General features: G+C 43.6%; 83 non-coding genes and 4 pseudogenes across 83 annotated transcripts; 33 read left to right on the top strand and 54 right to left on the bottom strand.

The window, feature by feature from the left end:
* Positions 1–72: 72 nt before the first annotated feature.
* Positions 73–188, bottom strand: LOC135030103 (U5 spliceosomal RNA). Its single transcript, XR_010226156.1, has one exon. It is a non-coding gene; the product is annotated as a U5 spliceosomal RNA (small nuclear RNA).
* Positions 189–332: 144 nt separating this feature from the next.
* Positions 333–495, top strand: LOC135030081 (U1 spliceosomal RNA). The gene has a single exon (XR_010226135.1). It is a non-coding gene; the product is annotated as a U1 spliceosomal RNA (small nuclear RNA).
* A 4,813-nt stretch (positions 496–5,308) lies between these two features.
* Positions 5,309–5,421, bottom strand: LOC135030121 (U5 spliceosomal RNA). Its single transcript, XR_010226174.1, has one exon. It is a non-coding gene; the product is annotated as a U5 spliceosomal RNA (small nuclear RNA).
* Positions 5,422–5,707: 286 nt separating this feature from the next.
* On the bottom strand, positions 5,708–5,824 carry LOC135030124 (U5 spliceosomal RNA). The gene has a single exon (XR_010226177.1). It is a non-coding gene; the product is annotated as a U5 spliceosomal RNA (small nuclear RNA).
* Positions 5,825–6,094: 270 nt separating this feature from the next.
* LOC135030106 (U5 spliceosomal RNA) lies at positions 6,095–6,210 on the bottom strand. Its single transcript, XR_010226159.1, has one exon. It is a non-coding gene; the product is annotated as a U5 spliceosomal RNA (small nuclear RNA).
* Positions 6,211–6,354: 144 nt separating this feature from the next.
* LOC135030145 (U1 spliceosomal RNA) lies at positions 6,355–6,518 on the top strand. The gene has a single exon (XR_010226198.1). It is a non-coding gene; the product is annotated as a U1 spliceosomal RNA (small nuclear RNA).
* A 152-nt stretch (positions 6,519–6,670) lies between these two features.
* On the top strand, positions 6,671–6,833 carry LOC135030055 (U1 spliceosomal RNA). Its single transcript, XR_010226121.1, has one exon. It is a non-coding gene; the product is annotated as a U1 spliceosomal RNA (small nuclear RNA).
* Positions 6,834–7,507: 674 nt separating this feature from the next.
* Positions 7,508–7,671, top strand: LOC135029963 (U1 spliceosomal RNA). Its single transcript, XR_010226033.1, has one exon. It is a non-coding gene; the product is annotated as a U1 spliceosomal RNA (small nuclear RNA).
* Positions 7,672–7,823: 152 nt separating this feature from the next.
* LOC135030033 (U1 spliceosomal RNA) lies at positions 7,824–7,986 on the top strand. Its single transcript, XR_010226101.1, has one exon. It is a non-coding gene; the product is annotated as a U1 spliceosomal RNA (small nuclear RNA).
* A 674-nt stretch (positions 7,987–8,660) lies between these two features.
* LOC135029953 (U1 spliceosomal RNA) lies at positions 8,661–8,824 on the top strand. The gene has a single exon (XR_010226023.1). It is a non-coding gene; the product is annotated as a U1 spliceosomal RNA (small nuclear RNA).
* Positions 8,825–8,976: 152 nt separating this feature from the next.
* On the top strand, positions 8,977–9,139 carry LOC135030049 (U1 spliceosomal RNA). Its single transcript, XR_010226115.1, has one exon. It is a non-coding gene; the product is annotated as a U1 spliceosomal RNA (small nuclear RNA).
* Positions 9,140–9,810: 671 nt separating this feature from the next.
* LOC135030155 (U1 spliceosomal RNA) lies at positions 9,811–9,974 on the top strand. The gene has a single exon (XR_010226207.1). It is a non-coding gene; the product is annotated as a U1 spliceosomal RNA (small nuclear RNA).
* Positions 9,975–10,126: 152 nt separating this feature from the next.
* Positions 10,127–10,289, top strand: LOC135030075 (U1 spliceosomal RNA). The gene has a single exon (XR_010226133.1). It is a non-coding gene; the product is annotated as a U1 spliceosomal RNA (small nuclear RNA).
* Positions 10,290–10,960: 671 nt separating this feature from the next.
* Positions 10,961–11,124, top strand: LOC135029950 (U1 spliceosomal RNA). The gene has a single exon (XR_010226020.1). It is a non-coding gene; the product is annotated as a U1 spliceosomal RNA (small nuclear RNA).
* A 6,631-nt stretch (positions 11,125–17,755) lies between these two features.
* LOC135030118 (U5 spliceosomal RNA) lies at positions 17,756–17,871 on the bottom strand. Its single transcript, XR_010226171.1, has one exon. It is a non-coding gene; the product is annotated as a U5 spliceosomal RNA (small nuclear RNA).
* Positions 17,872–18,146: 275 nt separating this feature from the next.
* LOC135030099 (U5 spliceosomal RNA) lies at positions 18,147–18,262 on the bottom strand. The gene has a single exon (XR_010226152.1). It is a non-coding gene; the product is annotated as a U5 spliceosomal RNA (small nuclear RNA).
* Positions 18,263–18,548: 286 nt separating this feature from the next.
* On the bottom strand, positions 18,549–18,664 carry LOC135030111 (U5 spliceosomal RNA). The gene has a single exon (XR_010226164.1). It is a non-coding gene; the product is annotated as a U5 spliceosomal RNA (small nuclear RNA).
* A 270-nt stretch (positions 18,665–18,934) lies between these two features.
* Positions 18,935–19,050, bottom strand: LOC135030110 (U5 spliceosomal RNA). Its single transcript, XR_010226163.1, has one exon. It is a non-coding gene; the product is annotated as a U5 spliceosomal RNA (small nuclear RNA).
* A 144-nt stretch (positions 19,051–19,194) lies between these two features.
* Positions 19,195–19,358, top strand: LOC135030024 (U1 spliceosomal RNA). Its single transcript, XR_010226092.1, has one exon. It is a non-coding gene; the product is annotated as a U1 spliceosomal RNA (small nuclear RNA).
* A 4,822-nt stretch (positions 19,359–24,180) lies between these two features.
* LOC135030120 (U5 spliceosomal RNA) lies at positions 24,181–24,293 on the bottom strand. Its single transcript, XR_010226173.1, has one exon. It is a non-coding gene; the product is annotated as a U5 spliceosomal RNA (small nuclear RNA).
* Positions 24,294–24,563: 270 nt separating this feature from the next.
* LOC135030104 (U5 spliceosomal RNA) lies at positions 24,564–24,679 on the bottom strand. The gene has a single exon (XR_010226157.1). It is a non-coding gene; the product is annotated as a U5 spliceosomal RNA (small nuclear RNA).
* A 144-nt stretch (positions 24,680–24,823) lies between these two features.
* Positions 24,824–24,987, top strand: LOC135030150 (U1 spliceosomal RNA). Its single transcript, XR_010226203.1, has one exon. It is a non-coding gene; the product is annotated as a U1 spliceosomal RNA (small nuclear RNA).
* A 152-nt stretch (positions 24,988–25,139) lies between these two features.
* On the top strand, positions 25,140–25,302 carry LOC135030054 (U1 spliceosomal RNA). Its single transcript, XR_010226120.1, has one exon. It is a non-coding gene; the product is annotated as a U1 spliceosomal RNA (small nuclear RNA).
* Positions 25,303–25,976: 674 nt separating this feature from the next.
* Positions 25,977–26,140, top strand: LOC135030012 (U1 spliceosomal RNA). Its single transcript, XR_010226081.1, has one exon. It is a non-coding gene; the product is annotated as a U1 spliceosomal RNA (small nuclear RNA).
* Positions 26,141–26,292: 152 nt separating this feature from the next.
* Positions 26,293–26,455, top strand: LOC135029984 (U1 spliceosomal RNA). Its single transcript, XR_010226054.1, has one exon. It is a non-coding gene; the product is annotated as a U1 spliceosomal RNA (small nuclear RNA).
* A 671-nt stretch (positions 26,456–27,126) lies between these two features.
* On the top strand, positions 27,127–27,290 carry LOC135030131 (U1 spliceosomal RNA). The gene has a single exon (XR_010226184.1). It is a non-coding gene; the product is annotated as a U1 spliceosomal RNA (small nuclear RNA).
* A 152-nt stretch (positions 27,291–27,442) lies between these two features.
* LOC135030062 (U1 spliceosomal RNA) lies at positions 27,443–27,605 on the top strand. Its single transcript, XR_010226125.1, has one exon. It is a non-coding gene; the product is annotated as a U1 spliceosomal RNA (small nuclear RNA).
* A 674-nt stretch (positions 27,606–28,279) lies between these two features.
* On the top strand, positions 28,280–28,442 carry LOC135029952 (U1 spliceosomal RNA). Its single transcript, XR_010226022.1, has one exon. It is a non-coding gene; the product is annotated as a U1 spliceosomal RNA (small nuclear RNA).
* A 152-nt stretch (positions 28,443–28,594) lies between these two features.
* LOC135030053 (U1 spliceosomal RNA) lies at positions 28,595–28,757 on the top strand. The gene has a single exon (XR_010226119.1). It is a non-coding gene; the product is annotated as a U1 spliceosomal RNA (small nuclear RNA).
* Positions 28,758–29,431: 674 nt separating this feature from the next.
* Positions 29,432–29,595, top strand: LOC135029962 (U1 spliceosomal RNA). The gene has a single exon (XR_010226032.1). It is a non-coding gene; the product is annotated as a U1 spliceosomal RNA (small nuclear RNA).
* Positions 29,596–29,747: 152 nt separating this feature from the next.
* On the top strand, positions 29,748–29,910 carry LOC135030016 (U1 spliceosomal RNA). The gene has a single exon (XR_010226085.1). It is a non-coding gene; the product is annotated as a U1 spliceosomal RNA (small nuclear RNA).
* Positions 29,911–30,580: 670 nt separating this feature from the next.
* LOC135030006 (U1 spliceosomal RNA) lies at positions 30,581–30,745 on the top strand. Its single transcript, XR_010226075.1, has one exon. It is a non-coding gene; the product is annotated as a U1 spliceosomal RNA (small nuclear RNA).
* Positions 30,746–30,894: 149 nt separating this feature from the next.
* On the top strand, positions 30,895–31,057 carry LOC135030004 (U1 spliceosomal RNA). The gene has a single exon (XR_010226073.1). It is a non-coding gene; the product is annotated as a U1 spliceosomal RNA (small nuclear RNA).
* Positions 31,058–31,731: 674 nt separating this feature from the next.
* LOC135029959 (U1 spliceosomal RNA) lies at positions 31,732–31,895 on the top strand. Its single transcript, XR_010226029.1, has one exon. It is a non-coding gene; the product is annotated as a U1 spliceosomal RNA (small nuclear RNA).
* Positions 31,896–32,047: 152 nt separating this feature from the next.
* On the top strand, positions 32,048–32,210 carry LOC135030074 (U1 spliceosomal RNA). The gene has a single exon (XR_010226132.1). It is a non-coding gene; the product is annotated as a U1 spliceosomal RNA (small nuclear RNA).
* Positions 32,211–70,706: 38,496 nt separating this feature from the next.
* Positions 70,707–70,870, top strand: LOC135030152 (U1 spliceosomal RNA). Its single transcript, XR_010226205.1, has one exon. It is a non-coding gene; the product is annotated as a U1 spliceosomal RNA (small nuclear RNA).
* A 152-nt stretch (positions 70,871–71,022) lies between these two features.
* Positions 71,023–71,185, top strand: LOC135030020 (U1 spliceosomal RNA). The gene has a single exon (XR_010226088.1). It is a non-coding gene; the product is annotated as a U1 spliceosomal RNA (small nuclear RNA).
* Positions 71,186–71,840: 655 nt separating this feature from the next.
* LOC135029968 (U1 spliceosomal RNA) lies at positions 71,841–72,003 on the top strand. Its single transcript, XR_010226038.1, has one exon. It is a non-coding gene; the product is annotated as a U1 spliceosomal RNA (small nuclear RNA).
* A 9,473-nt stretch (positions 72,004–81,476) lies between these two features.
* LOC135030032 (U1 spliceosomal RNA) lies at positions 81,477–81,639 on the bottom strand. Its single transcript, XR_010226100.1, has one exon. It is a non-coding gene; the product is annotated as a U1 spliceosomal RNA (small nuclear RNA).
* Positions 81,640–81,791: 152 nt separating this feature from the next.
* Positions 81,792–81,955, bottom strand: LOC135030134 (U1 spliceosomal RNA). Its single transcript, XR_010226187.1, has one exon. It is a non-coding gene; the product is annotated as a U1 spliceosomal RNA (small nuclear RNA).
* Positions 81,956–82,629: 674 nt separating this feature from the next.
* Positions 82,630–82,792, bottom strand: LOC135030003 (U1 spliceosomal RNA). Its single transcript, XR_010226072.1, has one exon. It is a non-coding gene; the product is annotated as a U1 spliceosomal RNA (small nuclear RNA).
* Positions 82,793–82,944: 152 nt separating this feature from the next.
* LOC135029961 (U1 spliceosomal RNA) lies at positions 82,945–83,108 on the bottom strand. Its single transcript, XR_010226031.1, has one exon. It is a non-coding gene; the product is annotated as a U1 spliceosomal RNA (small nuclear RNA).
* A 694-nt stretch (positions 83,109–83,802) lies between these two features.
* On the bottom strand, positions 83,803–83,943 carry LOC135030071 (U1 spliceosomal RNA; annotated as a pseudogene).
* A 152-nt stretch (positions 83,944–84,095) lies between these two features.
* LOC135029976 (U1 spliceosomal RNA) lies at positions 84,096–84,259 on the bottom strand. The gene has a single exon (XR_010226046.1). It is a non-coding gene; the product is annotated as a U1 spliceosomal RNA (small nuclear RNA).
* A 674-nt stretch (positions 84,260–84,933) lies between these two features.
* Positions 84,934–85,096, bottom strand: LOC135030027 (U1 spliceosomal RNA). The gene has a single exon (XR_010226095.1). It is a non-coding gene; the product is annotated as a U1 spliceosomal RNA (small nuclear RNA).
* Positions 85,097–85,248: 152 nt separating this feature from the next.
* LOC135030156 (U1 spliceosomal RNA) lies at positions 85,249–85,412 on the bottom strand. Its single transcript, XR_010226208.1, has one exon. It is a non-coding gene; the product is annotated as a U1 spliceosomal RNA (small nuclear RNA).
* Positions 85,413–86,086: 674 nt separating this feature from the next.
* LOC135030002 (U1 spliceosomal RNA) lies at positions 86,087–86,249 on the bottom strand. The gene has a single exon (XR_010226071.1). It is a non-coding gene; the product is annotated as a U1 spliceosomal RNA (small nuclear RNA).
* Positions 86,250–86,401: 152 nt separating this feature from the next.
* Positions 86,402–86,565, bottom strand: LOC135029979 (U1 spliceosomal RNA). The gene has a single exon (XR_010226049.1). It is a non-coding gene; the product is annotated as a U1 spliceosomal RNA (small nuclear RNA).
* Positions 86,566–87,239: 674 nt separating this feature from the next.
* Positions 87,240–87,402, bottom strand: LOC135030026 (U1 spliceosomal RNA). The gene has a single exon (XR_010226094.1). It is a non-coding gene; the product is annotated as a U1 spliceosomal RNA (small nuclear RNA).
* A 152-nt stretch (positions 87,403–87,554) lies between these two features.
* On the bottom strand, positions 87,555–87,718 carry LOC135029980 (U1 spliceosomal RNA). The gene has a single exon (XR_010226050.1). It is a non-coding gene; the product is annotated as a U1 spliceosomal RNA (small nuclear RNA).
* A 674-nt stretch (positions 87,719–88,392) lies between these two features.
* LOC135030000 (U1 spliceosomal RNA) lies at positions 88,393–88,555 on the bottom strand. Its single transcript, XR_010226069.1, has one exon. It is a non-coding gene; the product is annotated as a U1 spliceosomal RNA (small nuclear RNA).
* Positions 88,556–88,707: 152 nt separating this feature from the next.
* On the bottom strand, positions 88,708–88,871 carry LOC135029971 (U1 spliceosomal RNA). Its single transcript, XR_010226041.1, has one exon. It is a non-coding gene; the product is annotated as a U1 spliceosomal RNA (small nuclear RNA).
* Positions 88,872–89,545: 674 nt separating this feature from the next.
* Positions 89,546–89,708, bottom strand: LOC135030013 (U1 spliceosomal RNA). Its single transcript, XR_010226082.1, has one exon. It is a non-coding gene; the product is annotated as a U1 spliceosomal RNA (small nuclear RNA).
* A 152-nt stretch (positions 89,709–89,860) lies between these two features.
* On the bottom strand, positions 89,861–90,024 carry LOC135029983 (U1 spliceosomal RNA). The gene has a single exon (XR_010226053.1). It is a non-coding gene; the product is annotated as a U1 spliceosomal RNA (small nuclear RNA).
* A 670-nt stretch (positions 90,025–90,694) lies between these two features.
* LOC135030082 (U1 spliceosomal RNA) lies at positions 90,695–90,857 on the bottom strand. Its single transcript, XR_010226136.1, has one exon. It is a non-coding gene; the product is annotated as a U1 spliceosomal RNA (small nuclear RNA).
* Positions 90,858–91,009: 152 nt separating this feature from the next.
* LOC135030069 (U1 spliceosomal RNA) lies at positions 91,010–91,173 on the bottom strand. The gene has a single exon (XR_010226129.1). It is a non-coding gene; the product is annotated as a U1 spliceosomal RNA (small nuclear RNA).
* A 671-nt stretch (positions 91,174–91,844) lies between these two features.
* Positions 91,845–92,008, bottom strand: LOC135030015 (U1 spliceosomal RNA). The gene has a single exon (XR_010226084.1). It is a non-coding gene; the product is annotated as a U1 spliceosomal RNA (small nuclear RNA).
* Positions 92,009–92,160: 152 nt separating this feature from the next.
* On the bottom strand, positions 92,161–92,324 carry LOC135030001 (U1 spliceosomal RNA). Its single transcript, XR_010226070.1, has one exon. It is a non-coding gene; the product is annotated as a U1 spliceosomal RNA (small nuclear RNA).
* Positions 92,325–93,012: 688 nt separating this feature from the next.
* On the bottom strand, positions 93,013–93,154 carry LOC135030044 (U1 spliceosomal RNA; annotated as a pseudogene).
* A 152-nt stretch (positions 93,155–93,306) lies between these two features.
* On the bottom strand, positions 93,307–93,470 carry LOC135030035 (U1 spliceosomal RNA). The gene has a single exon (XR_010226103.1). It is a non-coding gene; the product is annotated as a U1 spliceosomal RNA (small nuclear RNA).
* Positions 93,471–94,141: 671 nt separating this feature from the next.
* LOC135030045 (U1 spliceosomal RNA) lies at positions 94,142–94,304 on the bottom strand. The gene has a single exon (XR_010226111.1). It is a non-coding gene; the product is annotated as a U1 spliceosomal RNA (small nuclear RNA).
* A 152-nt stretch (positions 94,305–94,456) lies between these two features.
* On the bottom strand, positions 94,457–94,620 carry LOC135029972 (U1 spliceosomal RNA). Its single transcript, XR_010226042.1, has one exon. It is a non-coding gene; the product is annotated as a U1 spliceosomal RNA (small nuclear RNA).
* A 615-nt stretch (positions 94,621–95,235) lies between these two features.
* Positions 95,236–95,398, bottom strand: LOC135030025 (U1 spliceosomal RNA). Its single transcript, XR_010226093.1, has one exon. It is a non-coding gene; the product is annotated as a U1 spliceosomal RNA (small nuclear RNA).
* Positions 95,399–95,551: 153 nt separating this feature from the next.
* Positions 95,552–95,715, bottom strand: LOC135029987 (U1 spliceosomal RNA). Its single transcript, XR_010226057.1, has one exon. It is a non-coding gene; the product is annotated as a U1 spliceosomal RNA (small nuclear RNA).
* Positions 95,716–96,398: 683 nt separating this feature from the next.
* On the bottom strand, positions 96,399–96,550 carry LOC135030061 (U1 spliceosomal RNA; annotated as a pseudogene).
* A 152-nt stretch (positions 96,551–96,702) lies between these two features.
* On the bottom strand, positions 96,703–96,866 carry LOC135030130 (U1 spliceosomal RNA). The gene has a single exon (XR_010226183.1). It is a non-coding gene; the product is annotated as a U1 spliceosomal RNA (small nuclear RNA).
* A 671-nt stretch (positions 96,867–97,537) lies between these two features.
* Positions 97,538–97,700, bottom strand: LOC135030042 (U1 spliceosomal RNA). The gene has a single exon (XR_010226110.1). It is a non-coding gene; the product is annotated as a U1 spliceosomal RNA (small nuclear RNA).
* Positions 97,701–97,852: 152 nt separating this feature from the next.
* Positions 97,853–98,016, bottom strand: LOC135030160 (U1 spliceosomal RNA). Its single transcript, XR_010226212.1, has one exon. It is a non-coding gene; the product is annotated as a U1 spliceosomal RNA (small nuclear RNA).
* Positions 98,017–98,631: 615 nt separating this feature from the next.
* LOC135030023 (U1 spliceosomal RNA) lies at positions 98,632–98,794 on the bottom strand. Its single transcript, XR_010226091.1, has one exon. It is a non-coding gene; the product is annotated as a U1 spliceosomal RNA (small nuclear RNA).
* Positions 98,795–98,947: 153 nt separating this feature from the next.
* On the bottom strand, positions 98,948–99,111 carry LOC135029986 (U1 spliceosomal RNA). Its single transcript, XR_010226056.1, has one exon. It is a non-coding gene; the product is annotated as a U1 spliceosomal RNA (small nuclear RNA).
* Positions 99,112–99,794: 683 nt separating this feature from the next.
* Positions 99,795–99,946, bottom strand: LOC135030060 (U1 spliceosomal RNA; annotated as a pseudogene).
* A 152-nt stretch (positions 99,947–100,098) lies between these two features.
* Positions 100,099–100,262, bottom strand: LOC135030129 (U1 spliceosomal RNA). Its single transcript, XR_010226182.1, has one exon. It is a non-coding gene; the product is annotated as a U1 spliceosomal RNA (small nuclear RNA).
* Positions 100,263–100,933: 671 nt separating this feature from the next.
* Positions 100,934–101,096, bottom strand: LOC135030041 (U1 spliceosomal RNA). The gene has a single exon (XR_010226109.1). It is a non-coding gene; the product is annotated as a U1 spliceosomal RNA (small nuclear RNA).
* Positions 101,097–101,248: 152 nt separating this feature from the next.
* On the bottom strand, positions 101,249–101,412 carry LOC135030159 (U1 spliceosomal RNA). Its single transcript, XR_010226211.1, has one exon. It is a non-coding gene; the product is annotated as a U1 spliceosomal RNA (small nuclear RNA).
* Positions 101,413–102,027: 615 nt separating this feature from the next.
* On the bottom strand, positions 102,028–102,190 carry LOC135030022 (U1 spliceosomal RNA). Its single transcript, XR_010226090.1, has one exon. It is a non-coding gene; the product is annotated as a U1 spliceosomal RNA (small nuclear RNA).
* Positions 102,191–102,342: 152 nt separating this feature from the next.
* On the bottom strand, positions 102,343–102,506 carry LOC135029981 (U1 spliceosomal RNA). Its single transcript, XR_010226051.1, has one exon. It is a non-coding gene; the product is annotated as a U1 spliceosomal RNA (small nuclear RNA).
* Positions 102,507–103,178: 672 nt separating this feature from the next.
* LOC135030048 (U1 spliceosomal RNA) lies at positions 103,179–103,341 on the bottom strand. The gene has a single exon (XR_010226114.1). It is a non-coding gene; the product is annotated as a U1 spliceosomal RNA (small nuclear RNA).
* Positions 103,342–103,493: 152 nt separating this feature from the next.
* LOC135030128 (U1 spliceosomal RNA) lies at positions 103,494–103,657 on the bottom strand. Its single transcript, XR_010226181.1, has one exon. It is a non-coding gene; the product is annotated as a U1 spliceosomal RNA (small nuclear RNA).
* A 671-nt stretch (positions 103,658–104,328) lies between these two features.
* Positions 104,329–104,491, bottom strand: LOC135030040 (U1 spliceosomal RNA). The gene has a single exon (XR_010226108.1). It is a non-coding gene; the product is annotated as a U1 spliceosomal RNA (small nuclear RNA).
* A 152-nt stretch (positions 104,492–104,643) lies between these two features.
* On the bottom strand, positions 104,644–104,807 carry LOC135030149 (U1 spliceosomal RNA). Its single transcript, XR_010226202.1, has one exon. It is a non-coding gene; the product is annotated as a U1 spliceosomal RNA (small nuclear RNA).
* Positions 104,808–105,478: 671 nt separating this feature from the next.
* Positions 105,479–105,641, bottom strand: LOC135030058 (U1 spliceosomal RNA). The gene has a single exon (XR_010226124.1). It is a non-coding gene; the product is annotated as a U1 spliceosomal RNA (small nuclear RNA).
* Positions 105,642–105,785: 144 nt separating this feature from the next.
* Positions 105,786–105,901, top strand: LOC135030094 (U5 spliceosomal RNA). Its single transcript, XR_010226148.1, has one exon. It is a non-coding gene; the product is annotated as a U5 spliceosomal RNA (small nuclear RNA).
* Positions 105,902–106,171: 270 nt separating this feature from the next.
* Positions 106,172–106,287, top strand: LOC135030089 (U5 spliceosomal RNA). The gene has a single exon (XR_010226142.1). It is a non-coding gene; the product is annotated as a U5 spliceosomal RNA (small nuclear RNA).
* A 286-nt stretch (positions 106,288–106,573) lies between these two features.
* On the top strand, positions 106,574–106,689 carry LOC135030109 (U5 spliceosomal RNA). Its single transcript, XR_010226162.1, has one exon. It is a non-coding gene; the product is annotated as a U5 spliceosomal RNA (small nuclear RNA).
* Positions 106,690–106,967: 278 nt separating this feature from the next.
* On the top strand, positions 106,968–107,083 carry LOC135030102 (U5 spliceosomal RNA). Its single transcript, XR_010226155.1, has one exon. It is a non-coding gene; the product is annotated as a U5 spliceosomal RNA (small nuclear RNA).
* A 275-nt stretch (positions 107,084–107,358) lies between these two features.
* Positions 107,359–107,474, top strand: LOC135030117 (U5 spliceosomal RNA). The gene has a single exon (XR_010226170.1). It is a non-coding gene; the product is annotated as a U5 spliceosomal RNA (small nuclear RNA).
* Positions 107,475–112,837: 5,363 nt separating this feature from the next.
* On the bottom strand, positions 112,838–112,911 carry TRNAN-AUU (transfer RNA asparagine (anticodon AUU)). The gene has a single exon. It is a non-coding gene; the product is annotated as a tRNA-Asn (tRNA).
* Positions 112,912–133,801: the final 20,890 nt, after the last annotated feature.

Below are 133,801 nucleotides of genomic sequence, written 5' to 3'. Positions count from 1 at the left end.
CATTTACTGTAATTTCTATGCAAATGAGCTTTCATTAAAGCACACTCATTCTATCTTTAAACCGATAAAAGAAAATCCAAAAAGATGGGGCATGCAAAAATTGAGGTAAAACTCAGTTTTGCTCCTCTCCACGGAAATCTTTAGTAAAAGGCGAAAGATTTGTTCGTTCTGAAGAGAAGCCAGAGCATGACCAAGATTTTCATCTGAAAATATGTGTTCTCCCTGCAGTTGTTGTCCCCAGATGAGAGTTCCCTTGTGCTGCCTCAGTTGAATCTCCTTTACTTGACAGAGATGTGCCTGAGCAGTGGCCCTCCCCAGCCCTATCCCAAATCATACTTATTTTGCATAGGAGATACCATGGTCATGAAGATTGTTCTCCCAGGGTGAGGTTCATTCATTGCATTCTGGGTATGCTGACCCCTGTGATTTCCCCAATGTGGGAAACTCGACTGCATTATTTGTGGTAGTGGGGGACTGTGTTTGTGCTTTCCTCTGGTCAGCTCTGGTAAAAGTCAGATTTCTTTGTCTCAGATCTTCCTCTAGCCTTGTTCTTCTTTCGAGAGTTCCCTTGTGCTGCCTCAGTTGGATCTCCTTCACTTGACAGGGGGTGCCCGAGCAGCAATCCTCCACAGCTCTAGCCCAACTCCTACTTACCTGCCAGGTGAGATACTATGATCTTCACTGTTAGGGCAATCAGGATGTGGAATTCCCTGCCAGGGAAGGTGGTAATGGCGGACTCTGTAATTGGATTTAAAAAAGGAATGGATACATTTCTGAATGAAAAAGCTATCTAAGGTTATAATACTTAAAATATCAACATGGTTAATCCGGGGGTAACATGAGTTATAGTAGCTAACTAGTCATAAAACATTATTCAGCAAGTATGTAGAATCATCACAACTTAAAACAGGTTGAACACGATGGGCAATTTGCCTCTATTCAACCTCAAAAACTATGTTACTATATGTTACTATATTACTATGTTACTGTAGTATACAGAAAACCAAAATGCAATGAACAGTGATAGTGAGCACTGATGAGGATACTAGAACTGACACTGAGCAGCAAGATGCAGCACTGGACTATTAGTAATGTACTGTAGTATGCTGAGCACCACAATGCAGCACAAGACAATGAGCAGTGATACTGAGCACTGATGAGGATACTACTGAGAACTGACACTGAGCAGGAGAGACACACTACTAGTATTACTGAGCAGCAATAAGTAACCACTGATACTGAGCACTGATATTGAGATTTCCACTGAGAGAACATAGCCACGTCCATTCCGCTCTCTCTTCAATGCACGAGTAAAAATGGCGGCAACGCGCAGCTCTTTATATGGAATCCGAATCTCGCGAGAATCCGACAGCGGGATGATGACATTTTCCCTTGTTCAGGTTTTGCGAGTCAGGCGGGAACAACCGAGCCTGCCTCGGACCAGTGTAAACAACGTGGAGTTCGTGGGGAATTCGGTTCTCGGAGAACCGAACCCGCTCCTCTCTACCTTATACCAATCAATTTTTTTATTTTCAATCTAAGCCCCTGCAGTTTTCTGTAAGCATCTGCTTCGCTATGATGATCAACAAGTCACAAGGGCAAACACTCAGGGCTTGAGGCGTAGATCTTAGGACCAGCTGCTACAAGCATGGCAGAGGTGTCACTATCACTGGTGACACCCAGAGAGGTGGCGAGGGAGATTGTAATGCAGTGCGCGCAGATAAGCAGCGCAATGGTAAAAAGGAGGCATGGTTTCATAGGTAGGGGCGTGGCCTGGTGGCCTGAATCTACATTTTGTTGCTCCGGGTGTCCCGGGGGTTGGGGGCTGCACCCGGGGACTAGTGTGTGAGCGGTGCTGGCTCCTGCACAGTGAAAGGGCATGGCCACCCAGCATGACGCCTCCCTTCTTGACCATGCTGTAATTGCAGTCGCACTGCAGTTCAGCGTGATCATAAAAAATGGTGTAGCCTCCTGCTGGTGCAGACTGTATGTGCGCGCAGGAAGCCGCCACCATTTTTGTGATCACAGCGGCTGAATGTGATGTCATACAGCCGCTGTGACCACGCCCCCTGTGTCTACTCCGTTGCAGACCCCATTTTGAAGCCTTGCCCCCGCACCGCTCCATCCCTGACTTGGAAATGGAGTGTTGCTGACCCACCTATCCCCCCCCGCCCCGATTGACAGGCAGAGGCGATCGCATTCTCTGCGGGGTGCCGCAGAAAATGCAGGCACATGCGTATGCTCTTAGCAATTTTTGCAGTTGGATCGCTTATTGTGATTGCAATCCAACCTGAATCAGGCCCTATTACCTATCACAATGCGCTGCGGGCAGTACAAAATTGGGTTAATATAGGAGAAAAACCCCCAGACCTGTGCTCCTTAACTGTACCTGGTGGCTAGTGGAGCGGCTGCCCAGTAATCAGTGTCCACGCCAGTGCGCACACGGTCCACCCCCTACGGCCACGCTCCCCTTCATCAGCGGCCTCGTGATCCGGAAGGGTGGTGTGTGTGTGACTGACCTTAGGATGAAACCGGACCCTCCGCTGCAGTGACCCAGCAACCAGGGCACGGGAGTATACAGCGCCGCTGGGAGTGATGAAGCTGCAGTAAAGATGTCTATTAGACCTAGCCTGCTGCAGCCCTTGTAGATTCTCATAAAACAAGTTCTTCTTTTCTTGTCAAAATTTATAGCTAAGAATAGGCTGCCTGAGGCAGGCCCCTGTTAAGTGGCCTGCTACTGAAGGCACCAACTACAAACTGAGCTCCCTGTTCATGGAAGCGGGGTTATAGAGGAGAATGCACTGAGCATCTTGGGAACAGTCAAAAGCTTTGAGCCGGTTGGTGCCTCAGATCAAGATCCTACTCTACACCCCAATGTGAATCCTTGTGGAGTCCAGTGTACCCCACAGAAGAAATTAATGTGTCACACCCATTGGCAGCAACCTTAGAATAGCTGCTGACGGGCACAATTGAGAAAGGAAGGGGGGGGGGGGACATTTGAATCCAGCACATAAATGCAATTCAAATATGTAATTTGTACCTTTCTATTTTAAAATATAATGGATGAACCTCACCCTGTGAGAACAATCTTCATGATCAAGAGATCTCATATGCAAAATAAGTATGAGTTGGGATAGGGCTGGGGAGGGTGGCTGCTCGGGCAGCCCCTCCCCCGTCAAGTTAAGGAGATTCAACTGAGGAAGCACAAGGGAACTCTCGTCTGGGGACAACAACTGCAGGGAGACCACATCTGTTCAGATGAACATGGGAGGGTGGAAGGCTGCCTAATACTGAAGCACCATCAAATATCAAACCATATGCAACATCTAGTACAAGCCTTCCTGGGGGAAGGTCTGCAGCAGACGGATTTGCATACAGTGATGTTATTCAAGCAGTGGGCCAAAGTTGGCTGGAACCCTCATCTGCATATGAAAAGAGAAAAGGGGCGTGCAGGGCATGGCGGCCTTTTGCAGTGCTTGGATGACCCCTAGTTCTCATTAAACACCCCCACCCTCCTTTGGTGTGGGGCTCATGTTGGCCATGCCCCATCCCCTGAAGCATTCAAGCTGATTTCTTGCAGCAGCTGGGCACTGTAACAGCTCCAGAGCTGTTCTGTAAGGCAAGTAAAAGGGTGTGGGCCCTGCAGCACCACCTGTAGTTTGCATTGTGCGTTGGAAGGCACAAAGTAAGCAGACGGGAGGAGAAGTCAGGATAGTGCGCAAGGGCATCCTTTTCTCTTAGTCCGTAGAGGATGCTGGGGTCACATTAAGAACCATGGGGTATAGACGGGATCCGCAAGAGACATGGGCACTTTAAGACTATCAAAGGGTGTGAACTGGCTCCTCCCTCTATGCCCCTCCTCCAGACTCCAGTTATAGGAACTGTGCCCATGGAGACGGACATTTCGAGGAAAGGATTTATTGTTAAACTAAGGTGAGCATCTTACCAGCTCACACCTTAAGCATGCCGCAGAACGTGGCATTCAACAGAACACAAGCCAACGGCATGAATAATTGCAGCAAAAAGCTGACCAGAACCATAACACAACATGTGTATAACCACAAGTAATAACTGCAGACACAGTATGGACTGGGACGGGTGCCCAGCATCCTCTACAGACTAAGAGAAAAGGATTTACCGGTAGGTATTAAAATCCTATTTTCTCATACGACCTAGAGGATGCTGGGGTCACATTAAGAACCATGGGGTTATACCAAAGCTCTTGAACGGGTGGAAGAGTGCGTACGACTCTGCAGCACCGAATGACCCAACTTGAGGTTATCATCGGCCAAGGTATCAAACTTGTAAAACTTAGCAAAAGTGTTTACTAAATAGCTGCTCGGCAAAGTTGCAATGCCGAGACTCCCCGACCAGCTGCCCAGGATGAACCCACCTTTCTAGTAGAATGGGTCTTCACCTAATTCAGTAACGGCAATCCTGCCATGGAATGAGCATGCTGAATCTTACCACAGATCCAGCGCATAATGGTCTACATGGAAGCAGGACACCCAATCCTGTTGGGAGCATACAGGACAAACAGAGCCTCTGTTTTCCTAATCTGAACCGTTCTGGTGACATAAATTTTCAAAGTTCTGACCACAGCCAGAGACTTTGACTCAACGAAGGTGTCAGTGGCCAAAGGCACCATGTGGAAAGATGAACCACCTTCGGCAGAAATTGTTGACGTGTCCTCAATTCTGCTCTATCTTCATGAAAGATCAAATAAAGGCTCTTGTGATACTGCATGGTTTGTACTGTTTTCCATGTGCTCCCAGATCTTTCAAGCAAGTAGCATGGTCAAGAAAGTTCTGTTTGAAAAGAAACAAACATTTACTGTCATTGTTATGCAAATAAACTTACATTAAAGCTAACCAGAAAGCACACTCGTTCTGTCTTTAAACTGATAAAAGAAACCCCAATAATATGGGCATACCTCCCAACTTTGTCGGCTCGCAAAGAGGGACACACGCGCGGCGAAGTCGCACGCGCTCCCAAAAAGGGCGTGGCCTAAGTAAAAAGGGGCATGGCTTCGCGGGAGGACCCGCGATCGCGAGTCACGCCCCCGTTTTCTGCACTGAGGGGGCATGCCCAGCGCTCTGTGAGCCGCTGGCATGCCACCTCTCCCTCTGACTTCAGTGAATAGACGCTGTGCGCACAGCGACTATTCACCGCTGCTCTGCTAAGCAGGGCAGCGACAGACAGAGCCTCCCAACTGTCCTCCCCACCGCGGGACACTGCGGCCCGCAGGTGGGACAGCGGGACAGTCCCCAAAAAACGGGACTGTCCCGCGAAAATCGGGACAGTTGGGAGGTATGATATGGGGCATGCAAAAATTGAGATAAAACTCAGTTTTGCTCCTCTCCACGGAAATCTTTAGTAAAAGGCGAAAGATTTGTTCGTTCTGAAGAGAAACCAGAGCATGACCAAGATTCCACCTGTCGCCTGAGTGCCATGCCAGCAGTCCTCATTCAGCTCAAAGTGAGCACCCAATTTGAAAGAAAGAAAGCAGATTTCTCACCAGGCTTCCCCTTGCTATAAACATGGTTTGTACTCTTTTCCATGTGCTCCCAGATCTTTCAAGCAATTAGTATGGTCAAGAAAGTTCTGCTTGAAAAGAAACAGACATTTATTGTCATTGTTATGCAAATAAACTTACATTAAAGCTAACAAGAAAGCACACTCGTTCTGTCTTTAAACTGATAAAAGAAACCCCAATAATATGGGGCATGCAAAAATTGAGATAAAACTCAGTTTTGCTCCTCTCCACGGATAATCTTTAATAAAAGGCGAAAGATTTGTTCATTCTGAAGAGAAACCAGAGCATGACCAAGATTCCACCTGTCGCCTGAGTGCTGTGCCAGCAGTCCTCATTCAGATCAAAGTGAGCGCCCAATTTGAAAGAAAGCAGATTTCTCACCTGGCTTCTCCTTGCTATAAGCATGGTTTGTACTGTATTCCATGTGCTCCCAGATCTTTAAAGCAAGTAGCATTGTCAAGAAAGTTCTGTTTGAACATAAATAAACATTTACTGTCATTTCTATGCAAATGAGCTTACATTAAAGCACACTCATTCTATCTTTAAACCGGTAAAAGAAACCCCAAAAAGATGGGGCATGCAAAAATTGAGATAAAACTCGGTTTTGCTCCTCTCCACGGAAATCTTTAGTAAGAGGCGAAAGATTTGTTCGTTCTGAAGAGAAACCAGAGCATGACCAAGATTTTTATCTGAAAATATGTGTTCTCCCTGCAGTTGTTGTCCCCAGATGAGAGTTCCCTTGTGCTGCCTCAGCTGAATCTCCTTTACTTGACAGAGATGTGCCTGAGCAGCGGCCCTCCCCAGCCCTATCCCAAATCATACTTATTTTGCATAGGCGATACCATGGTCATGAAGATTGTTCTCCCAGGGTGAGGTTCATTCATTGCATTCTGGGTATGCTGACCCCTGTGATTTCCCCAAATGTGGGAAACTCGACTGCATTATTTGTGGTAGTGGGGGACTGTGTTTGTGCTTTCCTCTAGTCAGCTCTGGTAAAAGTCAGATTTATTTGTCTCAGATCTTTCTCTAGCCTTGTTCTTCTTTCGAGAGTTCCCTTGTGCTGCCTAAGTTGGATCTCTTTCACTTGACAGGGGGGTGCCCGAGTAGCGACCCTCCCCAGCTCTAGCCCAACTCCTACTTACCTGCCAGGTGAGATACTATGATCATGAAGGTGCTTCTCCCAGGGCAAGGCTCACCCATTGCACTCTGGGTGTGGTGCCCCTGCGATTTCCCCAAATGTGGGAAGCTTGACTGCATAATTTGTGTTTCCCCTGGTCGGCTCTCGTATAATTCAGATCTCTTTGTCTCAGGTCTCTCTCCAGCCTAGTTTGCTGTCTGTTTCCACTTCTTTTTTCATGAGCCCCTCCCTTTTATACCCTTGTGCACTATCCTGACTTCTCCTCTTGTCTGCTTATTTTGTGCCTTCCAATGCACAATGCAAACTACAGGTAGTGCTGCAGGGCCCACACCCTTTTACTTGCCGTACAGAGCAGCTCTGGAGCTGTTACAGTGCCCAGCTGCTGCAAGAAATCAGCTTGAATGCTTCAGGGGCTGGGGCATAGCCAACATGAGCCCCACACCGAAGGAGGGTGGAGGTGTTTAATGCGAACTAGGGGTCATCCAAGCGCCGCAAAAGGCCGCTATGCCCTGCACGCCCCTTTTCTCTTTTCATATGCATACGAGGGTTGAAGCCAACTTTGACCCACTGCTTGGATGACATCACCGTATGCAAATCCATCTGCTGCAGGCCTTCCCCCAGGAATGCTTGCACTAGTTGTTGCATTTGGTTTGTTGTTTGGGGGTGCTTCATTATTAGGCAGCCTTCTGCCCTCCCATGTTCATCTGAAAATATGTGTTCTCCCTGCAGTTGTTGTCCCCAGATGAGAGTTCCCTTGTGCTGCCTCATTTGAATCTCCTTTACTTGACAGAGATGTGCCTGAGCAGCGGCCCTCCGCAGCCATATCCCAAATCATACTTATTTTGCATAGGAGATACCATTGTTATGAAGATTGTTCTCCCAGGGTGCGGTTCATTCATTGCACTCTGGGTATGCTGACCCCTGTGATTTCCCCAAATGTGGGAAACTCGACTGCATTATTTGTGGTAGTGGTGGACTGTGTTTGTGCTTTCCTCTGGTCAGCTCTGGTAAAAGTCAGATTTCTTTGTCTCAGATCTTCCTCTAGCCTTGTTCTTCTTTCGAGAGTTCCTTTGTGCTGCCTCAGTTGGATCTCCTTCACTTGACAGGGGGGTGCCCGAGCAGCGACCCTCCCCAGCTCTAGCCCAACTCCTACTTACCTGCCAGGTGAGATACTATGATCATGAAGGTGCTTCTCCAAGGGCAAGGCTCACCCATTGCACTCTGGGTGTGCTGCTCCTGCGATTTCCCCAAATGTGGGAAACTTGACTGCATAATTTGTGTTTCCCCTGGTCAGGTCTCGTATAATTCAGATATCTTTGTCTCAGGTCTCTCTCCAGCCTAGTTTGCTGTCTGTTTCCACTTCTCTTTTCTTGAGCCGCTCCCTTCTATGCCCTTGCGCACTATCCTGACTTCTCCTCCTTTCTGCTTACTTTGTGCCTTCCAACGCACAATGCGAACTACAGGTAGTGCTGCAGGGCCCACACCCTTTTACTTGCCTTACAGAGCAGCTCTGGAGCTGTTACAGTGCCCAGCTGCTACCAGAAATCAGCTTGAATGCTTCAGGGGCTAGGGCATAGCCAACATGAGCCCCACACCGAAGGAGGGTGGAGGTGTTTAATGCAAACTAGGGGTCAGCCAAGTGCCGCAAAAGGCCACCATGCCCTGCACACCCCTTTTCTCTTTTCATATGCAGACGAGGGTTGAAGCCAACTTTGACCCACTGCTTGGATGACATCACCATATGCAAATCTATCTGCTGCAGGCCTTCCCCCAGGAATGCTTGCACTAGTTGTTGCATTTGGTTTGTTGTTTGGGGGTGCTTCAGTATTAGGCAGCCTTCTGCTCTCCCATGTTCATCTGAAAATATGTGTTCTCCCTGCAGTTGTTGTCCCCAGATGAGAGTTCCCTTGTGCTGCCTCAGTTGAATCTCCTTTACTTGACAGAGATGTGCCTGAGCAGCGGCCCTCCCCAGCCCTATCCCAAATCATACTTATTTTGCATAGGCGATACCATGGTCATAAAGATTGTTCTCCCAGGGTGAGGTTCATTCATTGCATTCTGGGTATGCTGACCCCTGTGATTTCCCCAAATGTGGGAAACTCAACTGCATTATTTGTGGTAGTGGGGGACTGTGTTTGTGTTTTCCTCTGGTCAGCTCTGGTAAAAGTCAGATTTCTTTGTCTCAGATCTTCCTCTAGCCTTGTTCTTCTTTCGAGAGTTCCATTGTGCTGCCTCAGTTTGATCTCCTTCACTTGACAGGGGGGTACCCGAGCAGCGACCCTCCCCAGCTCTAGCCCAACTCCTACATACCTGCCAGGTGAGATACTATGATCATGAAGGTGCTTCTCCCAGGGCAAGGCTCACCCATTGCACTCTGGGTGTGCTGCTCCTGTGATTTCCCCAAATGTGGGAAACTTGACTGCATAATTTGTGTTTCCCCTGGTCGGCTCTCGTATAATTCAGATCTCTTTGTCTCAGGTCTCTCTCCAGCCTAGTTTGCTGTCTGTTTCCACTTCTCTTTTCTTGAGCCGCTGCCTTCTATGCCCTTGTGCACTCTCCTGACTTCACCTGTCTGCTTACTTTGTGCCTTCCAACGCACAATGCAAACTACAGGTAGTGCTGCAGGGCCAACACCCTTTTACTTGCCTTACAGAGCAGCTCTGGAGCTGTTACAGTGCCCAGCTGCTGCAAGAAATCAGCTTGAATGCTTCAGGGGCTGGGGCATAGCCAACATGAGCCCCACACCGACGGAGGGTGGAGGTGTTTAATGCTAACTAAGGGTCATCCAAGCGCCGCAAAAGGCCGCCATGCCCTGCATACCCCTTTTCTCTTTTCATATGCAGATGAGGGTTCCAGCCAACTTTGGCCCACTGCTTGGATGACATCACCGTATGCAAATCCGTCTTCTGCAGACCTTTTCCCAGGAATGCTTGTACTAGTTGTTGCATTTGGTTTGTTGTTTGGGGGTGCTTCAGTATTAGGCAGCCTTCTGCTCTCCCATGTTCATCTGAAAATATGTGTTCTCCCTGCAGTTGTTGTCCCCAGATGAGAGTTCCCTTGTGCTGCCTCAGTTGAATCTCCTTTACTTGACAGAGATGTGCCTGAGCAGCGGCCCTCCCCAGCCCTATCCCAAATCATACTTATTTTGCATAGGAGATACAATTGTCATGAAGATTGTTCTCCCAGGGTGAAGTTCATTCATTGCATTCTGGGTATGCTGACCCCTGTGATTTCCCCAAATGTGGGAAACTCGACTGCATTATTTGTGGTAGTGGGGGACTGTGTTTGTGCTTTCCTCTGGTCAGCTCTGGTAAAAGTCAGATTTCTTTGTCTCAGATCTTCCTCTAGCCTTGTTCTTTTTTCGAGAGTTTCCTTGTGCTGCCTCAGTTGGATCTCCTTCACTTGACAGGGGGGTGCCCGAACAGCGACCCTCCCCAGCTCTAGCCCAACTCCTACTTACCTGCCAGGTGAGATACTATGATCAGGAAGGTGCTTCTCCCAGGGCAAGGCTCACCCAATGCACTCTGGGTGTGCTGCTCCTACGATTTCCCCAAATGTGGGACACTTGATTACATAATTTGTGTTTCCTCTGGTCGGCTCTCGTATAATTCAGATCTCTTTGTCTCAGGTCTCTCTCCAGCCTAGTTTGCTGTCTGTTTCCACTTCTCTTTTCTTGAGCCGCTCCCTTCTATGCCCTTGTGCACTATCCTGACTTCTCCCGTCTGCTTACTTTGTGCCTTCCAACGCACAATGCAAACTACAGGTAGTGCTGCAGGGCCCACACCCTTTTACTTGCTTTACAGAGCAGCTCTGGAGCTGTTACAGTGCCCAGCTGCTGCAAGAAATCAGCTTGAATGCTTCAGGGGCTGGGGCATAGCCAACATGAGCCCCACACCGAAGGAAGGTGGAGGTGTTTAATGCGAACTAGGGGTCATCCAAGCGCCGCAAAAGGCCGCCATGCCCTGCACACCCCTTTTTTATTTTCATATGCAGACGAGGGTTGAAGCCAACTTTGACCCACTGCTTGGATGACATCACCATATGCAAATCCATCTGCTGCAGGCCTTCCCCCAGGAATGCTTGCACTAGTAGTTGCATTTGATTTGTTGTTTGGGGGTGCTTCAGTATTAGGCAGCCTTCTGCCCTCCCATGTTCATCTGAAAATATGTGTTCTCCCTGCAGTTGTTGTCCCCAGATGAGAGTTCCCTTGTGTTGCCTCAGTTGAATCTCCTTTACTTGACAGAGATGTGCCTGAGCAGCGGCCCTCCCCAGCCCTATCCCAAATCATACTTATTTTGCATAGGAGATACCATGGTCATGAAGATTGTTCTCCCAGGGTGAGGTTCATTCATTGCACTCTGGGTATGCTGACCCCTGTGATTTCCCCAAATGTGGGAAACTCGACTGCATTATTTGTGGTAGTGGGGGACTGCGTTTGTGCTTTCCTCTGGTCAGCTCTGGTAAAAGTCAGATTTCTTTGTCTCAGATCTTCCTCTAGCCTTGTTCTTCTTTCGAGAGTTCCCTTGTGCTGCCTCAGTTGGATCTCCTTCACTTGACAGGGGGTGCCCGAGCAGCAATCCTCCACAGCTCTAGCCCAACTCCTACTTACCTGCCAGGTGAGATACTATGATCTTCACTGTTAGGGCAATCAGGATGTGGAATTCCCTGCCAGGGAAGGTGGTAATGGCGGACTCTGTAATTGGATTTAAAAAAGGAATGGATACATTTCTGAATGAAAAAGCTATCCAAGGTTATAATACTTAAAATATCAACATGGTTAATCCGGGGGTAACATGAGTTATAGTAGCTAACTAGTCATAAAACATTATTCAGCAAGTATGTAGAATCATCACAACTTAAAACAGGTTGAACACAATGGGCAATTTGCCTCTATTCAACCTCAAAAACTATGTTACTATATGTTACTATATTACTATGTTACTGTAGTATACAGAAAACCAAAATGCAATGAACAGTGATAGTGAGCACTGATGAGGATACTAGAACTGACACTGAGCAGCAAGATGCAGCACTGGACTATTAGTAATGTACTGTAGTATGCTGAGCACCACAATGCAGCACAAGACAATGAGCAGTGATACTGAGCACTGATGAGGATACTACTGAGAACTGACACTGAGCAGGAGAGACACACTACTAGTATTACTGAGCAGCAATAAGTAACCACTGATACTGAGCACTGATATTGAGATTTCCACTGAGAGAACATAGCCACGTCCTCTCCGCTCTCTCTTCAATGCACGAGTAAAAATGGCGGCAACGCGCAGCTCTTTAGATGGAATCCGAATCTCGCGAGAATCCGACAGCGGGATGATGACATTTTCCCTTGTTCAGGTTTTCCGAGTCAGGCGGGAACAACCGAGCCTGCCTCGGACCAGTGTAAACCACGTGGAGTTCGTCGGGAATTCGGTTCTCGGAGAACCGAACCCGCTCCTCTCTACCTTATACCCATCAATTTTTTTATTTTCAATCTAAGCCCCTGCAGTTTTCTGTAAGCATCTGCTTCGCTATGATGATCAACAAGTCACAAGGGCAAACACTCAGGGCTTGAGGCGTAGATCTTAGGACCAGCTGCTACAAGCATGGCAGAGGTGTCACTATCACTGGTGACACCCAGAGAGGTGGCGAGGGAGATTGTAATGCAGGGCGCGCAGATAAGCAGTGCAATGGTAAAAAGGAGGCATGGTTTCATAGGTAGGGGCGTGGCCTGGTGGCCTGAATCTACATTTTGTTGCTCCGGGTGTCCCGGGGGTTGGGGGCTGCACCCGGGGACTAGTGTGTGTGCGGTGCTGGCTCCTGCACAGTGACAGGGCATGGCCACCCAGCATGACGCCTCCATTCTTGACCATGCTGTAATTGCAGTCGCACTGCAGTTCAGCGTGATCATAAAAAATGGTGTAGCCTCCTGCTGGTGCAGACTGTATGTGCGCGCAGGAAGCCGCCACCATTTTTGTGATCACAGTGGCTGAATGTGATGTCATACAGCCGCTGTGACCACGCCCCCTGTGTCTCCTCCGTTGCAGACCCCATTTTGAAGCCTTGCCCCCGCACCGCTCCATCCCTGACTTGGAAATGGAGTGTTGCTGACCCCCCTCTCCCCCCCCCCCGCCCCGATTGACAGGCAGAGGCGATCGCATTCTCTGCGGGGTGCCGCAGAAAATGCAGGCACATGCGTATGCTGTTAGCAAATTTTGCAGTTGGATCGCTTATTGTGATTGCATTCCAACCTGAATCAGGCCCTATTACCTATCACAATGCGCTGCGGGCAGTACAAAATTGGGTTAATATAGGAGTAAAACTCCCAGACCTGTGCTCCTTAACTGTACCTGGTGGCTAGTGGAGCGGCTGCCCAGTAATCAGTGTCCACGCCAGTGCGCACACGGTCCACCCCCTACGGCCACGCTCCCCTTCATCAGCGGCCTCGTGATCCGGAAGGGCGGTGTGTGTGTGACTGACCTTAGGAAGAAACTGGAGCCTCCGCTGCAGTGACCCAGCAACCAGGGCACGGGAGTATACAGCGCCGCTGGGAGTGATGAAGCTGCAGTAAAGATGTCTATTAGACCTAGCCTGCTGCAGCCCTTGTAGATTCTCATAAAACAAGTTCTTCTTTTCTTGTCAAAATTAATAGCTAAGAATAGGCTGCCTGAGGCAGGCCCCTGTTAAGTGGCCTGCTACTGAAGGCACCAACTACAAACTGAGCTCCCTGTTCATGGAAGCGGGGTTATAGAGGAGGATGCGCTGAGCATCTTGGGAACAGTCAAAAGCTTTGAGCCGGTTGGTGCCTCAGATCAAGATCCTACTCTACACCCCAATGTGAATCCTTGTGGAGTCCAGTGTACCCCACAGAAGAAATTAATGTGTCACACCCATTGGCAGCAACCTTAGAATAGCTGCTGATGGGCACAATTGAGAAAGGAAGGGGGGGGGGGGGGACATTTGAATCCAGCACATAGATGCAATTCAAATATGTAATTTGTACCTTCCTATTTTAAAATATAATGGATGAACCTCACCCTGTGAGAACAATCTTCATGATCAAGAGATCTCATATGCAAAATAAGTATGAGTTGGGATAGGGCTGGGGAGGGTGGCTGCTCGGGCAGCCCCTCCCCCGTCAAGTTAAGGAGATTCAACTGAGGACGCACAAGGGAACTCTCGTCTGGGGACACCAACTGCAGGGAGACCACATCTGTTCAGATGAACATGGGAGGGTGGAAGGCTGCCTAATATTGAAGCACCATCAAATATCAAACCATATGCAACAACTAGTACAAGCATTCCTGGGGGAAGGTCTGCAGAAGACGGATTTGCATACGGTGATGTCATCCAAGATGTGGGCCAAAGTTGGCTGGAACCCTCATCTGCATATGAAAAGAGAAAAGGGGCATGCAGGGCATGGCGGCCTTTTGCGGTGCTTGGATGACCCCTAGTTCGCATTAAACACCCCCACCCTCCTTTGGTGTGGGGCTCATGTTGGCCATGCCCCATCCCCTGAAGCATTCAAGCTGATTTCTTGCAGCAGCTGGGCACTGTAACAGCTCCAGAGCTGTTCTGTAAGGCAAGTAAAAGGGTGTGGGCCCTGCAGCACCACCTGTAGTTCGCATTGTGCGTTGGAAGGCACAAAGTAAGCAGACGGGAGGAGAAGTCAGGATAGTGCGCAAGGGCATCCTTTTCTCTTAGTCCGTAGAGGATGCTGGGGTCACATTAAGAACCATGGGGTATAGACGGGATCCGCAAGAGACATGGGCACTTTAAGACTTTCAAAGGGTGTGAACTGGCTCCTCCCTCTATGCCCCTCCTCCAGACTCCAGTTATAGGAACTGTGCCCAGGGAGACGGACATTTCGAGGAAAGGATTTATTGTTAAACTAAGGTGAGCATCTTACCAGCTCACACCTTAAGCATGCCGCAGAACGTGGCATTCAACAGAACACAAGCCAACGGCATGAACAATTGCAGCAAAAAGCTGACCAGAACCATAACATAACATGTGTATAACCACAAGTAATAACTGCAGACACAGTATGGACTGGGACGGGTGCCCAGCATCCTCTACGGACTAAGAGAAAAGGATTTACCAGTAGGTATTAAAATCCTATTTTCTCATACGACCTAGAGGATGCTGGGGTCACATTAAGAACCATGGGGTTATACCAAAGCTCTTGAACGGGTGGGAGAGTGCGTACGACTCTGCAGCACCGAATGACCCAACTTGAGGTTATCATCAGCCAAGGTATCAAACTTGTAAAACTTAGCAAAAGTGTTTACTAAATAGCTGCTCGGCAAAGTTGCAATGCCGAGACTCCCCGACCAGCTGCCCAGGATGAACCCACCTTTCTAGTAGAATGGGTCTTCACCTAATTCAGTAATGGCAATCCTGCCATGGAATGAGCATGCTGAATCTTACCACAGATCCAGCGCATAATGGTCTACATGGAAGCAGGACACCCAATCCTGTTGGGAGCATACAGGACAAACAGAGCCTCTGTTTTCCTAATCTGAACCGTTCTGGTGACATAAATTTTCAAAGTTCTGACCACAGCCAGAGACTTTGACTCAACGAAGGTGTCAGTGGCCAAAGGCACCATGTGGAAAGATGAACCACCTTCGGCAGAAATTGTTGACGTGTCCTCAATTCTGCTCTATCTTCATGAAAGATCAAATAAAGGCTCTTGTGATACTGCATGGTTTGTACTGTTTTCCATGTGCTCCCAGATCTTTCAAGCAAGTAGCATGGTCAAGAAAGTTCTGTTTGAAAAGAAACAACATTTACTGTCATTGTTATAGAATTTGGGAGAAAAAACAAGAAGAAATCTGCACTGTTGACGCACTGGACAGAATGAATGAATCATAAAATATAACCTTTATTAAGTATGTATTAAAATTGGATAAATATTAATATTATTATCCCAAACTGCAGTGAAACATAAATGTTAAAATCACAGAACTAACATACATGTGCATAAGAAGAATAAAGAGATGTGAAAAAAAGGTTTAAAAAGCGTGTCCGTGTGTGATTATTTTTGAAGGCACAACCCTGGCGGGGTTGTTTATATAGATATATATGTTGCTAATAATCACTTTCTAGCGTAATGTTATTAAATAGCTGTTAGTATCTATGTCGTCAGGTACCACTGGGTCGTATCCTATATACTCCCTTCACTCAATAGGGGTTACCTCCCGGGAAGCCATCCCCATTGGCGAATTTGTGGGGGTGATTGAGTATAACCGGTAAGCTAACCTCCAATTTGTGGGGTGCTTAGGTAGATGGGGATCACTTATTTCTCTGTGTCCCCTAAGACTATATTCCTAAATTCAATACCACAGGGGGATAGCTTTCTATATCGGATAAGGAATCACTTGATAGGGAAATCTCTATGGATCATGGAAAGATCATATTTATTAATATCCAAACTAAAAAAATGATGAATAGCTTTAATTTAGCTGTTTAGATATAGTTAATTGGCGAGATATACCAACAGGTGCGGTTGCCTTAAGGAATATGGCAATTCCAATATAAATAGCAGCCCTCCTTCATATAATCAGCCAGATCTTATTAAATCTGGTCCAGATATAGCCGTTCAGATATACTTAATTGACAACATATATCAATCGGTGGGGTTGCCTTAAGGAATATAGCAATTCCAATTCTCATATAAATAGCAACCTTCCTTCATATATTCAGCCAGATCTTATTTAATCTGATCTAGGCGTAGGCAATAATGCTTTCCTTAGAGGTATAGCCACCTCAATTCTTATTAAGAAGCAAAGTGTCTGTCATAATGGTTTATCCAATTCATCTAAGAAATAATATATTCCATGTGTCAGAGATTCATTACTCTCTATTTACACTGTTAAAGAGTTAATTCTTATTATGTTACAGTGTAATGAAATTATCATATAGGGAGATGTGGCAATTCCATGTGCTATATATATAATAACCCTTAGTGGTCCAGATTCCACAATGAGGAATTTTCTTATAAACCGCTGAAACACACAGCTGTTTGACTGACTTCCAAATATATCTATCTCACTTTGTAACAGTCTTATGATAGAGAAACTGTTACATATTCGGTCACTTAGTTATCTAAAGGTAAACAGACTCAGTGTGAGGGTAATATAATATATCAAATGCGCTGTCAATAATCGTGGTAACTGGTGTAATAATGTGGTATATTGAGTATGCTAGTAAGGCATATAACTGCTCTCCAGCCTTTAAGTGTTACCAATCAATTTGTTACACTGTAAAGGATTTATGGTGTCCTGTTAGGACATGCAGCTGCTAGGCTGACTCAAAGATTTATCCATTTGTAACAATTATGTAACAGTTATATACATGTTACTGGTATTACATAGAAATAGTATGACACAGGCCAGCAGTCCCATGTGTCTAGATTCCACAATAGGAGATTTTCTTTGTCTTATAAACTGCTGGAACACACAGCTGCTAGACTGACTTCAAATATATATATTACTTTGTAACAGTCTTATAGTAAAGAGACTGTTACACACTGTCATTTAGTTATCTCAAGGTTAGCAGATTCTGTGTGAGGATAGTGTTCTGTTAGAACATGCAGCTGCTAGGCTGACTCATAGAAAATGTATCCATTTGTAACAAATGACACATACAGCATTAAATTAATATCTATAGCAGCACATGTGACATCTCTACTCTTATCATAATTGTCTGGTTATTGTCAATCTGGACAGCAGGAGTGATATATATTCACTAGTCCCAATATCCCATCATATAAATATACCCACACTGATATACTTTCTTATCAAGAGTTATTAGTAGCTATCTGTATGCACTTTAGACATTGTAATTGCTAAGTGACATCATATCTAGTGTATTCCTTTCTTATAGCTCAGCTTCTATTCCCTATTAGTGGAGACTAACAGCTAACATCATAATCATATATTTTTGTTTTATAACATTTCACATGAGTCAAATACACGCGGACACGCCGTGCCCTACACATGTGTTTCACTGCATCTATGGCAACTTACATTAAAGCTAACAAGAAAGCACACTCGTTCTGTCTTTAAACTGATAAAAGAAACCCCAATAATATGGGGCATGCAAAAATTGAGATAAAACTCAGTTTTGCTCCTCTCCACGGAAATCTTTAATAAAAGGCGAAATATTTGTTAGTTCTGAAGAGAAACCAGAGCATGACCAAGATTCCACCTGTCGCCTGAGTGCCATGCCAGCAGTTCTCATTGAGCTCAAAGTGAGCACCCAATTTGAAAGAAAGAAAGCAGATTTCTCACCAGGCTTCCCCTAGCTATAAACATGGTTTGTACTCTTTTCCATGTGTTCCCAGATCTTTCAAGCAATTAGTATAGTCAAGAAAGTTCTGTTTGAAAAGAAACAAACATTTACTGTCATTTCTATGCAAATGAGCTTACATTAAAGCACACTCGTTCTATCTTTAAACAGATAAAATAAAACCCCAATAAGATGGGGCATGCAAAATTTGAGATAAAACTCAGTTTTGCTCCTCTCCACGGAAATCTTTAGTAAAAGGCGAAAGATTTGTTCGTTCTGAAGAGAAACCAGAGCATGACCAAGATTCCACCTGTCGCCTGAGTGCCATGCCAGCAGTCCTCATTCAGCTCAAAGTGAGCACCCAATTTGAAAGAAAGAAAGCAGATTTCTCACCAGGCTTCCCCTTGCTATAAGCATGGTTTGTACTCTTTTCCATGTGCTCCCAGATCTTTCAAGCAAGTAGCATGGTCAAGAAAGTTCTGTTTGAAAAGAAATAGACATTTACTATCATTGTTATACAAATAAACTTACATTAAAGCCAACAAGAAAGCACACTCGTTCTGTCTTTAAACTGATAAAAGAAACCCCAATAATATGGGGCATGCAAAAATTGAGATAAAACTCAGTTTTGCTCCTCTCCACGGAAATCTTTAATAAAAGGCGAAAGATTTGTTCATTCTGAAGAGAAACCAGAGCATGACCAAGATTCCACCTGTCGCCTGAGTGCCATGCCAGCAGTCCTCATTCAGATCAAAGTGAGCGCCCAATTTGAAAGAAAGCAGATTTCTCACCTGGCTTCTCCTTGCTATAAGCATGGTTTGTACTGTATTCCATGTGCTCCCAGATCTTTCAAGCAAGTAGCATGGTCAAGAAAGTTCTGTTTGAAAAGAAACAAACATTTACTGTAATTTCTATGCAAATGAGCTTTCATTAAAGCACACTCATTCTATCTTTAAACCGATAAAAGAAAATCCAAAAAGATGGGGCATGCAAAAATTGAGGTAAAACTCAGTTTTGCTCCTCTCCACGGAAATCTTTAGTAAAAGGCGAAAGATTTGTTCGTTCTGAAGAGAAACCAGAGCATGACCAAGATTTTCATCTGAAAATATGTGTTCTCCCTGCAGTTGTTGTCCCCAGATGAGAGTTCCCTTGTGCTGCCTCAGTTGAATCTCCTTTACTTGACAGAGATGTGCCTGAGCAGCGGCCCTCCCCAGCCCTATCCCAAATCATACTTATTTTGCATAGGAGATACCATGGTCATGAAGATTGTTCTCCCAGGGTGAGGTTCATTCATTGCATTCTGGGTATGCTGACCCCTGTGATTTCCCCAAATGTGGGAAACTCGACTGCATTATTTGTGGTAGTGGGGGACTGTGTTTGTGCTTTCCTCTGGTCAGCTCTGGTAAAAGTCAGATTTCTTTGTCTCAGATCTTCCTCTAGCCTTGTTCTTCTTTCGAGAGTTCCCTTGTGCTGCCTCAGTTGGATCTCCTTCACTTGACAGGGGGTGCCCGAGCAGCAATCCTCCACAGCTCTAGCCCAACTCCTACTTACCTGCCAGGTGAGATACTATGATCTTCACTGTTAGGGCAATCAGGATGTGGAATTCCCTGCCAGGGAAGGTGGTAATGGCGGACTCTGTAATTGGATTTAAAAAAGGAATGGATACATTTCTGAATGAAAAAGCTATCTAAGGTTATAATACTTAAAATATCAACATGGTTAATCCGGGGGTAACATGAGTTATAGTAGCTAACTAGTCATAAAACATTATTCAGCAAGTATGTAGAATCATCACAACTTAAAACAGGTTGAACACGATGGGCAATTTGCCTCTATTCAACCTCAAAAACTATGTTACTATATGTTACTATATTACTATGTTACTGTAGTATACAGAAAACCAAAATGCAATGAACAGTGATAGTGAGCACTGATGAGGATACTAGAACTGACACTGAGCAGCAAGATGCAGCACTGGACTATTAGTAATGTACTGTAGTATGCTGAGCACCACAATGCAGCACAAGACAATGAGCAGTGATACTGAGCACTGATGAGGATACTACTGAGAACTGACACTGAGCAGGAGAGACACACTACTAGTATTACTGAGCAGCAATAAGTAACCACTGATACTGAGCACTGATATTGAGATTTCCACTGAGAGAACATAGCCACGTCCATTCCGCTCTCTCTTCAAAGCACGAGTAAAAATGGCGGCAACAAGCAGCTCTTTATATGGAATCCGAATCTCGCGAGAATCCGACAGCGGGATGATGACATTTTCCCTTGTTCAGGTTTTCCGAGTCAGGCGGGAACAACCGAGCCTGCCTCGGACCAGTGTAAACAACGTGGAGTTCGTGGGGAATTCGGTTCTCGGAGAACCGAACCCGCTCCTCTCTACCTTATACCCATCAATTTTTTTATTTTCAATCTAAGCCCCTGCAGTTTTCTGTAAGCATCTGCTTCGCTATGATGATCAACAAGTCACAAGGGCAAACACTCAGGGCTTGAGGCGTAGATCTTAGGACCAGCTGCTACAAGCATGGCAGAGGTGTCACTATCACTGGTGACACCCAGAGAGGTGGCGAGGGAGATTGTAATGCAGTGCGCGCAGATAAGCAGCGCAATGGTAAAAAGGAGGCATGGTTTCATAGGTAGGGGCGTGGCCTGGTGGCCTGAATCTACATTTTGTTGCTCCGGGTGTCCCGGGGGTTGGGGGCTGCACCCAGGGACTAGTGTGTGAGCAGTGCTGGCTCCTGCACAGTGAAAGGGCATGGCCACCCAGCATGACGCCTCCCTTCTTGACCATGCTGTAATTGCAGTCGCACTGCAGTTCAGCGTGATCATAAAAAATGGTGTAGCCTCCTGCTGGTGCAGACTGTATGTGCGCGCAGGAAGCCGCCACCATTTTTGTGATCACAGCGGCTGAATGTGATGTCATACAGCCGCTGTGACCACGCCCCCTGTGTCTCCTCCGTTGCAGACCCCATTTTGAAGCCTTGCCCCCGCACCGCTCCATCCCTGACTTGGAAATGGAGTGTTGCTGACCCACCTATCCCCCCCCCCGCCCCGATTGACAGGCAGAGGCGATCGCATTCTCTGCGGGGTGCCGCAGAAAATGCAGGCACATGCGTATGCTCTTAGCAATTTTTGCAGTTGGATCGCTTATTGTGATTGCAATCCAACCTGAATCAGGCCCTATTACCTATCACAATGCGCTGCGGGCAGTACAAAATTGGGTTAATATAGGAGAAAAACCCCCAGACCTGTGCTCCTTAACTGTACCTGGTGGCTAGTGGAGCGGCTGCCCAGTAATCAGTGTCCACGCCAGTGCGCACACGGTCCACCCCCTACGGCCACGCTCCCCTTCATCAGCGGCCTCGTGATCCGGAAGGGTGGTGTGTGTGTGACTGACCTTAGGATGAAACCGGACCCTCCGCTGCAGTGACCCAGCAACCAGGGCACGGGAGTATACAGCGCCGCTGGGAGTGATGAAGCTGCAGTAAAGATGTCTATTAGACCTAGCCTGCTGCAGCCCTTGTAGATTCTCATAAAACAAGTTCTTCTTTTCTTGTCAAAATTTATAGCTAAGAATAGGCTGCCTGAGGCAGGCCCCTGTTAAGTGGCCTGCTACTGAAGGCACCAACTACAAACTGAGCTCCCTGTTCATGGAAGCGGGGTTATAGAGGAGAATGCACTGAGCATCTTGGGAACAGTCAAAAGCTTTGAGCCGGTTGGTGCCTCAGATCAAGATCCTACTCTACACCCCAATGTGAATCCTTGTGGAGTCCAGTGTACCCCACAGAAGAAATTAATGTGTCACACCCATTGGCAGCAACCTTAGAATAGCTGCTGACGGGCACAATTGAGAAAGGAAGGGGGTGGGGGGGACATTTGAATCCAGCACATAAATGCAATTCAAATATGTAATTTGTACCTTCCTATTTTAAAATATAATGGATGAACCTCACCCTGTGATAACAATCTTCATGATCAAGAGATCTCATATGCAAAATAAGTATGAGTTGGGATAGGGCTGGGGAGGGTGGCTGCTCGGGCAGCCCCTCCCCCGTCAAGTTAAGGAGATTCAACTGAGGAAGCACAAGGGAACTCTCGTCTGGGGACAACAACTGCAGGGAGACCACATCTTTTCAGATGAACATGGGAGGGCGGAAGGCTGCCTAATACTGAAGCACCATCAAATATCAAACCATATGCAACATCTAGTACAAGCATTCCTGGGGGAAGGTCTGCAGCAGACGGATTTGCATACAGTGATGTTATTCAAGCAGTGGGCCAAAGTTGGCTGGAACCCTCATCTGCATATGAAAAGAGAAAAGGGGCGTGCAGGGCATGGCGGCCTTTTGCAGTGCTTGGATGACCCCTAGTTCTCATTAAACACCCCCACCCTCCTTTGGTGTGGGGCTCATGTTGGCCATGCCCCATCCCCTGAAGCATTCAAGCTGATTTCTTGCAGCAGCTGGGCACTGTAACAGCTCCAGAGCTGTTCTGTAAGGCAAGTAAAAGGGTGTGGGCCCTGCAGCACCACCTGTAGTTTGCATTGTGCGTTGGAAGGCACAAAGTAAGCAGACGGGAGGAGAAGTCAGGATAGTGCGCAAGGGCATCCTTTTCTCTTAGTCCGTAGAGGATGCTGGGGTCACATTAAGAACCATGGGGTATAGACGGGATCCGCAAGAGACATGGGCACTTTAAGACTATCAAAGGGTGTGAACTGGCTCCTCCCTCTATGCCCCTCCTCCAGACTCCAGTTATAGGAACTGTGCCCATGGAGACGGACATTTCGAGGAAAGGATTTATTGTTAAACTAAGGTGAGCATCTTACCAGCTCACACCTTAAGCATGCCGCAGAACGTGGCATTCAACAGAACACAAGCCAACGGCATGAACAATTGCAGCAAAAAGCTGACCAGAACCATAACACAACATGTGTATAACCACAAGTAATAACTGCAGACACAGTATGGACTGGGACGGGTGCCCAGCATCCTCTACAGACTAAGAGAAAAGGATTTACCGGTAGGTATTAAAATCCTATTTTCTCATACGACCTAGAGGATGCTGGGGTCACATTAAGAACCATGGGGTTATACCAAAGCTCTTGAACGGGTGGAAGAGTGCGTACGACTCTGCAGCACCGAATGACCCAACTTGAAGTTATCATCGGCCAAGGTATCAAACTTGTAAAACTTAGCAAAAGTGTTTACTAAATAGCTGCTCGGCAAAGTTGCAATGCCGAGACTCCCCGACCAGCTGCCCAGGATGAACCCACCTTTCTAGTAGAATGGGTCTTCACCTAATTCAGTAACGGCAATCCTGCCATGGAATGAGCATGCTGAATCTTACCACAGATCCAGCGCATAATGGTCTACATGGAAGCAGGACACCCAATCCTGTTGGGAGCATACAGGACAAACAGAGCCTCTGTTTTCCTAATCTGAACCGTTCTGGTGACATAAATTTTCAAAGTTCTGACCACAGCCAGAGACTTTGACTCAACGAAGGTGTCAGTGGCCAAAGGCACCATGTGGAAAGATGAACCACCTTCGGCAGAAATTGTTGACGTGTCCTCAATTCTGCTCTATCTTCATGAAAGATCAAATAAAGGCTCTTGTGATACTGCATGGTTTGTACTGTTTTCCATGTGCTCCCAGATCTTTCAAGCAAGTAGCATGGTCAAGAAAGTTCTGTTTGAAAAGAAACAAACATTTACTGTCATTGTTATGCAAATAAACTTACATTAAAGCTAACAAGAAAGCAAACTCGTTCTGTCTTTAAACTGATAAAAGAAACCCCAATAATATGGGCATACCTCCCAACTTTGTCGGCTCGCAAAGAGGGACACACGCGCGGCGAAGTCGCGCGCGCTCCCAAAAAGGGTGTGGCCTAAGTAAAAGGGGGCGTGGCTTCGCGGGAGGACCCGCGATCGCGAGTCACGCCCCCGTTTTCGGCACTGAGCGGGCATGCCCAGCGCTCTGTGAGCCGCTGGCATGCCACCTCTCCCTCTGACTTCAGTGAATAGACGCTGTGCGCATGCGCACAGCGTCTATTCACCGCTGCTCTGCTAAGCAGGGCAGCGACAGACAGAGCCTCCCAATTGTCCTCCCCACCGCGGGACACTGCGGCCCGCAGGTGGGACAGCGGGACAGTCCCCAAAAAACGGGACTGTCCCGCGAAAATCGGGACAGTTGGGAGGTATGATATGGGGCATGCAAAAATTGAGATAAAACTCAGTTTTGCTCCTCTCCACGGAAATCTTTAGTAAAAGGCGAAAGATTTGTTCGTTCTGAAGAGAAACCAGAGCATGACCAAGATTCCACCTGTCGCCTGAGTGCCATGCCAGCAGTCCTCATTCAGATCAAAGTGAGCGCCCAATTTGAAAGAAAGCAGATTTCTCACCTGGCTTCTCCTTGCTATAAGCATGGTTTGTACTGTATTCCATGTGCTCCCAGATCTTTAAAGCAAGTAGCATGGTCAAGAAAGTTCTGTTTGAACATAAATAAACATTTACTGTCATTTCTATGCAAATGAGCTTACATTAAAGCACACTCATTCTATCTTTAAACCGGTAAAAGAAACCCCAAAAAGATGGGGCATGCAAAAATTGAGATAAAACTCGGTTTTGCTCCTCTCCACGGAAATCTTTAGTAAGAGGCGAAAGATTTGTTCGTTCTGAAGAGAAACCAGAGCATGACCAAGATTTTTATATGAAAATATGTGTTCTCCCTGCAGTTGTTGTCCCCAGATGAGAGTTCCCTTGTACTGCCTCAGCTGAATCTCCTTTACTTGACAGAGATGTGCCTGAGCAGCGGCCCTCCCCAGCCCTATCCCAAATCATACTTATTTTGCATAGGCGATACCATGGTCATGAAGATTGTTCTCCCAGGGTGAGGTTCATTCATTGCATTCTGGGTATGCTGACCCCTGTGATTTCCCCAAATGTGGGAAACTCGACTGCATTATTTGTGGTAGTGGGGGACTGTGTTTGTGCTTTCCTCTGGTCAGCTCTGGTAAAAGTCAGATTTATTTGTCTCAGATCTTCCTCTAGCCTTGTTCTTCTTTCGAGAGTTCCCTTGTGCTGCCTCAGTTGGATCTCTTTCACTTGACAGGGGGGTGCCCGAGTAGCGACCCTCCCCAGCTCTAGCCCAACTCCTACTTACCTGCCAGGTGAGATACTATGATCATGAAGGTGCTTCTCCCAGGGCAAGGCTCACCCATTGCACTCTGGGTGTGGTGCCCCTGCGATTTCCCCAAATGTGGGAAGCTTGACTGCATAATTTGTGTTTCCCCTGGTCGGCTCTCGTATAATTCAGATCTCTTTGTCTCAGGTCTCTCTCCAGCCTAGTTTGCTGTCTGTTTCCACTTCTTTTTTCATGAGCCCCTCCCTTTTATACCCTTGTGCACTATCCTGACTTCTCCTCTTGTCTGCTTACTTTGTGCCTTCCAATGCACAATGCAAACTACTGGTAGTGCTGCAGGGCCCACACCCTTTTACTTGCCGTACAGAGCAGCTCTGGAGCTGTTACAGTGCCCAGCTGCTGCAAGAAATCAGCTTGAATGCTTCAGGGGCTGGGGCATAGCCAACATGAGCCCCACACCGAAGGAGGGTGGAGGTGTTTAATGCGAACTAGGGGTCATCCAAGCGCCGCAAAAGGCCGCTATGCCCTGCACGCCCCTTTTCTCTTTTCATATGCAGACGAGGGTTGAAGCCAACTTTGACCCACTGCTTGGATGACATCACCGTATGCAAATCCATCTGCTGCAGGCCTTCCCCCAGGAATGCTTGCACTAGTTGTTGCATTTGGTTTGTTGTTTGGGGGTGCTTCATTATTAGGCAGCCTTCTGCCCTCCCATGTTCATCTGAAAATATGTGTTCTCCCTGCAGTTGTTGTCCCCAGATGAGAGTTCCCTTGTGCTGCCTCAGTTGAATCTCCTTTACTTGACAGAGATGTGCCTGAGCAGCGGCCCTCCCCAGCCCTATCCCAAATCATACTTATTTTGCATAGGAGATACCATGGTCATGAAGATTGTTCTCCCAGGGTGAGGTTCATTCATTGCATTCTGGGTATGCTGACCCCTGTGATTTCCCCAAATGTGGGAAACTCGACTGCATTATTTGTGGTAGTGGGGGACTGTGTTTGTGCTTTCCTCTGGTCAGCTCTGGTAAAAGTCAGATTTATTTGTCTCAGATCTTCCTCTAGCCTTGTTCTTCTTTCGAGAGTTCCCTTGTGCTGCCTCAGTTGAATCTCCTTCACTTGACAGGGGGGTACCCGAGCAGCGACCCTCCCCAGCTCTAGCCCAACTTCTACTTACCTGGCAGGTGAGATACTATGATCATGTAGGTGCTTCTCCCAGGGCAAGGCTCACCCATTGCACTCTGGGTGTGCTGCTCCTGCGATTTCCCCAAATGTGGGAAACTTGACTGCATAATTTGTGTTTCCCCTGGTCGGCTCTCGTATAATTCAGATCTCTTTGTCTCAGGTCTCTCTCCAGCCTAGTTTGCTGTCTGTTTCAACTTCTCTTTTCTTGAGCCGCTCCCTTCTATGCCCTTGCGCACTATCCTGACTTCTCCCGTCTGCTTACTTTGTGCCTTCCAATGCACAATGCAAACTACAGGTAGTGCTGCAGGGCCCACACCCTTTTACTTGCCGTTTAGAGCAGCTCTGGAGCTGTTACAGTGCCCAGCTGCTGCAAGAAATCAGCTTGAATGCTTCAGGGGCTGGGGCATAGCCAACATGAGCCCCACACCGAAGGAGGGTGGAGGTGTTTAATGCGAACTAGGGGTCATCCAAGCGCCGCAAAAGGCCGCCATGCCCTGCACGCCCCTTTTCTCTTTTCATATGCAGACGAGGGTTGAAGCCAACTTTGACCCACTGCTTGGATGACATCACCATATGCAAATCCATCTGCTGCAGGCCTTCCCCCAGGAATGCTTGTACTAGTTGTTGCATTTGGTTTGTTGTTTGGGGGTGCTTCAGTATTAGGCTGCCTTCTGCCCTCCCATGTTTATCTGAAAATATGTGTTCTCCCTGCAGTTGTTGTCCCCAGATGAGAGTTCCCTTGTGCTGCCTCAGTTGAATCTCCTTTACTTAACAGAGATGTGCCTGAGCAGCGGCCCTCCCCAGCCCTATCCCAAATCATACTTATTTTGCATAGGCGATACCATGGTCATGAAGATTGTTCTCCCAGGGTGAGGTTCATTCATTGCATTCTGGGTATGCTGACCCCTGTGATTTCCCCAAATGTGGGAAACTCAACTGCATTATTTGTGGTAGTGGGGGACTGTGTTTGTGCTTTCCTCTGGACAGCTCTGGTAAAAGTCAGATTTATTTGTCTCAGATCTTCCTCTAGCCTTGTTCTTCTTTCGAGAGTTCCCTTGTGCTGCCTCAGTTGGATCTCTTTCACTTGACAGGGGGGTGCCCGAGCAGCGACCCTCCCCAGCTCTAGCCCAACTCCTACTTACTTGCCAGGTGAGATACTATGATCATGAAGGTGCTTCTCCCAGGGCAAGGCTCACCCATTGCACTCTGGGTGTGGTGCCCCTGCGATTTCCCCAAATGTGGGAAGCTTGACTGCATAATTTGTGTTTCCCCTGGTCGGCTCTCGTATAATTCAGATCTCTTTGTCTCAGGTCTCTCTCCAGCCTAGTTTGCTGTCTGTTTCCACTTCTTTTTTCATGAGCCCCTCCCTTTTATACCCTTGTGCACTATCCTGACTTCTCCTCCTGTCTGCTTACTTTGTGCCTTCCAATGCACAATGCAAACTACAGGTAGTGCTGTAGGGCCCACACCCTTTTACTTGCCGTACAGAGCAGCTCTGGAGCTGTTACAGTGCCCAGCTACTGCAAGAAATCAGCTCGAATGCTTTAGGGGCTGGGGCACAGCCAACATGAGCCCCACACCGAAGGAGGGTGGAGGTGTTTAATGTGAACTAGGGGTCATCCAAGCGCCGCAAAAGGCCGCCATGCCCTGCACGCCCCTTTTCTCTTTTCATATGCAGACGAGGGTTGAAGCCAACTTTGACCCACTGCTTGGATGACATCACCGTATGCAAATCCATCTGCTGCAGGCCTTCCCCCAGGAATGCTTGCACTAGTTGTTGCATTTGGTTTGTTGTTTGGGGGTGCTTCAGTATTAGGCAGCCTTCTGCCCTCCCATGTTCATCTGAAAATATGTGTTCTCCCTGCAGTTGTTGTCCCCAGATGAGAGTTCCCTTGTGCTGCCTCAGTTGAATCTCCTTTACTTGACAGAGATGTGCCTGAGCAGCGGCCCTCCCCAGCCCTATCCCAAATCATACTTATTTTGCATAGGAGATACCATGGTCATGAAGATTGTTCTCCCAGGGTGAGGTTCATTCATTGCATTCTGGGTATGCTGACCCCTGTGATTTCCAAAATGTGGGAAACTCGACTGCATTATTTGTGGTAGTGGGGGACTGTGTTTGTGCTTTCCTCTGGTCAGCTCTGGTAAAAGTCAGATTTATTTGTCTCAGATCTTCCTCTAGCCTTGTTCTTCTTTCGAGAGTTTCCTTGTGCTGCCTCAGTTGGATCTCTTTCACTTGACAGAGGGGTGCCCGAGCAGCGACCCTCCCCAGCTCTAGCCCAACTCCTACTTACCTGCCAGGTGAGATACTATGATCATGAAGGTGCTTCTCCCAGGGCAAGGCTCACCCATTGCACTCTGGGTGTGGTGCCCCTGCGATTTCCCCAAATGTGGGAAGCTTGACTGCATAATTTGTGTTTCCCCTGGTCGGCTCTCGTATAATTCAGATCTCTTTGTCTCAGGTCTCTCTCCAGCCTAGTTTGCTGTCTGTTTCCACTTCTTTTTTCATGAGCCCCTCCCTTTTATACCCTTGTGCACTATCCTGACTTCTCCTCCTGTCTGCTTACTTTGTGCCTTCCAATGCACAATGCAAACTACAGGTAGTGCTGCAGGGCCCACACCCTTTTACTTGCCGTACAGAGCAGCTCTGGAGCTGTTACAGTGCCCAGCTGCTGCAAGAAATCAGCTTGAATGCTTCAGGGGCTGGGGCATAGCCAACATGAGCCCCACACCGAAGGAGGGTGGAGGTGTTTAATGCGAACTAGGGGTCATCCAAGCGCCGCAAAAGGCCGCCATGCCCTGCACGCCCCTTTTCTCTTTTCATATGCAGACGAGGGTTGAAGCCAACTTTGACCCACTGCTTGGATGACATCACCGTATGCAAATCCATCTGCTGCAGGCCTTCCCCCAGGAATGCTTGCACTAGTTGTTGCATTTGGTTTGTTGTTTGGGGGTGCTTCAGTATTAGGCAGCCTTCTGCCCTCCCATGTTCATCTGAAAATATGTGTTCTCCCTGCAGTTGTTGTCCCCAGATGAGAGTTCCCTTGTGCTGCCTCAGTTGAATCTCCTTTACTTGACAGAGATGTGCCTGAGCAGCGGCCCTCCCCAGCCCTATCCCAAATCATACTTATTTTGCATAGGAGATACCATGGTCATGAAGATTGTTCTCCCACGGTGAGGTTCATTCATTGCATTCTGGGTATGCTGACCCCTGTGATTTCCCCAAATGTGGGAAACTCGACTGCTTTATTTGTGGTAGTGGGGGACTGTGTTTGTGCTTTCCTCTGGTCAGCTCTGGTAAAAGTCAGATTTCTTTGTCTCAGATCTTCCTTTAGCCTTGTTCTTCTTTCGAGAGTTCCCTTGTGCTGCCTCAGTTGGATCTCCTTCACTTGACAGGGGGGTACCCGAGCAGCGACCCTCCCCAGCTCTAGCCCAACTTCTACTTACCTGCCAGGTGAGATACTATGATCATGTAGGTGCTTCTCCCAGGGCAAGGCTCACCCATTGCACTCTGGGTGTGCTGCTCCTGCGATTTCCCCAAATGTGGGAAACTTGACTGCATAATTTGTGTTTCCCCTGGTCGGCTCTCGTATAATTCAGATCTCTTTGTCTCAGGTCTCTCTCCAGCCTAGTTTGCTGTCTGTTTCAACTTCTCTTTTCTTGAGCCGCTCCCTTCTATGCCCTTGCGCACTATCCTGACTTCTCCCGTCTGCTTACTTTGTGCCTTCCAATGCACAATGCAAACTACAGGTAGTGCTGCAGGGCCCACACCCTTTTACTTGCCGTTCAGAGCAGCTCTGGAGCTGTTACAGTGCCCAGCTGCTGCAATAAATCAGCTTGAATGCTTCAGGGGATGGGGCATGGCCAACATGAGCCCCACACCAAAGGAGGGTGGGGTGTTTAATGCGAACTAGGGGTCATCCAAGCACCGCAAAAGGCCGCCATGCCCTGCACGCCCCTTTTCTCTTTTCATATGCAGATGAGGGTTGAAGCCAACTTTGACCCACTGCTTGGATGACATCACCGTATGCAAATCCGTCTTCTGCAGAACTTCCCCCAGGAATGCTTGCACTAGTTGTTGCATTTGGTTTGTTGTTTGGGGGTGCTTCAGTATTAGGCAGCCTTCTGCCCTCCCATGTTCATCTGAAAATATGTGTTCTCCCTGCAGTTGTTGTCCCCAGATGAGAGTTCCCTTGTGCTGCCTCAGTTGAATCTCCTTTACTTGACAGAGATGTGCATGAGCAGCGGCCCTCCCCAGCCCTATCCCAAATCATACTTATTTTGCATAGGAGATACCATGGTCATGAAGATTACTCTCCCAGGGTGAGGTTCATTCATTGCATTCTGGGTATGCTGACCCCTGTGATTTCCCCAAATGTGGGAAACGCGACTGCTTTATTTGTTGGTAGTGGGGGACTGTGTTTGTGTTTTCCTCTGATCTCTGGTAAAAGTCAGATTTCTTTGTTTCAGATCTTCCTCTAGCCTTGTTCTTCTTTCGAGAGTTTCCTTGTGCTGCCTCAGTTGGATCTCCTTCACTTGACAGGGGGGTGCCCGAGCAGCGACCCTCCCCAGCTCTAGCCCAACTCCTACTTACCTGCCAGGTGAGATACTATGATCATGAAGGTGCTTCTCCCAGGGCAAGGCTCACCCATTGCACTCTGGGTGTGCTGCCCCTGCGATTTCCCCAAATGTGGGAAACTTGACTGCATAATTTGTGTTTCCCCTGGTCAGGTCTCGTATAATTCAGATCTCTTTGTCTCAGGTCTCTCTCCAGCCTAGTTTGCTGTCTGTTTCCACTTCTCTTTTCTTGAGCCGCTCCCTTCTATGCCCTTGCGCACTATCCTGACTTCTCCTCCTTTCTGCTTACTTTGTGCCTTCCAACGCACAATGCGAACTACAGGTAGTGCTGCAGGGCCCACACCCTTTTACTTGCCTTACAGAGCAGCTCTGGAGCTGTTACAGTGCCCAGCTGCTGCAAGAAATCAGCTTGAATGCTTCAGGGGCTGGGGCATAGCCAACATGAGCCCTACACCGAAGGAGGGTGGAGGTGTTTAATGCAAACTAGGGGTCAGCCAACTGCCGCAAAAGGCCACCATGCCCTGCACGCCCCTTTTCTCTTTTCATATGCAGACGAGGGTTGAAGCCAACTTTGACCCACTGCTTGGATGACATCACCATATGCAAATCTATCTGCTGCAGGCCTTCCCCCAGGAATGCTTGCACTAGTTGTTGCATTTGGTTTGTTGTTTGGGGGTGCTTCAGTATTAGGCAGCCTTCTGCCCTCCCATGTTCATCTGAAAATATGTGTTCTCCCTGCAGTTGTTGTCCCCAGATGAGAGTTCCCTTGTGCTGCCTCAGTTGAATCTCCTTTACTTGACAGAGATGTGCCTGAGCAGCGGCCCTCCCCAGCCCTATCCCAAATCATACTTATTTTGCATAGGAGATACCATGGTCATGAAGATTGTTCTCCCAGGGTGAGGTTCATTCATTGCATTTTGGGTATGCTGACCCCTGTGATTTCCCCAAATGTGGGAAACTTGACTGCTTTATTTGTGGTAGTGGTGGACTGTGTTTGTGCTTTCCTCTGGTCAGCTCTGGTAAAAGTCAGATTTCTTTGTCTCAGATCTTCCTCTAGCCTTGTTCTTCTCTCGAGAGTTCCCTTGTGCTGCCTCAGTTGGATCTCCTTCACTTGACAGGGGGGTGCCCGAGCAGCGACCCTCCCCAGCTCTAGCCCAACTCCTACTTACCTGCCAGGTGAGATACTATGATCAGGAAGGTGCTTCTCCCAGGGCAAGGCTCACCCAATGCACTCTGGGTGTGCTGCTCCTACGATTTCCCCAAATGTGGGACACTTGATTACATAATTTGTGTTTCCTCTGGTCGGCTCTCGTATAATTCAGATCTCTTTGTCTCAGGTCTCTCTCCAGCCTAGTTTGCTGTCTGTTTCCACTTCTCTTTTCTTGAGCCGCTCCCTTCTATGCCCTTGTGCACTATCCTGACTTCTCCCGTCTGCTTACTTTGTGCCTTCCAAAGCACAATGCAAACTACAGGTAGTGCTGCAGGACCCACACCCTTTTATTTGCCTTACAAATGCATATAGCAGAGGATAGTTTCAATCTGCCTACCTCTGGGTTATGGACCCAGCATGCTTCCATTGCAGTACTCTGCTGCACATGTAAGTGCAAGAGATCCTGAAGCACTCACTCATCATGCTGGAAGAAACATCTTACAAACACTCTCCAGATTATTGACTTTTTAAAGTTTTTCTAGGAAACGTTCTAGATGAATGCTTATTAGTCTTTGTCAGTATACACTTTTTGCAAAGTGTCTCTGTGGCGCAAGCGGTTAGTGTGTTCAGCTATTAATCAAAAGGTTGGTGGTTCAATCCCACCCAGGGACGTAATTGACCTTGTGATCAGATTTTGGTGATATTTAAGTAGACAAGTCAAAATTGCAAACCCCCTCTTATGGTGTAGGGTACCTGGCCTTCTCTGATGTAATCAGAGTTAGATTTGATTCAGTGATTTTATAAAAACAGCTAGGAAGCACAATTTAGCAGTGGGTTGCAGAGAAAAAGAAATATGCTGGCAGAAAAATCCAATTGAGTGATTAAACAGCTCTTCATTTTCTGGCTTTATTTTTATGCTAACTAATTTGTTCTCTGAAAAGTGTCCACAAAGCCAAGTATCTGATTAACATATTTGTAGTGATGGTTTTTCACCTATTACTAAATTAAACTTGCTTCATTGGAAAGGCAGCAAGATGCATCCTCATTTCAATATCTACTGAAATAATACAGGTTGACACCAGGAAACATTAACGCCACTGCATCCTTGCTGCTTTCTCATGTGGAAGTCTGTTTAATGTGAAAACAAGGTGATATCTAATTAGCACACAGGTAAGGAATTAAGAAAATCTTTATTTAAGGGTGAAGATGTTTCTCACAAAATCGTTGCCCCAATGCATCATTGAAATTCAAGCTGGAAAGATGATTTTAATATATCACTTGTACATTTTGTATTGCTCTTCTGGTGACAATGTAGTTTGTTTTTGTCAATTACCATTTTAATAATCGGGTAAAGAAAATTAATTGGATTTTTGAAAGAAAACAATACTGTCAATATACTATTAAAAAAAATTAAAATGGTAAAAGTTATTGTACTTTAAGTAAAAATAAAAGCTAAAATATCAATCCCAGTTTTGGATTACTTTAATGAACAAAAAAAAATGCATATAGCAAAGGATAGTTTCAATCTGCCTACCTCTGGGTTATGGGCCCAGCATGCTTCCAGTGCAGTACTCTGCTGCACATGTAAGTGCAAGAGATCCTGAAGCACTCACTCATCATGCGAAAGTACCAATGTGTTTCTTCATTGGTTGCTGGAAGAAACATCTTACAAAAACTCTCCAGATTATTGACTTTTTAAAGTTTTTCTAGGAAACGTTCTAGATGAATGCTTATTAGTCTTTGTCAGTATGTACTTTTTGCAAAGTGTCTCTGTGGCGCAATCGGTTAGTGTGTTCAGCTATTAATCAAAAGGTTGGTGGTTCAATCCCACCCAGGGACGTAATTGACCTTGTGATCAGATTTTGGTGATATTTAAGTAGACAAGTCAAAATTTCGAAAACCCCTGTTATGGTGTAGGGTACCTGGCCTTCTCTGATGTAATCAGAGTTAGATTTGATTCAGTGATTTTATAAAAACAGCTAGGAAGCACAATTTAGCAGTGGGTTGCAGAGAAAAAGAAATATGCTGGCAAAAAAATCCAATTGACTGATTAAACAGCTCTTCATTTTCTGGCTTTATTTTTATGCTAACAAATTTGTTCTCTGAAAAGTGTCCACAAAGCCAAGTATCTGATTAACATCTTTGTAGGGATGGTTTTTCACCTATTACTAAATTAAACTTGCTTCATTGGAAAGGCAGCAAGATGCATCCTCATTTCAATATCTACTGAAATAATACAGGTTGACACCAGGAAACATTAACGCCACTGCATCCTTGCTGCTTTCTCATGTGGAAGTCTGTTTAATGTGAAAACAAGGTGATATCTAATTAGCACACAGGTAAGGAATTAAGAAAATCTTTATTTAAGGGTGAAGATGTTTCTCACAAAATCGTTGCCCCAATGCATCATTGAAATTCAAGCTGGAAAGATGATTTTAATATATCACTTGTACATTTTGTATTGCTCTTCTGGTGACAATGTAGTTTGCTTTTGTCAATTACCATTTTAATAATCGGGTAAAGAAAATTAATTGGATTTTTGAAAGAAAACAATACTGTCAATATACTATTAAAACAAATTAAAATGGTAAAAGTTATTGTACTTTAAGTAAAAATAAAAGAGCAAAAATATCAATCCCAGTTTTGGATTACTTTAATTAACAAAAAAAAAATGCATATAGCAGAGGATAGTTTCAATCTGCCTACCTCTGGGTTATGGACCCAGCATGCTTCCATTACAGTACTCTGCTGCACATGTAAGTGCAAGAGATCCTGGAAGCACTCACTCATCATGGGAAAGTACCAATGTGTTTCTTCATTGGTTGCTGGAAGAAACATCTTACAAAAACTCTCCAGATTATTGACTTTTTAAAGTTTTTCTAGGAAACGTTCTAGATGAATACTTATTAGTCTTTGTCAGTATGGACTTTTTGCAAATGTCTCTGTGGCGCAATCGGTTAGTGTGTTCAGCTATTAGTCAAAAGGTTGGTGGTTCAATCCCACCCAGTGACGTAATTGACCTTGTGATCAGATTTTGGTGATATTTAAGTAGACAAGTCAAAATTTCGAAAACCCCTGTTATGGTGTAGGGTACCTGGCCTTCTCTGATGTAATCAGAGTTAGATTTGATTAAGTGATTTTATAAAAAATCAGCTAGGAAGCACAATTTAGCAGTGGGTTGCAGAGAAAAAGAAAAATGCTGGCAGAAAAATCCAATTGAGTGATTAAACAGCTCTTCATTTTCTGGCTTTATTTTTATGATAACAAATTTGTTCTCTGAAAAGTGTCCACAAAGCCAAGTATCTGATTAACATCTTTGTAGGGATGGTTTTTCACCTATTACTAAATTAAACTTGCTTCATTGGAAAGGCAGCAAGATGCATCCTCATTTCAATATCTACGGAAATAATACAGGTTGACACCAGGAAACATTAACGCCACTGCATCTTTGCTGTTTTCTCATGTGGAAGTCTGTTTAATGTGAAAACAAGGTGATATCTAATTAGCACACAGGTAAGGAATTAAGAAAATCTTTATTTAAGGGTGAAGATGTTTCTCACAAAATCGTTGCCCCAATGCATCATTGAAATTCAAGCTGGAAAGATGATTTTAATATATCACTTGTACATTTTGTATTGCTCTTCTGGTGACAATGTAGTTTGTTTTTGTCAATTACCATTTTAATAATCGGGTAAAGAAAATTAATTGGATTTTTGAAAGAAAACAATACTGTCAATATACTATTAAAACAAATTAAAATGGTAAAAGTTATTGTACTTTAAGTAAAAATAAAAGAGCAAAAATATCAATCCCAGTTTTGGATTACTTTAATTAACAAAAAAAATGCATATAGCAGAGGATAGTTTCAATCTGCCTACCTCTGGGTTATGGACCCAGCATGCTTCCATTACAGTACTCTGCTGCACATGTAAGTGCAAGAGATCCTGAAGCACTCACTCATCATGGGAAAGTACCAATGTGTTTCTTCATTGGTTGATGGAAGAAACATCTTACAAAAACTCTCCACATTATTGACTTTTTAAAATGTTTCTAGGAATCGTTCTAGATGAATGCTTATTAGCCTTTGTCAGTATATAGTTTTGCAAAGTGTCGCTGTGGCGCAATCAGTTAGTGTGTAAGGCTATTAACCAAAAGGTTGGTGGTTCAATCCCACCCAGGGACTTAATTGACCTTGTTATCAGATTTTGGTGATCTTTAAGTAGACAAGTCAAAATTTCAAACCCCCTGTTATGGTGTAGGGTACCTGGCCTTCTCTGATGTAATCAGAGTTAGATTTGATTCAGTGATTTTATAAAAACAGCTAGGAAGCACAATTTAGCAGTGGGTTGCAGAGAAAAAGAAATATGCTGGCAGAGAAATCCAATTGAGTGATTAAACAGCTCTTCATTTTCTGGCTTTATTTTTATGCTAACTAATTTGTTCTCTGAAAAGTGTCCACAAAGCCAAGTATCTGATTAACATATTTGTAGTGATGGTTTTTCACCTATTACTAAATTAAACTTGCTTCATTGGAAAGGCAGCAAGATGCATCCTCATTTCAATATCTACTGAAATAATACAGGTTGACACCAGGAAACATTAACGCCACTGCATCCTTGCTGCTTTCTCATGTGGAAGTCTGTTTAATGTGAAAACAAGGTGATATCTAATTAGCACACAGGTAAGGAATTAAGAAAATCTTTATTTAAGGGTGAAGATGTTTCTCACAAAATCGTTGCCCCAATGCATCATTGAAATTCAAGCTGGAAAGATGATTTTAATATATCACTTGTACATTTTGTATTGCTCTTCTGGTGACAATGTAGTTTGTTTTTGTCAATTACCATTTTAATAATCGGGTAAAGAAAATTAATTGGATTTTTGAAAGAAAACAATACTGTCAATATACTATTAAAACAAATTAAAATGGTAAAAGTTATTGTACTTTAAGTAAAAATAAAAGCTAAAATATCAATCCCAGTTTTGGATTACTTTAATGAACAAAAAAAAAATGCATATAGCAAAGGATAGTTTCAATCTGCCTACCTCTGGGTTATGGGCCCAGCATGCTTCCAGTGCAGTACTCTGCTGCACATGTAAGTGCAAGAGATCCTGAAGCACTCACTCATCATGCGAAAGTACCAATGTGTTTCTTCATTGGTTGCTGGAAGAAACATCTTACAAAAACTCTCCAGATTATTGACTTTTTAAAGTTTTTCTAGGAAACGTTCTAGATGAATGCTTATTAGTCTTTGTCAGTATGTACTTTTTGCAAAGTGTCTCTGTGGCGCAATCGGTTAGTGTGTTCAGCTATTAATCAAAAGGTTGGTGGTTCAATCCCACCCAGGGACGTAATTGACCTTGTGATCAGATTTTGGTGATATTTAAGTAGACAAGTCAAAATTTCGAAAACCCCTGTTATGGTGTAGGGTACCTGGCCTTCTCTGATGTAATCCGAGTTAGATTTGATTCAGTGATTTTATAAAAACAGCTAGGAAGCACAATTTAGCAGTGGGTTGCAGAGAAAAAGAAATATGCTGGCAAAAAAATCCAATTGACTGATTAAACAGCTCTTCATTTTCTGGCTTTATTTTTATGCTAACAAATTTGTTCTCTGAAAAGTGTCCACAAAGCCAAGTATCTGATTAACATCTTTGTAGGGATGGTTTTTCACCTATTACTAAATTAAACTTGCTTCATTGGAAAGGCAGCAAGATGCATCCTCATTTCAATATCTACTGAAATAATACAGGTTGACACCAGGAAACATTAACGCCACTGCATCCTTGCTGCTTTCTCATGTGGAAGTCTGTTTAATGTGAAAACAAGGTGATATCTAATTAGCACACAGGTAAGGAATTAAGAAAATCTTTATTTAAGGGTGAAGATGTTTCTCACAAAATCGTTGCCCCAATGCATCATTGAAATTCAAGCTGGAAAGATGATTTTAATATATCACTTGTACATTTTGTATTGCTCTTCTGGTGACAATGTAGTTTGTTTTTGTCAATTACCATTTTAATAATCGGGTAAAGAAAATTAATTGGATTTTTGAAAGAAAACAATACTGTCAATATACTATTAAAACAAATTAAAATGGTAAAAGTTATTGTACTTTAAGTAAAAAAAAAAGAGCAAAAATATCAATCCCAGTTTTGGATTACTTTAATTAACAAAAAAAAAATGCATATAGCAGAGGATAGTTTCAATCTGCCTACCTCTGGGTTATGGACCCAGCATGCTTCCATTACAGTACTCTGCTGCACATGTAAGTGCAAGAGATCCTGAAGCACTCACTCATCATGGGAAAGTACCAATGTGTTTCTTCATTGGTTGATGGAAGAAACATCATACAAAAACTCTCCACATTATTGACTTTTTAAAATGTTTCTAGGAATCGTTCTAGATGAATGCTTATTAGCCTTTGTCAGTATGTACTTTTGCAAAGTGTCGCGGTGGCGCAATCAGTTAGTGTGTAAGGCTATTAACCAAAAGGTTGGTGGTTCAATCCCACCCAGGGACTTAATTGACCTTGTTATCAGAATTTGGTGATCTTTAAGTAGACAAGTCAAAATTTCAAACCCCCTGTTACGGTGTAGGGTACCTGGCCTTCTCTGATGTAATCAGAGTTAGATTTGATTCAGTGATTTTATAAAAACAGCTAGGAAGCACAATTTAGCAGTGGGTTGCAGAGAAAAAGAAATATGCTGGCAGAAAAATCCAATTGAGTGATTAAACAGCTCTTCATTTTCTGGCTTTATTTTTATGCTAACTAATTTGTTCTCTGAAAAGTGTCCACAAAGCCAAGTATCTGATTAACATATTTGTAGTGATGGTTTTTCACCTATTACTAAATTAAACTTGCTTCATTGGAAAGGCAGCAAGATGCATCCTCATTTCAATATCTACTGAAATAATACAGGTTGACACCAGGAAACATTAACGCCACTGCATCCTTGCTGCTTTCTCATGTGGAAGTCTGTTTAATGTGAAAACAAGGTGATATCTAATTAGCACACAGGTAAGGAATTAAGAAAATCTTTATTTAAGGGTGAAGATGTTTCTCACAAAATCGTTGCCCCAATGCATCATTGAAATTCAAGCTGGAAAGATGATTTTAATATATCACTTGTACATTTTGTATTGCTCTTCTGGTGACAATGTAGTTTGTTTTTGTCAATTACCATTTTAATAATCGGGTAAAGAAAATTAATTGGATTTTTGAAAGAAAACAATACTGTCAATATACTATTAAAACAAATTAAAATGGTAAAAGTTATTGTACTTTAAGTAAAAATAAAAGCTAAAATATCAATCCCAGTTTTGGATTACTTTAATGAACAAAAAAAAAATGCATATAGCAAAGGATAGTTTCAATCTGCCTACCTCTGGGTTATGGGCCCAGCATGCTTCCAGTGCAGTACTCTGCTGCACATGTAAGTGCAAGAGATCCTGAAGCACTCACTCATCATGCGAAAGTACCAATGTGTTTCTTCATTGATTGCTGGAAGAAACATCTTACAAAAACTCTCCAGATTATTGACTTTTTAAAGTTTTTCTAGGAAACGTTCTAGATGAATGCTTATTAGTCTTTGTCAGTATGTACTTTTTGCAAAGTGTCTCTGTGGCGCAATCGATTAGTGTGTTCAGCTATTAATCAAAAGGTTGGTGGTTCAATCCCACCCAGGGACGTAATTGACCTTGTGATCAGATTTTGGTGATATTTAAGTAGACAAGTCAAAATTTCGAAAACCCCTGTTATGGTGTAGGGTACCTGGCCTTCTCTGATGTAATCAGAGTTAGATTTGATTCAGTGATTTTATAAAAACAGCTAGGAAGCACAATTTAGCAGTGGGTTGCAGAGAAAAAGAAATATGCTGGCAAAAAAATCCAATTGACTGATTAAACAGCTCTTCATTTTCTGGCTTTATTTTTATGCTAACAAATTTGTTCTCTGAAAAGTGTCCACAAAGCCAAGTATCTGATTAACATCTTTGTAGTGATGGTTTTTCACCTATTACTAAATTAAACTTGCTTCATTGGAAAGGCAGCAAGATGCATCCTCATTTCAATATCTACTGAAATAATACAGGTTGACACCAGGAAACATTAACGCCACTGCATCCTTGCTGCTTTCTCATGTGGAAGTCTGTTTAATGTGAAAACAAGGTGATATCTAATTAGCACACAGGTAAGGAATTAAGAAAATCTTTATTTAAGGGTGAAGATGTTTCTCACAAAATCGTTGCCCCAATGCATCATTGAAATTCAAGCTGGAAAGATGATTTTAATATATCACTTGTACATTTTGTATTGCTCTTCTGGTGACAATGTAGTTTGTTTTTGTCAATTACCATTTTAATAATCGGGTAAAGAAAATTAATTGGATTTTTGAAAGAAAACAATACTGTCAATATACTATTAAAACAAATTAAAATGGTAAAAGTTATTGTACTTTAAGTAAAAATAAAAGCTAAAATATCAATCCCAGTTTTGGATTACTTTAATGAACAAAAAAAAAATGCATATAGCAAAGGATAGTTTCAATCTGCCTACCTCTGGGTTATGGGCCCAGCATGCTTCCAGTGCAGTACTCTGCTGCACATGTAAGTGCAAGAGATCCTGAAGCACTCACTCATCATGCGAAAGTACCAATGTGTTTCTTCATTGGTTGCTGGAAGAAACATCTTACAAAAACTCTCCAGATTATTGACTTTTTAAAGTTTTTCTAGGAAACGTTCTAGATGAATGCTTATTAGTCTTTGTCAGTATGTACTTTTTGCAAAGTGTCTCTGTGGCGCAATCGGTTAGTGTGTTCAGCTATTAATCAAAAGGTTGGTGGTTCAATCCCACCCAGGGACGTAATTGACCTTGTGATCAGATTTTGGTGATATTTAAGTAGACAAGTCAAAATTTCGAAAACCCCTGTTATGGTGTAGGGTACCTGGCCTTCTCTGATGTAATCAGAGTTAGATTTGATTCAGTGATTTTATAAAAACAGCTAGGAAGCACAATTTAGCAGTGGGTTGCAGAGAAAAAGAAATATGCTGGCAAAAAAATCCAATTGACTGATTAAACAGCTCTTCATTTTCTGGCTTTATTTTTATGCTAACAAATTTGTTCTCTGAAAAGTGTCCACAAAGCCAAGTATCTGATTAACATCTTTGTAGGGATGGTTTTTCACCTATTACTAAATTAAACTTGCTTCATTGGAAAGGCAGCAAGATGCATCCTCATTTCAATATCTACTGAAATAATACAGGTTGACACCAGGAAACATTAACGCCACTGCATCCTTGCTGCTTTCTCATGTGGAAGTCTGTTTAATGTGAAAACAAGGTGATATCTAATTAGCACACAGGTAAGGAATTAAGAAAATCTTTATTTAAGGGTGAAGATGTTTCTCACAAAATCGTTGCCCCAATGCATCATTGAAATTCAAGCTGGAAAGATGATTTTAATATATCACTTGTACATTTTGTATTGCTCTTCTGGTGACAATGTAGTTTGTTTTTGTCAATTACCATTTTAATAATCGGGTAAAGAAAATTAATTGGATTTTTGAAAGAAAACAATACTGTCAATATACTATTAAAACAAATTAAAATGGTAAAAGTTATTGTACTTTAAGTAAAAATAAAAGAGCAAAAATATCAATCCCAGTTTTGGATTACTTTAATTAACAAAAAAAAAATGCATATAGCAGAGGATAGTTTCAATCTGCCTACCTCTGGGTTATGGACCCAGCATGCTTCCATTACAGTACTCTGCTGCACATGTAAGTGCAAGAGATCCTGAAGCACTCACTCATCATGGGAAAGTACCAATGTGTTTCTTCATTGGTTGATGGAAGAAACATCATACAAAAACTTTCCACATTATTGACTTTTTAAAATGTTTCTAGGAATCGTTCTAGATGAATGCTTATTAGCCTTTGTCAGTATGTACTTTTGCAAAGTGTCGCGGTGGCGCAATCAGTTAGTGTGTAAGGCTATTAACCAAAAGGTTGGTGGTTCAATCCCACCCAGGGACTTAATTGACCTTGTTATCAGATTTTGGTGATCTTTAAGTAGACAAGTCAAAATTTCAAACCCCCTGTTATGGTGTAGGGTACCTGGCCTTCTCTGATGTAATCAGAGTTAGATTTGATTCAGTGATTTTATAAAAACAGCTAGGAAGCACAATTTAGCAGTGGGTTGCAGAGAAAAAGAAATATGCTGGCAGAAAAATCCAATTGAGTGATTAAACAGCTCTTCATTTTCTGGCTTTATTTTTATGCTAACTAATTTGTTCTCTGAAAAGTGTCCACAAAGCCAAGTATCTGATTAACATATTTGTAGTGATGGTTTTTCACCTATTACTAAATTAAACTTGCTTCATTGGAAAGGCAGCAAGATGCATCCTCATTTCAATATCTACTGAAATAATACAGGTTGACACCAGGAAACATTAACGCCACTGCATCCTTGCTGCTTTCTCATGTGGAAGTCTGTTTAATGTGAAAACAAGGTGATATCTAATTAGCACACAGGTAAGGAATTAAGAAAATCTTTATTTAAGGGTGAAGATGTTTCTCACAAAATCGTTGCCCCAATGCATCATTGAAATTCAAGCTGGAAAGATGATTTTAATATATCACTTGTACATTTTGTATTGCTCTTCTGGTGACAATGTAGTTTGTTTTTGTCAATTACCATTTTAATAATCGGGTAAAGAAAATTAATTGGATTTTTGAAAGAAAACAATACTGTCAATATACTATTAAAACAAATTAAAATGGTAAAAGTTATTGTACTTTAAGTAAAAATAAAAGCTAAAATATCAATCCCAGTTTTGGATTACTTTAATGAACAAAAAAAAAATGCATATAGCAAAGGATAGTTTCAATCTGCCTACCTCTGGGTTATGGGCCCAGCATGCTTCCAGTGCAGTACTCTGCTGCACATGTAAGTGCAAGAGATCCTGAAGCACTCACTCATCATGCGAAAGTACCAATGTGTTTCTTCATTGATTGCTGGAAGAAACATCTTACAAAAACTCTCCAGATTATTGACTTTTTAAAGTTTTTCTAGGAAACGTTCTAGATGAATGCTTATTAGTCTTTGTCAGTATGTACTTTTTGCAAAGTGTCTCTGTGGCGCAATCGGTTAGTGTGTTCAGCTATTAATCAAAAGGTTGGTGGTTCAATCCCACCCAGGGACGTAATTGACCTTGTGATCAGATTTTGGTGATATTTAAGTAGACAAGTCAAAATTTCGAAAACCCCTGTTATGGTGTAGGGTACCTGGCCTTCTCTGATGTAATCAGAGTTAGATTTGATTCAGTGATTTTATAAAAACAGCTAGGAAGCACAATTTAGCAGTGGGTTGCAGAGAAAAAGAAATATGCTGGCAAAAAAATCCAATTGACTGATTAAACAGCTCTTCATTTTCTGGCTTTATTTTTATGCTAACAAATTTGTTCTCTGAAAAGTGTCCACAAAGCCAAGTATCTGATTAACATCTTTGTAGGGATGGTTTTTCACCTATTACTAAATTAAACTTGCTTCATTGGAAAGGCAGCAAGATGCATCCTCATTTCAATATCTACTGAAATAATACAGGTTGACACCAGGAAACATTAACGCCACTGCATCCTTGCTGCTTTCTCATGTGGAAGTCTGTTTAATGTGAAAACAAGGTGATATCTAATTAGCACACAGGTAAGGAATTAAGAAAATCTTTATTTAAGGGTGAAGATGTTTCTCACAAAATCGTTGCCCCAATGCATCATTGAAATTCAAGCTGGAAAGATGATTTTAATATATCACTTGTACATTTTGTATTGCTCTTCTGGTGACAATGTAGTTTGTTTTTGTCAATTACCATTTTAATAATCGGGTAAAGAAAATTAATTGGATTTTTGAAAGAAAACAATACTGTCAATATACTATTAAAACAAATTAAAATGGAAAAAGTTATTGTACTTTAAGTAAAAATAAAAGAGCAAAAATATCAATCCCAGTTTTGGATTACTTTAATTAACAAAAAAAAAATGCATATAGCAGAGGATAGTTTCAATCTGCCTACCTCTGGGTTATGGACCCAGCATGCTTCCATTACAGTACTCTGCTGCACATGTAAGTGCAAGAGATCCTGAAGCACTCACTCATCATGGGAAAGTACCAATGTGTTTCTTCATTGGTTGATGGAAGAAACATCATACAAAAACTCTCCACATTATTGACTTTTTAAAATGTTTCTAGGAATCGTTCTAGATGAATGCTTATTAGCCTTTGTCAGTATGTACTTTTGCAAAGTGTCGCGGTGGCGCAATCAGTTAGTGTGTAAGGCTATTAACCAAAAGGTTGGTGGTTCAATCCCACCCAGGGACTTAATTGACCTTGTTATCAGATTTTGGTGATCTTTAAGTAGACAAGTCAAAATTTCAAACCCCCTGTTATGGTGTAGGGTACCTGGCCTTCTCTGATGTAATCAGAGTTAGATTTGATTCAGTGATTTTATAAAAACAGCTAGGAAGCACAATTTAGCAGTGGGTTGCAGAGAAAAAGAAATATGCTGGCAGAAAAATCCAATTGAGTGATTAAACAGCTCTTCATTTTCTGGCTTTATTTTTATGCTAACTAATTTGTTCTCTGAAAAGTGTCCACAAAGCCAAGTATCTGATTAACATATTTGTAGTGATGGTTTTTCACCTATTACTAAATTAAACTTGCTTCATTGGAAAGGCAGCAAGATGCATCCTCATTTCAATATCTACTGAAATAATACAGGTTGACACCAGGAAACATTAACGCCACTGCATCCTTGCTGCTTTCTCATGTGGAAGTCTGTTTAATGTGAAAACAAGGTGATATCTAATTAGCACACAGGTAAGGAATTAAGAAAATCTTTATTTAAGGGTGAAGATGTTTCTCACAAAATCGTTGCCCCAATGCATCATTGAAATTCAAGCTGGAAAGATGATTTTAATATATCACTTGTACATTTTGTATTGCTCTTCTGGTGACAATGTAGTTTGTTTTTGTCAATTACCATTTTAATAATCGGGTAAAGAAAATTAATTGGATTTTTGAAAGAAAACAATACTGTCAATATACTATTAAAACAAATTAAAATGGTAAAAGTTATTGTACTTTAAGTAAAAATAAAAGCTAAAATATCAATCCCAGTTTTGGATTACTTTAATGAACAAAAAAAAAATGCATATAGCAAAGGATAGTTTCAATCTGCCTACCTCTGGGTTATGGGCCCAGCATGCTTCCAGTGCAGTACTCTGCTGCACATGTAAGTGCAAGAGATCCTGAAGCACTCACTCATCATGCGAAAGTACCAATGTGTTTCTTCATTGATTGCTGGAAGAAACATCTTACAAAAACTCTCCAGATTATTGACTTTTTAAAGTTTTTCTAGGAAACGTTCTAGATGAATGCTTATTAGTCTTTGTCAGTATGTACTTTTTGCAAAGTGTCTCTGTGGCGCAATCGGTTAGTGTGTTCAGCTATTAATCAAAAGGTTGGTGGTTCAATCCCACCCAGGGACGTAATTGACCTTGTGATCAGATTTTGGTGATATTTAAGTAGACAAGTCAAAATTTCGAAAACCCCTGTTATGGTGTAGGGTACCTGGCCTTCTCTGATGTAATCAGAGTTAGATTTGATTCAGTGATTTTATAAAAACAGCTAGGAAGCACAATTTAGCAGTGGGTTGCAGAGAAAAAGAAATATGCTGGCAAAAAAATCCAATTGACTGATTAAACAGCTCTTCATTTTCTGGCTTTATTTTTATGCTAACAAATTTGTTCTCTGAAAAGTGTCCACAAAGCCAAGTATCTGATTAACATCTTTGTAGGGATGGTTTTTCACCTATTACTAAATTAAACTTGCTTCATTGGAAAGGCAGCAAGATGCATCCTCATTTCAATATCTACTGAAATAATACAGGTTGACACCAGGAAACATTAACGCCACTGCATCCTTGCTGCTTTCTCATGTGGAAGTCTGTTTAATGTGAAAACAAGGTGATATCTAATTAGCACACAGGTAAGGAATTAAGAAAATCTTTATTTAAGGGTGAAGATGTTTCTCACAAAATCGTTGCCCCAATGCATCATTGAAATTCAAGCTGGAAAGATGATTTTAATATATCACTTGTACATTTTGTATTGCTCTTCTGGTGACAATGTAGTTTGTTTTTGTCAATTACCATTTTAATAATCGGGTAAAGAAAATTAATTGGATTTTTGAAAGAAAACAATACTGTCAATATACTATTAAAACAAATTAAAATGGAAAAAGTTATTGTACTTTAAGTAAAAATAAAAGAGCAAAAATATCAATCCCAGTTTTGGATTACTTTAATTAACAAAAAAAAATGCATATAGCAGAGGATAGTTTCAATCTGCCTACCTCTGGGTTATGGACCCAGCATGCTTCCATTACAGTACTCTGCTGCACATGTAAGTGCAAGAGATCCTGAAGCACTCACTCATCATGGGAAAGTACCAATGTGTTTCTTCATTGGTTGATGGAAGAAACATCATACAAAAACTCTCCACATTATTGACTTTTTAAAATGTTTCTAGGAATCGTTCTAGATGAATGCTTATTAGCCTTTGTCAGTATGTACTTTTGCAAAGTGTCGCGGTGGCGCAATCAGTTAGTGTGTAAGGCTATTAACCAAAAGGTTGGTGGTTCAATCCCACCCAGGGACTTAATTGACCTTGTTATCAGATTTTGGTGATCTTTAAGTAGACAAGTCAAAATTTCAAACCCCCTGTTATGGTGTAGGGTACCTGGCCTTCTCTGATGTAATCAGAGTTAGATTTGATTCAGTGATTTTATAAAAACAGCTAGGAAGCACAATTTAGCAGTGGGTTGCAGAGAAAAAGAAAAATGCTGGCAGAAAAATCCAATTGAGTGATTAAACAGCTCTTCATTTCCTGGCTTAATTTTTATGCTAACTAATTTGTTCTCTGAAAAGTGTCCACAAAGCCAAGTATCTGATTAACATATTTGTAGGGATGGTTTTTCACCTATTACTAAATTAAACTTGCTTCATTGGAAAGGCAGCAAGATGCATCCTCATTTCAATATCTACTGAAATAATACAGGTTGACACCAGGAAACATTAACGCCACTGCATCCTTGCTGCTTTCTCATGTGGAAGTCTGTTTAATGTGAAAACAAGGTGATATCTAATTAGCACACAGGTAAGGAATTAAGAAAATCTTTATTTAAGGGTGAAGATGTTTCTCACAAAATCGTTGCCCCAATGCATCATTGAAATTCAAGCTGGAAAGATGATTTTAATATATCACTTGTACATTTTGTATTGCTCTTCTGGTGACAATGTAGTTTGTTTTTGTCAATTACCATTTTAATAATAGGGTAAAGAAAATTAAGTGGATTTTTGAAAGAAAACAATACTGTCAATATACTATTAAAACAAATTAAAATGGTAAAAGTTATTGTACTTTAAGTAAAAATAAAAGCTAAAATATCAATCCCAGTTTTGGATTACTTTAATGAACAAAAAAAAATGCATATAGCAAAGGATAGTTTCAATCTGCCTACCTCTGGGTTATGGACCCAGCATGCTTCCATTGCAGTACTCTGCTGCACATGTAAGTGCAAGAGATCCTGAAGCACTCACTCATCATGCGAAAGTGCCAATGTGTTTCTTCATTGGTTGCTGGAAGAAACATCTTACAAACACTCTCCAGATTATTGACTTTTTAAAGTTTTTCTAGGAAACGTTCTAGATGAATGCTTATTAGTCTTTGTCAGTATATACTTTTTGCAAAGTGTCTCTGTGGCGCAATCGGTTAGTGTGTTCAGCTATTAATCAAAAGGTTGGTGGTTCAATCCCACCCAGGGACGTAATTGACCTTGTGATCAGATTTTGGTGATATTTAAGTAGACAAGTCAAAATTGCAAACCCCCTCTTATGGTGTAGGGTACCTGGCCTTCTCTGATGTAATCAGAGTTAGATTTGATTCAGTGATTTTATAAAAACAGCTAGGAAGCACAATTTAGCAGTGGGTTGCAGAGAAAAAGAAATATGCTGGCAGAAAAATCCAATTGAGTGATTAAACAGCTCTTCATTTTCTGGCTTTATTTTTATGCTAACTAATTTGTTCTCTGAAAAGTGTCCACAAAGCCAAGTATCTGATTAACATATTTGTAGTGATGGTTTTTCACCTATTACTAAATTAAACTTGCTTCATTGGAAAGGCAGCAAGATGCATCCTCATTTCAATATCTACTGAAATAATACAGGTTGACACCAGGAAACATTAACGCCACTGCATCCTTGCTGCTTTCTCATGTGGAAGTCTGTTTAATGTGAAAACAAGGTGATATCTAATTAGCACACAGGTAAGGAATTAAGAAAATCTTTATTTAAGGGTGAAGATGTTTCTCACAAAATCGTTGCCCCAATGCATCATTGAAATTCAAGCTGGAAAGATGATTTTAATATATCACTTGTACATTTTGTATTGCTCTTCTGGTGACAATGTAGTTTGTTTTTGTCAATTACCATTTTAATAATCGGGTAAAGAAAATTAATTGGATTTTTGAAAGAAAACAATACTGTCAATATACTATTAAAACAAATTAAAATGGTAAAAGTTATTGTACTTTAAGTAAAAATAAAAGCTAAAATATCAATCCCAGTTTTGGATTACTTTAATGAACAAAAAAAAAATGCATATAGCAAAGGATAGTTTCAATCTGCCTACCTCTGGGTTATGGGCCCAGCATGCTTCCAGTGCAGTACTCTGCTGCACATGTAAGTGCAAGAGATCCTGAAGCACTCACTCATCATGCGAAAGTACCAATGTGTTTCTTCATTGGTTGCTGGAAGAAACATCTTACAAAAACTCTCCAGATTATTGACTTTTTAAAGTTTTTCTAGGAAACGTTCTAGATGAATGCTTATTAGTCTTTGTCAGTATGTACTTTTTGCAAAGTGTCTCTGTGGCGCAATCGGTTAGTGTGTTCAGCTATTAATCAAAAGGTTGGTGGTTCAATCCCACCCAGGGACGTAATTGACCTTGTGATCAGATTTTGGTGATATTTAAGTAGACAAGTCAAAATTTCGAAAACCCCTGTTATGGTGTAGGGTACCTGGCCTTCTCTGATGTAATCAGAGTTAGATTTGATTCAGTGATTTTATAAAAACAGCTAGGAAGCACAATTTAGCAGTGGGTTGCAGAGAAAAAGAAATATGCTGGCAAAAAAATCCAATTGACTGATTAAACAGCTCTTCATTTTCTGGCTTTATTTTTATGCTAACAAATTTGTTCTCTGAAAAGTGTCCACAAAGCCAAGTATCTGATTAACATCTTTGTAGGGATGGTTTTTCACCTATTACTAAATTAAACTTGCTTCATTGGAAAGGCAGCAAGATGCATCCTCATTTCAATATCTACTGAAATAATACAGGTTGACACCAGGAAACATTAACGCCATTGCATCCTTGCTGCTTTCTCATGTGGAAGTCTGTTTAATGTGAAAACAAGGTGATATCTAATTAGCACACAGGTAAGGAATTAAGAAAATCTTTATTTAAGGGTGAAGATGTTTCTCACAAAATCGTTGCCCCAATGCATCATTGAAATTCAAGCTGGAAAGATGATTTTAATATATCACTTGTACATTTTGTATTGCTCTTCTGGTGACAATGTAGTTTGCTTTTGTCAATTACCATTTTAATAATCGGGTAAAGAAAATTAATTGGATTTTTGAAAGAAAACAATACTGTCAATATACTATTAAAACAAATTAAAATGGTAAAAGTTATTGTACTTTAAGTAAAAATAAAAGCTAAAATATCAATCCCAGTTTTGGATTACTTTAATGAACAAAAAAAAAATGCATATAGCAAAGGATAGTTTCAATCTGCCTACCTCTGGGTTATGGGCCCAGCATGCTTCCAGTGCAGTACTCTGCTGCACATGTAAGTGCAAGAGATCCTGAAGCACTCACTCATCATGCGAAAGTACCAATGTGTTTCTTCATTGGTTGCTGGAAGAAACATCTTACAAAAACTCTCCAGATTATTGACTTTTTAAAGTTTTTCTAGGAAACGTTCTAGATGAATGCTTATTAGTCTTTGTCAGTATGTACTTTTTGCAAAGTGTCTCTGTGGCGCAATCGGTTAGTGTGTTCAGCTATTAATCAAAAGGTTGGTGGTTCAATCCCACCCAGGGATGTAATTGACCTTGTGATCAGATTTTGGTGATATTTAAGTAGACAAGTCAAAATTTCGAAAACCCCTGTTATGGTGTAGGGTACCTGGCCTTCTCTGATGTAATCAGAGTTAGATTTGATTCAGTGATTTTATAAAAACAGCTAGGAAGCACAATTTAGCAGTGGGTTGCAGAGAAAAAGAAATATGCTGGCAAAAAAATCCAATTGACTGATTAAACAGCTCTTCATTTTCTGGCTTTATTTTTATGCTAACAAATTTGTTCTCTGAAAAGTGTCCACAAAGCCAAGTATCTGATTAACATATTTGTAGGGATGGTTTTTCACCTATTACTAAATTAAACTTGCTTCATTGGAAAGGCAGCAAGATGCATCCTCATTTCAATATCTACTGAAATAATACAGGTTGACACCAGGAAACATTAACGCCACTGCATCCTTGCTGCTTTCTCATGTGGAAGTCTGTTTAATGTGAAAACAAGGTGATATCTAATTAGCACACAGGTAAGGAATTAAGAAAATCTTTATTTAAGGGTGAAGATGTTTCTCACAAAATCGTTGCCCCAATGCATCATTGAAATTCAAGCTGGAAAGATGATTTTAATATATCACTTGTACATTTTGTATTGCTCTTCTGGTGACAATGTAGTTTGCTTTTGTCAATTACCATTTTAATAATCGGGTAAAGAAAATTAATTGGATTTTTGAAAGAAAACAATACTGTCAATATACTATTAAAACAAATTAAAATGGTAAAAGTTATTGTACTTTAAGTAAAAATAAAAGAGCAAAAATATCAATCCCAGTTTTGGATTACTTTAATTAACAAAAAAAAAATGCATATAGCAGAGGATAGTTTCAATCTGCCTACCTCTGGGTTATGGACCCAGCATGCTTCCATTACAGTACTCTGCTGCACATGTAAGTGCAAGAGATCCTGAAGCACTCACTCATCATGGGAAAGTACCAATGTGTTTCTTCATTGGTTGCTGGAAGAAACATCTTACAAAAACTCTCCAGATTATTGACTTTTTAAAGTTTTTCTAGGAAACGTTCTAGATGAATGCTTATTAGTCTTTGTCAGTATGGACTTTTTGCAAAGTGTCTCTGTGGCGCAATTGGTTAGTGTGTTCAGCTATTAGTCAAAAGTTTGGTGGTTCAGTCCCACCCAGGGACGTAATTGACCTTGTGATCAGATTTTGGTGATATTTAAGTAGACAAGTCAAAATTGCAAACCCCCTCTTATGGTGTAGGGTACCTGGCCTTCTCTGATGTAATCAGAGTTAGATTTGATTAAGTGATTTTATAAAAAATCAGCTAGGAAGCACAATTTAGCAGTGGGTTGCAGAGAAAAAGAAAAATGCTGGCAGAAAAATCCAATTGAGTGATTAAACAGCTCTTCATTTTCTGGCTTTATTTTTATGATAACAAATTTGTTCTCTGAAAAGTGTCCACAAAGCCAAGTATCTGATTAACATCTTTGTAGGGATGGTTTTTCACCTATTACTAAATTAAACTTGCTTCATTGGAAAGGCAGCAAGATGCATCCTCATTTCAATATCTACGGAAATAATACAGGTTGACACCAGGAAACATTAACGCCACTGCATCTTTGCTGTTTTCTCATGTGGAAGTCTGTTTAATGTGAAAACAAGGTGATATCTAATTAGCACACAGGTAAGGAATTAAGAAAATCTTTATTTAAGGGTGAAGATGTTTCTCACAAAATCGTTGCCCCAATGCATCATTGAAATTCAAGCTGGAAAGATGATTTTAATATATCACTTGTACATTTTGTATTGCTCTTCTGGTGACAATGTAGTTTGTTTTTGTCAATTACCATTTTAATAATCGGGTAAAGAAAATTAATTGGATTTTTGAAAGAAAACAATACTGTCAATATACTATTAAAACAAATTAAAATGGAAAAAGTTATTGTACTTTAAGTAAAAATAAAAGAGCAAAAATATCAATCCCAGTTTTGGATTACTTTAATTAACAAAAAAAAAATGCATATAGCAGAGGATAGTTTCAATCTGCCTACCTCTGGGTTATGGACCCAGCATGCTTCCATTACAGTACTCTGCTGCACATGTAAGTGCAAGAGATCCTGAAGCACTCACTCATCATGGGAAAGTACCAATGTGTTTCTTCATTGGTTGATGGAAGAAACATCATACAAAAACTCTCCACATTATTGACTTTTTAAAATGTTTCTAGGAATCGTTCTAGATGAATGCTTATTAGCCTTTGTCAGTATGTACTTTTGCAAAGTGTCGCGGTGGCGCAATCAGTTAGTGTGTAAGGCTATTAACCAAAAGGTTGGTGGTTCAATCCCACCCAGGGACTTAATTGACCTTGTTATCAGATTTTGGTGATCTTTAAGTAGACAAGTCAAAATTTCAAACCCCCTGTTATGGTGTAGGGTACCTGGCCTTCTCTGATGTAATCAGAGTTAGATTTGATTCAGTGATTTTATAAAAACAGCTAGGAAGCACAATTTAGCAGTGGGTTGCAGAGAAAAAGAAATATGCTGGCAGAAAAATCCAATTGAGTGATTAAACAGCTCTTCATTTTCTGGCTTTATTTTTATGCTAACTAATTTGTTCTCTGAAAAGTGTCCACAAAGCCAAGTATCTGATTAACATATTTGTAGTGATGGTTTTTCACCTATTACTAAATTAAACTTGCTTCATTGGAAAGGCAGCAAGATGCATCCTCATTTCAATATCTACTGAAATAATACAGGTTGACACCAGGAAACATTAACGCCACTGCATCCTTGCTGCTTTCTCATGTGGAAGTCTGTTTAATGTGAAAACAAGGTGATATCTAATTAGCACACAGGTAAGGAATTAAGAAAATCTTTATTTAAGGGTGAAGATGTTTCTCACAAAATCGTTGCCCCAATGCATCATTGAAATTCAAGCTGGAAAGATGATTTTAATATATCACTTGTACATTTTGTATTGCTCTTCTGGTGACAATGTAGTTTGTTTTTGTCAATTACCATTTTAATAATCGGGTAAAGAAAATTAATTGGATTTTTGAAAGAAAACAATACTGTCAATATACTATTAAAACAAATTAAAATGGTAAAAGTTATTGTACTTTAAGTAAAAATAAAAGCTAAAATATCAATCCCAGTTTTGGATTACTTTAATGAACAAAAAAAAAATGCATATAGCAAAGGATAGTTTCAATCTGCCTACCTCTGGGTTATGGGCCCAGCATGCTTCCAGTGCAGTACTCTGCTGCACATGTAAGTGCAAGAGATCCTGAAGCACTCACTCATCATGCGAAAGTACCAATGTGTTTCTTCATTGATTGCTGGAAGAAACATCTTACAAAAACTCTCCAGATTATTGACTTTTTAAAGTTTTTCTAGGAAACGTTCTAGATGAATGCTTATTAGTCTTTGTCAGTATGTACTTTTTGCAAAGTGTCTCTGTGGCGCAATCGGTTAGTGTGTTCAGCTATTAATCAAAAGGTTGGTGGTTCAATCCCACCCAGGGACGTAATTGACCTTGTGATCAGATTTTGGTGATATTTAAGTAGACAAGTCAAAATTTCGAAAACCCCTGTTATGGTGTAGGGTACCTGGCCTTCTCTGATGTAATCAGAGTTAGATTTGATTCAGTGATTTTATAAAAACAGCTAGGAAGCACAATTTAGCAGTGGGTTGCAGAGAAAAAGAAATATGCTGGCAAAAAAATCCAATTGACTGATTAAACAGCTCTTCATTTTCTGGCTTTATTTTTATGCTAACAAATTTGTTCTCTGAAAAGTGTCCACAAAGCCAAGTATCTGATTAACATCTTTGTAGGGATGGTTTTTCACCTATTACTAAATTAAACTTGCTTCATTGGAAAGGCAGCAAGATGCATCCTCATTTCAATATCTACTGAAATAATACAGGTTGACACCAGGAAACATTAACGCCACTGCATCCTTGCTGCTTTCTCATGTGGAAGTCTGTTTAATGTGAAAACAAGGTGATATCTAATTAGCACACAGGTAAGGAATTAAGAAAATCTTTATTTAAGGGTGAAGATGTTTCTCACAAAATCGTTGCCCCAATGCATCATTGAAATTCAAGCTGGAAAGATGATTTTAATATATCACTTGTACATTTTGTATTGCTCTTCTGGTGACAATGTAGTTTGTTTTTGTCAATTACCATTTTAATAATCGGGTAAAGAAAATTAATTGGATTTTTGAAAGAAAACAATACTGTCAATATACTATTAAAACAAATTAAAATGGAAAAAGTTATTGTACTTTAAGTAAAAATAAAAGAGCAAAAATATCAATCCCAGTTTTGGATTACTTTAATTAACAAAAAAAAATGCATATAGCAGAGGATAGTTTCAATCTGCCTACCTCTGGGTTATGGACCCAGCATGCTTCCATTACAGTACTCTGCTGCACATGTAAGTGCAAGAGATCCTGAAGCACTCACTCATCATGGGAAAGTACCAATGTGTTTCTTCATTGGTTGATGGAAGAAACATCATACAAAAACTCTCCACATTATTGACTTTTTAAAATGTTTCTAGGAATCGTTCTAGATGAATGCTTATTAGCCTTTGTCAGTATGTACTTTTGCAAAGTGTCGCGGTGGCGCAATCAGTTAGTGTGTAAGGCTATTAACCAAAAGGTTGGTGGTTCAATCCCACCCAGGGACTTAATTGACCTTGTTATCAGATTTTGGTGATCTTTAAGTAGACAAGTCAAAATTTCAAACCCCCTGTTATGGTGTAGGGTACCTGGCCTTCTCTGATGTAATCAGAGTTAGATTTGATTCAGTGATTTTATAAAAACAGCTAGGAAGCACAATTTAGCAGTGGGTTGCAGAGAAAAAGAAAAATGCTGGCAGAAAAATCCAATTGAGTGATTAAACAGCTCTTCATTTTCTGGCTTAATTTTTATGCTAACTAATTTGTTCTCTGAAAAGTGTCCACAAAGCCAAGTATCTGATTAACATATTTGTAGGGATGGTTTTTCACCTATTACTAAATTAAACTTGCTTCATTGGAAAGGCAGCAAGATGCATCCTCATTTCAATATCTACTGAAATAATACAGGTTGACACCAGGAAACATTAACGCCACTGCATCCTTGCTGCTTTCTCATGTGGAAGTCTGTTTAATGTGAAAACAAGGTGATATCTAATTAGCACACAGGTAAGGAATTAAGAAAATCTTTATTTAAGGGTGAAGATGTTTCTCACAAAATCGTTGCCCCAATGCATCATTGAAATTCAAGCTGGAAAGATGATTTTAATATATCACTTGTACATTTTGTATTGCTCTTCTGGTGACAATGTAGTTTGTTTTTGTCAATTACCATTTTAATAATAGGGTAAAGAAAATTAAGTGGATTTTTGAAAGAAAACAATACTGTCAATATACTATTAAAACAAATTAAAATGGTAAAAGTTATTGTACTTTAAGTAAAAATAAAAGCTAAAATATCAATCCCAGTTTTGGATTACTTTAATGAACAAAAAAAAATGCATATAGCAAAGGATAGTTTCAATCTGCCTACCTCTGGGTTATGGACCCAGCATGCTTCCATTGCAGTACTCTGCTGCACATGTAAGTGCAAGAGATCCTGAAGCACTCACTCATCATGCGAAAGTGCCAATGTGTTTCTTCATTGGTTGCTGGAAGAAACATCTTACAAACACTCTCCAGATTATTGACTTTTTAAAGTTTTTCTAGGAAACGTTCTAGATGAATGCTTATTAGTCTTTGTCAGTATATACTTTTTGCAAAGTGTCTCTGTGGCGCAATCGGTTAGTGTGTTCAGCTATTAATCAAAAGGTTGGTGGTTCAATCCCACCCAGGGACGTAATTGACCTTGTGATCAGATTTTGGTGATATTTAAGTAGACAAGTCAAAATTGCAAACCCCCTCTTATGGTGTAGGGTACCTGGCCTTCTCTGATGTAATCAGAGTTAGATTTGATTCAGTGATTTTATAAAAACAGCTAGGAAGCACAATTTAGCAGTGGGTTGCAGAGAAAAAGAAATATGCTGGCAGAAAAATCCAATTGAGTGATTAAACAGCTCTTCATTTTCTGGCTTTATTTTTATGCTAACTAATTTGTTCTCTGAAAAGTGTCCACAAAGCCAAGTATCTGATTAACATATTTGTAGTGATGGTTTTTCACCTATTACTAAATTAAACTTGCTTCATTGGAAAGGCAGCAAGATGCATCCTCATTTCAATATCTACTGAAATAATACAGGTTGACACCAGGAAACATTAACGCCACTGCATCCTTGCTGCTTTCTCATGTGGAAGTCTGTTTAATGTGAAAACAAGGTGATATCTAATTAGCACACAGGTAAGGAATTAAGAAAATCTTTATTTAAGGGTGAAGATGTTTCTCACAAAATCGTTGCCCCAATGCATCATTGAAATTCAAGCTGGAAAGATGATTTTAATATATCACTTGTACATTTTGTATTGCTCTTCTGGTGACAATGTAGTTTGTTTTTGTCAATTACCATTTTAATAATCGGGTAAAGAAAATTAATTGGATTTTTGAAAGAAAACAATACTGTCAATATACTATTAAAACAAATTAAAATGGTAAAAGTTATTGTACTTTAAGTAAAAATAAAAGCTAAAATATCAATCCCAGTTTTGGATTACTTTAATGAACAAAAAAAAAATGCATATAGCAAAGGATAGTTTCAATCTGCCTACCTCTGGGTTATGGGCCCAGCATGCTTCCAGTGCAGTACTCTGCTGCACATGTAAGTGCAAGAGATCCTGAAGCACTCACTCATCATGCGAAAGTACCAATGTGTTTCTTCATTGGTTGCTGGAAGAAACATCTTACAAAAACTCTCCAGATTATTGACTTTTTAAAGTTTTTCTAGGAAACGTTCTAGATGAATGCTTATTAGTCTTTGTCAGTATGTACTTTTTGCAAAGTGTCTCTGTGGCGCAATCGGTTAGTGTGTTCAGCTATTAATCAAAAGGTTGGTGGTTCAATCCCACCCAGGGACGTAATTGACCTTGTGATCAGATTTTGGTGATATTTAAGTAGACAAGTCAAAATTTCGAAAACCCCTGTTATGGTGTAGGGTACCTGGCCTTCTCTGATGTAATCAGAGTTAGATTTGATTCAGTGATTTTATAAAAACAGCTAGGAAGCACAATTTAGCAGTGGGTTGCAGAGAAAAAGAAATATGCTGGCAAAAAAATCCAATTGACTGATTAAACAGCTCTTCATTTTCTGGCTTTATTTTTATGCTAACAAATTTGTTCTCTGAAAAGTGTCCACAAAGCCAAGTATCTGATTAACATCTTTGTAGGGATGGTTTTTCACCTATTACTAAATTAAACTTGCTTCATTGGAAAGGCAGCAAGATGCATCCTCATTTCAATATCTACTGAAATAATACAGGTTGACACCAGGAAACATTAACGCCATTGCATCCTTGCTGCTTTCTCATGTGGAAGTCTGTTTAATGTGAAAACAAGGTGATATCTAATTAGCACACAGGTAAGGAATTAAGAAAATCTTTATTTAAGGGTGAAGATGTTTCTCACAAAATCGTTGCCCCAATGCATCATTGAAATTCAAGCTGGAAAGATGATTTTAATATATCACTTGTACATTTTGTATTGCTCTTCTGGTGACAATGTAGTTTGCTTTTGTCAATTACCATTTTAATAATCGGGTAAAGAAAATTAATTGGATTTTTGAAAGAAAACAATACTGTCAATATACTATTAAAACAAATTAAAATGGTAAAAGTTATTGTACTTTAAGTAAAAATAAAAGCTAAAATATCAATCCCAGTTTTGGATTACTTTAATGAACAAAAAAAAAATGCATATAGCAAAGGATAGTTTCAATCTGCCTACCTCTGGGTTATGGGCCCAGCATGCTTCCAGTGCAGTACTCTGCTGCACATGTAAGTGCAAGAGATCCTGAAGCACTCACTCATCATGCGAAAGTACCAATGTGTTTCTTCATTGGTTGCTGGAAGAAACATCTTACAAAAACTCTCCAGATTATTGACTTTTTAAAGTTTTTCTAGGAAACGTTCTAGATGAATGCTTATTAGTCTTTGTCAGTATGTACTTTTTGCAAAGTGTCTCTGTGGCGCAATCGGTTAGTGTGTTCAGCTATTAATCAAAAGGTTGGTGGTTCAATCCCACCCAGGGATGTAATTGACCTTGTGATCAGATTTTGGTGATATTTAAGTAGACAAGTCAAAATTTCGAAAACCCCTGTTATGGTGTAGGGTACCTGGCCTTCTCTGATGTAATCAGAGTTAGATTTGATTCAGTGATTTTATAAAAACAGCTAGGAAGCACAATTTAGCAGTGGGTTGCAGAGAAAAAGAAATATGCTGGCAAAAAAATCCAATTGACTGATTAAACAGCTCTTCATTTTCTGGCTTTATTTTTATGCTAACAAATTTGTTCTCTGAAAAGTGTCCACAAAGCCAAGTATCTGATTAACATCTTTGTAGGGATGGTTTTTCACCTATTACTAAATTAAACTTGCTTCATTGGAAAGGCAGCAAGATGCATCCTCATTTCAATATCTACTGAAATAATACAGGTTGACACCAGGAAACATTAACGCCACTGCATCCTTGCTGCTTTCTCATGTGGAAGTCTGTTTAATGTGAAAACAAGGTGATATCTAATTAGCACACAGGTAAGGAATTAAGAAAATCTTTATTTAAGGGTGAAGATGTTTCTCACAAAATCGTTGCCCCAATGCATCATTGAAATTCAAGCTGGAAAGATGATTTTAATATATCACTTGTACATTTTGTATTGCTCTTCTGGTGACAATGTAGTTTGCTTTTGTCAATTACCATTTTAATAATCGGGTAAAGAAAATTAATTGGATTTTTGAAAGAAAACAATACTGTCAATATACTATTAAAACAAATTAAAATGGTAAAAGTTATTGTACTTTAAGTAAAAATAAAAGAGCAAAAATATCAATCCCAGTTTTGGATTACTTTAATTAACAAAAAAAAAATGCATATAGCAGAGGATAGTTTCAATCTGCCTACCTCTGGGTTATGGACCCAGCATGCTTCCATTACAGTACTCTGCTGCACATGTAAGTGCAAGAGATCCTGAAGCACTCACTCATCATGGGAAAGTACCAATGTGTTTCTTCATTGGTTGCTGGAAGAAACATCTTACAAAAACTCTCCAGATTATTGACTTTTTAAAGTTTTTCTAGGAAACGTTCTAGATGAATGCTTATTAGTCTTTGTCAGTATGGACTTTTTGCAAAGTGTCTCTGTGGCGCAATTGGTTAGTGTGTTCAGCTATTAGTCAAAAGTTTGGTGGTTCAGTCCCACCCAGGGACGTAATTGACCTTGTGATCAGATTTTGGTGATATTTAAGTAGACAAGTCAAAATTGCAAACCCCCTCTTATGGTGTAGGGTACCTGGCCTTCTCTGATGTAATCAGAGTTAGATTTGATTAAGTGATTTTATAAAAAATCAGCTAGGAAGCACAATTTAGCAGTGGGTTGCAGAGAAAAAGAAAAATGCTGGCAGAAAAATCCAATTGAGTGATTAAACAGCTCTTCATTTTCTGGCTTTATTTTTATGATAACAAATTTGTTCTCTGAAAAGTGTCCACAAAGCCAAGTATCTGATTAACATCTTTGTAGGGATGGTTTTTCACCTATTACTAAATTAAACTTGCTTCATTGGAAAGGCAGCAAGATGCATCCTCATTTCAATATCTACGGAAATAATACAGGTTGACACCAGGAAACATTAACGCCACTGCATCTTTGCTGTTTTCTCATGTGGAAGTCTGTTTAATGTGAAAACAAGGTGATATCTAATTAGCACACAGGTAAGGAATTAAGAAAATCTTTATTTAAGGGTGAAGATGTTTCTCACAAAATCGTTGCCCCAATGCATCATTGAAATTCAAGCTGGAAAGATGATTTTAATATATCACTTGTACATTTTGTATTGCTCTTCTGGTGACAATGTAGTTTGTTTTTGTCAATTACCATTTTAATAATCGGGTAAAGAAAATTAATTGGATTTTTGAAAGAAAACAATACTGTCAATATACTATTAAAACAAATTAAAATGGTAAAAGTTATTGTACTTTAAGTAAAAATAAAAGAGCAAAAATATCAATCCCAGTTTTGGATTACTTTAATTAACAAAAAAAATGCATATAGCAGAGGATAGTTTCAATCTGCCTACCTCTGGGTTATGGACCCAGCATGCTTCCATTACAGTACTCTGCTGCACATGTAAGTGCAAGAGATCCTGAAGCACTCACTCATCATGGGAAAGTACCAATGTGTTTCTTCATTGGTTGATGGAAGAAACATCTTACAAAAACTCTCCACATTATTGACTTTTTAAAATGTTTCTAGGAATCGTTCTAGATGAATGCTTATTAGCCTTTGTCAGTATATAGTTTTGCAAAGTGTCGCTGTGGCGCAATCAGTTAGTGTGTAAGGCTATTAACCAAAAGGTTGGTGGTTCAATCCCACCCAGGGACTTAATTGACCTTGTTATCAGATTTTGGTGATCTTTAAGTAGACAAGTCAAAATTTCAAACCCCCTGTTATGGTGTAGGGTACCTGGCCTTCTCTGATGTAATCAGAGTTAGATTTGATTCAGTGATTTTATAAAAACAGCTAGGAAGCACAATTTAGCAGTGGGTTGCAGAGAAAAAGAAATATGCTGGCAGAAAAATCCAATTGAGTGATTAAACAGCTCTTCATTTTCTGGCTTTATTTTTATGCTAACTAATTTGTTCTCTGAAAAGTGTCCACAAAGCCAAGTATCTGATTAACATATTTGTAGTGATGGTTTTTCACCTATTACTAAATTAAACTTGCTTCATTGGAAAGGCAGCAAGATGCATCCTCATTTCAATATCTACTGAAATAATACAGGTTGACACCAGGAAACATTAACGCCACTGCATCCTTGCTGCTTTCTCATGTGGAAGTCTGTTTAATGTGAAAACAAGGTGATATCTAATTAGCACACAGGTAAGGAATTAAGAAAATCTTTATTTAAGGGTGAAGATGTTTCTCACAAAATCGTTGCCCCAATGCATCATTGAAATTCAAGCTGGAAAGATGATTTTAATATATCACTTGTACATTTTGTATTGCTCTTCTGGTGACAATGTAGTTTGTTTTTGTCAATTACCATTTTAATAATCGGGTAAAGAAAATTAATTGGATTTTTGAAAGAAAACAATACTGTCAATATACTATTAAAACAAATTAAAATGGTAAAAGTTATTGTACTTTAAGTAAAAATAAAAGCTAAAATATCAATCCCAGTTTTGGATTACTTTAATGAACAAAAAAAAAATGCATATAGCAAAGGATAGTTTCAATCTGCCTACCTCTGGGTTATGGGCCCAGCATGCTTCCAGTGCAGTACTCTGCTGCACATGTAAGTGCAAGAGATCCTGAAGCACTCACTCATCATGCGAAAGTACCAATGTGTTTCTTCATTGGTTGCTGGAAGAAACATCTTACAAAAACTCTCCAGATTATTGACTTTTTAAAGTTTTTCTAGGAAACGTTCTAGATGAATGCTTATTAGTCTTTGTCAGTATGTACTTTTTGCAAAGTGTCTCTGTGGCGCAATCGGTTAGTGTGTTCAGCTATTAATCAAAAGGTTGGTGGTTCAATCCCACCCAGGGATGTAATTGACCTTGTGATCAGATTTTGGTGATATTTAAGTAGACAAGTCAAAATTTCGAAAACCCCTGTTATGGTGTAGGGTACCTGGCCTTCTCTGATGTAATCAGAGTTAGATTTGATTCAGTGATTTTATAAAAACAGCTAGGAAGCACAATTTAGCAGTGGGTTGCAGAGAAAAAGAAATATGCTGGCAAAAAAATCCAATTGACTGATTAAACAGCTCTTCATTTTCTGGCTTTATTTTTATGCTAACAAATTTGTTCTCTGAAAAGTGTCCACAAAGCCAAGTATCTGATTAACATCTTTGTAGGGATGGTTTTTCACCTATTACTAAATTAAACTTGCTTCATTGGAAAGGCAGCAAGATGCATCCTCATTTCAATATCTACTGAAATAATACAGGTTGACACCAGGAAACATTAATAACGCCACTGCATCCTTGCTGCTTTCTCATGTGGAAGTCTGTTTAATGTGAAAACAAGGTGATATCTAATTAGCACACAGGTAAGGAATTAAGAAAATCTTTATTTAAGGGTGAAGATGTTTCTCACAAAATCGTTGCCCCAATGCATCATTGAAATTCAAGCTGGAAAGATGATTTTAATATATCACTTGTACATTTTGTATTGCTCTTCTGGTGACAATGTAGTTTGCTTTTGTCAATAACCATTTTAATAATCGGGTAAAGAAAATTAATTGGATTTTTGAAAGAAAACAATACTGTCAATATACTATTAAAACAAATTAAAATGGTAAAAGTTATTGTACTTTAAGTAAAAATAAAAGAGCAAAAATATCAATCCCAGTTTTGGATTACTTTAATTAACAAAAAAAAAATGCATATAGCAGAGGATAGTTTCAATCTGCCTACCTCTGGGTTAGGGACCCAGCATGCTTCCATTACAGTACTCTGCTGCACATGTAAGTGCAAGAGATCCTGAAGCACTCACTCATCATGGGAAAGTACCAATGTGTTTCTTCATTGGTTGATGGAAGAAACATCATACAAAAACTCTCCACATTATTGACTTTTTAAAATGTTTCTAGGAATCGTTCTAGATGAATGCTTATTAGCCTTTGTCAGTATGTACTTTTGCAAAGTGTCGCGGTGGCGCAATCAGTTAGTGTGTAAGGCTATTAACCAAAAGGTTGGTGGTTCAATCCCACCCAGGGACTTAATTGACCTTGTTATCAGATTTTGGTGATCTTTAAGTAGACAAGTCAAAATTTCAAACCCCCTGTTATGGTGTAGGGTACCTGGCCTTCTCTGATGTAATCAGAGTTAGATTTGATTCAGTGATTTTATAAAAACAGCTAGGAAGCACAATTTAGCAGTGGGTTGCAGAGAAAAAGAAAAATGCTGGCAGAAAAATCCAATTGAGTGATTAAACAGCTCTTCATTTTCTGGCTTTATTTTTATGCTAACTAATTTGTTCTCTGAAAAGTGTCCACAAAGCCAAGTATCTGATTAACATATTTGTAGGGATGGTTTTTCACCTATTACTAAATTAAACTTGCTTCATTGGAAAGGCAGCAAGATGCATCCTCATTTCAATATCTACTGAAATAATACAGGTTGACACCAGGAAACATTAACGCCACTGCATCCTTGCTGCTTTCTCATGTGGAAGTCTGTTTAATGTGAAAACAAGGTGATATCTAATTAGCACACAGGTAAGGAATTAAGAAAATCTTTATTTAAGGGTGAAGATGTTTCTCACAAAATCGTTGCCCCAATGCATCATTGAAATTCAAGCTGGAAAGATGATTTTAATATATCACTTGTACATTTTGTATTGCTCTTCTGGTGACAATGTAGTTTGTTTTTGTCAATTACCATTTTAATAATAGGGTAAAGAAAATTAAGTGGATTTTTGAAAGAAAACAATACTGTCAATATACTATTAAAACAAATTAAAATGGTAAAAGTTATTGTACTTTAAGTAAAAATAAAAGCTAAAATATCAATCCCAGTTTTGGATTACTTTAATGAACAAAAAAAAATGCATATAGCAAAGGATAGTTTCAATCTGCCTACCTCTGGGTTATGGACCCAGCATGCTTCCATTGCAGTACTCTGCTGCACATGTAAGTGCAAGAGATCCTGAAGCACTCACTCATCATGCGAAAGTACCAATGTGTTTCTTCATTGGTTGCTGGAAGAAACATCTTACAAACACTCTCCAGATTATTGACTTTTTAAAGTTTTTCTAGGAAACGTTCTAGATGAATGCTTATTAGTCTTTGTCAGTATATACTTTTCGCAAAGTGTCTCTGTGGCGCAATCGGTTAGTGTGTTCAGCTATTAATCAAAAGGTTGGTGGTTCAATCCCACCCAGGGACGTAATTGACCTTGTGATCAGATTTTGGTGATATTTAAGTAGACAAGTCAAAATTGCAAACCCCCTCTTATGGTGTAGGGTACCTGGCCTTCTCTGATGTAATCAGAGTTAGATTTGATTCAGTGATTTTATAAAAACAGCTAGGAAGCACAATTTAGCAGTGGGTTGCAGAGAAAAAGAAATATGCTGGCAGAAAAATCCAATTGAATGATTAAACAGCTCTTCATTTTCTGGCTTTATTTTTATGCTAACTAATTTGTTCTCTGAAAAGTGTCCACAAAGCCAAGTATCTGATTAACATATTTGTAGTGATGGTTTTTCACCTATTACTAAATTAAACTTGCTTCATTGGAAAGGCAGCAAGATGCATCCTCATTTCAATATCTACTGAAATAATACAGGTTGACACCAGGAAACATTAACGCCACTGCATCCTTGCTGCTTTCTCATGTGGAAGTCTGTTTAATGTGAAAACAAGGTGATATCTAATTAGCACACAGGTAAGGAATTAAGAAAATCTTTATTTAAGGGTGAAGATGTTTCTCACAAAATCGTTGCCCCAATGCATCATTGAAATTCAAGCTGAAAAGATGATTTTAATATATCACTTGTACATTTTGTATTGCTCTTCTGGTGACAATGTAGTTTGTTTTTGTCAATTACCATTTTAATAATCGGGTAAAGAAAATTAATTGGATTTTTGAAAGAAAACAATACTGTCAATATACTATTAAAAAAAATTAAAATGGTAAAAGTTATTGTACTTTAAGTAAAAATAAAAGCTAAAATATCAATCCCAGTTTTGGATTACTTTAATGAACAAAAAAAAAATGCATATAGCAAAGGATAGTTTCAATCTGCCTACCTCTGGGTTATGGGCCCAGCATGCTTCCAGTGCAGTACTCTGCTGCACATGTAAGTGCAAGAGATCCTGAAGCACTCACTCATCATGCGAAAGTACCAATGTGTTTCTTCATTGGTTGCTGGAAGAAACATCTTACAAAAACTCTCCAGATTATTGACTTTTTAAAGTTTTTCTAGGAAACGTTCTAGATGAATGCTTATTAGTCTTTGTCAGTATGTACTTTTTGCAAAGTGTCTCTGTGGCGCAATCGGTTAGTGTGTTCAGCTATTAATCAAAAGGTTGGTGGTTCAATCCCACCCAGGGACGTAATTGACCTTGTGATCAGATTTTGGTGATATTTAAGTAGACAAGTCAAAATTTCGAAAACCCCTGTTATGGTGTAGGGTACCTGGCCTTCTCTGATGTAATCAGAGTTAGATTTGATTCAGTGATTTTATAAAAACAGCTAGGAAGCACAATTTAGCAGTGGGTTGCAGAGAAAAAGAAATATGCTGGCAAAAAAATCCAATTGACTGATTAAACAGCTCTTCATTTTCTGGCTTTATTTTTATGCTAACAAATTTGTTCTCTGAAAAGTGTCCACAAAGCCAAGTATCTGATTAACATCTTTGTAGGGATGGTTTTTCACCTATTACTAAATTAAACTTGCTTCATTGGAAAGGCAGCAAGATGCATCCTCATTTCAATATCTACTGAAATAATACAGGTTGACACCAGGAAACATTAACGCCACTGCATCCTTGCTGCTTTCTCATGTGGAAGTCTGTTTAATGTGAAAACAAGGTGATATCTAATTAGCACACAGGTAAGGAATTAAGAAAATCTTTATTTAAGGGTGAAGATGTTTCTCACAAAATCGTTGCCCCAATGCATCATTGAAATTCAAGCTGGAAAGATGATTTTAATATATCACTTGTACATTTTGTATTGCTCTTCTGGTGACAATGTAGTTTGCTTTTGTCAATTACCATTTTAATAATCGGGTAAAGAAAATTAATTGGATTTTTGAAAGAAAACAATACTGTCAATATACTATTAAAACAAATTAAAATGGTAAAAGTTATTGTACTTTAAGTAAAAATAAAAGAGCAAAAATATCAATCCCAGTTTTGGATTACTTTAATTAACAAAAAAAAATGCATATAGCAGAGGATAGTTTCAATCTGCCTACCTCTGGGTTATGGACCCAGCATGCTTCCATTACAGTACTCTGCTGCACATGTAAGTGCAAGAGATCCTGAAGCACTCACTCATCATGGGAAAGTACCAATGTGTTTCTTCATTGGTTGATGGAAGAAACATCATACAAAAACTCTCCACATTATTGACTTTTTAAAATGTTTCTAGGAATCGTTCTAGATGAATGCTTATTAGCCTTTGTCAGTATGTACTTTTGCAAAGTGTCGCGGTGGCGCAATCAGTTAGTGTGTAAGGCTATTAACTAAAAGGTTGGTGGTTCAATCCCACCCAGGGACTTAATTGACCTTGTTATCAGATTTTGGAGATCTTTAAGTAGACAAGTCAAAATTTCAAACCCCCTGTTATGGTGTAGGGTACCTGGCCTTCTCTGATGTAATCAGAATTAGATTTGATTCAGTGATTTTATAAAAACAGCTAGGAAGCACAATTTAGCAGTGGGTTGCAGAGAAAAAGAAAAATGCTGGCAGAAAAATCCAATTGAGTGATTAAACAGCTCTTCATTTTCTGGCTTTATTTTTATGCTAACTAATTTGTTCTCTGAAAAGTGTCCACAAAGCCAAGTATCTGATTAACATATTTGTAGGGATGGTTTTTCACCTATTACTAAATTAAACTTGCTTCATTGGAAAGGCAGCAAGATGCATCCTCATTTCAATATCTACTGAAATAATACAGGTTGACACCAGGAAACATTAACGCCACTGCATCCTTGCTGCTTTCTCATGTGGAAGTCTGTTTAATGTGAAAACAAGGTGATATCTAATTAGCACACAGGTAAGGAATTAAGAAAATCTTTATTTAAGGGTGAAGATGTTTCTCACAAAATCGTTGCCCCAATGCATCATTGAAATTCAAGCTGGAAAGATGATTTTAATATATCACTTGTACATTTTGTATTGCTCTTCTGGTGACAATGTAGTTTGTTTTTGTCAATTACCATTTTAATAATCGGGTAAAGAAAATTAATTGGATTTTTGAAAGAAAACAATACTGTCAATATACTATTAAAAAAATTAAAATGGTAAAAGTTATTGTACTTTAAGTAAAAATAAAAGCTAAAATATCAATCCCAGTTTTGGATTACTTTAATGAACAAAAAAAAAATGCATATAGCAAAGGATAGTTTCAATCTGCCTACCTCTGGGTTATGGGCCCAGCATGCTTCCAGTGCAGTACTCTGCTGCACATGTAAGTGCAAGAGATCCTGAAGCACTCACTCATCATGCGAAAGTACCAATGTGTTTCTTCATTGGTTGCTGGAAGAAACATCTTACAAAAACTCTCCAGATTATTGACTTTTTAAAGTTTTTCTAGGAAACGTTCTAGATGAATGCTTATTAGTCTTTGTCAGTATGTACTTTTTGCAAAGTGTCTCTGTGGCGCAATCGGTTAGTGTGTTCAGCTATTAATCAAAAGGTTGGTGGTTCAATCCCACCCAGGGATGTAATTGACCTTGTGATCAGATTTTGGTGATATTTAAGTAGACAAGTCAAAATTTCGAAAACCCCTGTTATGGTGTAGGGTACCTGGCCTTCTCTGATGTAATCAGAGTTAGATTTGATTCAGTGATTTTATAAAAACAGCTAGGAAGCACAATTTAGCAGTGGGTTGCAGAGAAAAAGAAATATGCTGGCAAAAAAATCCAATTGACTGATTAAACAGCTCTTCATTTTCTGGCTTTATTTTTATGCTAACAAATTTGTTCTCTGAAAAGTGTCCACAAAGCCAAGTATCTGATTAACATCTTTGTAGGGATGGTTTTTCACCTATTACTAAATTAAACTTGCTTCATTGGAAAGGCAGCAAGATGCATCCTCATTTCAATATCTACTGAAATAATACAGGTTGACACCAGGAAACATTAACGCCACTGCATCCTTGCTGCTTTCTCATGTGGAAGTCTGTTTAATGTGAAAACAAGGTGATATCTAATTAGCACACAGGTAAGGAATTAAGAAAATCTTTATTTAAGGCTGAAGATGTTTCTCACAAAATCGTTGCCCCAATGCATCATTGAAATTCAAGCTGGAAAGATGATTTTAATATATCACTTGTACATTTTGTATTGCTCTTCTGGTGACAATGTAGTTTGCTTTTGTCAATTACCATTTTAATAATCGGGTAAAGAAAATTAATTGGATTTTTGAAAGAAAACAATACTGTCAATATACTATTAAAACAAATTAAAATGGTAAAAGTTATTGTACTTTAAGTAAAAATAAAAGAGCAAAAATATCAATCCCAGTTTTGGATTACTTTAATTAACAAAAAAAAAATGCATATAGCAGAGGATAGTTTCAATCTGCCTACCTCTGGGTTATGGACCCAGCATGCTTCCATTACAGTACTCTGCTGCACATGTAAGTGCAAGAGATCCTGAAGCACTCACTCATCATGGGAAAGTACCAATGTGTTTCTTCATTGGTTGATGGAAGAAACATCATACAAAAACTCTCCACATTATTGACTTTTTAAAATGTTTCTAGGAATCGTTCTAGATGAATGCTTATTAGCCTTTGTCAGTATGTACTTTTGCAAAGTGTCGTGGTGGCGCAATCAGTTAGTGTGTAAGGCTATTAACCAAAAGGTTGGTGGTTCAATCCCACCCAGGGACTTAATTGACCTTGTTATCAGATTTTGGTGATCTTTAAGTAGACAAGTCAAAATTTCGAAAACCCCTGTTATGGTGTAGGGTACCTGGCCTTCTCTGATGTAATCAGAGTTAGATTTGATTCAGTGATTTTATAAAAACAGCTAGGAAGCACAATTTAGCAGTGGGTTGCAGAGAAAAAGAAATATGCTGGCAAAAAAATCCAATTGACTGATTAAACAGCTCTTCATTTTCTGGCTTTATTTTTATGCTAACAAATTTGTTCTCTGAAAAGTGTCCACAAAGCCAAGTATCTGATTAACATCTTTGTAGGCATGGTTTTTCACCTATTACTAAATTAAACTTGCTTCATTGGAAAGGCAGCAAGATGCATCCTCATTTCAATATCTACTGAAATAATACAGGTTGACACCAGGAAACATTAACGCCACTGCATCCTTGCTGCTTTCTCATGTGGAAGTCTGTTTAATGTGAAAACAAGGTGATATCTAATTAGCACACAGGTAAGGAATTAAGAAAATCTTTATTTAAGGGTGAAGATGTTTCTCACAAAATCGTTGCCCCAATGCATCATTGAAATTCAAGCTGGAAAGATGATTTTAATATATCACTTGTACATTTTGTATTGCTCTTCTGGTGACAATGTAGTTTGCTTTTGTCAATTACCATTTTAATAATCGGGTAAAGAAAATTAATTGGATTTTTGAAAGAAAACAATACTGTCAATATACTATTAAAACAAATTAAAATGGTAAAAGTTATTGTACTTTAAGTAAAAATAAAAGAGCAAAAATATCAATCCCAGTTTTGGATTACTTTAATTAACAAAAAAAAAATGCATATAGCAGAGGATAGTTTCAATCTGCCTACCTCTGGGTTATGGACCCAGCATGCTTCCATTGCAGTACTCTGCTGCACATGTAAGTGCAAGAGATCCTGAAGCACTCACTCATCATGCGAAAGTACCAATGTGTTTCTTCATTGGTTGCTGGAAGAAACATCTTACAAACACTCTCCAGATTATTGACTTTTTAAAGTTTTTCTAGGAAACGTTCTAGATGAATGCTTATTAGTCTTTGTCAGTATATACTTTTTGCAAAGTGTCTCTGTGGCGCAATCGGTTAGTGTGTTCAGCTAACCCTTGTGCACTATCCTGACTTCTCCTCCTGTCTGCTTACTTTGTGCCTTCCAATGCACAATGCAAACTACAGGTAGTGCTGCAGGGCCCACACCCTTTTACTTGCCTTACGGAGCAGCTCTGGAGCTGTTTCAGTGCCAAGCTGCTGTAAGAAATAAGCTTGAATGCTTCAGAGGCTGGGGCATTGTCAACATGAGCCCCACACCAAAGGAGGGTGGAGGTGTTTAATGCGAACTAGGGGTCATCCAAGCGCCGCAAAAGGCCGCCATACCCTGCACGCCCCTTTTCTCTTTTCATATGCAGATGAGGATTGAAGCCAACTTTGACCCACTGCTTGGATGACATCACCATATGCAAATCCATCTGCTGCAGGCCTTCCCCCCGGAATGCTTGCACTAGTTGTTGCATTTGGTTTGTTGTTTGGGGGTGCTTCAGTATTAGGCAGCCTTCTGCCCTCCCATGTTCATCTGAAAATATGTGTTCTCCCTGCAGTTGTTGTCCCCAGATGAGAGTTCCCTTGTGCTGCCTCAGTTGAATCTCCTTTACTTGACAGAGATGTGCCTGAGCAGCGGCCCTCCCCAGCCCTATCCCAAATCATACTTATTTTGCATAGGAGATACCATGGTCATGAAGATTGTTCTCCCAGGGTGAGGTTCATTCATTGCATTTTGGGTATGCTGACCCCTGTGATTTCCCCAAATGTGGGTAACTCGACTGCATTATTTGTGGTAGTGGGGGACTGTGTTTGTGTTTTCCTCTGGTCAGCTCTGGTAAAAGTCAGATTTCTTTGTTTCAGATCTTCCTCTAGCCTTGTTCTTCTTTCGAGAGTTCCCTTGTGCTTCCTCAGTTGGATCTCCTTCAGTTGACAGGGCGGTGCCCGAGCAGCGACCCTCCCCAGCTCAAGCCCAACTCCTACTTACCTGCCAGGTGAGATACTATGATCATGAAGGTGCTTCTTCCAGGGCAAGGCTTACCCATTGCACTCTGGGTGTGCTGCCCCTGCGATTTCCCCAAATGTGGGAAACTTGACTGCATAATTTGTGTTTCCCCTGGTCGGCTCTCGTATAATTCAGATCTCTTTGTCTCAGGTCTCTCTCCAGCCTAGTTTGCTGTCTGTTTCCACTTCTTTTTTCTTGAGCCCCTCCCTTTTATACCCTTGTGCACTATCCTGACTTCTCCTCCTGTCTGCTTACTTTGTGCCTTCCAATGCACAATGCAAACTACACACCCTTTTACTTGCCTTACAGAGCAGCTCTGGAGCTGTTACAGTGCCAAGCTGCTGTAAGAAATCAGCTTGAATGCTTCAGGGGCTGGGGCATTGTCAACATGAGCCCCACACCGAAGGAGGGTGGGGGTGTTTAATGCGAACTAAGGGTCATCCAAGCGCCGCAAAAGGCCGCCATGCCCTGCATGCCCCTTTTCTCTTTTCATATGCAGATGAGGGTTCCAGCCAACTTTGGCCCACTGCTTGGATGACATCACCGTATGCAAATCCGTCTTCTGCAGAACTTCCCCCAGGAATGCTTGTACTAGTTGTTGTATTTGGTTTGTTGTTTGGGGGTGCTTCAGTATTAGGCAGCCTTCTGCCCTCCCATGTTCATCTGAAAATATGTGTTCTCCCTGCAGTTGTTGTCCCCAGATGAGAGTTCCCTTGTGCTGCCTCAGTTGAATCTCCTATACTTGACAGAGATGTGCCTGAGCAGCGGCCCTCCCCAGCCCTATCCCAAATCATACTTATTTTGCATAGGCGATACCATGGTCATGAAGATTGTTCTCCCAGGGTGAGGTTCATTCATTGCATTCTGGGTATGCTGACCCCTGTGATTTCCAAAATGTGGGAAACTCGACTGCATTATTTGTGGTAGTGGGGGACTGTGTTTGTGCTTTCCTCTGGTCAGCTCTGGTAAAAGTCAGATTTCTTTGTCTCAGATCTTCCTCTAGCCTTGTTCTTCTTTCGAGAGTTCCCTTGTGCTGCCTCAGTTGGATCTCCTTCACTTCACAGGGGGTGCCCGAGCAGCAATCCTCCACAGCTCTGGCCCAACTCCTACTTACCTGCCAGGTGAGATACTATGATCTTCACTGTTAGGGCAATCAGGATGTGGAATTCCCTGCCAGGGAAGGTGGTAATGGCGGACTCTGTAATTGGATTTAAAAAAGGAATGGATACATTTCTGAATGAAAAAGCTATCCAAGTTTATAATACTTAAAATATCAACATGGTTAATCCGGGGGTAACATGAGTTGTAGTAGCTAACTAGTCATAATACATTATTAAGCAAGTATGTAGAATCATCACAACTTAAAACAGGTTGAACACGATGGGCAATTTGCCTCTATTCAACCTCAAAAACTATGTTACTATATGTTACTATATTACTATGTTACTGTAGTATACAGAACACCACAATGCAATGAGCAGTGATAGTGAGCACTGATGAGGATACTAGAACTGACACTGAGCAGCAAGATGCAGCACTGGACTATTAGTAATGTACTGTAGTATGCTGAGCACAACAATGCAGCACATGACAATGAGCAGTGATACTGAGCACTGATGAGGATACTACTGAGAACTGACACTGAGCAGGAGAGACACACTACTAGTATTACTGAGCAGCAATAAGTATCCACTGATACTGAGCACTGATATTGAGATTTCCACTGAGAGAACATAGCCACGTCCTCTCCGCTCTCTCTTCAATGCACGAGTAAAAATGGCGGCAACGCGCAGCTCTTTATATGGAATCCGAATCTCGCGAGAATCCGACAGCGGGATGATGACATTTTCCCTTGTTCATAGAATTTGGGAGTCATTTTGATCCCAAAGTATTATTAACCTCAATAACCATAATTTCCACTCATTTTCAGTCTATTCTTAACACCTTACACCTCACAATATTATTTTTAGTCCTAAAATTTGCACCGAGGTCGCTGGATGACTAAGCTCAGCGACCCAAGTGGCCGACACAAACACCTGGCCCATCTAGGAGTGGCACTGCAGTGTCACGCAGGATAGCCCTTCCAAAAAACACTCCCCAAACAGCACATGACGCAAAGAAAAAAAGAGGCGCAATGAGGTAGCTGTGTGACTAAGCTCAGCGACCCAAGTGGCCGACACAAACACCTGGCCCATCTAGGAGTGGCACTGCAGTGTCACGCAGGATGGCCCTTCCAAAAAACACTCCCCAAACAGCACATGACGCAAAGAAAAAAAGAGGCGCAATGAGGTAGCTGTGTGACTAAGCTCAGCGACCCAAGTGGCCGACACAAACACCTGGCCCATCTAGGAGTGGCACTGCAGTGTCACGCAGGATGGCCCTTCCAAAAACACTCCCCAAACAGCACATGACGCAAAGAAAAAAAGAGGCGCAATGAGGTAGCTGTGTGACTAAGCTCAGCGACCCAAGTGGCCGACACAAACACCTGGCCCATCTAGGAGTGGCACTGCAGTGTCACGCAGGATGGCCCTTCCAAAAAACACTCCCCAAACAGCACATGACGCAAAGAAAAAAAGAGGCGCAATGAGGTAGCTGTGTGACTAAGCTCAGCGACCCAAGTGGCCGACACAAACACCTGGCCCATCTAGGAGTGTCACTGCAGTGTCACGCAGGATGGCCCTTCCAAAAAATACTCCCCAAACAGCACATGACGCAAAGAAAAAAAGAGGCGCAATGAGGTAGCTGTGTGACTAAGCTCAGCGACCCAAGTGGCCGACACAAACACCTGGCCCATCTAGGAGTGGCACTGCAGTGTCACGCAGGATGGCCCTTCCAAAAAACACTCCCCAAACAGCACATGACGCAAAGAAAAATGAAAGAAAAAAGAGGTGCAAGATGGAATTGTCCTTGGGCACTCCCACCCACCCTTATGTTGTATAAACAGGACATGCACACTTTAACCAACCCATCATTTCAGTGACAGGGTCTGCCACACGACTGTGACTGAAATGACGGGTTGGTTTGGACCCCCACCAAAAAAGAAGCAATTAATCTCTCCTTGCACAAACTGGCTCTACAGAGGCAAGATGTCCACCTCATCATCATCCTCCGATTCATCACCGTGTACATCCCCCTCCTCACAGATTATCAATTCGTCCCCACTGGAATCTACCATCTCAGCTCCCTGTGTACTTTGTGGAGGCAATTGCTGCTGGTCAATGTCTCCACGGAGCAATTGATTATAATTCATTTTAATGAACATCATCTTCTCCACATTTTCTGGAAGTAACCTCGTACGCCGATTGCTGACAAGGTGAGCGGCGGCACTAAACACTCTTTCGGAGTACTACTTGTGGGAGGGCAACTTAGGTAGAATAAAGCCAGTTTGTCCAAGGGCCTCCAAATTGCCTCTTTTTCCTGCCAGTATACGTACGGACTGTCTGACGTGCCTACTTGGATGCGGTCACTCATATAATCCTCCACCATTCTTTCAATGGTGAGAGAATCATATGCAGTGACAGTAGACGTCATGTCCGTAATCGTTGGCAGGTCCTTCAGTCCGGACCAGATGTCAGCATCAGCAGTCGCTCCAGACTGCCCTGCATCACCGCCAGCGGGTGGGCTCGGAATTCTGAGCCTTTTCCTCGCACCCCCAATTGCGGGAGAATGTGAAGGAGGAGCTGTTGACCGATCAAGTTCCACTTGACTTGATAATTTTCTCACCAGCAGGTCTTTGAACCCCTGCAGACTTGTGTCTGCCGGAAAGAGAGATACAACGTAGGTTTTAAATCTAGGATCGAGCACGGTGGCCAAAATGTAGTGCTCTGATTTCAACAGATTGACCACCCGTGAATCCTGGTTAAGCGAATGAAGGGCTCCATCCACAAGTCCCACATGCCTAGCGGAATCGCTCTGTCTTAGCTCCTCCTTCAATGTCTCCAGCTTCTTCTGCAAAAGCCTGATGACGGGAATGACCTGACTCAGGCTGGCAGTGTCTGAACTGACTTCACGTGTGGCAAGTTCAAAAGGTTGCAGAACCTTGCACAACGTTGAAATCATTCTCCACTGCGCTTGAGACAGGTGCATTCCACCTCCTATATCGTGGTCAGATGTATAGGCTTGAATGGCCTTTTGCTGCTCCTCCATCCTCTGAAGCATATAGAGGGTTGAATTCCACCTCGTTACCACTTCTTGCTTCAGATGATGGCAGGGCAGGTTCAGGCGTTTTTGGTGTTGCTCCAGTCTTCTGTACGTGGTGCCTGTACGCCGAAAGTGTCTCGCAATTCTTCTGGCCACCGACAGCATCTCTTGCACACCCCTGTCATTTTTTAAATAATTCTGCACCACCAAATTCAAGGTATGTGCAAAACATGGGACGTGCTGGAATTTGCCCAGATATAATGCACGCACAATATTGCTGGCGTTGTCCGATGCCACAAATCCACAGGAGAGTCCAATTGGGGTAAGCCATTCTGCGATGATCTTCCTCAGTTGCCGTAAGAGGTTTTCAGCTGTGTGCGTATTCTGGAAAGCGGTGATACAAAGCGTAGCCTGCCTAGGAAAGAGTTGGCGTTTGCGAGATGCTGCTACTGGTGCCGCCGCTGCTGTTCTTGCGGCGGGAGTCAATACATCTACCCAGTGGGCTGTCACAGTCATATAGTCCTGAGTCTGCCCTGCCCCATTTGTCCACATGTCCGTGGTTAAGTGGACATTGGGTACAACTGCATTTTTTAGGACACTGGTGAGTCTTTTTCTGAGGTCTGTGTACATTTTCGGTATCGCCTGCCTAGAGAAATGGAACCTAGATGGTATTTGGTACCGGGGACACAGTACCTCAATCAAGTCTATAGTTGGCTCTGAAGTAATGATGGATACCGGAACCACGTTTCTCACCGCCCAGGATGCCAAGGCCTCAGTTATCCGCTTTGCAGCAGGATGACTGCTGTGATATTTCATCTTCCTTGCAAAGGACTGTTGGACAGTCAATTGCTTGGTGGAAGTAGTAAAAGTGGTCTTACGACTTCCCCTCTGGGATGACCATCGACTCCCAGCAGCAACAACAGCAGCGCCAGCAGCAGTAGGCGTTACACTCAAGGATGCATCGGAGGAATCCCAGGCAGGAGAGAACTCGTCAGAATTGCCAGTGACATGGCCTGCAGGACTATTGGCATTCCTGGGGAAGGAGGAAATTGACACTGAGGGAGTTGGTGGGGTGGTTTGCGTGAGCTTGGTTACAAGAGGAAGGGATTTACTGGTCAGTGGACTGCTTCCGCTGTCGCCCAAAGTTTTTGAACTTGTCACTGACTTATGATGAATGCGCTGCAGGTGACGTATAAGGGAGGATGTTCCGAGGTGGTTAACGTCCTTACCCCTACTTATTACAGCTTGACAAAGGCAACACACGGCTTGACACCTGTTGTTCGCATTTCTGTTGAAATACTTCCACACCGAAGAGCAGTTTTTTTTGGTATTTTCACCAGGCATGTCAATGGCCATATTCCTCCCACGGACAACAGGTGTCTCCCCGGGTGCCTGACTTAAACAAACCACCTCACCTCCCCAGCGCCAGCAACACCCATATCCTCCTCATCCTGGTGTACTTCAACACTGACATCTTCAATCTGACTATCAGGAACTGGACTGCGGGTGCTCCTTCCAGCACTTGCAGGGGGTGTGCAAATGGTGGAAGGTGCATGCTCTTCACGTCCAGTGTTGGGAAGGTCAGGCATCGCAACCGACACAATTGGACTCTCCTTGTGGATTTGTGATTTTGAAGAACGCACAGTTCTTTGCTGTGCTTTTGCCAGCTTAAGTCTTTTCATTTTTCTAGCGAGAGGCTGAGTGCTTCCATCCTCATGTGAAGCTGAACCACTAGCCATGAACATAGGCCAGGGCCTCAGCCGTTCCTTGCCACTCCGTGTGGTAAATGGCATATTGGCAAGTTTACGCTTCTCCTCTGACGATTTTTATTTAGATTTTTGAGTCCTTTTTTTTACTGATCTTTTGTGTTTTGAATTTTACATGCTCTGTACTATGACATTGGGCATCGGCCTCGGCAGACGACGTTGATGGAATTTCATCGTCTCGGCCATGACTAGTGGCAGCAGCTTCAGCACGAGGTGGAAGTGGATCTTGATCTTTCCCTATTTTTGGAACCTCAACATTTTTGTTCTCCATATTTTAATAGGCACAACTAAAAGGCACCTCAGGTAAACAATGGAGATGGATGGATACTAGTATACTTATGGATGACGAGTGACTGACGACACAGAGGTAGCTACAGCCGTGGACTACTGTACTGCGTCTGCTAGTATAGAGATGATAATTAATGATATAAAAAAAATATATATATAACTACTGTAGGTATATATTATATAATGACGAACCTGGTGGACACTGTCAGCAGACTGCTAAACTACTAGTATGATGAAGATAGAAAAAAAAACCCCACCACAGGTAGGTAGGTATACAATTATGGACGAGCACTGACGACACAGAGATAGCCACAGCCGTGGCCTACCGTACTGCGTCTGCTAGTATAGAGATGATAATTAATGATATAAAAAAATATATATATAACTACTGTAGGTATATATAATGTAATGACGGACCTGGTGGACACTGTCAGCAGACTGCTAAACTACTAGTATGAAGAAGATAGAAAAAAAACTTCACCACAGGTAGGTATACAATTATGGACGAGTGACGACACAGAGGTAGGTACAGCCGTGGACTACCGTACTGCGTCTGCTAGTATAGATAATATACTAAATATATTACTACTGTAGGTATATAATATAATGACGGACCTGGTGGACACTGTCAGCAGACTCCTAAACTACTAGTATGAAGAAGATAGAAAAAAAAAACCACCACAGGTAGGTAGGTATACAATTATGGACGAGCACTGACGACACAGAGATAGCCACAGCCGTGGCCTACCGTACTGCGTCTGCTAGCATAGATAATATACTAAATATATTACTACTGTAGGTATATAATATAATGACGGACCTGGTGGACACTGTCAGCAGACTGCTAAACTACTAGTATGAAGAAGATAGAAAAAAAAACCCCACCACAGGTAGGTATACAATTATGGACGAGTGACGACACAGAGGTAGGTACAGCCGTGGACTACAGTACTGCGTCTGCTAGTATAGATAATATACTAAATATATTACTACTGTAGGTATATAATATAATGACGGACCTGGTGGACACTGTCAGCAGACTCCTAAACTACTAGTATGAAGAAGATAGAAAAAAAAACCCCACCACAGTTAGGTATACAATTATGGACGAGTGACGACACAGAGGTAGGTACAGCCGTGGACTACCGTACTGCGTCTGCTAGTATAGATAATATACTAAATATATTACTACTGTAGGTATATAATATAATGACGGACCTGGTGGACACTGTCAGCAGACTCCTAAACTACTAGTATGAAGAAGATAGAAAAAAAACACCCCACCACAGGTAGGTATACAATTATGGATGAGCACTGACGACACAGAGATAGCCACAGCCGTGGACTACCGTACTGCGTCTGCTAGTATAGATAATATAATAAATATATTACTACTGTAGGTATATAATATAATGATGGACCTGGTGGACACTGTCAGCAGACTCCTAAACTACTAGTATGAAGAAGATAGAAAAAAAAAAACCACCACAGGTAGGTAGGTATACAATTATGGACGAGCACTGACGACACAGAGATAGCCACAGCCGTGGACTACCGTACTGCGTCTGCTAATATAGAGATGATAAAGATGATAGAGATGAAAAAAATATATAACACTACTGCAGGTAAATATTTATATAATATAATGTATGACCGACCTGCTGGACACTGTCAGCAGAATGCGTTTATAGAATAAAAAAAAAAAAACACCACAGGAGTGTTTAACTTTTTCAGGCAGACAATATACTGGTGGTCACACTGGCAGCAAAAGTGTGCACTGTACTCCTGCTATAACTGCTCCCCAGTCTCCCCCACAATTAAGCTGTGTGAGCAGTGAGCACTCAGCACAGTCAGATATACATAGATGATATATCATGCAGCACACTGAGGCTGAGCACATATATGGTATGTGTATCGTTTTTTTTCAGGCAGAGAACGGATTATAAATAATAAAACTGGTGGTCACTATCAGCAAAACTCTGCACTACTGAGTACTCCTGACAAGTTCAACTGCTCCCCAAATTAGTAGTAAATCAAATGTCACTCGTCTCTATCTTCTAATCTAAACGGAGAGGACGCCAGCCACGTCCTCTCCCTATCAATCTCAATGCACGTGTGAAAATGGCGGCGACGCGCGGCTCCTTATATAGAATCCGAGTCTCGTGAGAATCCGACAGCGGGATGATGACGTTCGGGCGCGCTCGGGATAACCGAGCAAGGCGGGAGGATCCGAGTCTGCTCGGACCCGTGCAAAAAAGGGTTAAGTTCGGGCGGGTTCGGATTCCGAGGAACCGAACCCGCTCATCTCTAATGGCCACCCAGCATGACGCCTCCCTTCTTGACCATGCTGTAATTGCAGTCGCACTGCAGTTCAGCGTGATCATAAAAAATGGTGTAGCCTCCTGCTGGTGCAGACTGTATGTGCGCGCAGGAAGCCGCCACCATTTTTGTGATCACAGCGGCTGAATGTGATGTAATACAGCCGCTGTGACCACGCCCCCTGTGTCTCCTCCATTGCAGACCCCATTTTGAAGCCTTGCCCCCGCACCGCTCCATCCCTGACTTGGAAATGGAGTGTTGCTGACCCCCCTCTCCCCCCCTGCCCCGATTGACAGGCAGAGGCGATCGCATTCTCTGCGGGGTGCCGCAGAAAATGCAGGCACATGCGTATGCTCTTAGCAATTTTTGCAGTTGGATCGCTTATTGTGATTGCAATCCAACCTGAATCAGGCCCTATTACCTATCACAATGCGCTGCGGGCAGTACAAAATTGGTTTAATATAGGAGAAAAACCCCCAGACCTGTGCTCCTTAACTGTACCTGGTGGCTAGTGGAGCGGCTGCCCAGTAATCAGTGTCCACGCCAGTGCGCACACGGTCCACCCCCTACGGCCACGCTCCCCTTCATCAGCGGCCTCGTGATCCGGAAGGGCGGTGTGTGTGTGACTGACCTTAGGAAGAAACCGGAGCCTCCGCTGCAGTGACCCAGCAACCAGGGCACGGGAGTATACAGCGCCGCTGGGAGTGATGAAGCTGCAGTAAAGATGTCTATTAGACCTAGCCTGCTGCAGCCCTTGTAGATTCTCATAAAACAAGTTCTTCTTTTCTTGTCAAAATTAATAGCTAAGAATAGGCTGCCTGAGGCAGGCCCCTGTTAAGTGGCCTGCTACTGAAGGCACCAACTGCAAACTGAGCTCCCTGTTCATGGAAGCGGGGTTATAGAGGAGAATGCACTGAGCTTCTTGGGAACAGTCAAAAGCTTTGAGCCGGTTGGTGCCTCAGATCAAGATCCTACTCTACACCCCAATGTGAATCCTTGTGGAGTCCAGTGTACCCCACAGAAGAAATTAATGTGTCACACCCATTGGCAGCAACCTTAGAATAGCTGCTGACGGGCACAATTGAGAAAGGAAGGGGGGGGGGGGACATTTGAATCCAACACATAGATGCAATTCAAATATGTAATTTGTACCTTCCTATTTTAAAATATAATGGATGAACCTCACCCTGTGAGAACAATCTTCATGATCAAGAGATCTCATATGCAAAATAAGTATGAGTTGGGATAGGGCTGGGGAGGGTGGCTGCTCGGGCAGCCCCTCCCCCGTCAAGTTAAGGAGATTCAACTGAGGAAGCACAAGGGAACTTTCGTCTGGGGACAACAACTGCAGGGAGACCACATCTTTTCAGATGAACATGGGAGGGCGGAAGGCTGCCTAATACTGAAGCACCATCAAATATCAAACCATATGCAACAACTAGTACAAGCATTCCTGGGGGAAGGTCTGCAGAAGACGGATTTGCATACGGTGATGTCATCCAAGCAGTGGGCCAAAGTTGGCTGGAACCCTCATCTGCATATGAAAAGAGAAAAGGGGCATGCAGGGCATGGCGGCCTTTTGCGGTGCTTGGATGACCCTTAGTTCGCATTAAACACCCCCACCCTCCTTTTGTGTGGGGCTCATGTTGGCTCTGCCCCAGCCCCTGAAGCATTCAAGCTGATTTCTTGCAGCAGCTGGGCACTGTAACAGCTCCAGAGCTGCTCTGTAAGGCAACTAAAAGGGTGTGGGCCCTGCAGCACTACCTGTAGTTCGCATTGTGCGTTTGAAGGCACAAAGTAAGCAGACAGGAGGATAAGTCAGGATAGTGCGCAAGGGCATAGAAGGGAGCGGCTCAAGAAAAGAGAAGTGGAAACAGACAGCAAACTAGGCTGGAGAGAGACCTGAGACAAAGAGATCTGAATTATACGAGAGCCGACCAGGGGAAACACAAATTATGCAGTCAAGTTTCCCACATTTGGGGAAATCGCAGGGGCAGCACACCCAGAGTGCAATGGGTGAGCCTTGCCCTGGGAGAAGCTCCTTCATGATCATAGTATCTCACCTGGCAGGTAAGTAGGAGTTGGGCTAGAGCTGGGGAGGGTCGCTGCTCGGGTACCCCCCTGTAAAGTGAAGGAGATCCAACTGAGGCAGCACAAGGGAACTCTCGAAAGAAGAACAAGGCTAGAGGAAAATCTGAGACAAAGAAATCTGACTTTTACCAGAGCTGACCAGAGGAAAGCACAAACACAGTCCCCCACTACCAAAAATAATGCAGTCAAGTTTCCCACATTTGGGGAAATCACAGGGGTCAGCATACCCAAAATGCAATGAATGAACCTCACCCTGGGAGAACAATCTTCATGACCATGGTATCTCCTATGCAAAATAAGTATGATTTGGAATAGGGCTGGGGAGGGCCGCTGCTCAGGCACATCTCTGTCAAGTAAAGGAGATTCAACTGAGGCAGCACAAGGGAACTCTCATCTGGGGACAACAACTGCAGGGAGAACACATATTTTCAGATGAACATGGGAGGGCAGAAGGCTGCCTAATACTGAAGCACCCCCAAACAACAAACCAAATGCAACAACTAGTGCAAGCATTCCTGGGGGAAGTTCTGCAGAAGACGGATTTGCATACGGTGATGTCATCCAAGCAGTGGGTCAAAGTTGGCTTCAACCCTCATCTGCATATGAAAAGAGAAAAGGGGCGTGCAGGGCTTGGCGGCCTTTTGCGGTGCTTGGATGACCCCTAGTTCGCATTAAACTCCTCCACCCTCCTTTGGTGTGGGGCTCATGTTGGCCATGCCCCATCCCCTGAAGCATTCAAGCTGATTTCTTGCAGCAGCTGGGCACTGTAACAGCTCCAGAGCTGCTCTGTAAGGCAAGTAAATGGGTGTGGGCCCTGCAGCACTACCTGTAGTTTGCATTGTGCATTGGAAGGCACAAAGTAAGCAGACGGGAGGAGAAGTCAGGATAGTGCACAAGGGTATAGAAGGGAGCGGCTAAAGAAAAGAGAAGTGGAAACAGACAGCAAACTAGGCTGGAGAGAGACCTGAGACAAAGAGATCTGAATTATACGAGAGCCGACCAGGGGAAACACAAATTATGCAGTCAAGTTTCCCACATTTGGGGAAATCGCAGGGGCAGCACACCCAGAGTGCAATGGGTGAGCCTTGCCCTGGGAGAAGCACCTTCATGATCATAGTATCTCACCTGGCAGGTAAGTAGGAGTTGGGCTAGAGCTGGGGAGGGTCGCTGCTCGGGCACCCCCCTGTCAAGTGAAGGAGATCCAACTGAGGCAGCACAAGGGAACTCTCGAAAGAAGAACAAGGCTAGAGGAAGATCTGAAACAAAGAAATCTGACTTTTACCAGAGCTGACCAGAGGAAAACACAAACACAGTCCCCCACTACCACAAATAAAGCAGTCGAGTTTCCCACATTTGGGGAAATCACAGGGGTCAGCATACCCAGAATGCAATGAATGAACCTCACCCTGGGAGAATAATCTTCATGACCATGGTATCTCCTATGCAAAATAAGTATGATTTGGGATAGAGCTGGGGAGGGCCGCTGCTCAGGCACATCTCTGTCAAGTAAAGGAGATTCAACTGAGGCAGCACAAGGGAACTCTCATCTGGGGATAACAACTGCAGGGAGAACACATATTTTCAGATGAACATGGAGGGCAGAAGGCTGCCTAATACTGAAGCACCCCCAAACAACAAACCAAATGCAACAACTAGTGCAAGCATTTCTGGGGGAAGGCCTGCCGCAGATGGATTTGCATATGGTGATGTCATCCAAGCAGTGGGTCAAAGTTGGCTTCAACCCTCGTCTGCATATGAAAAGAGAAAAGGGGCGTGCAGGGCATGGTGGCCTTTTGCGGCGCTTGGCTGACCCCTAGTTTGCATTAAACACCTCCACCCTCCTTCGGTGTGGGGCTCATGTTGGCTATGCCCCAGCCCCTGAAGCATTCAAGCTGATTTCTTGCAGCAGCTGGGCACTGTAACAGCTCCAGAGCTGCTCTGTAAGGCAAGTAAAAGGGTGTGGGCCCTGCAGCACTACCTGTAGTTTGCATTGTGCATTGGAAGGCACAAAGTAAGCAGACGGGAGGAGAAGTCAGGATAGTGCACAAGGGTATAGATGGGAGGGGCTCAAGAAAAAAGAAGTGGAAACAGACAGCAAACTAGGCTGGAGAGAGACCTGAGACAAAGAGATCTAAATTATACGAGAGCCGACCAGGGGAAACACAAATTATGCAGTCAAGTTTCCCACATTTCGGGAAATCGCAGGGGCAGCACACCCAGAGTGCAATGGTGGGCCTTGCCCTGGGAGAAGCACCTTCATGATCATAGTATCTCACCTGGCAGGTAAGTAGGAGTTGGGCTAGAGCTGGGGAGGGTCGCTGCTCGGGCACCCCCCTGTCAAGTGAAGGAGATCCAACTGAGGCAGCACAAGGGAACTCTCGAAAGAAGAACAAGGCTAGAGGAAGATCTGAAACAAAGAAATCTGACTTTTACCAGAGCTGACCAGAGGAAAACACAAACACAGTCCCCCACTACCACAAATAAAGCAGTCGCGTTTCCCACATTTGGGGAAATCACAGAGGTCAGCATACCCAGAATGCAATGAATGAACCTCACCCTGGGAGAACAATCTTCATGACCATGGTATCTCCTATGCAAAATAAGTATGATTTGGAATAGGGCTGGGGAGGGCCGCTGCTCATGCACATCTCTGTCAAGTAAAGGAGATTCAACTGAGGCAGCACAAGGGAACTCTCATCTGGGGACAACAACTGCAGGGAGAACACATATTTTCAGATGAACATGGGAGGGCAGAAGGCTGCCTAATACTGAAGCACCCCCAAACAACAAACCAAATGCAACAACTAGTACAAGCATTCCTGGGGGAAGTTCTGCAGAAGACGGATTTGCATATGGTGATGTCATCCAAGCAGTGGGTCAAAGTTGGCTTCAACCCTCGTCTGCATATGAAAAGAGAAAAGGGGCGTGCAGGGCATGGCGGCCTTTTGCGGCGCTTGGATGACCCCTAGTTCGCATTAAACACCTCCACCCTCCTTCGGTGTGGGGCTCATGTTGGCTATGCCCCAGCCCCTGAAGCATTCAAGCTGATTTCTTGCAGCAGCTGGGCACTGTAACAGCTCCAGAGCTGCTCTGTAAGGCAAGTAAAAGGGTGTGGGCCCTGCAGCACTACCTGTAGTTCGCATTGTGCGTTGGAAGGCACAAAGTAAGCAGAGAGGAGGAGAAGTCAGGATAGTGCGCAAGGGCATAGAAGGGAGCGGCTCAAGAAAAGAGAAGTGGAAACAGACAGCAAACTAGGCTGGAGAGAGACCTGAGACAAAGAGATCTGAATTATACGAGAGCCGACCAGGGGAAACACAAATTATGCAGTCAAGTTTCCCACATTTGGGGAAATCGCAGGAGCAGCACACCCAGAGTGCATTGGGTGAGCCTTGCCCTGGGAGAAGCACCTTCATGATCATAGTATCTCACCTGGCAGGTAAGTAGGATTTGGGCTAGAGCTGGGGAGGGTCGCTGCTCGGGTACCCCCCTGTCAAGTGAAGGAGATCCAACTGAGGCAGCACAAGGGAACTCTCGAAAGAAGAACAAGGCTAGAGTAAAATATGAGACAAAGAAATCTGACTTTTACCAGAGCTGACCAGAGGAAAGCACAAACACAGTCCCCCACTACCACAAATAATGCAGTCAAGTTTCCCACATTTGGGGAAATCACAGGGGTCAGCATACCCAAAATGCAATGAATGAACCTCACCCTGAGAGAACAATCTTCATGACCATGGTATCTCCTATGCAAAATAAGTATGATTTGGAATAGGGCTGGGGAGGGCCGCTGCTCAGGCACATCTCTGTCAAGTAAAGGAGATTCAACTGAGGCAGCACAAGGGAACTCTCATCTGGGGACAACCACTGCAGGGAGAACACATATTTTTAGATGAACATGGGAGGGCAGAAGGCTGCCTAATACTGAAGCACCCCCAAACAACAAACCAAATGCAACAACTAGTGCAAGCATTCCTGGGGGAAGTTCTGCAGAAGACGGATTTGCATACGGTGATGTCATCCAAGCAGTTGGTCAAAGTTGGCTTCAACCCTCATCTGCATATGAAAAGAGAAAAGGGGCGTGCAGGGCATGGCGGCCTTTTGCGGTGCTTGGATGACCCCTAGTTCGCATTAAACACCTCCACCCTCCTTTGGTGTGGGGCTCATGTTGGCCATGCCCCATCCCCTGAAGCATTCAAGCAGATTTCTTGCAGCAGCTGGGCACTGTAACAGCTCCAGAGCTGCTCTGTAAGGCAAGTAAAAGGGTGTGGGCCCTGCAGCACTACCTGTAGTTTGCATTGTACATTGGAAGGCACAAAGTAAGCAGACGGGAGGAGAAGTCAGGATAGTGCACAAGGGTATAGAAGGGAGCGGCTGAAGAAAAGAGAAGTGGAAACAGACAGCAAACTAGGCTGTAGAGAGATCTGAGACAAAGAGATCTGAATTATACGAGAGCCGACCAGGGGAAACACAAATTATGCAGTCAAGTTTCCCACATTTGGGGAAATCGCAGGGGCAGCACACCCAGAGTGCAATGGGTGAGCCTTGCCCTGGGAGAAGCACCTTCATGATCATAGTATCTCACCTGGCAGGTAAGTAGGAGTTGGGCTAGAGCTGGGGAGGGTCGCTGCTCGGGCACCCCCCTGTTAAGAGAAGGAGATCCAACTGAGGCAGCACAAGGGAACTCTCAAAAGAAGAACAAGGCTAGAGGAAGATCTGAAACAAAGAAATCTGACTTTTACCAGAGCTGACCAGAAGAAAACACAAACACAGTCCCCCACCACCACAAATAAAGCAATCGAGTTTCCCACATTTGGGGAAATCACAGGGGTCAGCATACCCAGAATGCAATGAATGAACCTCACCCTGGGAGAATAATCTTCATGACCATGGTATCTCCTATGCAAAATAAGTATGATTTGGGATAGAGCTGGGGAGGGCCGCTGCTCAGGCACATCTCTGTCAAGTTAAGGAGATTCAACTGAGGCAGCACAAGGGAACTCTCATCTGGGGACAACAACTGCAGGGAGAACACATATTTTCAGATGAACATGGGAGGGCAGAAGGCTGCCTAATACTGAAGCACCCCCAAACAACAAACCAAATGCAACAACTAGTGCAAGCATTCCTGGGGGAAGGCCTGCCGCAGATGGATTTGCATATGGTGATGTCATCCAAGCAGTGGGTCAAAGTTGGCTTCAACCCTCGTCTGCATATGAAAACAGAAAAGGGGCGTGCAGGGCATGGTGGCCTTTTGCGGCGCTTGACTGACCCCTAGTTTGCATTAAACACCTCCACCCTCCTTCGGTGTGGGGCTCATGTTGGCTATGCCCCAGCCCCTGAAGCATTCAAGCTGATTTCTTGCAGCAGCTGGGCACTGTAACAGCTCCAGAGCTGCTCTGTAAGGCAAGTAAAAGGGTGTGGGCCCTGCAGCACTACCTGTAGTTTGCATTGTGCATTGGAAGGCACAAAGTAAGCAGACGGGAGGAGAAGTCAGGATAGTGCACAAGGGTATAGAAGGAAGCGGCTGAAGAAAAGAGAAGTGGAAACAGACAGCAAACTAGGCTGGAGAGAGACCTGAGACAAAGAGATCTGAATTATACGAGAGCCGACCAGGGGAAACACAAATTATGCAGTCAAGTTTCCCACATTTGGGGAAATCGCAGGAGCAGCACACCCAGAGTACAATGGGTGAGCCTTGCCCTGGGAAAAGCACCTTCATGATCATAGTATCTCACCTGGCAGGTAAGTAGGAGTTGGTCTAGAGCTGGGGAGGGTTGCTGCTCGGGTACCCCCCTGTAAAGTGAAGGAGATCCAACTGAGGCAGCACAAGGGAACTCTCGAAAGAAGAACAAGGCTAAAGGAAAATCTGAGACAAAGAAATCTGACTTTTACCAGAGCTGACCAGAAGAAATCACAAACACAGCCTCCCACTACCACAAATAATGCAGTCAAGTTTCCCACATTTGGGGAAATCACAGGGGTCAGCATACCCAAAATGCAATGAATGAACCTCACCCTGGGAGAAAAATCTTCATGACCATGGTATCTCCTATGCAAAATAAGTATGATTTGGAATAGGGCTGGGGAGGGCCGCTGCTCATGCACATCTCTATCAAGTAAAGGAGATTCAACTGAGGCAGCACAAGGGAACTCTCATCTGGGGACAACAACTGCAGGGAGAACATATATTTTCAGATGAACATGGGAGGGCAGAAGGCTGCCTAATACTGAAGCACCCCCAAACAACAAACCAAATGCAACAACTAGTGCAAGCATTCCTGGGGGAAGGCCTGCCGCAGATGGATTTGCATATGGTGATGTCATCCAAGCAGTGGGTCAAAGTTGGCTTCAACCCTCGTCTGCATATGAAAAGAGAAAAGGGGCGTGCAGGGCATGGTGGCCTTTTGCGGCGCTTGGCTGACCCCTAGTTTGCATTAAACACCTCCAACCTCCTTTGGTGTGGGGCTCATGTTGGCTATGCCCCAGCCCCTGAAGCATTCAAGCTGATTTCTTGCAGCAGCTGGGCACTGTAACAGCTCCAGAGCTGCTCTGTAAGGCAAGTAAAAGGGTGTGGGCCCTGCAACACTACCTGTAGTTCGCATTGTGCGTTGGAAGGCACAAAGTAAGCAGACAGGAGGAGAAGTCAGGATAGTGCGCAAGGGCATAGAAGGGAGCGGCTTAAGAAAAGAGAAGTGGAAACAGACAGCAAACTAGGCTGGAGAGAGACCTGAGACAAAGAGATCTGAATTATACGAGAGCCGACCAGGGGAAACACAAATTATGCAGTCAAGTTTCCCACATTTGGGGAAATCGCAGGGGCAGCACACCCAGAGTGCAATGGGTGAGCCTTGCCCTGGGAGAAGCACCTTCATGATCATAGTATCTCACCTGGCAGGTAAGTAGGAGTTGGGCTAGAGCTGGGGAGGGTCTCTGCTCGGGCACCCCCCTGTCAAGTGAAGGAGATCCAACTGAGGCAGCACAAGGGAACTCTCGAAAGAAGAACAAGGCTAGAGGAAGATCTGAAACAAAGAAATCTGACTTTTACCAGAGCTGACCAGAGGAAAACACAAACACAGTCCCCCACTACCACAAATAAAGCAGTCAAGTTTCCCACATTTGGGGAAATCACAGGGGTCAGCATACCCAGAATGCAATGAATGAACCTCACCCTGGGAGAATAATCTTCATGACCATGGTATCTCCTATGCAAAATAAGTATGATTTGGGATAGAGCTGGGGAGGGCCGCTGCTCAGGCACATCTCTGTCAAGTTAAGGAGATTCAACTGAGGCAGCACAAGGGAACTCTCATCTGGGGACAACAACTGCAGGGAGAACACATATTTTCAGATGAACATGGGAGGGCAGAAGGCTGCCTAATACTGAAGCACCCCCAAACAACAAACCAAATGCAACAACTAGTGCAAGCATTCCTGGGGGAAGGCCTGCCGCAGATGGATTTGCATATGGTGATGTCATCCAAGCAGTGGGTCAAAGTTGGCTTCAACCCTCGTCTGCATATGAAAACAGAAAAGGGGCGTGCAGGGCATGGTGGCCTTTTGCGGCGCTTGTCTGACCCCTTGTTTGCATTAAACACCTCCACCCTCCTTCGGTGTGGGGCTCATGTTGGCTATGCCCCAGCCCTTGAAGCATTCAAGCTGATTTCTTGCAGGAGCTGGGCACTGTAACAGCTCCAGAGCTGCTCTGTAAGGCAAGTAAAAGGGTGTGGGCCCTGCAGCACTACCTGTAGTTTGCATTGTGCATTGGAAGGCACAAAGTAAGCAGACGGGAGGAGAAGTCAGGATAGTGCACAAGGGTATAGAAGGGAGCGGCTGAAGAAAAGAGAAGTGGAAACAGACAGCAAACTAGGCTGGAGAGAGACCTGAGACAAAGAGATCTGAATTATACGAGAGCCGACCAGGGGAAACACAAATTATGCAGTCAAGTTTCCCACATTTGGGGAAATCGCAGGAGCAGCACACCCAGAGTACAATGGGTGAGCCTTGCCCTGGGAGAAGCACCTTCATGATCATAGTATCTCACCTGGCAGGTAAGTAGGAGTTGGGCTAGAGCTGGGGAGGGTCGCTGCTCGTGTACCCCCCTGTAAAGTGAAGGAGATCAAACTGAGGCAGCACAAGGGAACTCTCGAAAGAAGAACAAGGCTAAAGGAAAATCTGAGACAAAGAAATCTGACTTTTACCAGAGCTGACCAGAGGAAAGCACAAACACAGTCTCCCACTACCACAAATAATGCAGTCAAGTTTCCCACATTTGGGGAAATCACAGCGGTCAGCATACCCAAAATGCAATGAATGAACCTCACCCTGGGAGAAAAATCTTCATGACCATGGTATCTCCTATGCAAAATAAGTATGATTTGGAATAGGGCTGGGGAGGGCCGCTGCTCATGCACATCTCTGTCAAGTAAAGGAGATTCAACTGAGGCAGCACAAGGGAACTCTCATCTTGGGACAACAACTGCAGGGAGAACATATATTTTCAGATGAACATGGGAGGGCAGAAGGCTGCCTAATACTGAAGCACCCCCAAACAACAAACCAAATGCAACAATTAGTGCAAGCATTCCTGGGGGAAGGCCTGCCACAGATGGATTTGCATATGGTGATGTCATCCAAGCAGTGGGTCAAAGTTGGCTTCAACCCTCGTCTGCATATGAAAATATAAAAGGGGTGTGCAGGGCATGGCGGCCTTTTGCGGCGCTTGGATGACCCCTAGTTCGCATTAAACACCTCCACCCTCCTTCGATGTGGGGCTCATGTTGGCTATGCCCCAGCCCCTGAAGCATTCAAGCTGATTTCTTGCAGCAGCTGGGCACTGTAACAGCTCCAGAGCTGCTCTGTAAAGCAAGTAAAAGGGTGTGGGCCCTGCAGCACTACCTGTAGTTTGCATTGTGCGTTGGAAGGCACAAAGTAAGCAGACGGGGAAGTCAGGATAGTGCACAAGGGCATAGAAGGGAGCGGCTCAAGAAAAGAGAAGTGGAAACAGACAGCAAACTAGGCTGGAGAGAGACCTGAGACAAAGAGATCTGAATTATACGAGAGCCGACCAGAGGAAACACAAATTATGTAATCAAGTGTCCCACATTTGGGGAAATCTTAGGAGCAGCACACCCAGAGTGCATTGGGTGAGCCTTGCCCTGGGAGAAGCACCTTCCTGATCATAGTATCTCACCTGGCAGGTAAGTAGGAGTTGGGCTAGAGCTGGGGAGGGTCGCTGTTCGGGCACCCCCCTGCCAAGTGAAGGAGATCCATCTGAGGCAGCACAAGGAAACTCTCGAAAAAAGAACAAGGCTAGAGGAAGATCTGAGACAAAGAAATCTGACTTTTACCAGAGCTGACCAGAGGAAAGCACAAACACAGTCCCCCACTACCACAAATAATGCAGTCGAGTTTCCCACATTTGGGGAAATCACAGGGGTCAGCATACCCAGAATGCAATGAATGAACCTCACCCTGGGAGAACAATCTTCATGATAATGGTATCTCCTATGCAAAATAAGTATGATTTGGGATAGGGCTGGGGAGGGCCGCTGCTCAGGCACATCTCTGTCAAGTAAAGGAGATTCAACTGAGGCAGCACAAGGGAACTCTCATCTGGGGACAACAACAGCAGGGAGAACACATATTTTCAGATGAAAATGGGAGAGCAGAAGGCTGCCTAATACTGAAGCACCCCCAAACAACAAACCAAATGCAACAACTAGTACAAGCATTCCTGGGAAAAGGTCTGCAGAAGACGGATTTGCATACGGTGATGTCATCCAAGCAGTGGGCCAAGGTTGGCTGGAACCCTCATCTGCATATGAAAAGAGAAAAGGGTTATGCAGGGCATGGCGGCCTTTTGCGGTGCTTGGATGACCCTTAGTTCGCATTAAACACCTCCACCCTCCGTCGGTGTGGGGCTCATGTTGGCTATGCCCCAGCCCCTGAAGCATTCAAGCTGATTTCTTGCAGCAGCTGGGCACTGTAACAGCTCCAGAGCTGCTCTGTAAGGCAAGTAAAAGGGTGTTGGCCCTGCAGCACTACCTGTAGTTTGCATTGTGCGTTGGAAGGCACAAAATAAGCAGACAGGAGAAGTCAGGAGAGTGCACAAGGGCATAGAAGGCAGGGGCTCAAGAAAAGAGAAGTGGAAACAGACAGCAAACTAGGCTAAAGAGAGACCTGAGACAAAGAGATCTGAATTATACGAGTAGCCGACCAGAGGAAACACAAATTATGCAATCAAGTGTCCCACATTTGGGGAAATCGTAGGAGCAGCACACCCAGAGTGCAATGGGTGAGCCTTGCCCTGGGAGAAGCACCTTCCTGATCATAGTATCTCACCTGGCAGGTAAGTAGGAGTTGGGCTTGAGCTGGGGAGGGTCGCTGCTCGGGCACCCCCCTGTCAAGTGAAGGAGATCCAACTGAGGCAGCACAAGGAAACTCTCAAAAAGAGAACAAGGCTAGAGGAAGATCTGAGACAAAGAAATCTGACTTTTACCAGAGCTGACCAGAGGAAAGCACAAACACAGTCCCCCACTACCACAAATAATGCAGTCGAGTTTCCCACATTTGGGGAAATCACAGGGGTCAGCATACCCAGAATGCAATGAATGAACCTCACCCTGGGAGAACAATCTTCATGACCATGGTATCTCCTATGCAAAATAAGTATGATTTGGGATAGGGCTGGGGAGGGCCGCTGCTCAGGCACATCTCTGTCAAGTAAAGGAGATTCAACTGAGGCAGCACAAGGGAACTCTCATCTGGGGACAACAACTGCAGGGAGAACACATATTTTCAGATGAACATGGGAGAGCAGAAGGCTGCCTAATACTGAAGCACCCCAAACAACAAACCAAATGCAACAAATAGTACAAGCATTCCTGGGGGAAGGTCTGCAGAAGACGGATTTGCATACGGTGATGTCATCCAAGCAGTGGGCCAAAGTTGGCTGGAACCCTCATCTGCATATGAAAAGAGAAAAGGGGTATGCAGGGCATGGCGGCCTTTTGCGGCGCTTGGATGACCCTTAGTTCGCATTAAACACCTCCACCCTCCGTCGGTGTGGGGCTCATGTTGGCTATGCCCCAGCCCCTGAAGCATTCAAGCTGATTTCTTGCAGCAGCTGGGCACTGTAACAGCTCCAGAGCTGCTCTGAAAGGCAAGTAAAAGGGTGTGGGCCCTGCAGCACTACCTGTAGTTTGCATTGTGCGTTGGAAGGCACAAAGTAAGCAGACAGGAGTCAAGAGAGTCCACAAGGGTATAGAAGGGAGGGGCTCAAGAAAAAAGAAGTGGAAACAGACAGCAAACTAGGCTGGAGAGAGACCTGAGACAAAGAGATCTGAATTATATGAGAGCCGACCAGGGGAAACACAAATTATGCAGTCAAGTTTCCCACATTTGGGGAAATCGCAGGGGCAGCACACCCAGAGTGCAATGGGTGAGCCTTGCCCTGGGAGAAGCACCTACATGATCATAGTATCTCACCTGGCAGGTAAGTAGGAGTTGGGCTAGAGCTGGGGAGGGTCGCTGCTCGGGCACCCCCCTGTCAAGTGAAGGAGATCCAACTGAGGCAACACAAGGGAACTCTCGAAAGAAGAACAAGGCTAGAGGAAGATCTGAGACAAAGAAATCTGACTTTTACCAGAGCTGACCAGAGGAAAGCACAAACACAGTCCCCCACTACCACAAATAATGCAGTTGAGTTTCCCACATTTGGGGAAATCACAGGGGTCAGCATACCCAGAATGCAATGAATGAACCTAACCCTAGGAGAACAATCTTCATGACCATGGTATCTCCTATGCAAAATAAGTATGATTTGGGATAGGGCTGGGGAGGGCCGCTGCTCAGGCACATCTCTGTCAAGTAAAGGAGATTCAACTGAGGCAGCACAAGGGAACTCTCATCTGGGGACAACAACTGCAGGGAGAACACATATTTTCAGATGAACATGGGAGGGCAGAAGGCTGCCTAATACTGAAGCACCCCCAAACAACAAACCAAATGCAACAACTAGTAAAAGCATTCCTGGGAGAAGGTCTGCAGAAGACGGATTTGCATACGGTGATGTCATCCAAGCAGTGGGCCAAAGTTGGCTGGAACCCTCATCTGCATATGCAAAGAAAAAAGGGTTATGCAGGGCATGGCGGCCTTTTGCGGTGCTTGGATGACCCCTAGTTCGCATTAAACACCTCCATTCTCCTTCGGTGTGGGGCTCATGTTGGCTATGCCCCAGCCCCTGAAGTATTCAAGCTGATTTCTTGCAGCAGCTGGGCACTGTAACAGCTCCAGAGCTGCTCTGTAAGGCAAGTAAAAGGGTGTGGGCCCTGCAGCACTACCTGTAGTTCGCATTGTGCGTTGGAAGGCACAATGTAAGCAGACAGGAGAAGTCAGGAGAGTGCACAAGGGCATAGACGGCAGGGGCTCAAGAAAAGAGAAGTGGAAACAGACAGCAAACTAGGCTGGAGAGAGACCTGAGACAAAGAGATCTGAATTATACAAGCGCCGACCAGGGGAAACACAAATTATGCAGTCAAGTTTCCCACATTTGGGGAAATCGCAGGAGCAGTACACCCAGAGTGCAATGGGTGAGCCTTGCCCTGGGAGAAGCACCTTCATGATCATAGTATCTCACCTGGCAGGTATGTAGGAGTTGGGCTAGAGCTGGGGAGGGTCGCTACTCGGGTACCCCCCTGTCAAGTGAAGGAGATCAAACTGAGGCAGCACAATGGAACTCTCGAAAGAAGAACAAGGCTAGAGGAAGATCTGAGACAAAGAAATCTGACTTTTACCAGAGCTGACCAGAGGAAAACACAAAAACAGTCCCCCACTACCACAAATAATGCAGTTGAGTTTCCCACATTTGGGGAAATCACAGGGGTCAGCATACCCAGAATGCAATGAATGAACCTCATCCTGGGAGAACAGTCTTTATGACCATGGTATCTCCTATGCAAAATAAGTATGATTTGGGATAGGGCTGGGGAGGGCCGCTGCTCAGGCACATCTCTGTCAAGTAAAGGAGATTCAACTGAGGCAGCACAAGGGAACTCTCATCTGGGGACAACAACTGCAGGGAGAACACATATTTTCAGATGAACATGGGAGGGCAGAAGGCTGCCTAATACTGAAGCACGCCCAAACAACAAACCAAATGCAACAACTAGTACAAGCATTCCTGGGGGAAGGTCTGCAGAAGACGGATTTGCATACGGTGATGTCATCCAAGCAGTGGGCCAAAGTTGGCTGGAACCCTCATCTGCATATGAAAAGAGAAAAGGGGTATGCAGGGCATGGCGGCCTTTTGCGGCGCTTGGATGACCCTTAGTTCGCATTAAACACCCCCACCCTCCTTCGGTGTGGGGCTCATGTTGGCCATGCCCCAGCCCCTGAAGCATTCAAGCTGATTTCTTGCAGCAGCTTGGCACTGTAACAGCTCCAGAGCTGCTCTGTAAGGCAAGTAAAAGGGTGTGGGCCCTGCAGCACTACCTGTAGTTTGCATTGTGCATTGGAAGGCACTTAAGAAAAGAGAAGTGGAAACAGACAGCAAACTAGGCTGGAGAGAGACCTGAGACAAAGAGATCTGAATTATACGAGAGCCGACCAGGGGAAACACAAATTATGCAGTCAAGTTTCCCACATTTGGGGAAATCGCAGGAGCAGCACACCCAGAGTGCAATGGGTGAGCCTTGCCCTGGGAGAAGCACCTACGTGATCATAGTATCTCACCTGGCAGGTAAGTAGGAGTTGGGCTAGAGCTGGGGAGGGTCGCTGCTCGGGTACCCCCCCTGTCAAGTGAAGGAGATCCAACTGAGGCAGCACAAGGGAATTCTCGAAAGAAGAACAAGGCTAGAGGAAGATCTGAGACAAAGAAATCTGACTTTTACCAGAGCTGACCAGAGGAAAACACAAACACAGTCCCCCACTACCACAAATAATGCTGTCGAGTTTCCCACATTTGGGGAAATCACAGGGGTCAGCATACCCAGAATGCAATGAATGAACCTCATACTGGGAGAATAATCTTCATGACCATGGTCTCTCCTATGCAAAATAAGTATGATTTGGGATAGGGCTGGGGAGGGCCGCTGCTCAGGCACATCTCTGTCAAGTAAAGGAGATTCAACTGAGGCAGCATAAAGGAACTCTCATCTGGGGACAACAACTGCAGGGAGAACACATATTTTCAGATGAACATGGGAGGGCAGAAGGCTGCCTAATACTGAAGCACCCCCAAACAACAAACCAAATGCAACAACTAGTGCAAGCATTCCTGGGGGAAGGCCTGCAGCAGATGGATTTGCATATGGTGATGTCATCCAAAGCAGTGGGTCAAAGTTGGCTTCAACCCTCGTCTTTATATGAAAAGAGAAAAGGGGCGTGCAGGGCATGGCGGCCTTTTGCGGCGCTTGGATGACCCCTAGTTCGCATTAAACACCTCCACCCTCCTTCGGTGTGGGGCTCATGTTGGCTATGCCCCAGCCCCTGAAGCATTCAAGCTGATTTCTTGCATTAGCTGGGCACTGTAACTGCTCCAGAGCTGCTCTGTACGGCAAGTAAAAGGGTGTGGGCCCTGCAGCACTACCTGTAGTTTGCATTGTGCATTGGAAGGCACAAAGTAAGCAGACGGGAGAAGTAAGGATAGTGCGCAAGGCCATAGAATGGAGCGGCTTAAGAAAAGAGAAGTGGAAACAGACAGCAAACTAGGCTGGAGAGAGACCTGAGACAAAGAGATCTGAATTATACCAGAGCCGACCAGGGGAAACACAAATTATGCAGTCAAGTTTCCCACATTTGGGGAAATCGCAGGGGCAGCACATCCAGAGTGCAATGGGTGAGCCTTGCCCTGGGAGAAGCACCTTCATGATTATAGCATCTCACCTGGCAGGTAAGTAGAAGTTGGGCTAGAGCTGGGGAGAGTCGCTGCACGGGCACCCCCCTGTCAAGTGAAGGAGATCCAACTGAGGCAGCACAAGGGAACTCTCGAAAGAAGAACAAGGCTAGAGGAAGATCTGAAACAAAGAAATCTGACTTTTACCAGAGCTGACCAGAGGAAAGCACAAACACAGTCCCCCACTACCACAAATAATGCAGTTGAGTTTCCCACATTTGGGGAAATCACAGGGGTCAGCATACCCAGAATGCAATGAATGAACCTCACCCTGGGAGAACAATCTTCAAGACCATGGTCTCTCCTATGCAAAATAAGTATGATTTGGGATAGGGCTGGGGAGGGCCGCTGCTCAGGCACATCTCTGTCAAGTAAAGGAGATTCAACTGAGGCAGCACAAGGGAACTCTCATCTGGGGACAACAACTGCAGGGAGAACACATATTTTCAGATGAACATGGGAGGGCAGAAGGCTGCCTAATACTGAAGCACCCCCAAACAACAAACCAAATGCAACAACTAGTGCAAGCATTCCTGGGGGAAGGCCTGCAGCAGATGGATTTGCATATGGTGATGCCATCCAAGCAGTGGGTCAAAGTTGGCTTCAACCCTCGTCTGCATATGAAAAGAGAAAAGGGGCGTGCAGGGCATGGCGGCCTTTTGCGGCGCTTGGATGACCCCTAGTTCGCATTACACACCTCCACCCTCCTTCGGTGTGGGGCTCATGTTGGCTATGCCCCTGCCCCTGAAGCATTCAAGCTGATTTCTTGCAGCAGCTGGGCACTGTAACTGCTCCAGAGCTGCTCTGTAAGGCAAGTAAAAGGGTGTGGGCCCTGCAGCACTACCTGTAGTTTGCATTGTGCGTTGGAAGGCACGAAGTAAGCAGACGGGAGAAGTCAGGATAGTGCGCAAGGGCATAGAACGGAGCGGCTCAAGAAAAGAGAAGTGGAAACAGACAGCAAACTAGGCTGGAGAGAGACCTGAGACAAAGAGATCTGAATTATACGAGAGATGACCAAGGGAAACACAAATTATGCAGTCAAGTTTCCCACATTTGGGGAAATCGCAGGGGCAGCACAACCAGAGTGCAATGGGTGAGCCTTGCCCTGGGAGAAGCACCTTCATGATCATAGTATCTCACCTGGCAGGTAAGTAGGAGTTGGGCTAGAGCTGGGGAGGGTCACTGCTCGGGCACCCCCCTCTCAAGTGAAAGAGATCCAACTGAGGCAGCACAAGGGAACTCTCGAAAGAAGAACAAGGCTAGAGGAAGATCTGATATAAAGAAATCTGATTTTTACCAGAGCTGACCAGAGGAAAGCACAAACACAGTCCCCCACTACCACAAATAATGCAGTCGAGTTTCCCACATTTGGGGAAATCACAGGGGTCAGCATACCCAAAATGCAATGAATGAACCTCACCCTCGGAGAACAATCTTCATGAAAATGGTATCTCCTATGCAAAATAAGTATGATTTGGGATAGGGCTGGGGAGGGCCGCTGCTCAGGCACATCTCTGTCAAGTAAAGGAGATTCAACTGAGGCAGCACAAGGGAACTCCCATCTGGGGACAACAACTGCAGGGAGAACACATATTTTCAGATGAACATGGGAGGGCAGAAGGCTGCCTAATACTGAAGCACCCCCAAACAACAAACCAAATGCAACAACTAGTACAAGCATTCCTGGGGGAAGTTCTGCAGAAGACGGATTTGCATACGGTGATGTCATCCAAGCAGTGGGCCAAAGTTGGCTGGAACCCTCATCTGCATATGAAAAGAGAAAAGGGGTATGCAGGGCATGGCGGCCTTTTGCGGCGCTTGGATGACCCTTAGTTCACATTAAACACCCCCACCCTCCTTCGGTGTGGGGCTCATGTTTGCTATGCCCCAGCCCCTGAAGCATTCAAGCTGATTTCTTGCAGCAGCTGGGCACTGTAACAGCTCCAGAGCTGCTCTGTACGGCAAGTAAAAGGGTGTGGGCCCTGCAGCACTACCTGTAGTTTGCATTGTGCATTGGAAGGCACTTAAGAAAAGAGAAGTGGAAACAGACAGCAAACTAGGCTGGAGAGAGACCTGAGACAAAGAGATCTGAATTATACGAGAGCCGACCAGGGGAAACACAAATTATGCAGTCAAGTTTCCCACATTTGGGGAAATCGCAGGAGCAGCACACCCAGAGTGCAATGGGTGAGCCTTGCCCTGGGAGAAGCACCTACGTGATCATAGTATCTCACCTGGCAGGTAAGTAGGAGTTGGGCTAGAGCTGGGGAGGGTCGCTGCTCGGGTACCCCCCCTGTCAAGTGAAGGAGATCCAACTGAGGCAGCACAAGGGAATTCTCGAAAGAAGAACAAGGCTAGAGGAAGATCTGAGACAAAGAAATCTGACTTTTACCAGAGCTGACCAGAGGAAAACACAAACACAGTCCCCCACTACCACAAATAATGCTGTCGAGTTTCCCACATTTGGGGAAATCACAGGGGTCAGCATACCCAGAATGCAATGAATGAACCTCATACTGGGAGAATAATCTTCATGACCATGGTCTCTCCTATGCAAAATAAGTATGATTTGGGATAGGGCTGGGGAGGGCCGCTGCTCAGGCACATCTCTGTCAAGTAAAGGAGATTCAACTGAGGCAGCATAAAGGAACTCTCATCTGGGGACAACAACTGCAGGGAGAACACATATTTTCAGATGAACATGGGAGGGCAGAAGGCTGCCTAATACTGAAGCACCCCCAAACAACAAACCAAATGCAACAACTAGTGCAAGCATTCCTGGGGGAAGGCCTGCAGCAGATGGATTTGCATATGGTGATGTCATCCAAAGCAGTGGGTCAAAGTTGGCTTCAACCCTCGTCTTTATATGAAAAGAGAAAAGGGGCGTGCAGGGCATGGCGGCCTTTTGCGGCGCTTGGATGACCCCTAGTTCGCATTAAACACCTCCACCCTCCTTCGGTGTGGGGCTCATGTTGGCTATGCCCCAGCCCCTGAAGCATTCAAGCTGATTTCTTGCATTAGCTGGGCACTGTAACTGCTCCAGAGCTGCTCTGTACGGCAAGTAAAAGGGTGTGGGCCCTGCAGCACTACCTGTAGTTTGCATTGTGCATTGGAAGGCACAAAGTAAGCAGACGGGAGAAGTAAGGATAGTGCGCAAGGCCATAGAATGGAGCGGCTTAAGAAAAGAGAAGTGGAAACAGACAGCAAACTAGGCTGGAGAGAGACCTGAGACAAAGAGATCTGAATTATACCAGAGCCGACCAGGGGAAACACAAATTATGCAGTCAAGTTTCCCACATTTGGGGAAATCGCAGGGGCAGCACATCCAGAGTGCAATGGGTGAGCCTTGCCCTGGGAGAAGCACCTTCATGATTATAGCATCTCACCTGGCAGGTAAGTAGAAGTTGGGCTAGAGCTGGGGAGAGTCGCTGCACGGGCACCCCCCTGTCAAGTGAAGGAGATCCAACTGAGGCAGCACAAGGGAACTCTCGAAAGAAGAACAAGGCTAGAGGAAGATCTGAAACAAAGAAATCTGACTTTTACCAGAGCTGACCAGAGGAAAGCACAAACACAGTCCCCCACTACCACAAATAATGCAGTTGAGTTTCCCACATTTGGGGAAATCACAGGGGTCAGCATACCCAGAATGCAATGAATGAACCTCACCCTGGGAGAACAATCTTCAAGACCATGGTCTCTCCTATGCAAAATAAGTATGATTTGGGATAGGGCTGGGGAGGGCCGCTGCTCAGGCACATCTCTGTCAAGTAAAGGAGATTCAACTGAGGCAGCACAAGGGAACTCTCATCTGGGGACAACAACTGCAGGGAGAACACATATTTTCAGATGAACATGGGAGGGCAGAAGGCTGCCTAATACTGAAGCACCCCCAAACAACAAACCAAATGCAACAACTAGTGCAAGCATTCCTGGGGGAAGGCCTGCAGCAGATGGATTTGCATATGGTGATGCCATCCAAGCAGTGGGTCAAAGTTGGCTTCAACCCTCGTCTGCATATGAAAAGAGAAAAGGGGCGTGCAGGGCATGGCGGCCTTTTGCGGCGCTTGGATGACCCCTAGTTCGCATTACACACCTCCACCCTCCTTCGGTGTGGGGCTCATGTTGGCTATGCCCCTGCCCCTGAAGCATTCAAGCTGATTTCTTGCAGCAGCTGGGCACTGTAACTGCTCCAGAGCTGCTCTGTAAGGCAAGTAAAAGGGTGTGGGCCCTGCAGCACTACCTGTAGTTTGCATTGTGCGTTGGAAGGCACGAAGTAAGCAGACGGGAGAAGTCAGGATAGTGCGCAAGGGCATAGAACGGAGCGGCTCAAGAAAAGAGAAGTGGAAACAGACAGCAAACTAGGCTGGAGAGAGACCTGAGACAAAGAGATCTGAATTATACGAGAGATGACCAAGGGAAACACAAATTATGCAGTCAAGTTTCCCACATTTGGGGAAATCGCAGGGGCAGCACAACCAGAGTGCAATGGGTGAGCCTTGCCCTGGGAGAAGCACCTTCATGATCATAGTATCTCACCTGGCAGGTAAGTAGGAGTTGGGCTAGAGCTGGGGAGGGTCACTGCTCGGGCACCCCCCTCTCAAGTGAAAGAGATCCAACTGAGGCAGCACAAGGGAACTCTCGAAAGAAGAACAAGGCTAGAGGAAGATCTGATATAAAGAAATCTGATTTTTACCAGAGCTGACCAGAGGAAAGCACAAACACAGTCCCCCACTACCACAAATAATGCAGTCGAGTTTCCCACATTTGGGGAAATCACAGGGGTCAGCATACCCAAAATGCAATGAATGAACCTCACCCTCGGAGAACAATCTTCATGAAAATGGTATCTCCTATGCAAAATAAGTATGATTTGGGATAGGGCTGGGGAGGGCCGCTGCTCAGGCACATCTCTGTCAAGTAAAGGAGATTCAACTGAGGCAGCACAAGGGAACTCCCATCTGGGGACAACAACTGCAGGGAGAACACATATTTTCAGATGAACATGGGAGGGCAGAAGGCTGCCTAATACTGAAGCACCCCCAAACAACAAACCAAATGCAACAACTAGTACAAGCATTCCTGGGGGAAGTTCTGCAGAAGACGGATTTGCATACGGTGATGTCATCCAAGCAGTGGGCCAAAGTTGGCTGGAACCCTCATCTGCATATGAAAAGAGAAAAGGGGTATGCAGGGCATGGCGGCCTTTTGCGGCGCTTGGATGACCCTTAGTTCACATTAAACACCCCCACCCTCCTTCGGTGTGGGGCTCATGTTTGCTATGCCCCAGCCCCTGAAGCATTCAAGCTGATTTCTTGCAGCAGCTGGGCACTGTAACAGCTCCAGAGCTGCTCTGTACGGCAAGTAAAAGGGTGTGGGCCCTGCAGCACTACCTGTAGTTTGCATTGTGCATTGGAAGGCACTTAAGAAAAGAGAAGTGGAAACAGACAGCAAACTAGGCTGGAGAGAGACCTGAGACAAAGAGATCTGAATTATACGAGAGCCGACCAGGGGAAACACAAATTATGCAGTCAAGTTTCCCACATTTGGGGAAATCGCAGGAGCAGCACACCCAGAGTGCAATGGGTGAGCCTTGCCCTGGGAGAAGCACCTACGTGATCATAGTATCTCACCTGGCAGGTAAGTAGGAGTTGGGCTAGAGCTGGGGAGGGTCGCTGCTCGGGTACCCCCCTGTCAAGTGAAGGAGATCCAACTGAGGCAGCACAAGGGAATTCTCGAAAGAAGAACAAGGCTAGAGGAAGATCTGAGACAAAGAAATCTGACTTTTACCAGAGCTGACCAGAGGAAAACACAAACACAGTCCCCCACTACCACAAATAATGCTGTCGAGTTTCCCACATTTGGGGAAATCACAGGGGTCAGCATACCCAGAATGCAATGAATGAACCTCACACTGGGAGAATAATCTTCATGACCATGGTATCTCCTATGCAAAATAAGTATGATTTGGGATAGGGCTGGGGAGGGCCGCTGCTCAGGCACATCTCTTTCAAGTAAAGGAGATTCAACTGAGGCAGCATAAGGGAACTCTCATCTGGGGACAACAACTGCAGGGAGAACACATATTTTCAGATGAACATGGGAGGGCAGAAGGCTGCCTAATACTGAAGCACCCCCAAACAACAAACCAAATGCAACAACTAGTGCAAGCATTCCTGGGGGAAGGCCTGCAGCAGATGGATTTGCATATGGTGATGTCATCCAAAGCAGTGGGTCAAAGTTGGCTTCAACCCTCGTCTGCATATGAAAAGAGAAAAGGGGCGTGCAGGGCATGGCGGCCTTTTGCGGCGCTTGGATGACCCCTAGTTCGCATTAAACACCTCCACCCTCCTTCGGTGTGGGGCTCATGTTGGCTATGCCCCAGCCCCTGAAGCATTCAAGCTGATTTCTTGCAGTAGCTGGGCACTGTAACTGCTCCAGAGCTGCTCTGTACGGCAAGTAAAAGGGTGTGGGCCCTGCAGCACTACCTGTAGTTTGCATTGTGCATTGGAAGGCACAAAGTAAGCAGACGGGAGAAGTAAGGATAGTGCGCAAGGCCATAGAATGGAGCGGCTTAAGAAAAGAGAAGTGGAAACAGACAGCAAACTAGGCTGGAGAGAGACCTGAGACAAAGAGATCTGAATTATACGAGAGCCGACCAGGGGAAACACAAATTATGCAGTCAAGTTTCCCACATTTGGGGAAATCGCAGGGGCAGCACATCCAGAGTGCAATGGGTGAGCCTTGCCCTGGGAGAAGCACCTTCATGATTATAGTATCTCACCTGGCAGGTAAGTAGAAGTTGGGCTAGAGCTGGGGAGAGTCGCTGCACGGGCACCCCCCTGTCAAGTGAAGGAGATCCAACTGAGGCAGCACAAGGGAACTCTCGAAAGAAGAACAAGGCTAGAGGAAGATCTGAAACAAAGAAATCTGACTTTTACCAGAGCTGACCAGAGGAAAGCACAAACACAGTCCCCCACTACCACAAATAATGCAGTTGAGTTTCCCACATTTGGGGAAATCACAGGGGTCAGCATACCCAGAATGCAATGAATGAACCTCACCCTGGGAGAACAATCTTCAAGACCATGGTCTCTCCTATGCAAAATAAGTATGATTTGGGATAGGGCTGGGGAGGGCCGCTGCTCAGGCACATCTCTTTCAAGTAAAGGAGATTCAACTGAGGCAGCACAAGGGAACTCTCATCTGGGGACAACAACTGCAGGGAGAACACATATTTTCAGATGAACATGGGAGGGCAGAAGGCTGCCTAATACTGAAGCACCCCCAAACAACAAACCAAATGCAACAACCAGTGCAAGCATTCCTGGGGGAAGGCCTGCAGCAGATGGATTTGCATATGGTGATGCCATCCAAGCAGTGGGTCAAAGTTGGCTTCAACCCTCGTCTGCATATGAAAAGAGAAAAGGGGCGTGCAGGGCATGGCGGCCTTTTGCGGCGCTTGGATGACCCCTAGTTCGCATTACACACCTCCACCCTCCTTCGGTGTGGGGCTCATGTTGGCTATGCCCCAGCCCCTGAAGCATTCAAGCTGATTTCTTGCAGCAGCTGGGCACTGTAACTGCTCCAGAGCTGCTCTGTAAGGCAAGTAAAAGGGTGTGGGCCCTGCAGCACTACCTGTAGTTTGCATTGTGCGTTGGAAGGCACGAAGTAAGCAGACGGGAGAAGTCAGGATAGTGCGCAAGGGCATAGAAGGGAGCGGCTCAAGAAAAGAGAAGTGGAAACAGACAGCAAACTAGGCTGGAGAGAGACCTGAGACAAAGAGATCTGAATTATACGAGAGATGACCAAGGGAAACACAAATTATGCAGTCAAGTTTCCCACATTTGGGGAAATCGCAGGGGCAGCACAACCAGAGTGCAATGGGTGAGCCTTGCCCTGGGAGAAGCACCTTCATGATCATAGTATCTCACCTGGCAGGTAAGTAGGAGTTGGGCTAGAGCTGGGGAGGGTCGCTGCTCGGGCACCCCCCTCTCAAGTGAAAGAGATCCAACTGAGGCAGCACAAGGGAACTCTCGAAAGAAGAACAAGGCTAGAGGAAGATCTGATATAAAGAAATCTGATTTTTACCAGAGCTGACCAGAGGAAAGCACAAACACAGTCCCCCACTACCACAAATAATGCAGTCGAGTTTCCCACATTTGGGGAAATCACAGGGGTCAGCATACCCAGAATGCAATGAATGAACCTCACCCTGGGAGAACAATCTTCATGACCATGGTATCGCCTATGCAAAATAAGTATGATTTGGGATAGGGCTGGGGAGGGCCGCTGCTCAGGCACATCTCTGTCAAGTAAAGGAGATTCAACTGAGGCAGCACAAGGGAACTCTCATCTGGGGACAACAACTGCAGGGAGAACACATATTTTCAGATGAACATGGGAGGGCAGAAGGCTGCCTAATACTGAAGCACCCCCAAACAACAAACCAAATGCAACAACTAGTGCAAGCATTCCTGGGGGAAGGCCTGCAGCAGATGGATTTGCATATGGTGATGTCATCCAAACAGTGGGTCAAAGTTGGCTTCAACCCTCGTCTGCATATGAAAAGAGACAAGGGGCGTGCAGGGCATGGCGGCCTTTTGCGGCGCTTGGATGACCCCTAGTTCGCATTACACACCTCCACCCTCCTTCGGTGTGGGGCTCATGTTGGCTATGCCCCAGCCCCTGAAGCATTCAAGCTGATTTCTTGCAGCAGCTGGGCACTGTAACTGCTCCAGAGACGCTCTGTAAGGCAAGTAAAAGGGTGTGGGCCCTGCAGCACTACCTGTAGTTTGCATTGTGCGTTGGAAGGCACGAAGTAAGCAGACGGTAGAAGTCAGGATAGTGCGCAAGGGCATAGAAGGGAGCGGCTCAAGAAAAGAGAAGTGGAAACAGACAGCAAACTAGGCTGGAGAGAGACCTGAGACAAAGAGATCTGAATTATACGAGAGCCGACCAGGGGAAACACAAATTATGCAGTCAAGTTTCCCACATTTGGGGAAAACGCAGAAGCAGCACACCCAGAGTGCAATGGGTGAGCCTTGCCCTGGGAGAAGCACCTTCATGATCATAGTATCTCACCTGGCAGGTAAGTAGGAGTTGGGCTAGAGCTGGGGAGGGTCGCTGCTCGAGCATCCCCCTGTCAAGTAAAGGAGATTCAACTGAGGCAGCACAAGGGAACTCTCATCTGGGGACAACAACTGCAGGGAGAACACATATTTTCAGATAAAAATCTTGGTCATGCTCTGGTTTCTCTTCAGAACGAACAAATCTTTCGCCTTTTACTAAAGATTTCCGTGGAGAGGAGCAAAACCGAGTTTTATCTCAATTTTTGCATGCCCCATCTTTTTGGGGTTTCTTTTATCGGTTTAAAGATAGAATGAGTGTGCTTTAATGTAAGCTCATTTGCATAGAAATGACAGTAAATGTTTGTTTCTTTTCAAACAGAACTTTCTTGACCATGCTACTTGCTTGAAAGATCTGGGAGCACATGGAATACAGTACAAACCATGCTTATAGCAAGGAGAAGACAGGTGAGAAATCTGCTTTCTTTCAAATTGGGCGCTCACTTTGATCTGAATGAGGACTGCTGGCACGGCACTCAGGCGACAGGTGGAATCTTGGTCATGCTCTGGTTTCTCTTCAGAACGAACAAATCTTTCGCCTTTTACTAAAGATTTCCGTGGAGAGGAGCAAAACTGAGTTTTATCTCAATTTTTGCATGCCCCATATTATTGGGGTTTCTTTTATCGGATTAAAGACAGAACGAGTGTGCTTTCTTGTTAGCTTTAATGTAAGTTTATTTGCATAACAATGACAATAAATGTCTGTTTCTTTTCAAGCAGAACTTTCTTGACCATACTAATTGCTTGAAAGATCTGGGAGCACATGGAAAAGAGTACAAACCATGCTTATAGCAAGGGGAAGCCTGGTGAGAAATCTGCTTTCTTTCTTTCAAATTGGGTGCTCACTTTGAGCTGAATGAGGACTGCTGGCATGGCACTCAGGCGACAGGTGGAATCTTGGTCATGCTCTGGTTTCTCTTCAGAACGAACAAATCTTTCGCCTTTTATTAAAGATTTCCGTGGAGAGGAGCAAAACTGAGTTTTATCTCAATTTTTGCATGCCCCGTCTTATTGGGGTTTCTTTTATCAGTTTAAAGATAGAACGAGTGTGCTTTAATGTAAGCACATTTGCATAGAAATGACAGTAAATGTTTGTTTCTTTTCAAACATAACTTTCTTGACTATACTAATTGCTTGAAAGATGTGGGAGCACATGGAAAAGAGTACAAACCATGTTTATAGCAAGGGGAAGCCTGGTGAGAAATCTGCTTTCTTTCTTTCTTTCAAATTGGGTGCTCACTTTGAGCTGAATGAGGACTGCTGGCATGTCACTCAGGCGACAGGTAGAATCTTGGTCATGCTGTGGTTTCTCTTCAGAACGAACAAATCTTTCGCCTTTTACTAAAGATTTCCGTGAAGAGGAGCAAAACTGAGTTTTATCTCAATTTTTGCATGCCCCATCTTATTGGGGTTTTATTTTATCGGTTTAAAGATAGAACGAGTGTGCTTTAATGTAAGCTCATTTGCATAGAAATGACAGTCAATGTTTGTTTCTTTTCAAACAGAACTTTCTTGACCACACTAATTGTTTGAAAGATCTGGGAGCACATGGAAAAGAGTACAAACCATGTTTATAGCAAGGGGAAGCCTGGTGAGAAATCTGCTTTCTTTCATTCAAATTGGGTGCTCACTTTGAGCTGAATGAGAACTGCTGGCATGGCACTCAGGCGACAGGTGGAATCTTGGTCATGCTCTGGTTTCTCTTCAGAACTAACAAATATTTCGCCTTTTATTAAAGATTTCCGTGGAGAGGAGCAAAACTGAGTTTTATCTCAATTTTTGCATGCCCCATATTATTGGGGTTTCTTTTATCAGTTTAAAGACAGAACGAGTGTGCTTTCTTGTTAGCTTTAATGTAAGTTTATTTGCATAACAATGACAGTAAATGTTTGTTTCTTTTCAAACAGAACTTTCTTGACCATGCTACTTGCTTGAAAGATCTGGGAGCACATGGAAAACAGTACAAACCATGCAGTATCACAAGAGCCTTTATTTGATCTTTCATGAAGATAGAGCAGAATTGAGGACACGTCAACAATTTCTGCCAAAGGTGGTTCATCTTTCCACATGGTGCCTTTGGCCACTGACACCTTCGTTGAGTCAAAGTCTCTGGCTGTGGTCAGAACTTTGAAAATTTATGTCACCAGAACGGTTCAGATTAGGAAAACAGAGGCTCTGTTTGTCCTGTATGCTCCCAACAGGATTGGGTGTCCTGCTTCCATGCAGACCATTATGCGCTGAATCTGTGGTAAGATTCAGCATGCTCATTCCACGGCAGGATTGCCGTTACTGAATTAGGTGAAGACCCATTCTACTAGAAAGGTGGGTTCATCCTGGGCAGCTGGTCGGGGAGTCTCAGCATTGCAACTTTGCCGAGCAGCTATTTAGTAAACACTTTTGCTAAGTTTTACAAGTTTGATACCTTGGCTGATGATAACCTCAAGTTGGGTCATTCGGTGCTGCAGAGTCGTACGCACTCTCCCACCCGTTCAAGAGCTTTGGTATAACCCCATGGTTCTTAATGTGACCCCAGCATCCTCTAGGTCGTATGAGAAAATAGGATTTTAATACCTACCGGTAAATCCTTTTCTCTTAGTACGTAGAGGATGCTGGGCACCCGTCCCAGTCCATACTGTGTCTGCAGTTATTACTTGTGGTTATACACATGTTGTGTTACGGTTCTGGTCAGCTTTTTGCTGCAATTGTTCATGCCGTTGGCTTGTGTTCTGTTGAATGCCACGTTCTGCGGCATGCTTAAGGTGTGAGCTGGTAAGATGCTCACCTTAGTTTAACAATAAATCCTTTCCTCGAAATGTCCGTCTCCCTGGGCACAGTTCCTATAACTGGAGTCTGGAGGAGGGGCATAGAGGGAGGAGCCAGTTCACACCCTTTGAAAGTCTTAAAGTGCCCATGTCTCTTGCGGATCCCGTCTATACCCCATGGTTCTTAATGTGACCCCAGCATCCTTTACGGACTAAGAGAAAAGGATGCCCTTGTGTACTATCCTGACTTCTCCTCCCGTCTGCTTACTTTGTGCCTTCCAACGCACAATGCGAACTACAGGTGGTGCTGCAGGGCCCACACCCTTTTACTTGCCTTACAGAGCAGCTCTGGAGCTGTTACAGTGCCCAGCTGCTGCAAGAAATCAGCATGAATGCTTCAGGGGATGGGGCATGGCCAACATGAGCCCCACACCAAAGGAGGGTGGGGGTGTTTAATGCAAACTAGGGGTCATCCAAGCACTGCAAAAGGCCGCCATGCCCTGCATGCCCCTTTTCTCTTTTTATATGCAGATGAGGGTTCCAGCCAACTTTGGCCCACTGCTTGGATGACATCACCGTATGCAAATCCGTCTGCTGCAGACCTTCCCCCAGGAATGCTTGTACTAGTTGTTGGATATGGTTTGATATTTGATGGTGCTTCAGTATTAGGCAGCCTTCCGCCCTCCCATGTTCATCTGAAAAGATGTGGTCTCCCTGCAGTTGTTGTCCCCAGACGAGAGTTCCCTTGTGCTTCCTCAGTTGAATCTCCTTAACTTGACGGGGGAGGGGCTGCCCGAGCTGCCACCCTCCCCAGCCCTATCCCAACTCATACTTATTTTACATATTAGATCTCTTGATCATGATGATTGTTCTCACAGGGTGAGGTTCATCCATTATATTTTAAAATAGGAAGGTACAAATTACATATTTGAATTGCATCTATGTGCTGGATTCAAATGCCCCCCCCCCCTTCCTTTCTCAATTGTGCCCGTCAGCAGCTATTCTAAGGTTGCTGCCAATGGGTGTGACACATTAATTTCTTCTGTGGGGTACACTGGACTCCACAAGGATTCACATTGGGGTGTAGAGTAGGATCTTGATCTGAGGCACCAACCGGCTCAAAGCTTTTGACTGTTCCCAAGATGCTCAGCGCATCCTCCTCTATAACCCCGCTTCCATGAACAGGGAGCTCAGTTTGTAGTTGGTGCCTTCAGTAGCAGGCCACTTAACAGGGGCCTGCCTCAGGCAGCCTATTCTTAGCTATTAATTTTGACAAGAAAAGAAGAACTTGTTTTATGAGAATCTACAAGGGCTGCAGCAGGCTAGGTCTAAAAGACATCTTTACTGCAGCTTCATCACTCCCAGCGGCGCTGTATACTCCCGTGCCCTGGTTGCTGGGTCACTGCAGCGGAGGCTCCGGTTTCTTCCTAAGGTCAGTCACACACACACACCGCCCTTCCGGATCACGAGGCCGCTGATTAAGGGGAGCGTGGCCGTAGGGGGTGGGCCGTGTGCGCACTGGGGTGGACACTGATTACTGGGCAGCCGCTCCACTAGCCACCAGGTACAGTTAAGGAGCACAGGTCTGGGGGTTTTTCTCCTATATTAACCCAATTTTGTACTGCCCGCAGCGCATTGTGATAGGTAATAGGGCATGATTCAGGTTGGATTGCAATCACAATAAGCGATCCAACTGCAAAAATTGCTAAGAGCATACGCATGTGCCTGCATGCGATCGCCTCTGCCTGTCAATCGGGGCAGGGGGGGAGAGTGGGGTCAGCAACACTCCATTTCCAAGTCAGGGATGGAGCAGTGCGGGGGCAAGGCTTCAAAATGGGGTCTGCAATGGAGGAGACACAGGGGGCGTGGTCACAGCGGCTGTATGACATCACATTCAGCCGCTGTGATCACAAAAATGGTGGCGGCTTCCTGCGCGCACATACAGTCTGCACCAGCAGGAGGCTACACCATTGTTTATGATCACGCTGAACTGCAGTGCGACTGCAATTACAGCATGGTCAAGAAGGGAGGTGTCATACTGGGTGGCCATGCCCTGTCACTGTGCAGGAGCCAGCACCGCTTACACACTAGTCCCCGGGTGCAGCCCCCAACCCCCGGGACACCCGGAGCAACAAAATGTAGATTCAGGCCACCAGGCCACGCCCCTACCTATGAAATCATGCCTCCTTTTTACCATTGCGCTGCTTATTTGCACGCACTGCATTACAATCTCCCTCGACACCTCTCTGGGTGTCACCAGTGATAGTGACACCTCTGCCATGCTTGTAGCAGCTAGTCCAAAGATCTATGCCTCAAGCCCTGAGTGTTTGCCCTTGTGACTTGTTGATCATCATAGCGAAGCAGATGCTTACAGAAAACTGCAGGGGCTTAGATTGAAAATAAAAAAAATTGATGGGTATAAGGTAGAGAGGAGCGGGTTCGGTTCTCCGAGAACCGAATTCCCCACGAACTCCACGTGGTTTACACTGGTCTGAGGCAGGCTCGGTTGTTCCCGCCTGACTCGGAAAACCTGAACAAGGGAAAATGTCATCATCCCGCTGTCGGATTCTCGCGAGATTCGGATATTATATATAGAGCTGCGCGTTGCCGCCATTTTTACTCGTGCATTGAAGAGAGAGCGGAGAGGACGTGGCTATGTTCTCTCAGTGGAAATCTCAATATCAGTGCTCAGTATCAGTGGTTACTTATTGCTGCTCAGTAATACTAGTAGTGTGTCTCTCCTGCTCAGTGTCAGTTCTCAGTAGTATCCTCATCAGTGCTCAGTATCACTGCTCATTGTCTTGTGCTGCATTGTGGTGCTCAGCATACTACAGTACATTACTAATAGTCCAGTGCTGCATCTTGCTGCTCAGTGTCAGTTCTAGTATCCTCATCAGTGCTCACTATCACTGCTCATTGCATTGTGGTGTTCTGTATACTACAGTAATATAGTAACATATAGTAACATAGTTTTTGAGGTTGAATAGGGGCAAATTGCCCATCGTGTTCAACCTGTTTTAAGTTGTGATGATTCTACATACTTGCTGAATAATGTTTTATGACTAGTTAGCTACTATAACTCATGTTACCCCCGGATTAACCATGTTGATATTTTAAGTATTATAACCTTGGATAGCTTTTTCATTCAGAAATGTATCCATTCCTTTTTTAAATCCAATTACAGAGTCCGCCATTACCACCTTCCCTGGCAGGGAATTCCACATCCTGATTGCCCTAACAGTGAAGAAACCTTTCCTCCATTGCGTTCTGAACTTTCCTCCAGTCGCAGCGAGTGACCACGTGTTCTTTTAATAAATAATTCCTCTGATAACTCTTTGTTATGTATCTTTACATATTTGAAGATATTAATAATATCTCCTCTTAGGCACCTCTTTTCTAGTGTATACATATTCAGCCTAGTAAGTCTTTCCTTATAGTCCAGTACTTTTAGGCCTTTAATCAATTTAGTCTTCAGGATCTCTCGGACTTCCATGAGCAGCAGAGTAGTGCAATGGAAGGATGCTGGGCGCATAACCCAGAGGTCGATTAATCGAAACTATCCTCTGCTATGTGCATTTTTTTTTATAATTAAAGTAATCAAAAACTGGGATTGATATTTTGGCTCTTTTATTTTTACTTAAAGTACAATAACTTTTATCATTTTAATTTGTTTTAATAGTATATTGACAGCATTGTTTTCTTTAAAAAATCCACTTAATTTTCTTTACCCTATTACTGAAATGGTAATTGACAAAAACAAACTACATTGTCACCAGAAGAGCAATGCAAAATGTACAAGTGATATATTAAAATCATCTTCCATCTTGAATTTCAATGATGCATTGGGACAACAATTTTGTGAGAAACATCTTCACCCATAAAGAAAGATTTTCTTAATTCCTTATCTGTGTGCTGATTAGATATTACCTTGTTTTCACATTAAACAGACTTCCACATGAGAAAGCAGCAAGGATGCAGTAACGTTTATGTTTCCTGGTGTCAACCTGTATTATTTCAGTAGACATTGAAATGAGGATGCATCTTGCTGCCTTTCCAATGTAGCAAGTTTAATTCAGTAATAGGTGAAAAAACATTCCTACAAAGGTGTTAATCAGAGACTTGGCTTTGTGGACACTTTTCAGAGAGCAAATTTGTTAGCATAAAAATAAAGTCAGAAAATGAAGAGCTGTTTAATCACTCAATTGGACTTTTCTGCCAGCATAATTTTTTTTTCTCTGCAACCCACTGCTAAATTGTGCTTCCTAGCTGTTTTTTATAAAATCACTTAATCAAATCTAACTCTGATTACATCAGAGAAGGCCAGGTACCCTACACCATAAGAGGGGGTTTGAAATTTTGACTTGTCTATTTAAAGATCACCAAAATCTGATCACAAGGTCAATTACATCCCTGGGTGGGATTGAACCACCAACCTTTTGGTTAATAGCCAAACATGCTAACCGATTGCACCACAGAGACACCTCGTAAAAGTCCATTCTGACAAAGGCTAATAAGCATTCATCTAGAACGTTTCCTAGAAAAACTTTAAAAAGTCAATAATCTGGAGAGTTTTTGTAAGAAACACATTGCTACTTTCCCATGATGAGTGAGTGCTTCAGGATCTCTTGCACTTACATGAGCAGCAGAGTACTGCAACGGAAGCATGCTGGGCCCATAACCCAGATGTAGGCAGATTGAAACTATCTTCTGCTATATGCATTGTTTTTTGTTAATTAAAGTAATCCAAAACTGGGATTGATATTTTGGCTCTTTTATTTTTACTTAAAGTACAATAACTTTTACCATTTTAATTTGTTTTAATAGTAAATTGACAGTATTGTTTTCTTTCAAAAATCCACTTAATTTTCTTTACCCTATTATTAAAATGGTAATTGACAAAAACAAACTACATTGTCACCAGAAGAGCAGTATAAAATGTACAAGTGATATATTAAAATCATCATTCCAGCTTGAATTTCAATGATGCTTTGGTGCAACAATTTTGTGAGAAACATCTTCACCCATAAAGAAAGATTTTCTTAATTCCTTACCTGTGTGCTGATTAGATATCACCTTGTTTTCACATTAAACAGACTTCCCCATGAGGAAGCAGCAAGGATGCAGTGACGTTTATGTTTCCTGGTGTCAACCTGTATTATTTCAGTAGACATTGAAATGAGGATGCATCTTGCTGCCTTTCCAATGAAGCAAGTTTAATTCAGTAATAGGTGAAAAACCATTCCTACAAAGGTGTTAATCAGAGACTTTACTTTGTGGACACTTTTCAGAGAGCAAATTTGTTAGCATAAACATAAAATCAGAAAATGAAGAGCTGTTTAATCACTCAATTGGACTTTTCTGCCAGCATAGTTTTTTTTCTCTGCAACCCACTGCTAAATTGTGCTTCCTAGCTGTTTTTTATAAAATCACTTAATCAAATCTAACTCTGATTACATCAGAGAAGGCCAGGTACCCTACACCATAAGAGGGAGTTTGACATTTTGACTTGTCTACTTAAAGATTACCAAAATCTAATCACAAGGTCAATTACATCCATGGGTGGGATTGAACCACCAACCTTTTGGTTAATAGCCAAACATGCTAACCGATTGCACCACAGAGACACCTCGTAAAAGTATATACTGACAAAGGCTAATAAGCATTCATCTAGAACGTTTCCTAGAAAAACTTTAAAAAGTCAATAATCTGGAGAGTTTTTGTAAGAAACACATTGGTACTTTCCCATGATGAGTGAGTGCTTCAGGATCTCTTGCACTTACATGAGCAGCAGAGTACTGCAACGGAAGCATGCTGGGCCCATAACCCAGAGGTAGGCAGATTGAAACTATCCTCTGCTATATGCATTGTTTTTTGTTAATTAAAGTAATCCAAAACTGGGATTGATATTTTGGCTCTTTTATTTTTACTTAAAGTACAATAACTTTTACCATTTTAATTTGTTTTAATAGTATATTGACAGTATTGTTTTCTTTCAAAAATCCACTTAATTTTCTTTACCCTATTATTAAAATGGTAATTGACAAAAACAAACTACATTGTCACCAGAAGAGCAGTACAAAATGTACAAGTGATATATTAAAATCATCTTTCCAGCTTGAATTTCAATGATGCTTTGGTGCAACAATTTTGTGAGAAACATCTTCACCCATAAAGAAAGATTTTCTTAATTACTTACCTGTGTGCTGATTAGATATCACCTTGTTTTCACATTAAACAGACTTCCCCATGAGGAAGCAGCAAGGATGCAGTGACGTTTATGTTTCCTGGTGTCAACCTGTATTATTTCAGTAGACATTGAAATGAGGATGCATCTTGCTGCCTTTCCAATGAAGCAAGTTTAATTCAGTAATAGGTGAAAAACCATCCCTACAAAGGTGTTAATCAGAGACTTGGCTTTGTGGACACTTTTCAGAGAGCAAATTTGTTAGCATAAACATAAAATCAGAAAATGAAGAGCTGTTTCGTCACTAAATTGGACTTTTCTGCCAGCATAATTTTTTTTCTCTGCAACCCACTGCTAAATTGTGCTTCCTAGCTGTTTTTTTATAAAATCACTTAATCAAATCTAACTCTGATTACATCAGAGAAGGCCAGGTACCCTACACCATAAGAGGGGGTTTGAAATTTTGACTTGTCTATTTAAAGATCACCAAAATCTGATTACAAGGTTATTTACATCCCTGGGTGGGATTGAACCACCAACCTTTTGGTTAATAGCCAAACATGCTAACCGATTGCGCCACATAGACACCTTGCAAAAGTAGATACTGACAAAGGCTAATAAGCATTTATCTAGAACGTTTCCTAGAAAAACTTTAAAAAGTCAATAATCTGGAGAATTTTTGTAAGAAACACATTGGTACTTTCCCATGATGAGTGAGTGCTTCAGGATCTCTTTCACTTACATGGGCTATTAACCAAAAGGTTGGTGGTTCAATCCCACCCAGGGATGTAATTGACCTTGTGATCAGATTTTGGTGATCTTTAAGTAGACAAGTCAAAATGTCAAACCCCCTCTTATGGTGTAGGGTACCTGGCCTTCTCTGACGTAATCAGAGTTAGATTTAATTAAGTGATTTTATAAAAAACAGCTAGGAAGCACAATTTAGCAGTGGGTTGCAGAGAAAAAAATAACATTTTAAACCTACCGGTAAATTTTTTTTCTCGTAGTCCGTAGAGGATGATGGGGACTCCGTAAGGACCATGGGGGATAGACGGGCTCCGCAGCAGACATGGGCACTTTAAGAAAGACTTTAGATCTGGGTGTGCACTGGCTCCTCCCTCTATGCCCCTCCTCCATACCTCAGTTAGAGAAACTGTGCCCAGAGGAGACGGACAGTACGAGGAAAGGATTTTTGTTAATCCAAGGTCAAGATTCATACCAGCCACACCAATCACACCGTATAACTTGTGATATACTACCCAGTTAACAGTATGAAAACAACATAGCATCAGTCCAAGACCGATGAAAACTAACATATAACCCTTATGTAAGCAATAACTATATACAAGTCTTGCAGAAGTAGTCCGCACTTGGGACGGGCACCCAGCATCCTCTACGGACTACGAGAAAAAGATTTACCGGTAGGTTTAAAATCTTATTTTCTCTTACGTCCTAAAAGATGCTGGGGACTCCGTAAGGACCATGGGGATTATACCAAAGCTCCCAAACGGGCTCCTGCGGATGACTCTGCAGCACCGATTGAGCAAACAGGAGGTCCTCCTCAGCCAGGGTATCAAACTTATAGAACTTTGCAAAGGTGTTTGAACCCGACCAAGTAGCAGCTCGGCACAGCTGTAGTGCCGAGACCCCCGGGCAGCTGCCCAAGAAGAGCCCACCTTCCTAGTGGAATGGGCCTTGACTGAATTAGGCAACGGCAATCCCGCCATAGAATGCGCCTGCTGAATCGTGTTACAGATCCAGAGAGCAATAGTCTGATTTGAAGCAGGGGTGCCAATCTTGTTGGCTGCATACAGGACAAACAGTGCTTCTGTTTTTCTGACTCTAGCCGTTCTGGCCACGTAAATTTTCAAAGCCCTGACCACATCAAGGGACTCGGAATCCTCCAAGTCACGCGTAGCCACAGGCACCACAATAGGTTGGTTCATATGAAAGGATGAGTCCACTTTTAGCAGGAATTGAGGACGGGTCTGCAATTCCGCTCTATCCATATGGAAAACCAGATAGGGGATTTTATGTGATAAAGCTGCTAATTCCGACACTCGCCTAGCGGAAGCCAAGGCTAATAACATGACCACCTTCCAAGTGAGATATTTAAACTCCACCATTTTAAGTGGTTCAAACCATAACCTTAACACCACGTTAAGGTCCCAAGGGACCACCGGAGGTACAAAAGGAGGCTGAATATGCAGTACTCCCTTCACAAAAGTTTGTACTTACTTCAGGAAGAGAGGCCAATTCCTTTTGAAAGAAAATGGATAAGGCCAAAATCTGAACCTTAATAGAGCCTAATTTTAGGCCCAAATTCACTCCAGTTTGTAGGAAGTGAAGGAAGTGGCCCAGGTGGAATTCTTACGTATGAGCATTCCTGGCCTCACACAAAGAAACATATTTTCGCCATATACAGTGATAATGTTTAGATGTCACGTCCTTCCTAGCCTTTATTAGCGTAGGAATGACCTCATCTGGAATACCCTTTTCCGCTAGGATCCGGCGTTCAACCGCCATGCCGTCAAACGCAGCCGCGGTAAGTCTTGGAACAGACAGGGCCCCTGTGGCAACAGGTCCTGTCTTAGAGGAAGTGGCCACGGATCTTCTGTGAGCATTTCCTGCAGATCTGGATACCAGGTCCTTCGCGGCCAATCTGGAACAATGAGAATTGTTCTTACTCCTCTTTTTCTTACTATTATCAACACCTTGGGTATGAGAGGTAGAGGAGGAAATACATAGACCGACCGGAACACCCACGGTGTCACTAGGGCGTCTACAGCTACTGCCCGAGGGTCTCTTGACCTGTTGCAATACCTCTGTAGCTTTTTGTTGAGGCGGGACGCCATCATGTCTATCTGGAACAGTCCCCACCGACTTGCAATCTGTGCGAAGACTTCCTGATGGAGTCCCCACTCTCCTGGATGTAGGTCGTGTCTGCTGAGGAAGTCTGCATCCCAGTTGTCCACTCCCGGAATGAACACTGCTGACAGTGCGCTTTGATAAAGCTAAATATTTATCTTATTTAAAACCCTTTGTGAGGTCTAAGAACACTGTACGCTATTTGCGTATGGAGTACCGTAAGGGTACGCTCGTTGCGTAACAATCGCTTAGCCGTGGTCGAGACGCTCAAGCGTCACGTTCGCTCACGGCCAAGAGATCACAGGCAGGCACGCTATTGGCTGCTGACTAACGTAATGGTTCGCTATAGCGTAACGGACGCTGTATCGGGAGCGGGCTGCTCGAGCGATACAGACGCTCACGAGAATACGCTGTTGGTATCGGGCACACTTATAGGTGAGCGACTACCGTAATGCTACGCTATCAGCGTAGCGGACGCTCGAGACCACGAGGAGATCACGAGCGGCGCCGACGCTCACAATGTTAAACCTTTATGTCTAAACCACAAACAATGTAATTTGCTGTAAAACCTTAGTGTAGAGATAGGGTGTAAATGCAACACTGTATAACCTTATTAACTCAAAAGCTGTTCGAGCGTCACCGACGCTCTGAGAATACTTAACACTATAAGAAATACACAAATACCGTGCTTAGGGTCCAACGCCTAATATATATATTATGAATGTTATACTTGCAAAAGAATTAATACAATACAAGTCATACACTACAATATAACATAGACTAACTAACCAGGTAACTACACAGTAAATACAATACAAGTACGTTTAAGAGAAAATGAGAGAAAGAGAAGAGAGAGAGAGAAAGATATGGCCCATAATAACAAGAAAAGACAATATGATTACGGAGAAAACTTACGCACAAAGGAAACGATCGCATGCGCCTCTGGACATCCAGCTCCCGATTTTCAGCAATGATAACCGATGAAGAGTGAGTGCTGGATGTGATCGGCCTGTCTATTTATGCCCCACACACAATACAATTCAATGGTCCCTACAATCTCATTGTTCATTGGACACAGGAATTCGTCTTCGCATTATAACAAAAGGTCATAGGTTGATTCATACAGGTGGGCTGTGACTATTTCCAACAGCTCAGGTGGGAGGGAAACTGGGTTTCCCGCCGCATGGATAAGTAAGTGCAAATACAGTAAATGTTCATAAACTTCTTATGTCCATAACTATTCGCACGAGCGATTGATCCGCTTCAAACCAACACCGGAATATTGCTAATTAAATACTCTTCCGATGGATACTAAACACCACTGTATTACTCCTGTCTGACCCTTCGTATCAAACAATGAGGGATCTCTCTGTCCAGGAACATACTACATTAACTAAACTTTCAGAATCTATCAAAGGGACCATAATCTACAAAATGCATTATATGGTGAAAATATGTAACGAAAGAGTCGCCCGCTAGACGCACACAATCTCTACCGTAAATGTGCATACCGTGCGCCTGCGGGTGCCCGCAACAGCGAGTATGCGCACGCACGGTAGAGCGCACGCATGCGCAGCAGGGACACATATGAGGTGCAAATATGGCAGTGTGCATCGTGATATTTTTCTGACTTTGACAGTCCACCCTTTGGCAGTCAACAATAACTGCCACTTCCTAAAACATTTCAAAAAGAGAAAAATATATGTCAGGGGTTAATACATTTACATGGTTGGGTAGGGGAGGAGAGGAGAAGGTAGGAAAAGGGTATGACCTAGTGAGATAGCAGAAGCATGTGTGTATGAATCCATGTTTGGGGGGTCATGTATCATCGTGCCGTACGTGTTTTAAATCAAGCTTTGAGGTATTGCGAAGTATACATTTGAATTCCTTCTTATCCCGTGGTACGGGTCTGTGGATGGGCTGTCAAACTTTACCGAGCTTTTTTCGGATTTTGGTTGTAACAAAAATGGGGAGCACATTTTAGTTGATGATACATGAATGGGGGAATATGTGATTGCTGATATCTGTGCCTGTATTCCCTATACTATGTGTGTAATTACCTGAAGGTTGTAGAGATGAAGAAAATACATAGTTACGGTAAATGCAGTGGTATTCTATGTCAGGTTAATGAACATTCGTCGATTGAGGTCTTGTTTGGTGTCTGTTGAATGCAGTCTTCTTTGTGCTTTTGCCCATAAGGTGCGAGCAAAAAGCTTTGTCAATGTCCATAGATTTACAAAAGTGTTGGGCTAGAGTAATTTTAAAATTTCTAGGGAAACTGGGGATCTATGGCATAGTTCATCAAAAATCTGTGTATAAGGTTGTCAAAACTTCTTCTTTAATCCATCTGTTGTCTGTATATCAGCTCATCAAATTCCTCGTCCAAGTGGGTCTTTTTACCTCAGAGGAAAACGGAAAAACAGGTGAAAGAAACGGACCGTAGAAATCGCATTACAATTTCCTCACTCCTTAAACTCATCACCCTGGTACTTCGTTTGCACTTCGTTAAAGCCTGACCGCATCTAAATATCAAGCCAATCGTTATGATAACACCTAAGATACATAGGAGAAACTTCCCTACATCCATTATAACTCCTTGAGCCCATTCTCCTAAACCGGAGAACCAATTTCGCGGGTTCAACCATGACACCCAACTAGTCAGCTCATTACTCACAGCAGCAAGGGTGAGATTGTGTCTCCTGCGAAATTCCCACTTCAATTGGAGAATATCGTCCATCTTTTGGTCTATGACCTCGACCGGGTCCTCGGTACTATTCGTTATATATGTGCAGCATTTCACGCCGTACTGCGTTGCCAGTGTGACACAATATCCACCTGTTACTGCTGTGAGATAATTGAGAATCATTCTATGCTGAACTAGTTCTGTTTTATAAGCTTGAAGTTCTCTTCCAGTATACCTAAACGTGTCATCATACATTTCTGTGATATTGTCTAACAAATTTGCGAGCGCAGATATGTATTTATAATTCAACACTCCTCTGGCGGTGCGAGTGAGGTCTAACGCAAGTAGAAACTGAATCCCGGTGGATTCATGGATCATGTCAGAGGCCGGGTGCTCTGTTCTTTCTATCAGGTGCCGTTTAACTACGTGCTCGTAATGGGTGTGAGTATAAGGAGTTTGGGCAACACGGTGTATGTCTTTCATTTTGGCATGTGATACAGTCATTACCTCAGGCAATACTTTTCCAATATAACACAATCCTTCAGAGTTTGGGGCAAGCCACTTATACGCCTTCCTCCCGCATATGAAATATGCATCATCGGGGAGAACATATGGGACGGAGTAGGACATAACCATATTACACATTTTCCATGTGAAATCTCCTAACCCTAATTCTCCCATCTGTCTAGTACACGTATCAGCTTGTACGATATGTGCACAGTATCCTGGTGATACCTCTCCAACTCTCGTAATCCTACTTCCTAGGGTATACCTATACCGGAAAGATTTTCCTCTACTGGCTATGTGGCGTATAAGCTCTGTATCTGTCGGCATTCTATCTGCTCTATATGAAAAGGTCATGGTTTGGTTACTCCATGACACTTCCCAATTTCCCGGCTTTCGGGGATTGGAAATGTTAAAACATATGAGGGATCTATCCACATGATATTGGTGGAGCTTCAAACTAGGAGGACTGGAGATATTAAACCTCCTGTCCACCGGTCTCCCACCACTTAGCTCAAGTACCTCCCCTATCGTTAAAGGAAATGGTACTAGTCCTGATTTGCTATGACCTTGAGGTACTTGAGAGCATACCCAACAATCTGTTTGATTTAACACGCTACCCACTAAGGAGTGATAGTCACTCAAGGGATGCCGGTCCATGTGGATATTAAAACTGGATTGGCATTTCTTAATGCACCCATCCTCGACTACGTTGTCACAGAGCCTACAGATACAGTTTTCTTCAGCTAACAATCCTTCACAATTCCTTCTATTGTCAATGCTATCGGATCGTTTTCTGATACTCGCCTTTGCTTGTTGATTATGTTGTTCTCGGAAAACTACGCCTCCATCTCTGTCATCAGAACCCATTCCAGAACCTCTCTCGACCTCCATGGTACTCTCGCCGGAACAGACTGCTCTGGTCAACATCATGGTCAACAGGAAAATCCGGATCACAGTCTCTTGGGGCAAGTCCATCTTATAGGAGGAAACGAAGAAGAATGAGAAGGGGGGGAAAATAATTTGAGGGAGAGGGGATGGGAAGTTGGAGAAAAACAATAAAAGGGAACAGGGAATCGACAACTGCTTTTGATCTTGTGATTTTCAATGCTCAGGTGCCGCCTCAGTCCTCCTGGAACAGACACTCCAGTGATACAACGTCCTCTACCGTCTGTTCCTTATCACGGGACCTCTCTGGATCAGCAACCTTCTTACAATGGGACGAATGAACCCAAGTCTCTCTCTCGGCAACTTTCAATGCTGTAGTGCTAGTCAATAAGACTTGGTATGGTCCTTCCCATCTGTCAATAAGGCAACCTGAGCGTAGAAAATTTTGTATCATTACATACTCCCCAGGTTCAATGTCATGACAATTACTATCTGGTAAATCAGGAATCACCAACTTCAAATTATTATTTTGATTCCTTAGCTGTTAACTCATATTAACCAGGTACTTTACAGTCACTTCATTGTTACACTTCAAATCATCCTGAGGGTTAATCATAACATGCGGTTGTCGACCAAACAAGATTTCAAAAGGGGACAGATTAAGAGGGGACCTGGGAGTGGTTCTGATGCTGTACAGTACAATGGGTAAAGCTTCTGGCCATGTCAATCCTGTTTCTGCCATAACTTTGCTCAAATTATTTTTAATAGTGCTATTCACTCTTTCCACCTTCGCACTCGCCTGTGGACGGTATGGAGTGTGCAGCTTGCTATCAATTCCCATCAACTTACACATTCCTTGAAAGACATCACCTGTAAAATGGGTACCCCTATCACTTTCGATAATTCTAGGGATACCATATCTACATACAAATTCCTGCACAATTTTCTTAGCAGTAAACATAGCGGTATTTGTGGCCGCCGGGAATGCTTCAACCCAATTTGAGAACACATCTATACAAACAAGTACATATTTCAAATTTCGACAAGGGGGTAATTGAATGAAGTCAATCTGTATTGCCTGGAAAGGACCGCCTGCAGGTGGGATATGAGATGGTTCTGTTGGTATTGCCTTTCCGATATTCTTTCTCAAACAGGTAAGGCATGACATTGCTCTCTTACTTGCATGAGATGAAAATCCTGGGGCGCACCAATATGCTCTTACCAACTTGCACATTCCTTCCTTGCCCAGATGAGTCAGCCCGTGAGCTGCCTCAGCTAAACATGGAAGATATGCTCTGGGGGCCACCGGTTTACCTTGTCCATCCGTCCAGAGTCCTGAGGACTCCTGGCCATATCCCTTCGCCTTCCAGACTGCCTTTTCCTGTGTGGAACACAAATTTTGCATTTCACACAACTTCTGTGTGTTGATGGTATTAAATACCATCAGTTGTGTGGTGTCTGTCTGTCTGGGGGTACCAGCTGCTAACTTAGCTGCTTCGTCTGCTCGGCTGTTACCAAGTGATACTGGGTCCTGGCTATATGTGTGTGCTTTACACTTGATAACAGCCACTCTGTCGGGTTCCTGTATCGCTGTTAGAAGCCTTTTGATGTGAGCTGCATGCGCTACCGGTGTACCAGCTGCCGTCATGAAATTTCTGAGGCGCCATAGGGCTCCGAAATCATGGACTACCCCGAATGCGTATCTAGAGTCGGTGTAGATATTGGCTGATTTGCCCTTAGCCAATTCACATGCTCTGGTTAGGGCGACCAGTTCAGCAACCTGGGCTGAGTGAGGTGGGCCTAGCGGTTCCGCTTCTATGGTGCCTTGGTCATCTACGACTGCGTATCCAGTACACAAGTCTCCCGAGTCTGACTGTCTGTGACAACTACCGTCCGTGTAGAAAGTTAGATCTACATTTTCCAGCGGGTTGTCACTGATGTCAGGCCTTGCGGTAAAATTTTGGGTCAAATATTCCATACAATCATGTGTGTCCTCCTGTGTGTTAAATTCTCCTTCCCCACCACTCTCATCCTCCACCCTTTGTGCCTGTCCAGGCACACCTGGGAGATATGTTGCAGGATTTAATGCACTGCATCTCCTTATGGTGATGTTTACGGGGGCCATTAGTGCCAATTCCCATCTTGTAAACCGCGCTGATGAGACGTGCCTGGTTTGGGCAGAATTTAGCAAGGCTGACACTGCATGTGGTGTATGAATTGTGAGGTTGTGACCTAGCACTACATCTTCGCTTTTCGTTACTAGCAATGCTATCGCAGCGACGCTTCGCAAGCATGTGGGGAGGGATCGCGCTACCGTGTCTAGCTGAGTGCTGTAGTATGCTACTGGCCTGCTGGCATCACCGTGCTTTTGGGTTAAGACGCCTGCCGCGCAACCAGCACTTTCTGTTCCGTACAGCTCAAAGGGTTTCCCATAGTCTGGCATACCTAATGCTGGTGCCTGCGTTAGGCACTGTTTAAGTCTCTCAAATGCCATCTCGGACTCGTCTGTATGCGAAATCCGATCAGGTTTGTTTGAGGAGACCATCTCCTGCAGAGGTAACGCTAGAATGGAAAACCCTGGGATCCAGTTACGGCAATACCCACACATTCCTAAAAATGTTCTGATCTGTTGCTGGGTTTTTGGCAGAGTCATGTCTCTAATTGCTTGAATTCTATCAGTGGTCAGGTGTCTCAGTCCTTGTGTTAGACAGTGTCCCAAATATTTTACCTTAGTTTGGCATAATTGCAACTTGTCTTTGGAAACCTTGTGTCCTGTGTCTGAAAGATGAAACAGGAGCTGTTTCGTATCCTTCAGGGATGCTTCCAATGAATCAGAACACAGTAGTAGATCATCCACGTACTGTATTAATACTGATCCACTCTCTGGTTGGAAAGACTGTAAACAATCATGCAAAGCCTGGGAAAATATACTTGGACTGTCTATGAAACCTTGTGGTAATCGAGTCCATGTGTATTGGACTCCTCTGTATGTGAATGCAAACAAATATTGGCTGTCAGGGTGCAGAGGTACCGAAAAGAAAGCGGAGCAGAGGTCAATAACAGTGAAAAATTTCGCAGTGGGAGGGATTTGCATAAGGATGACAGCTGGATTTGGCACTACGGGGAACTGACTCTCAACTATTTTGTTGATCCCCCTTAGATCCTGCACTAGCCGGTAACCCCTCCCCCCACTCTTTTTCACAGGGAAGATGGGACTATTGGCAGTGCTGGACGTTCTTACCAGAATACCCTGTTGTAGCAAGCGCTCTATTACGGGATACACTCCTAACTCCACCTCTGGCTTCAGAGGGTACTGTGGGATTTTTGGAGCTATCCTACCATCTTTTACTTGTACAACTACTGGAGCTACGTTTGCCATTAATCCAGTGTCCTGTCCATCTTTAGTCCAAAGTGACTCTGGTATCTGGGATGTCATTTCTTCTACTTTGGATGGAGTCCTATTTGTCATAATGGTATGTGACATTAATTTTGATGGGGAGTCTAACATGTCTCGCACTTCCTGAGCGTGATTCTCAGGTATGTCCAAGAATACACCTTCAGGAGTACAATAAATGACGCACCCCATTTTACACAATAAGTCTCTTCCCAGGAGATTAGTCGGTGCCGATGCAGCCAGCAAAAAGGAATGCTTGGTATGTAAAGGCCCTACTGTAATCTCGGCTGGTTTGCTAACAGGGTAGTGCTGGACTACTCCCGTTACCCCTATGGCTGGAATTGTCTTACCAGTGGTTCTCATGCCCACTGTCGAATTTATCACTGATTTGGCCGCCCCTGTGTCTACAAGAAAGTTTAATGATTTACCAGCTACATTGATTGCAATTTCAGGTTCACTCCCAAGGCTTGCAATCAATTTTACTGGCTGCAGATTACAGGTATGGCTACACCCCTATTGGGTATGGTGACCTCCCTGAATCCCTCTGGCAGCAACTACTTGTGAAGGGGTTAAATGGGAACTGCCAGGAGTTTGCCAGTCTCTGTTCGGGGGGTATCTTTTTGTTTCTCCTGCATGTGGCTCATAACTCCGTCTCTGCGGACCTTGCTCCCAATGTCGTGTGTCGTGTCGTTGTCTAGGGGGTTGGTAAGATCTTTGCGAATTTTTCGCTCTACAGTCTCGTGCTATGTGTCCCTGTTTATGACAAAAATAACATGTTACCACATTTGACTTACCCACAGGGTTTGGTGATATAAACACAGGCTGTTTTGTGGTCAGGGCCTGTATACTTACTGACATTAACTTATCACCTTGCGACTCCCTGTGTCTGGTGATATTCCGGTCGTGATCAATAGCAGCCTCTCTCAAAGTAGCCACTGACAGACCTCGCCAACATGGTTGCGTGGTCTGTACCCTTGTCTTTAATGCTTCTTTTAAACCATCCATTAGCACAGATACTGCTACTTCTTGATGGTTTGCATTGGTCCTAATGTCCTCTATGCCAGTGTACTTTGCCATTTCTAATAATGCCCGGTGAAAATAATCAGCAGCTGTTTCTGTCTCTTTTTGTTTAATGGAAAAAATTCTATTCCATTTGGCTACAGCTGGGAAATACTCCTTTAACTGTAAATTTATTCTTTTTACGTTATCTTTGTTGTACACATCTGTAAGAGGTACATCCAGATCCAATCCACAGTCAGCTAAAAATTGAGCTGAGTCGACATTGGAGGGTAAACATGCCCTCAGCAATATCTGCCAGTCTTTGTTATTGGGCTCTAAAGTGTTTCCTAGGTCTCTGATGTATTTTTGGCTAGCAACTAAGTCTTTTCTGGGGTCAGGGAATTCAGACACTATGGTCCTTAATTCCATTCTGGAAAATGGGATATACATGGCAATGTTCCTGATAGGAGTGACTCCTGATGTGTCAGTTTTCCCATTTGGAACAGCTATTACCCTAACAGGATTAAGTCTACTAACATCATTCTGTGTAGATTCTACAGCCTGTGGTGAAATGGTTTCAGCATAGTGTAAGGTGCCGTACTTACCCGTTGATACGACCTCACCTGTCCCTCCGCTAGGGGGCTTTGTTACTAATCTTATGGGTTGGGCCGTGCCTACTGTCGTTTCTGATATAGTGGCTGCTAGAGAGAGCGCCGATATTGTTGCCGATTCGTCCTCTTGATCACACTCCTGGGGAAAGTTCAAAACAGGGTACAACTTGCACGGGTTAATGCTTGCATTGGTTAACTTATTAACATTATCCTTAACATTTATACAGTTGCTAAGTGCCTGTTTGTTACCCCCTGATGCGTCATTCTCCGCAACCAATTTCTCTCCTGATATGTATGGTGGCGGCGGGGCCGTGGCTATCAGTTTCCTGATAGGGCCAGATCCCGCCGCCAGAGCCAATCCTCTCTGTATTTCACCCTCCTGTTGCCATAGCTGCAAATAATCATAATGTTGGATTTGTCTCTTTGTTGATTTAATGAGACATATCCTCCTCCTTAAATTCATTAACACTTCTGGGCTGAAGCTACCTACTCTTGGGAATTTCTCCCCGTCATGTACTGTCATTCTCTCCCATTCATCACATAAAATTTCTGTATGTAAACCATATTTTTCACACATTACATACCTTGCCGACCCGACTGGTCGGTTTACTGAATCAACCCGAACCGAGGTTGATCGCCCCCTTCCTGAACAACTGGCCCCCATAATTTGCAGGTGTTGCTTGCTCTACCTCTGACCTTTATCTCAGGGTCTTCAGCGAACCCTTACAAAAAACCAAAATATTAAAAGATAGGTTGACGGTGAAGTTTACCGAGCACCTCACTCACTCGCCCACGCCGACCAATACGCCCACACACTGATATAGCGCTGGCGTACTCGACCCAGGGCCCCTATGAACCTCTATTTACTGGAACATGCGAGAGATATCCGAAGAACACTTACTCTTTCCAGTAACTATTGGTTGTTGGACAATTCCTGAGTGACCAGCGAACTTCCCTTCAGAAAATAAAAAATTACACAAATAACGTCAGAATGTACAAATAGTTTTATGACCGGGTTTGTACACAAATGGTACTGGTCAGACTAACTTAATGCACACAATTACGTGCGGTACAATCGTTCAGCACATAAGCAACTAATCTTATGTACGGAGCGACCAGTGGAATCGACATTCAGCAGCTGCGAATTCCTTCAGCCTGAGCTTTTTATGGCCTATATGGGTGTCGCACCAACCCTTCTTGGTGTTGTGCCTTGTCTCTATAGCGGACTTCCTTGTCTGCTGTACTTGGACCTCCTGGTCTGTTATGCGACCTCCTGGTCTGACCTCCTGGTCTGTTACAGTATGACCTCCTGGTCTGCTACACTCTAATGCTCAAATTTTATGTTTAACCAGAGATGCCTCCCTAGCCACCACGTATGTCACTTACACGTATGTACTTCACGAGAACTCGATGATTTCTGTGGTTAAATCCCCAAAATTGTAAAAACAAACACTCACTCACCACATACACACTTTTGTTTCTATTTCTATTTCTGCGCAGAAATTTTTCTTTAGACCAGATGTGTTGTAAATTTGGAGAAGGATCTGTTAATTTAAATTTCGGATTTAAAATAGATTTGCGCTATTTATCGCCTGTTGCGCTATTTATCGCTTGTTGCGCTATTTATCGCCTGTTGCGATATTTATCGCTTATTGCGCTATTTATCGCTTATTGTGCTATTTAAAAATCAACACTATCGTGTGATTTGAGTTACGTGGGCGTACCCAGACGCTCCGTTGCATAATTTACGCTGCGTGCGTCGGCCTTTGCGTACGCGAGTCTCAGCCTTTTGTTAGAGACACGTGTATACAAAACCAATGTCCACCGTAACACAACTAACACGTTTTATCAATGTAGATGATCCTCAGTCGTCTACCGTGCAACACACCAATCTCTCCTTTTACCTTTAGGTAGAGCTGCGTGTGTGCTTTACACTTTATCCCTTAACGCATTACTTTTACACTTTAACTATGAAATAGCGACAAATCTCTCTTAGCACGTTTTATCAATTATAAAATGGCAAACAGGAGAGTGATATATGAAAATACACGAATGAAAAAGAAATGCAGATATGCGTGTGTGCGTACGCAAGATAGAAATAAACAGTTTTAAAAGACACTAGTGTGTTGTTCTTACCTCCGGTTCCCGGATTCCTTCAGCACCCTTTACTAAGCGAAACAGACGCTTATCCCGTCAGCACTGCGAAGAATATGATCTCCCGCCCTTTGCTGATGGATAATGTCTGCTGAAATTACCTAGCAGAGATATGTGAAGGACAGGACGAGCCGCCAATTGATAAAGCTAAATATTTATCTTATTTAAAACCCTTTGTGAGGTCTAAGAACACTGTACGCTATTTGCGTATGGAGTACCGTAAGGGTACGCTCGTTGCGTAACAATCGCTTAGCCGTGGTCGAGACGCTCAAGCGTCACGTTCGCTCACGGCCAAGAGATCACAGGCAGGCACGCTATTGGCTGCTGACTAACGTAATGGTTCGCTATAGCGTAACGGACGCTGTATCGGGAGCGGGCTGCTCAAGCGATACAGACGCTCACGAGAATACGCTGTTGGTATCGGGCACACTTATAGGTGAGCGACTACCGTAATGCTACGCTATCAGCGTAGCGGACGCTCGAGACCACGAGGAGATCACGAGCGGCGCCGACGCTCACAATGTTAAACCTTTATGTCTAAACCACAAACAATGTAATTTGCTGTAAAACCTTAGTGTAGAGATAGGGTGTAAATGCAACACTGTATAACCTTATTAACTCAAAAGCTGTTCGAGCGTCACCGACGCTCTGAGAATACTTAACACTATAAGAAATACACAAATACCGTGCTTAGGGTCCAACGCCTAATATATATATTATGAATGTTATACTTGCAAAAGAATTAATACAATACAAGTCATACACTACAATATAACATAGACTAACTAACCAGGTAACTACACAGTAAATACAATACAAGTACGTTTAAGAGAAAATGAGAGAAAGAGAAGAGAGAGAGAGAAAGATATGGCCCATAATAACAAGAAAAGACAATATGATTACGGAGAAAACTTACGCACAAAGGAAACGATCGCATGCGCCTCTGGACATCCAGCTCCCGATTTTCAGCAATGATAACCGATGAAGAGTGAGTGCTGGATGTGATCGGCCTGTCTATTTATGCCCCACACACAATACAATTCAATGGTCCCTACAATCTCATTGTTCATTGGACACAGGAATTCGTCTTCGCATTATAACAAAAGGTCATAGGTTGATTCATACAGGTGGGCTGTGACTATTTCCAACAGCTCAGGTGGGAGGGAAACTGGGTTTCCCGCCGCATGGATAAGTAAGTGCAAATACAGTAAATGTTCATAAACTTCTTATGTCCATAACTATTCGCACGAGCGATTGATCCGCTTCAAACCAACACCGGAATATTGCTAATTAAATACTCTTCCGATGGATACTAAACACCACTGTATTACTCCTGTCTGACCCTTCGTATCAAACAATGAGGGATCTCTCTGTCCAGGAACATACTACATTAACTAAACTTTCAGACTCTATCAAAGGGACCATAATCTACAAAATGCATTATATGGTGAAAATATGTAACGAAAGAGTCGCCCGCTAGACGCACACAATCTCTACCGTAAATGCGCATACCGTGCGCCTGCGGGTGCCCGCAACAGCGAGTATGCGCACGCACGGGAGAGCGCACGCATGCGCAGCAGGGACACATATGAGGTGCAAATATGGCAGTGTGCATCGTGATATTTTTCTGACTTTGACAGCTTACATGATTCTCCGCCCAGCGAAGAATTCTGGTGGCTTCCGCCATCGCCACTCTGCTCCTTGTGCCGCCTTGGCGGTTTACATGAACTAGTGCGGTGACGTTGTCTGACTGGATCAGAACTGGTTGGTCGCGAAGTAAGGTCTCCGCTTGACATAGGGCGTTGTATATGGCCCTTAGCTCCAGGATGTTGATGTGAAGACAAGTCTCCTGACTTGACCAAAGACCTTGGAAATTTCTTCCCTGTGTGGCTGCTCCCCAACCTCGGAGGCTCGCGTTCGTGGTCACCAGGATCCAGTCCTGAATGCCGAACCTGCGGCCCTCTAGAAGGTGAGCACTCTGCAGCCACCACAGGAGAGATACCCTGGCCCTGGGGGACAGGGTGATCAACTGATGAATCTGTAGATGTGACCCGGACCACTTGTCCAGTAGGTCCCATTGCAAGATCCTCGCATGGAACCTGCCGAAGGGAATGGCCTCGTATGATGCCACCATCATTCCCAGGACTCGAGTGCAGTGATGCACTGACACCTGTTTTGGTTTCAATAGGTTCCTGACCAGAGTCATGAGTTCCTGGGCCTTTTCTATCGGAAGATAAACCCTTTTCTGGTCCGTATCCAGAATAATGCCCAAGCAAAGTCAGACGAGTCGTAGGAACCAACTGCGACTTCGGGATATTGAGAATCCAGCCGTGTTGCTGTAACACCTTCAGTGAAAGTTATACGCTGTTCAGCAACTGCTCTCTTGATCTCGCTTTTATGAGGAGATCGTTCAAGTACGGGATAATTGTGACACCTTGCTTTCGCAGGAGCACCATAATTTCCGTCATTACCTTGGTGAAAATTCTCGGAGAAAATTCTGGAGAGACCAAACGGCAACGTCTGAAATTGGTAATGACAATACTGTACCGCAAATCTTAGGTACGCCTGATGAGGTGGATAAATGAGTACATGAAGGTATGCATCCTTTATGTCCAGAGATATCATAAAATCCCCCCCTTCTAGGCTGGCGATGACCGCTCTTAGCGATTCCATCTTGAACTTGAACCTTTTCAAGTATAGGTTCAGGGATTTTAAATTTAATATGGGTCTGACCAAACCGTCCGGTTTTGGGACTACAAACAGGGTCGAATAATTTCCATTTCCTTGTTGAAGCAGGGGAACCTTGACCACCACCTGTTGAAGATACAATTTGTGAATTGCATTTAACACTATCTCCCTTTCCTGGGGAGAAGATGGTAGGGCCGATTTGAAAAACCGGCGAGGAGGCACCTCTTCGAATTTCAGCTTGTAACCCTGAGAAACAATTTCTATTGCCTAGGGATCCACCTGCGAATGAACCCAGATGTGGCTGAAAACTCGAAGACGTGCCCCCAACTGGGCGGACTCCTTTAGCGGAGCCCCAGCGTCATGCGGTGGATTTTGTAGAGGCCGGGGAGGACTTCTGTTCCTGGGAACTAGCTGTGTTGTGCAGCTTCTTCCCTCTGCCCTTACCTCTGGCAAGAAAGGACACACCTCGTACTTTCTTGTTTCTCTGTGATCGAAAGGACTGCATTTGATAATGTGGTGCTTTCTTAGGCTGTGAGGGAATATAAGGCAAAAAATTTGATTTACCAGCTGTAGCTGTGGAGACTAGGTCCGAGAGACCTTCCCCAAACAATTCCTCACCCCTGTAAGGTAAAACCTCCATATACCTTTTTGAGTCGGCATCACCTGTCCATTGCCGGGTCCATAGGACTCGTCTAGCAGAAATTGACATAGCGTTTATTCTAGAACCCAGTAGACTAATGTCACTTTGAGCATCTCTTATATATAGGACAGCATCTTTTATATGCCCTATGGTCAATAACATAGCATCCTTATCTAGGGTCTCAATCTCTGCTGATAAGGTATCTGTCCATGCTGCCACCGCGCTACAACCCCGGCCGACGCAATTGCCGGTCTGAGTAAGGTACCAGAATGTGTGTAAATGGACTTTAGGGTAACCTCCTGCTTGCGGTCAGCATGGTCCCTGATGGTAGCCGTATCCTGGGATGGCAGCGCTACCTTTTTGGATAAGCGTGTCAATGCTTTATCCACCCTAGGGGAGGATTCCCACCGTATCCTGTCCATTGGCGGGAAAGGATACGCCATAAGAATCCTTTTGGGAATCTGCAGCTTTTTGTCTGGAGATTCCCAAGCTTTTTCACATAATTCGTTCAACTCATGTGAGGGGGGAAAGGTTATCTCAGGTTTCTTTCCCTTATAGATGTGTACCCTCGTGTCAGGGACAGGGGACTCTGTGATGTGCAAAACATCTTTTATTGCAATAATCATATATCGAATACATTTAGCCAATTTTGGCTGTAACTTTGCATCATCGTAGTCGACACTGGAGTCAGAATCCGTGTCGGTATCTGTGTCAACTATTTGGGATAGTGGGCGCTTTTGAGACCCCGAAGGTCCCTGCGACATAGGGACAGGCATGGGTTGACTCCCTGACTGTTCCCTAGCTTCTGCTTTGTCTAATCTCTTGTGTAATAAGTTTACATTAGCACTTAAAACATTTCACATATCCATTCAGTCAGGTGTCGGCGTTGTCGATGGAGACACCACATTAATTTGCTCCTGCTCCTCTCTAGGAGAGCCTTCTACCTCAGACATGTCGACACACGTGTACCGACACACCATACACTCAGGGAATCCTCTTATCTGAGGACAGTTCCCCAACAAGGCCCTTTGGAGAGACAGAGAGAGAGAGTATGCCAGCACACACCCCAGCGCTATATGACCCAGGAAAAAAACACAATAATTTTATGTTTACCCAGTAGCGCTGTATTTCCATATATATATGCGCCTAATTATGTGCCCCCCTCTTCTTTAAGACCCTCTTTCTACCGTGGTATAAGCAGGGGAGAGTCCGTGGAGCTTCCCCTCAGCGGTGCTGTGGAGAAAATGGTGCTGGTGAGTGCTGAGGGAGAAGCCCCACCCCCTCAGCGACGGGCTTCTGTCCCGCTCAAATATAGTAAAAAAATGGCGGGGGCTCTTATATATATATACAGTGCCTAGCTGCATATATATTTATTTTGCCAAAGAGAGGTCTATATTGCTGCCCAGGGCGTCCCCCCTGAGCCCTTCACCCTTACACTGACTGCCGTGTGTGAGGTGTATGGGAGCAATGGAGCACAGCTTTACTGCTGTGCGTTACCTCAGTGAAGATCATGAAGTCTTCCGCCGCCTCTGAAGTCTTCTTTTCTTCTCATACTCACCCGGCTTCTATCTTCCGGCTCTGCGAGGGGGACGGCGGCGCGGCTCTGGGACGGACGGCGAGGGTGAGACCTGCGTACCGATCCCTCTGGAGCTAATGCTGTACAGTAGCCTAAGAAGCAGAGCCTATCAACTCACAGAAGTAGGTGTGCATCTCTCCCCTCCGCCCCTCGATGCAGGGAGTCTGTTGCCAGCAGGCT

The sequence above is a fragment of the Pseudophryne corroboree genome, unplaced genomic scaffold (genome assembly GCF_028390025.1).
Source record: "Pseudophryne corroboree isolate aPseCor3 unplaced genomic scaffold, aPseCor3.hap2 scaffold_494, whole genome shotgun sequence".
In the NCBI taxonomy this organism is placed as follows: Eukaryota; Metazoa; Chordata; class Amphibia; order Anura; family Myobatrachidae; genus Pseudophryne; species Pseudophryne corroboree.
The sequence above is the reverse complement of the archived record's forward strand: the minus strand, read 5'-3'. Positions and strand labels throughout refer to the sequence as shown.